At 45.4% G+C, this 144,179-nt stretch overlaps 2 protein-coding genes across 7 annotated transcripts in view; both read left to right on the top strand.

The window, feature by feature from the left end:
- The window catches only part of MICOS13 (mitochondrial contact site and cristae organizing system subunit 13), a 17,259-nt gene extending 5,554 nt beyond the window's left edge, over window positions 1-11,705 (top strand). The window contains exons 3-4 of the mRNA XM_073651428.1: window positions 9,255-9,306; window positions 11,570-11,705. Of these exons, the coding sequence (XP_073507529.1) occupies window positions 9,255-9,306; window positions 11,570-11,667 (150 nt within the window). The 3' untranslated portion in view covers window positions 11,668-11,705. The remainder of the gene's footprint in view (window positions 1-9,254; window positions 9,307-11,569) is intronic.
- Window positions 11,706-36,214: 24,509 nt separating this feature from the next.
- LOC141165633 (survival motor neuron protein 1-like) lies at window positions 36,215-137,949 on the top strand. 6 transcript variants are annotated; one of them, XM_073651414.1, is made up of 9 exons: window positions 36,216-36,451; window positions 42,330-42,401; window positions 42,614-42,708; window positions 45,210-45,443; window positions 49,271-49,465; window positions 102,473-102,655; window positions 105,132-105,200; window positions 105,292-105,441; window positions 137,875-137,949. In XM_073651414.1, the coding sequence occupies exons 4-9, from the start codon at window positions 45,213-45,215 to the stop codon at window positions 137,938-137,940; spliced, it is 894 nt and encodes a 297-aa protein (XP_073507515.1). In that variant the 5' UTR covers window positions 36,216-36,451; window positions 42,330-42,401; window positions 42,614-42,708; window positions 45,210-45,212; the 3' UTR covers window positions 137,941-137,949. The 6 variants fall into 6 exon arrangements, with proteins under 6 accessions (XP_073507496.1, XP_073507515.1, XP_073507482.1 ...); XM_073651373.1 differs by having other exon boundaries at window positions 36,217-36,451; window positions 42,610-42,708; XM_073651381.1 differs by lacking the exon at window positions 42,330-42,401 and having other exon boundaries at window positions 42,610-42,708.
- Window positions 137,950-144,179: the final 6,230 nt, after the last annotated feature.

Raw genomic sequence — 144,179 nt, 5'->3', positions numbered from 1 at the left:
TGTGTGTGTGTCCTGGGGTAACTGGCTGTGTGTGTGTGTGTCCTGGGGTAACTGGCTGTGTGTGTGTGTGTCCTGGGGTAACTGGCTGTGTGTGCGTGTGTCCTGGGGTAACTGGCTGTGTGTGCGTGTGTCCTGGGGTAACTGGCTGAGTGTGTGTGTCCTGGGGTAACTGGCTGTGTGTGTGTGTGTCCTGGGGTAACTGGCTGTGTGTGTGTGTGTGTGTCCTGGGGTAACTGGCTGTGTGTGTGTGTGTGTCCTGGGGTAACTGGCTGTGTGTGTGTGTCCTGGGGTAACTGGCTGTGTGTGTGTGTGTGTGTGTGTGTCCTGGGGTAACTGGCTGTGTGTGTGTGTGTCCTGGGGTAACTGGCTGTGTGTGTGTGTGTGTCCTGGGGTAACTGGCTGTGTGTGTTCCTGGGGTAACTGGCTGTGTGTGTGTGTGTGTGTGTGTGTGTGTGTGTGTGTCCTGGGGTAACTGGCTGTGTGTGTGTGTGTGTGTCCTGGGGTAACTGGCTGTGTGTGTGTGTGTCCTGGGGTAACTGGCTGTGTGTGTGTGTGTGTGTCCTGGGGTAACTGGCTGTGGTGTGTGTGTGTGTCCTGGGGTAACTGGCTGTGTGTGTGTGTGTCCTGGGGTAACTGGCTGTGTGTGTGTGTGTGTCCTGGGGTAACTGGCTGTGTGTGTGTGTGTGTGTCCTGGGGTAACTGGCTGTGTGTGTGTGTGTGTGTCCTGGGGTAACTGGCTTGTGTGTGTGTGTCCTGGGGTAACTGGCTTGTGTGTGTGTGTGTGTGTCCTGGGGTAACTGGCTGTTGTGGTGTGTCTGGTTGCTGTGTGTGTCCTGGGGTAACTGGCTGTGTGTGTGTGTCCTGGGGTAACTGGCTGTGTGTGTGTGTGTCCTGGGGTAACTGGCTGTGTGTGTGTGTGTCCTGGGGTAACTGGCTGTGTGTGTGTGTGTGTGTGTCCTGGGGTAACTGGCTGGTGTGTGTGTGTCCTGGGGTAACTGGCTGTGTGTGTGTGTGTCCTGGGGTAACTGGCTGGTGTGTGTGTGTGTCCTGGGGTAACTGGCTGTGTGTGTGTGTGTCCTGGGGTAACTGGCTGTGTGTGTGTGTGTCCTGGGGTAACTGGCTGTGTGTGTGTGTGTGTCCTGGGGTAACTGGCTTGTGTGTGTGTGTCCTGGGGTAACTGGCTGTGTGTGTGTGTGTCCTGGGGTAACTGGCTGTGTGTGTGTGTGTGTCCTGGGGTAACTGGCTGGTGTGTGTGTGTCCTGGGGTAACTGGCTGTGTGTGTGTGTGTCCTGGGGTAACTGGCTGTGTGTGTGTGTGTCCTGGGGTAACTGGCTGTGTGTGTGTGTGTGTCCTGGGGTAACTGGCTTGTGTGTGTGTGTGTCCTGGGGTAACTGGCTGTGTGTGTGTGTGTCCTGGGGTAACTGGCTGTGTGTGTGTGTGTGTCCTGGGGTAACTGGCTGTGTGTGGTGTGTCCTGGGGTAACTGGCTGAGTGTGTGCGTGTGTCCTGGGGTAACTGGCTGAGTGTGTGCGTGTGTCCTGGGGTAACTGGCTGAGTGTGTGCGTGTGTCCTGGGGTAACTGGCTGAGTGTGTGCGTGTGTCCTGGGGTAACTGGCTGAGTGTGTGCGTGTGTCCTGGGGTAACTGGCTGAGTGTGTGCGTGTGTCCTGGGGTAACTGGCTGAGTGTGTGCGTGTGTCCTGGGGTAACTGGCTGAGTGTGTGCGTGTGTCCTGGGGTAACTGGCTGAGTGTGTGCGTGTGTCCTGGGGTAACTGGCTGAGTGTGTGCGTGTGTCCTGGGGTAACTGGCTGAGTGTGTGCGTGTGTCCTGGGGTAACTGGCTGAGTGTGTGCGTGTGTCCTGGGGTAACTGGCTGAGTGTGTGTGTGTGTCCTGGGGTAACTGGCTGTGTGTGTGCGTGTGTCCTGGGGTAACTGGCTGAGTGTGTGTGGTGTGTCCTGGGGTAACTGGCTGAGTGTGTGCGTGTGTCCTGGGGTAACTGGCTGAGTGTGTGCGTGTGTCCTGGGGTAACTGGCTGAGTGTGTGCGTGTGTCCTGGGGTAACTGGCTGAGTGTGTGCGTGTGTCCTGGGGTAACTGGCTGAGTGGTCCTGGAACTGCGTGTGTCCTGGGGTAACTGGCTGAGTGTGTGCGTGTGTCCTGGGGTAACTGGCTGAGTGTGTGCGTGTGTCCTGGGGTAACTGGCTGAGTGTGTGCGTGTGTCCTGGGGTAACTGGCTGAGTGTGTGTGCGTGTGTCCTGGGGTAACTGGCTGAGTGTGTGCGTGTGTCCTGGGGTAACTGGCTGAGTGTGTGCGTGTGTCCTGGGGTAACTGGCTGAGTGTGTGCGTGTGTCCTGGGGTAACTGGCTGAGTGTGTGCGTGTGTCCTGGGGTAACTGGCTGAGTGTGTGCGTGTGTCCTGGGGTAACTGGCTGAGTGTGTGCGTGTGTCCTGGGGTAACTGGCTTGTGTGTGTGCGTGTGTCCTGGGGTAACTGGCTGAGTGTGTGCGTGTGTCCTGGGGTAACTGGCTGAGTGTGTGCGTGTGTCCTGGGGTAACTGGCTGAGTGTGTGCGTGTGTCCTGGGTAACTGGCTGAGTGTGTGCGTGTGTCCTGGGGTAACTGGCTGAGTGTGTGCGTGTGTCCTGGGGTAACTGGCTGAGTGTGTGCGTGTGTCCTGGGGTAACTGGCTGAGTGTGTGCGTGTGTCCTGGGGTAACTGGCTGAGTGTGTGCGTGTGTCCTGGGGTAACTGGCTGAGTGTGTGCGTGTGTCCTGGGGTAACTGGCTGAGTGTGTGCGTGTGTCCTGGGGTAACTGGCTGAGTGTGTGCGTGTGTCCTGGGGTAACTGGCTGAGTGTGTGCGTGTGTCCTGGGGTAACTGGCTGAGTGTGTGCGTGTGTCCTGGGGTAACTGGCTGAGTGTGTGCGTGTGTCCTGGGGTAACTGGCTGAGTGTGTGCGTGTGTCCTGGGGTAACTGGCTGAGTGTGTGCGTGTGTCCTGGGGTAACTGGCTGAGTGTGTGCGTGTGTCCTGGGGTAACTGGCTGAGTGTGTGCGTGTGTCCTGGGGTAACTGGCTGAGTGTGTGCGTGTGTCCTGGGGTAACTGGCTGAGTGTGTGCGTGTGTCCTGGGGTAACTGGCTGAGTGTGTGCGTGTGTCCTGGGGTAACTGGCTGAGTGTGTGCGTGTGTCCTGGGGTAACTGGCTGAGTGTGTGCGTGTGTCCTGGGGTAACTGGCTGAGTGTGTGCGTGTGTCCTGGGGTAACTGGCTGAGTGTGTGCGTGTGTCCTGGGGTAACTGGCTGAGTGTGTGCGTGTGTCCTGGGGTAACTGGCTGAGTGTGTGCGTGTGTCCTGGGGTAACTGGCTGAGTGTGTGCGTGTGTCCTGGGGTAACTGGCTGAGTGTGTGCGTGTGTCCTGGGGTAACTGGCTGAGTGTGTGCGTGTGTCCTGGGGTAACTGGCTGAGTGTGTGCGTGTGTCCTGGGGTAACTGGCTGAGTGTGTGCGTGTGTCCTGGGGTAACTGGCTGAGTGTGTGCGTGTGTCCTGGGGTAACTGGCTGAGTGTGTGCGTGTGTCCTGGGGTAACTGGCTGAGTGTGTGCGTGTGTCCTGGGGTAACTGGCTGAGTGTGTGCGTGTGTCCTGGGGTAACTGGCTGAGTGTGTGCGTGTGTCCTGGGGTAACTGGCTGAGTGTGTGCGTGTGTCCTGGGGTAACTGGCTGAGTGTGTGCGTGTGTCCTGGGGTAACTGGCTGAGTGTGTGCGTGTGTCCTGGGGTAACTGGCTGAGTGTGTGCGTGTGTCCTGGGGTAACTGGCTGAGTGTGTGCGTGTGTCCTGGGGTAACTGGCTGAGTGTGTGCGTGTGTCCTGGGGTAACTGGCTGAGTGTGTGCGTGTGTCCTGGGGTAACTGGCTGAGTGTGTGCGTGTGTCCTGGGGTAACTGGCTGAGTGTGTGCGTGTGTCCTGGGGTAACTGGCTGAGTGTGTGCGTGTGTCCTGGGGTAACTGGCTGAGTGTGTGCGTGTGTCCTGGGGTAACTGGCTGAGTGTGTGCGTGTGTCCTGGGGTAACTGGCTGAGTGTGTGCGTGTGTCCTGGGGTAACTGGCTGAGTGTGTGCGTGTGTCCTGGGGTAACTGGCTGAGTGTGTGCGTGTGTCCTGGGGTAACTGGCTGAGTGTGTGTGTGTGTTTGTGTCCTGGGGTAACTGGCTGAGTGTGTGCGTGTGTCCTGGGGTAACTGGCTGAGTGTGTGCGTGTGTCCTGGGGTAACTGGCTGAGTGTGTGCGTGTGTCCTGGGGTAACTGGCTGAGTGTGTGCGTGTGTCCTGGGGTAACTGGCTGAGTGTGTGCGTGTGTCCTGGGGTAACTGGCTGAGTGTGTGCGTGTGTCCTGGGGTAACTGGCTGAGTGTGTGCGTGTGTCCTGGGGTAACTGGCTGAGTGTGTGCGTGTGTCCTGGGGTAACTGGCTGAGTGTGTGCGTGTGTCCTGGGGTAACTGGCTGAGTGTGTGCGTGTGTCCTGGGGTAACTGGCTGAGTGTGTGTGTGTGTCCTGGGGTAACTGGCTGAGTGTGTGTGTGTGTGTCCTGGGGTAACTGGCTGAGTGTGTGCGTGTGTCCTGGGGTAACTGGCTGAGTGTGTGCGTGTGTCCTGGGGTAACTGGCTGAGTGTGTGCGTGTGTCCTGGGGTAACTGGCTGAGTGTGTGTGTGTGTTCCTGGGGTAACTGGCTGAGTGTGTGCGTGTGTCCTGGGGTAACTGGCTGAGTGTGTGCGTGTGTCCTGGGGTAACTGGCTGAGTGTGTGCGTGTGTCCTGGGGTAACTGGCTGAGTGTGTGCGTGTGTCCTGGGGTAACTGGCTGAGTGTGTGCGTGTGTCCTGGGGTAACTGGCTGAGTGTGTGCGTGTGTCCTGGGGTAACTGGCTGAGTGTGTGTGTGTGTCCTGGGGTAACTGGCTGAGTGTGTGTGTGTGTGTCCTGGGGTAACTGGCTGAGTGTGTGTGTGTGTGTCCTGGGTGTGTCCTGGGGTAACTGGCTGAGTGTGTGTGTGTGTGTCCTGGGGTAACTGGCTGAGTGTGTGTGTGTGTGTGTCCTGGGGTAACTGGCTGAGTGTGTGTGTGTCCTGGGGTAACTGGCTGAGTGTGTGTGTGTGTGTCCTGGGGTAACTGGCTGAGTGTGTGTGTGTGTCCTGGGGTAACTGGCTGAGTGTGTGTGTGTGTGTGTGTGTGTGTCCTGGGGTAACTGGCTGAGTGTGTGTGTGTGTGTCCTGGGGTAACTGGCTGAGTGTGTGTGTGTGTGTCCTGGGGTAACTGGCTGAGTGTGTGTGTGTGTGTGTGTGTGTCCTGGGGTAACTGGCTGAGTGTGTGTGTGTGTGTGTGTGTCCTGGGGTAACTGGCTGAGTGTGTGTGTGTGTGTGTGTGTCCTGGGGTAACTGGCTGAGTGTGTGTGTGTGTGTGTGTCCTGGGGTAACTGGCTGAGTGTGTGTGTGTGTGTGTGTCCTGGGGTAACTGGCTGAGTGTGTGTGTGTCCTGGGGTAACTGGCTGTGTGTGTGTGTGTCCTGGGGTAACTGGCTGAGTGTGTGTGTGTGTGTGTCCTGGGGTAACTGGCTGTGTGTGTGTGTGTGTCCTGGGGTAACTGGCTGAGTGTGTGTGTGTGTGTCCTGGGGTAACTGGCTGTGTGTGTGTGTGTCCTGGGGTAACTGGCTGTGTGTGTGTGTGTGTGTGTGTGTGTGTGTGTGTGTCCTGGGGTAACTGGCTGTGTGTGTGTGTGTCCTGGGGTAACTGGCTGTGTGTGTGTGTGTCCTGGGGTAACTGGCTGAGTGTGTGTGTGTGTGTGTGTCCTGGGGTAACTGGCTGAGTGTGTGTGTGTGTGTGTCCTGGGGTAACTGGCTGAGTGTGTGTGTGTGTGTGTCCTGGGGTAACTGGCTGAGTGTGTGTGTGTGTGTGTCCTGGGGTAACTGGCTGAGTGTGTGTGTGTGTGTGTCCTGGGGTAACTGGCTGAGTGTGTGTGTGTGTGTCCTGGGGTAACTGGCTGAGTGTGTGTGTGTGTGTCCTGGGGTAACTGGCTGAGTGTGTGTGTGTGTGTCCTGGGGTAACTGGCTGAGTGTGTGTGTGTGTGTGTCCTGGGGTAACTGGCTGAGTGTGTGTGTGTGTGTCCTGGGGTAACTGGCTGTGTGTGTGTGTCCTGGGGTAACTGGCTGTGTGTGTGTGTCCTGGGGTAACTGGCTGAGTGTGTGTGTGTGTGTCCTGGGGTAACTGGCTGTGTGTGTGTGTGTGTCCTGGGGTAACTGGCTGTGTGTGTGTGTGTGTCCTGGGGTAACTGGCTGTGTGTGTGTGTGTGTGTGTGTGTGTCCTGGGGTAACTGGCTGTGTGTGTGTCCTGGGGTAACTGGCTGAGTGTGTGCGTGTGTCCTGGGGTAACTGGCTGAGTGTGTGCGTGTGTCCTGGGGTAACTGGCTGAGTGTGTGCGTGTGTCCTGGGGTAACTGGCTGTGTGTGTGTGTGTGTGTGTGTGTCCTGGGGTAACTGGCTGTGTGTGTGTCCTGGGGTAACTGGCTGGCTGAGTGTGTGTGTGTGTGTGTCCTGGGGTAACTGGCTGAGTGTGTGTGTGTGTCCTGGGGTAGCTGGCTGTGTGTGTGTGTGTGTCCTGGGGTAACTGGCTGTGTGTGTGTGTGTGTGTCCTGGGGTAACTGGCTGTGTGTGTCCTGGGGTTTTTGCCTTCTTCTGGATGAACAGATTTAGGCATAGGGATTTTAGTAATACCGTTATGAAAATCACAAGAGTAATACAAAAGATAAAACTATTAACGGGATCATTTGTAATTGTAATAGTGCAGCGGTAATACATTTGTGAGGCCTAGTCCTAGTAAGTTAGTTTAGTGTTAGTGTAGGGAGTACAATTGGGGGAGAAAGGTAGGACTGGATGGACCTAGGTCTTTATTCCACCTACATTACTATGTATGAAACAGCAGCTGGAAGGCAGGAGTTGGGTCCCGTGGGCTTGTCATAAAGTCATTCTACTTATCAGAGGTGGGCGACTCCACCATCTTATCTATCCGCCTGCTTGTCTTCCTCGGGTCTGTCTCTTCTCTGCCTGCTGGACCACACAGCTGTGACCACATGTGATTGGCTGCAGCGGTCACAGAGCCTGGTGGGCTGGAAGCTAAAAGAGGAGCGGTCTTACACTATCTAATTGGCTTTGATCTATGGCACACCAAATGTCGCTGTAGGCCTCTAGTTGCCTTAGTAACAATCAGCTCTGCAGGGAGCCGATGGGCTGACAGAGGGAGTGATCTCCCTCTGTCACACTTCTTACATGTAGCAATCAATAGCTTGTAAGGAGTTAATCGAGCAACTGCAAGAACTGACATTGCTCAATCCAGGCAGAATTGAATGATCCCAGGGTGAAAAATCGCTGCCTATACACAGCCTAGTGGAAAGTGGCATGAAACGGCAGTGATGTGCTTAAGTAACTCAGAAACCAATATTACAATTTCTTTAAACTATATCATTGAAGATATAATGCAACATAAAGGTGTGGGGGCATTATTTATTGTTATTGTAGCCTTATGAATAAAGGCTACTGGCAACAAGCAGAATCCATCTGCCCTTTTTCCTATTTCCAGGGTGTTGTGTAATGAAATAAGTAAGACTTGGTCCAGTCTATGCCTGACAGTGTGCACTGTCAGGATGGACATCGCGGCATCCATCGTAGGAACCCATTAAGATATGTGTACTGATGCTATATTTTTCTTTGCAGTGGCCCTCTGTATAGGAAATGGCCATCTTCTGCTCTTTCCTATGCAGTTAGATAAATGGCATCTAGTCAAATACCGCCCAGACCGAGGACGAAAGAGTACACTTCTTGCCTCCATCTGGGGAATAGCCTCCTTTACCATCATCACAGTATATGTCGGGGAAAGCTCCAGATGTATACTATAGGCTAAGTGCACAGACACAGTGTGCACATAGCCTGTGGCTACAGACAGCACTAAAAGAATCTTTTGTTTTCAATGCTTTTGAAATACCTAGAAAATGCCACTGAAAAAAGAGAATGGGCCCAATTCATCATTTGTCGTTTTTTTTGGTATTTGTTTTTTTTTTTTTTTTTTTTTTTCGTGCCAAATTCACCAAAATGGTGCACGTGGATCATAAAATCAAAACTGCTCTTTATTTTATGGTCTTAATCGGTGTTGTGATTATTTTGTGCTAAAAAGTCACACGTGCTGCTAAAATTGTCACAAAAATTGTGCCAAAGTTTTAGGCATCCATAAAATCATTCCTAGAATAGATGACATTAGACTACATTCCTAGAATACATTAGCGCCAGTTTTGTGAATTTTCTAAAAGTTGCAAATGATGAACCATGGGAAAACACCTGGTAACACCAAATCCCAACCACAGTGGAGAATTAAAAAAACAAAAAAAAAAAAACTAGATGAACCAGTGTCCAGATTCATCAAAGCTTTAGCCAACTGGCGTAAAATGCTTTGAGAAGTTGCATAATTTTGACGCAACTTGAGGCTGCACTAAAATTTTGCAACTTCTGGAGCTCGCTCTCCATTTTGACCCACTTCCAACAAGGGGGGCAGAAAGGCTGCGTGATGTCCACTGTCAAATTCATGACGAGCGGTATTCACTATGCCACAAATCGTACTCTCGCAAGGACTGGAGTAGGATTTGTGGTGAGGCGCACATAATGGCACACGCCACTCTTTGGATGCGCCTGATTTTATGAAGACTCATGCCTTTTCGGGACTCCAGCAAGTCTCCTCATCAAGTTGTTCACACCGGTCTTGACAAATTGGGCCCATTGTGACTTTAAACAAGCAACAACTGGAAAGGTGTGTGTATAAGGTGCAATCAAAAAAGCTGCAAAATACTAACAGCTTGACAAAAAAGTGGTGCAAATGCAATAATGAATTGGGCCCAATATTTGGGCTTTGCTGATAAGTCACAGGACTGTGAACACAATATTGCCACAGTCTAGCCCAAACAGCAAGGCAAGTCAATGCAGTACTGAGGGAGGAAGATTGTAAATGGCAAGTGCATTAGAACAGTAATAAGGACACAAGGAAAGTGCTTAGGGGGTCAAGGAAACTGCCAAAAAGAGCTTACAAAGAATATGCTGTAATAGACTACAAAATACTCGATAATCCATTCCCTATTTGTGTTTCTTTGGCTAATATCTGTGTATTGGTTATTAATGTAAAATAGTTTATCAGGCAAACATGACACACAGACAATCCTAGCTGATAATATATATATATATTTTCCCTTACAGCTTCCTTCCACACCAGAATTGGACTTCTCAGTCTGTGAGTCTTGGAACTGGGGTGAGTACTTTGCCATCTTCAAGGGTAACTGGACTTTCAAGTAATTTTTCAGAATAAGTTGTCTGGTGTGTGTACATGAATTTTCAGCAAACTGAGTCTGGAGTAACACTTAAAGCGCACCTGTCAGCAGGATTGTGCTGAGTAAACCACATACACTGTCAGGTGGGCGACATTACACTGATTAATATGATACCGTGGCTGATGAAATCCGTTCTGTGGTCCTTGTGTAATCTTTATTTTCATTTTGGAGATAATGATTTGCTCTTTTTCCACTAGTTGTAGTTTCCATCTAGTAGTGCGGGGCTAGGTAAAATAGGAGGCAGATCAGTGAACGATCAGTGAGATGTCATAAGAACATACAGATGAATATGTAAGCAGAGCACCAGATATGCTCGTGCTCCGGGGCGGCTCTATCATTATCTCCAAACTGAAAGTAAAGATTACACAAGAACCACAGGACGGATTTCATCAACCAAGGTATCATTTTAATCAGTGTAATGGTGCTCACCTGACAGTGTATGTAGTTTACGGAGCACAATCATGCTGACAGGTACTCTTTAAGACACTGTGGTAAAGGGAACCAGTCACTGGATTCATGCTGCTTAAACCACAGGCAGCATGAATCACAGCCTGCGTGCACAATTGCAGACAGGTATATTTTCTGACATGCTCCCACATTGCAGAGAAGATATACTTTGATAAGCATGCGAGGGACCAAGAGAATAGGCGTGACTAGTCTGGCCCCACTTCTGGCCGGCTTTTCCCTGCACCGCTCGAGGTGATTGATAGGTCTTTCTCGTGTATTACATAGGGAGACATCTGCCAGTCACCTGGAGCAGAGCGAGGAGAAGCTGGGGATAGAGGTGCTAAGACTGGTCTCTTCTCTCCCTATGGTCTCCGGCCAGCTCTTCAAACCATACCTTCTCTGACATGCCAGAGCTTTTCAGAGAACAATATACTTGGCTGCAATCATGCAACCAGTCTCTGACTCATGCTGCCTGTGGTTTGGGCAGTATGAATTAATGTTCCACTTCTGCACAGAACTTGCGCACCAATATACTGCCTAATTTCACTAAAACACTCAAAATAGCAACAGCAAGGCTGGACATAGCCAGATGCTTAGATGCTGTAGTCAGGGTATACCCTAAAAACAAGTCAGACAATAGGTAAACAAGAAAATGTCCATTTTTAGGCTCTGTTCACACCTGTATCAGTCTGTTTCCTACCTCCAATGGCAATTCATCCACTTATGAAAGTAAGAACGGCGCATTCTTGCTATAACAAAGCCGACATTTCTCTTGACTTGTAACGTTCCATTATTTGGTGGTAAGAATCAATCAATGGATCCACATCTATGTAGTGGCTTCCAGTGTTAACATCTGAATTGTTGCTGAATTTATCTGAATTATAAATACAGCTTTATAAGGGTATGTTCACATGTTAAGTATTTGCAGCAGAAATTTCTGCACCAAAAAAAAATGCATGTCTTGGCAGAAAAAAAGCACTGTCTAAAATACATGCTTTTTTTTGCATGCCTTTTTGATGATTTTTTTCCCTATTCATTTGAATGGGAGAAAGCTCTGCAGAAACAGTGTAAGAATTGACGTGCTGCAGATTTTAAACTGCTATAAAGATGTATTTCCATCTCCAAGATTCTATCCCAATATGTAGTAGGTGTGGTAGTAATAATATTAGCAAATACCTCCAATTAGAAATGTAGTATAGTATTTCTGATTCGCTATGACTCTTTCCTGATGTGTAGGCATTTCAGGACCTTGGGTATCCAATGGTTACGACCACTGATAAAGTGACAGTTACCTAGTTGATAGTGGTCGTGACCATGGATACCTGAGGTCCTGCGATGCCTGCACATGAGGAAAGAGACATTGTGAATCAGAAAAACTATACTACATTTCTAATTGGAGGTATTTGCTAAACTTATTATTACACTTACTACATATTGGGATAAGATCTTGGAGATGGGAATACCCCTTTAAATCTGCAAGGAAAAAATAAGCAACGGGTACATGAGATTTCAGAACTGTCACTCACTTTGATTCTGTAAACTGCTGCATTTTGGTGCTGAAATTTCTGCGAATACTGAACGTGAGCACGTACATTGTATAGCCTTAGAGATGTGTTATGTCAGAATACATCACGAGCATTACACAAATTGATAATGTTTTCACATTTCATCGGATTTTTGTTGATGCACCCTATTTTTCTGTGAGTGATTTCTACCATTCTCTGCTTTTCCTTGTAGGTGTACAGAAGTCTGTGTCCGCTCTTTCTGTCGCCCCAACCAAACTTTGTGATTACACCGCTGAGGGCTGGAAATATGTAAAAGATTTGGTGAAGTGAATGACGTGTATATCAATAAATCTTTATTTATCATTCTATTTTGCCTATAGGGTTCCCAGTGCCATTCTTTTAAAGTTCAAACACATTTGTTGTTGGCCATGACATTCCAGGGTCTACTATTGTAACTGTTAATACCTATATAAAGAACTAGCTATTGAACCCGTTCTACGCCCGGGTGGTGAGCATTTTTATTGGTATATGGTCTCCCATGCTGGTATGTGCTGCCACCATCCTATCCTGGTATGCATGGTGCACCGCTCACCCCCAATCCTGGTATGCATGGTGCCCCTCACCCCCCAATCCTGGTATGCATGGTCCCCTCATCCCTTTCACGCTGTACACATATGCAAAAAAAATAAACACTTATACTCACCTTTCTTCTCTGTGCTCCAGCGCTTCTGTGTCCTGTTCTGCCGGAGGGTGGGGGAGGAGTGCGGCGCTGGAGCATCGCGCTGTCTGGCTCCATTTTTCTGAAGACACAATGCAAATGTCTTCAGTAAAATGGTGCCGGATAGCGCTATGCGGCTGTGCCGATCCGACGCCTCACTCCTGCCCCGGTGAAGAGAGGCTCTGCGGCAACGCTCCTCCCGGTCAGGTAAGTATCTAAGTATGGCGCTGGAGATCGCGGTATGCGTTCAGTGTCTACGCATACCGCGATCTCCGGCGCCATAAACCTCTCTTACCTGTAACGGCTGGATGCGTGATTCTGTCTGGAGCCAGGCTGCTCGTTGCGCTCAACACATACATGTTTTTATGTATTTGAATTTATTAAACAATGATTAAAAACTGTGAAATTTGAACATGCATTGGTATCACACTCCCATGGACAATTGCATCAGCAGACCTCACCTATCAAGAAAACGCACAATAGGTCCGTTTCGCATCAAGCTTTGTCGGAGTGTTTGAGAAATGCTATGTTTAACTACTGAAACTCCAATAAGAGCATACATCACAAATGTGCAAACACTTGTAATTAAGTACTCAATGGCATGTGTTAAAGTCCCGGGTGTATATCCTGTCAATGACCGGAAACCACGTTAGACGCCAGTGCAGGTGCCCGATCATCCATATCCGGGTCAAAGAAAACGGTCACATGACCCAGGGTGGGATGGACCACTTTTTGACTGGGCGGCATAAGGGTACATGATCGAGCGGTTGTGATCACACAGATCACATGTGGAAGATGGCCACCATGGCAAATGACAATATGCTCGCATCAGAAAAAGTAATGATCACATGTCCTTTGTGATCTGGTGACCCAGCAGGACCATTTATATCTCCTGGCTGCAATAGATCACATGCGCCTTAAGGAAGGTAAACACCCACAGAATAACAGTCAGTGATGTCAGGACCGGCGTCTCGCCATTAAGCATCCCAAAGGAAGGGCAGGGTGGCTAGCTAAAGGGGATGCGGATCTCTTTAAAGGGATACAGCATTATTAAAAGGCGTATACATATCAAAAATAAGTATATACACATTAAAGCTGTGAAAAAAAACTAAGATAGAAACAAAATTAACTTGCACCCTGCTATAAGTAAGCAAAAAGCAATTTAAAAAGAAAGAGCATAAAATCTATCCAAACATTGCTTTTACTTACAGCAGGGTATATGTTCATTTTCTTTTATATCTTAGGTTTTGTCTGTTTAACCCCTTTCCGACCTGGTCAGTAATGGTACGCACCAGGTCGGAAAGGCTGGCTCAGCGGGGCCTCCGGCGCTGAGCCCGCACTGAACCGGGCACATGTCAGCTGATTCTTACAGCTGACATGTGCCCGCAACAGCCGCGGGTGGAATCGCGATCCACCCGCGGCTGTTAACCAGTTAAATGCCGCTGTCAATCTCTAACAGCGGCATTTAACTCGTGCTACCGAGAATTGTGTCCTAGGCCCCGCCCATCGGTGACCCCCGTCACGTGATCGTGGGTCACCAATGGGTGGGCATGACAACCCAGGGTCTGCAGCAGACCCCTGTGGTTGTCATGTCTCAATTGCTATGAGCGCCACCCAGTGGTCAGCGTTCATAGCAAGTGAGCATTTCTCCTGAATACAGGCGATCTGCTTCTACTGCATACAGGCGATGAGCAATCAGACAACTGCTGCTTCTCCTATGGAGACTATCGAAGTGTGTTTAAACAAAAAAAAAAAGTTTTTAAAAAATATAAGTTTAAATCGCCCCCCCTTTTGCCCCATTCAAAATAAAATAATTAAAAAAATAAAAAAAAACACATACACCTATTTGGTATCATCACGTTCAGAATCGCCCGATCTATCAATATAAAAAAAAGTTTGGCTTCCTCAACATTTCAATAATGGGCGATCAAAACATCGGATCTACCCCCAAAATAGTATCAATAAAAACGTCAGCTCGGCGCGTAAAAAATAAGCCCTCACCTGGCCCCAGATGCCGAAAAGTGGAGACGCTACGGGTCTCGGAAAATGGCCTCTTTTTTTTTTTTTTTTTTAAAGCAAACTTTGGAATTTTTTTTCACCACTTAAATAGAAAGAACCTGTACATGTTTGGTGTCTACGAACTCGTAATGACCTGGAGAATAATAATGGCAGGTCAGTTTTAGCAATCAGTGAACGTGGTAAAAAAAAGGACCCAAAAAACAGCTGTGTAATTGCATTTTTTTGCAATTTCACCGCACTTGGAATTTTTTCCCATTTTCCAGCACACAATATGGTAAAACCAGTGATGTTGTTCAAAAGTACAACTCGTCCCGCAAAAAATAAGCCCTCACACGGCCATATTGACCAAAAATGCTATGGCTCTGGGAAGAAGGGGAACAAAAAATGAAAACGCAAAAACAGAAAAACCCAAGGTCGTTAAGGGGTTAATGGCTAGTGGGAACATGCTCTTACACATGGTATGTATACCAGCTGATACTTCAGTTAATTTTTTTCGGTTTTGCTTTACATTAGAGTTGTGGTAAAAAATAGGTCAATGTGAAAATAGAAATCAATATTGTCAAATAAATTAATGGAAAAAAAACAAAACAGAACAGCCAACTATGGACAGAAGTTGTACAGACTCTACATTAACAATTTTCTAGCTCTGAAATGCCAACTATTTAGGCCTCATTCAGACGCCCATGAATTTTATTAAACATAACACAAACCTTTATCACTGCTTTTGGCTCTAATTTTCATTAGTGTTTCAATTTATACCATCAGTGATTTTTCACATATTTAAGGAAAAAACTTCTATACATTACAAAGTTAATCATGGCCAGCACATGAACTGTGCACTCTAGCTATCCTTATGCTGTCCCAGATTTCCCTCTACCCATAAACTTGTATGGTTTATTTTGATCCATTACTCGGATCAAAAGCTGACATGACCCTGTGATTTTTTTTTTTTAAAAAAAAACATGGACATGTGAATAGCACCACAGACATTACTGAGTATGTGTTGTATCTATGAAAAACGCAGAACACTTTTATGTGTTTCACAGACGATTAAGTGAGGCCAAAGAAAGTTGCTTCATTTCTTATTTAAAGGGAACCCGTCATCTGAAAAAACGCTAATATCCTGCAGAAATGGGGTTAATCTGCAGGTTAATTGTGTCCTGAAGCCGTGTGACTGCTGCACTGAAAAGCCCCGACATAGTGAGTGGCAGCTGTAATCGCGATCCCAGCACTGACTGATAGCCACCTCAGCAGTGCATCAGTACAGAGCTGGCTGTCAGTAAGTGCCAGGGCGTGGTTACTGCCACCGCGCACTATGTACTGAGTGGTAACAAAACCCTGAGGCTGTTGGGTGCATTAAAGTGGTATTCCCATATCCAAGATCCTATCCCAATATGTAGTAGGTGTAATAATAATATTAGCAAATACCTCCAATTAGAAATGTAGTATAGTATTTTTGATTTGCTATGTCTCTATCCTCATGTGCAGGCATCGCAGGACCTTAGGTATCCATGGTTACGACTAACAGCAACTAGCTAACTGTCACTTTATCAGTGGACGTAACCATGGATACCTAAGGTCCTGCAATGCCTGCACATGAGGAAAGAGACATAGCAAATCAAAAATACTATACTACATTTCTAATTGGAGGTATTTACTAATATTATTATTACACCTACTACATATTGGGATAGGATCTTGGAAATGGGAATATCCCTTTTAAAGTTTCTTTTCTCCTGGTAGCCAGGCTTTCAGTACAAGGGCCGGGCAACTTCAGATTGCTATTAACCCCAGATCTGCAGATTAATAGCATGTTCACATAACTGGTTCTCTTTAAGGAGCAAATGGAAAAAAAAAATCTGTGCTAAGGTATCTATATCTTTTAGTGCTAAAAAAAAAGGTTTCAAATCTAAAATGACTTGCATTATTTTGCATTAGGATAGACCTAATACAGCTCTGTGGTAGTGCTGTATATTTAGTGCCAAAAGCGGCTCCCATCCCATTGTATGTAAAGTATACATTTGTCTGTCTCCAGCCTTGGGCTGTGTTGCAGTTGAGTGGTTTTAATGGCAGAATACAGTGTAACCATTAATAAACTGCTTTTAGCTGCAGTCAATTTGAAAACTAATTGCATGTCCGTGTTGTTTCGATGAACTCAGTATTTTGCTTGCTGTTTACAGAACCTGCATGGATCCATTTTGAGTATTGTGTAGCTGAGCAGTGAATGTGCACATCCACACTGATGAAAATGCCATAAATCTTTGAATATCTGAATGGTAGTGGCCAAGACTACAAATTCTGGAACTAGTTTTCCACTTCATCCTCCTGCCAATAATTACAAATGTCATCATTTGCAATGTGCAGACTTTGCAGATTGTACAGTTTCTGCTTACAAATCTAAAGGCTCACTTTTATGACTTAAAGACTAGAATTAATAGTCGTATTTCTGAACAAACCTGTTTCTGGTATTCAAAGATTCATTTTTACAATATAGCATGCGTTTTTCCTGGCATTTCTTTTTATGTATTTGTTGCATTTATTTCCCAAATGTTCTAGTACCTTTTGGGTGCAGTTTTAGGGTATTTTCCCCAGAACAAGGACCTAGTGGAAGTGAGAGCTAACAGGAGACATGTAAAGTATGTGCCTTTCAGGGTCTTGTCACCCAAAACAAGATGAGACACAGCTAAGGGACTACTGTTTTAGAATATGCTTCAGACCAGGTCCAGCAGTGTAATGAAAGCTATACTATTGAAGCACTAGCCTGCGAGCATGGCATGATATTTGACAAAAGACTTTTTTTTTTCGTGGTGAGTAGTGTTGAGCGATACCTTCCGATATCAGGAAATATCGTATCGGATTGGATCGGGCCGATACCCAAAAAGTATCGGATATCGCCGATTCCGATACCGGAAACCAATGCAAGTCAATGGGACACAAATATCGGAATGAAAATAAACCCTTTCTTTCCTTGTAGGTTAATTCTACATGAAGTAAAACAACTAAGAATAATGTAGAATGACATGAAAAGCCGGCAATTCATCAGCGGCATACACCGGTACCCGACAATTTACAACAGAAAGAATAGAGCATCACACATAGATTAGATAGATAGAAACATGTCAGTCACATATATATGAAGTACAGTGACAGTGTTGCTTACTGTACTTGTCATTTAGTGTAAAGGATTTATTTAAAAAAATAATAGTGTTTTCATGCACCGTCTCTTTAAGAAAGCCGGCCGGCAATTCAGCATCTGTACCCGACAATTTAGAACAGAAAGAATAGAGAATCACACATAGATTAGATAGATAGAAACATGTCAGTCACATATATATGAAGTACAGTGACAGTGTTGATTACTGTACTTGTCATTTAGTGTTAAAATAAAGGATTTATTTAAAAAAAAATTGGCGTGGGGTTCCCCTTAATTTTAGGCTCTAGCGGAGGTTAAGCAGACAGCTGGGGCAAATGTTTGAAGCCTGGGAAGGGGGTAATACCCACGGAGCTTCCCAGGCTACTAATATCAGCCCCCAGCTGAATACCTAGCCTTTACTAGCTATTAAAATGGGGGAACCCCCCCAAAAAAATAACGTGGGGTCCCCCCTAATTTAATAGCTAGCACAGGCTAGGCAGACAGCTGGGGGCTGATATTAATAGCCCAGGAAGGGTGCCATGAATATTGGCCCCCTCCCAGGCTAGAAACACCAGCCGTCAGCCGCCCCAGAAATGGCGCATCCATAGGATGCGCCAATTCTGGCACTTAGCCTCGCTCTTCCACGCTGCCCTGGTGCGGTGGCAGGGGGTAATAGGGTTGGGGTTGATGTCAGCTTATAATGCCAGCTGACATCAAGCCCAGGTTAGTAATGGAGAGGCGTCTATAAGACACCCCCATTACTAACCCCATAGTCAAAGTTAAAAGAAAACACAAACACCCAGAGTAAAGTCCTTTAATTGAAATAAAGACACAATTCTTTATTGTTCTAAATTAAACCATACTTACCATCACGCCCATTCCAGCTGAAGCCAACGATCTCCTGCAATAAAAGAAAAATAATAAAGCAACCTCATCCTTACCTTTCGATGGTTCCCAGGACAGCTCCAGCTCTGCTACATCGAGATGACAGGATGGACCGCAGCAGAAAGCTGCCATCCAGCCTGTCATCCCGCAGACACTGAGAAGGCAGGCATGCTTGCGCTCCTCAGTGTCTCTCTGTGACGTCATCCAGATGAGCCGAGTTCATGTCCAATGAACTCAGCTCACCTCATGCACGTCACTGACAGCGTGGGAAAGTTCTCCTGCACTCAGCGCTTCAGCGTGAGAATTCTCCCACGCTGTCAGTGACATACATGAGGTGAGGTCATGTCCAATGAACTCAGCTCACCTCATGCACGTCACTGACAGTGTGGGAAAATTCTCACGCTGAAGTGCTGAGTGCAGGAGAATTTTCCCACGCTGTCAGTGACGTACATGAGGTGAGCTGAGTTCATTGGACATGACCTCGGCTCATCTTTATGCCGTCACAGCCAGACATTGAGGAGCACAAGCATGCCTGTGCTTCTCAGTGTCTGCGGGATGACAGGATGGATGGCAGCGTTCTGCTGCGGTCCAGCCTGTCATCTCGATGTAGCAGAGCTGAAGCTGTCGTGGGAGCCATGGAAAGGTAAGGATGAGGTTGCTTTATTATTTTACTTTTATTGCAGGAGATCGTTGGCTTCAGCTGGAATGGGCGTGATGGTAAGTATGGTTTAATTTAGAACAATAAAGAATTGTGTGTTTATTTCAATTAAAGGACTTTTTTCTGGGTGTTGTGTTTTTTTAAATACTTTACTAGAAATTCATGGTGGTCATGTCTAATATTGGCGTGACCCCATGAATTTTGGGCTTAGGGCCAGCTGATAATACCAAGCTGGCCTTAACCCCTTTATTACCCAGTGAGCCACCGCACCAGGGCCCTGGATGAGTTGGGTACAGCGCCAGAAGATGGCGCTTCAATGAACGCGCCATTTTCTGGGGCGGCTGCGGACTGCAATTTGCAGCGGGGGTGGCCCAGAAAGCTTGGGTCTCCCTGCGCTGCGGATTCCAGCCCCCAGCTGCATAGTTGTATCTGGCTGGACACAAAAATAGGGCGAAGCCCCAAGCATTTTTTTTTTTAATTATTTCATGAAATTCATGGAATAATTAAGAAAAAAAGGGCTTCCCTATATTGTTGTGTCCAACCAGGTACAAATAGGCAGCTGGTGGTTGGGGGCAGCCCATTCCTGCCTGCTGTACCTGGCTGGACACAAATATAGTGCGAAGCCCCACGTCAATTTTTTTTTAATTATTTCATGAAATTCATGGAATAATTAAGAAAAAAAGGGCTTCCCTATATTGTTGTGTCCAACCAGGTACAAATAGGCAGCTGGTGGTTGGGGGCAGCCCATTCCTGCCTGCTGTACCTGGCTGGACACAAATATAGGGCGAAGCCCCACGTCAATTTTTTTTAAAATAAATCCTTTATTTTAACACTAAATGACATTTGAGGAGTTAATAAAGATGCAGTCCCTAAATTATTATTTATTTTTTAATTAATTTTTCCCAAAACTTTTGACGTGGGCTTCGCCATATTTTTGTATGCCAGCCAGGTACAGCATCCAGCTTCTATGAACGCGCCATTTTCCGGGGTGGCTGCGGACTGCAATTTTCAGCGGGGGGGGGGGGGGGAGAAAGCTTGGGCCTCCCTGCGCTGCAGATTCCATCCCCCAGCTGCCTAGTTGTACCTGGCTGGACACAAAAATAGGGAGAAGCTTCACGTATTTTTTTTTTTTAATTATTTCATGAAATTCATGAAATAATTAAGAAAAAAAGGGCTTCCCTATATTGTTGTGTCCAACCAGGTACAAATAGGCAGCTGGTGGTTGGGGGCAGCCCGTTCCTGCCTGCTGTACCTGGCTGGACACAAATATAGTGCGAAGCCCCACGTCAATTTTTTTTTAATTATTTCATGAATTTCCTGAAATAATTAAAAAAAAAAAAACGTGGGGCTTCTCCCTATTTTTGTGTCCAGCCAGGTACAACTAGGCAGCTGGGGGATGGAATCTGCAGCGCAGGGAGGCCCAAGCTTTCTGCCCCCCGCTGAAAATTGCAGTCCGCGGCCGCCCCGGAAAATGGCGCGTTCATAGAAGCTGGATGCTGTACCTGGCTGGCATACAAAAATATGGCGAAGCCCACGTCAAAAGTTTTGGGAAAAATTTATTAAAAAATAAATAATAATTTAGGGACTGCATCTTTATTAAGTCCTCAAATGTCATTTAGTGTTAAAATAAAGGATTTATTTAAAAAAAAAATGGCGTGGGATCCCCCATAATTTTAGTCTCTAGCGGAGGTTAAGCAGACGGCTGGGGCAGATGTTTGAAGCCTGGGAAGGGGGTAAAACCCACGGAGCTTCCCAGGCTACTAATATCAGCCCCCAGCTGAATACCTAGCCTTTACTAGCTATTAAAATGGGGGACCCCCCCAAAAAAAATGACGTGGGGTCCCCCCTATTTTAATAGCAAAGGCTAGGCAGACAGCTGGGGGCTGATATTAATAGCTCAGGAAGGGTGCCATGAATATTGGCCCCCTCCCAGGCTAGAAACACCAGCCGTCAGCCGCCCCAGAAATGGCGCATCCATAGGATGCGCCAATTCTGGCACTTAGCCTCGCTCTTCCACGCTGCCCTGGTGCGGTGGCAGGGGGTAATAGTGGTGGGGTTCATGTCAGCGCCAGCTGCCATGAAGCCCAGGTTAGTAATGATGGGTGTCTATAAGACACCCCCATTACTAACCTACAAAGTGTTAAAAAGAAAAAACACACTACACCCAGAAAAAAATAATTTATTTGAAATAAAACACCATTTTATTTAATTCTTAGTTTACTAAAAAAAAATAGTTACCTGTCCACGTTCCTGCGCTGATCTCCCATGCACAGCTGTCACATCTGGAGATGGTGACAGCTGTGCATGGCTGCTGTAAGCTCACGCTGCCGGGAACACGTCCGCTCCCGGCAGCGGGAGCCACTGACTGAGGTTACCGGAGTGCATTCAGGCAGCGCAGCTCCGGAGACCTCCTTTACGGCAGTGCTGTACCGTGGGAATTTCTCACGATACAGCAGTGCCGTAAAGCAGCTAACCGGAGCAGCGCTGCCTTAACTCTGGTGAACCCTTACGGCCCCGTCATTCTAGCGGCGGCAGCGGTTCAGAGCGGTCACATTCTATGTGGCTGCTCTGAACTGGAGATCTTCGTGGGACACTCGTGGACTGCTACGGAGGGGTAAGGATAAGGTTGTGGTTTATTATTTTATATTTTATTACAGGAGATCGATGGCTTCGGGGAATTAGGTGTCTAGGTGAGTATAGGTGTAGTTTTTTATTTTTTACTTTATTTTAGGTGACGATCGGCGGGGACAGGTAATGTATAAACTAATTTCTTTTAGGTAACCACTGGCCACCAATGACATGTATCTAACATTTATTGGGGACACAGTAGGGCAATTTATATAGCAGGATCAGGCTGATGGGAACTACTGCTCCCATCGAGCTGATCCTGCTGGCACGAGTGGACGGGGGACAGACATAGGCCGATGGGAGTAGTAGTGTCACATCGGCCTATGTCTGCCTGCACGCACAGACACCCCGCACACACACACACCCCGCACACACACACACCCCGCACACACACACCCCGCACACACACACCCCGCACACACACACCCCGCACACACACACACCCCGCACACACACACCCCGCACACACTAATCATGACGGGTCTGGGAGGTGAGGCTGACCTGTGCGGCCGTGGGAAAGTTCATGTGAGTTCATGCAGTCAAGCATGAACTCACATGAACCCTCTGAGGGCACCGCGGCTACTTCAAATGAACAGCTGATCGGCATCACCTGATACCTCAGCTGTTCATTTGAAATAACCGGCGGGAAAGCGCAGCACAGAACGGGAAAGCCGGCGGTGAAGTCTTTTCACTGCCGGCTTCCCCGCCCGGGTCCTTCGCTCCTTGGTGCTGCGCTCCCCGCCCGGTCCTAATTTACGATTGGGATTGGAGGTGGCGAGGGGAGCGGAGGATCGGGGTGGGAGGCTGCGGGGAAGCAGTATGGGGCTGTGTGATTGTTTAAAAGCCGGCGGCTTTTTACCGCCCGCCGGCTTTTAAACAATCAGGAGAATTCTCCCACGCTGGGATGGCATTCTGATGACAAGCTGGATCGCAGCTGAGCGCTGCCATCCAGCTTGTCATCCTTCACAGACACTGCAGAGCGCAGGCATTATGGGAACTTCCGATTCCGGTATTCGATATTATAAAAGTATCGGAATTAAGTATCGGAATTCCGATACAGTGAATATCGGCCGATACCCGATATTTCAGTATCGGAATGCTCAACACTAGTGGTGAGTCTTCCCTTCAGAGAGAAGCAGACAGCTTTTTTTGCTCAGGTGTCCTCCAAGTTGCATCAGTTTTTTTCTCATCTCATTTTTTCCACTGAAGCAGGTAGACTGATCTTTCTTATTCATTGACTATTAACAATGTACAAGTTGAAAATGGATGAAACTTGGATAGAACTCTGTTTTCCTAGTTTCATCCATGTTTCACTGATCGCCATAGACTGTAATAGCCAATTCTGATCTTCAAAACTAATGAGACTAGGACATGTTCTGAGACTGGCGGACCGGAGGCACAAATACATTTTTAAAATAATGTGTGTATGGATCAATGAAACTATGGGTCAGTCCGCTGTTCAAGAAAGCTCTAAGATAAAAACAAAATCATCAAGTACCCTGTAGTAAGTAAGTAAATAGTAATAATACATGTAAATAACATGGGGTACTTAGTTAACATTGTTTTGCTCAAAAATGCATAAAAGCCATCCCAACCATGACAAGGTGTACCCAATCATGACAGTACCTAACTCTTGTAGTTCATCTCACCATGTGTCAGCAGACATACAAATAGATAAGGCCAGAGTAGGACCTAGGTCCCCACTGTTCAGACTCCTGCCTGCCTGTGGAAAGCTATATAAACACAATGGACAGCCCAAAAGGGAGCACCGCTATGTTATTTACATTGTAGCAAAAGATAGGAAAGACAGCCCACATAGGGCTTTATCTGTAGAAAAGTAAATACCAGGTCCCACAATCAGTCTGACTCACCTTCTGAGGTTGGGTGAGTCACAACCAACTGTGAAGCACCTGTCAGATGGCCACTGCAGGAGACCCCGCTGATCAGTAAACAAATGAGAGGAGATAAGAAGCCTCGCTGATCCTCCGCCTGGTCCAGAGACACACAAGGATTAATGATGAACCAAAACTTTCTTTATTCCATGGCCTATGCGTTTCGTGGCTACACTGCCCCTTCCTCAGGGCTACCAAGTCAATCACAATCCACATTTATATAACATATAACTACAAGTGTCACACATGATGTAATTTCCTGTGAAAACGCCCACATTATAGTATAAAATTTTCTTGTGGTTTACTAGAGATTCATCTCATTGCGAAAAATGTCATGCTTTTTATGATTAATTGTTCAATGTGTGAACTTTTATGAGTGCTTTTAGTTTTTAGAGTTTGCTTTGTACAATGTGGGCGTTTTCACAGGAAATTACATCATGTGTGACACTTATAGTTATATGTTATATAAATGTGGATTGTGATTGACTTGGTAGCCCTGAGGAAGTGGCAGTGTAGCCACGAAACGCATAGGCCATGGAATAAAGAAAGTTTTGGTTCATCATTAATCCTTGTGTGTCTCTGGACCAGCGCGGAGGATCAGCCCGGCTTCTTATCTCCTCTCATATGTTATTTACATGTAATATTACTATTTAGTCATTTACTCACTACAGGGTATTTGCTCTTTTTTTTAGCTTAGGTTCTGTCTGTTAAATGGCCACAGTGTGAATGCACACCTATGCATTGCTCTTATACCAACATGTTCTCCGGCTCAGTTTGATTGGGTTTGTCCGAGAAAGAAACTGTATGAGCGACACTAGGATGGGTCACACGGGTATGTCAGATCTGAATGGGGACAGGGTTAGCATGGGCAGTCTGACCAGTCTGTGGCTATGCAATTTCATGCGCAGCAAGCTGTGATGCACCATGTATTCTGAAAACTGTCTATGATAACTATCATTAACATTTAAAATGATTTGTAGGACAGTACCACAGACTTCTGTGATTGGATCTCTAGCCTTCACCCCCTGTGCGCGTCCGTGAGCCTTAGGCACCCATGACCATTTGGCATGTTCACCATTTGTTGACTTTCTTTTGGTAGGAACTAGCCATTGCAGATCAGAAACACCCTACAAGACCTACCATTTTTGGAGAGACTGACCCTGTCACCTAGCCATCACAATTTGGTACTTGTCAAAGTCGCTTCAGTACTATACTTACCAGTTTTTCGTGCATTCATCTTTCAGAACTGATTGTTCACTTTTTACCTAATAAATCTCAGCGGTTCACAGGTGCCATGTCATGTAATGTTATTCACTTCACCTGTCAGTGATGGTAATGTTATGTCTGCAAGTGCTTCATCTTTTGCTGCCCCTCTTGTCTTGCTCCAGATTTGTAGATACTGAGTGTAAGGCCATTTTCACACAGCAGCAGAGGAGTACGGCACACTACACATCCAGGGTCCCCAGGATGCAGATACAGATGATTATTATGGTGGAGTAGGGAGCTCTCCATGGGGGGCGGCATCATGCTAAGTTGGGGGCACTGTCTGGCTATCATTCTGAATTGGGAGGCACTGTGGGCCATCATACGAAGTTGGAAGACACTGTGGGGGCATCATACTGGGTTGGGTGGCACTATGTTTTGTGGGAATTCACCTTGGGGGGCATTATACTGTGTGTATGGTGGGAAGTCATGAAAGGTATATTCAGGAGCTTCAGTAGGGGCATTACTTCTGTGCATGTCCCACAATACGTCCTCCTCCCTATATTAAAATCTTGGCTGTGCTGTGACTGTGCTTTTTTTTTTTGGGGGGGGGGCAGGGTTGGGGGGAGTGAGTGATATGATGGAGGAAGAGGCAAGGATTTCCTTGTAAGTCTGCCTCTGTTCGGCAATATTATGATCAGTAGTCTGCACTAGTGTTTGGAAACTAAAATTAGTACAGGAACTTACAGTGGGAAAAATTATAATGAAAAGATTTTTCTTTCATGTTTTGGTGCCATTGCTGGTTTTGGGTTGTAAATACTGCCGCAAACCACTGGCTAAAATATTAGTGTGCGAATAAAGCCTAAGTTCTGAAATTCCTTAAACACAACCTAGTAATACAATTGATAAGGGTAAAAAAGACATCCATCCAGTTGAAAGTAATATCCTGCTATGTTGATCCTGTTTCATAGAAAGGAAAAACCCTCAATTTTCCTCCAGATTGGTAGAGGAGATGAGAAGAAATGTAGAGCTGGGTCGTCATGGTTTAGATTAACTTCCTTAGTTCCAAAATTTTGATACCATAAAATAATATACCAGTGAGCTGTAATGTGGTAACTGTTAAGACCAGGTTCAGATGAGTGTATGAAAACTTGACCGGTTTTCATCCATATGCCATTCATAGATACATCCATATAGCATCTGTTTTAATATCTCAACAATTAAAAATGATACAATGCCAAATACGGTTTCCTATGTTAATAGCAGCAGCAGATCTGTAAGAAGCGGATGAGGGGAGGCTTTTTTAGTGTTTCAGTGTGCCAGTGGGCACATTCATTAGGTTTGTTCTATAAAAATAGCCAAGTTTGCTGAGGAAGAACTTTTCTGGCCTGCACAGTGCCATCTCAACGCAAGACACACACCCGTGTGAGTGAAACTAAGAGAAATGGAACAATTTTTTTTCTCAGTTGTCATCCTAGTTGCATCATTTTTTTTCTTATGCTCATGTTTCTCTGAAGCAGGTAAGCTGTCTGAATGTTTGGGTTTTTTTTAGACGTTGACTCTTAACCCTTTAACGACCGCTGATACGCATTAAAATGGCGGTTGTTAAGGGGCCTTATTCGACGATCACGAATAAAGAAATGGTGCTGGCTGCAGCAATTCCCACGGGTGTCAGCTGTACATGACAGCTGACACCCTGCAGTATCGGCGCAGGCCGGTTTTGGAGCCGATTAACCCCTTAAATACCGCTGTCAATTGTGACAGCTGTATTTAAGTGGTTGCAAGGGGGTCACAAGACCCCTTTAGTAACTATTGGACCCCAGCAATAAAAATCGCGGGTCCCGATGGTTGACATGGTACCCTGATGGAGCCCACAATCTATTCAAATGGAATCTGCATTCTAAAAGCCAAGTAGCGCTTCTTCCCTTCCGATCCATGCCATGTGCTCAAACAGTAGTGTACAAGCACATATGGGGTACATAAAAAATTGTGAGATCCAATTTCTGCCATTGCCCCTTGTGTAAATGATAAATATGGAGCTAAAACAGTATTTTAGTGGAGAAATGTTTATTTTTTGTTCTCACATCTAAATGTTATAAAGTTTTGTGAATCACCTATAGGTTAAAAATACTCAGTACACCCCTAGATAAATTCCTTGAGGGGTCTAGTTTCCAAAATGGGGTCACTTGTGGGGGGTTTCTGCTGTTTTTGCAAATTTTGGGGTCCATTTTCTCCTGTTACCATTGTGAAAATAAAAAAATTGATGGTAAAGTAAAATTTTTGTGAAAAAAGTAAAATGTTCATTTTTTTTTCCTTCCACTTTAGTCCCTGTGAAGCACCTAAAGGGTTAATAAACTTTTTTTCATGTGTTTTTGAGCACCTTGAGGGGTGCAATTTTAAGAATGGTGTCACTTTTGGGTATTTTCTGTCATATAGGCCACTCAAAGTCACTTCAAGTGTGATGTGGTTCCTAAAAAAAAAAAAATGGTTTTGTACATTTTTTTGGAAAAATGAGAAATCGCTGTTAAACTTTTAACCCTTCTAACTTCCTAACAAAAAAAAATTGTTTAAAAAATGATACAGATGTAAAGTAGACATGTGGAAATGTTATTTAGTAACTATTTTGTGGATATAACTCTGGTTTAAGGGTATAAGAATTAAAATTGTGAAAGTTTCTAAATTTTCACCAAATTTCCAATATTTTCACAAATAAATGTAAGTCATATCAAAAAATTTTACTACTGTCATGAAGTACAATATGTTGTGAAAAAAACATTCTCAGAATCAGGAGGATCCGTTGAAGCGTTCCAGAGTAATTACCTCATAAAGTGACACTGGTCAGATTTCAAAAATTTTATCTGGTCATTGAGGTCAAAATTTGCTCTGTCACGAAGGGTTAAAATAGAGTGAAAATTTATTCACTGGGTAAGGGTAAATTTACAATCACTGGGGGTCCCTCTACTGTGGCTCTGACCTAACCCAAGAATCGCTGAATGGATTGGGATTACCGCTCTATTTATTCTTATTGGTGATTGCCGAGCACAATGCTTGACTGATCTTCGGCTCTCTTATTAGGCTGTGTTCGCACGATGAGCTGCATGTTTTTGCTGCGTCAAAAACTCAGCGTCTTACAGTTCCTGCAAGTGGATGGAATTTATAGAAATCTCATGCCCACTATGCTTCTTGTGAACTCAGCGTAAACTGACCTGTGGTGTGTTTCAAACCTACAACATGTCAGTATGTCTTGCGGGAATGCTGAATTTTCTGTGCGTTCCGCAGGTAAAAAACGCACATGCTTTTAAAGTGTGTTACCGTGTCAGAAACCCATGAAAAACACATGTACTTCCCACCTAAATAAGGCAATAAAGTTTTGTCAACGCCAAATATCAGGAAGCATCAACAACAAATCAGCTTTATTTACAGCATGAAACACCAAAAAGAGACAAACACCGTGTAACATACCTGGCGGCGTCCTTGCATAGTGGTCCATCTCCCACTGTGCAAGAGCGCGCACTTGATCTCCTGTCCAGAATGTCTCTCTGGCTTCCCTCCATGCTGTCTGTTTGTGTCTGTTTCTGCTGCTTAAGGGCGGCGCCCGATCACTTCCTGCTTTTTGTACCTGCTGTGGGTCACACCCCTTGTGCGTCCTCAGCCTATTGCTGTCTGTCACCTGGTATATAGCTCAGCTGCTCCCATCTATCCCTGCCTGAGCATAGTGTTTCATTCAGTGTGTGCTTGCACTCTGAAGGTGCCAGGTCCCGTTCTGTGTTCTTTTGTCTGCCTTTCCTGGAGGCTGTATTTCCAGGCTTGTCTGAACACGCTCCTAGCCTGTTCCTCCCGCCTTCTAGGGGCTGATTTCCTAGACCCGCTCCTGTATCTTGTCTGTCCTGTCTGAACACGCTCCTTGCCTGTTCGTCCCGCCTCTCTGGGGGCTGTATTCCCAGACCCGCTCCTGTATCCCTCTGCAGTGTCGGTCTCCTCCGTACACTCAGTTCCAGTCTGAACTCTCTCCTATCCTTTACCTATTTTGCCTCTATGTCCGAAGTCCGTTCCCTTCCTTTTTCTGCAGAGTCTGAACTCGTACCTAACTCCTGCTTGTTGTCTCTGTACTCCCGTTTGTGAGTTTGTGGTCCACTCGTTACTTCACTGCAAGTACCCTGTGGGTATCTGGCTCTGCCTTTCTCTTCCTGTCTGTTCCGTGTGAACAGAGCCCTGTCCCCCCTGCTCTGCCTTGCTCACTGCTCCGGCGGTTCTAGCCTGCTCTGACTCCTTTGCCCACCGCTCCGGCGGTTCTAGCCTGCTCTGACTCCTTTTGCTCACCGCTCCGGCGGTTCTAGCCTGCTCTGACTCCTTTTGCTCACCGCTCCGGCGGTTCTAGCCTGCTCTGACTCCTTTTGCTCACCGCTCCGGCGGTTCTAGCCTGCTCTGACTCCTTTTGCTCACCGCTCCGGCGGTTCTAGCCTGCTCTGACTCCTTTTGCTCACCGCTCCGGCGGTTCTAGCCTGCTCTGACTCCTTTTGCTCACCGCTCCGGCGGTTCTAGCCTGCTCTGACTCCTTTTGCTCACCGCTCCGGCGGTTCTAGCCTGCTCTGACTCCTTTTGCTCACCGCTCCGGCGGTTCTAGCCTGCTCTGACTCCTTTTGCTCACCGCTCCGGCGGTTCTAGCCTGCTCTGACTCCTTTTGCTCACCGCTCCGGCGGTTCTAGCCTGCTCTGACTCCTTTTGCTCACCGCTCCGGCGGTTCTAGCCTGCTCTGACTCCTTTTGCTCACCGCTCCAGGCGGTCTTGTCCTGCCCTGTTCTCGCTCACCTCTCTGGGCGGCCTCACTCTGCTGTGTTTGTCCGCCACATCTGTGGTTCTGTTCCTGAGTCCCAGTGTGTACTGGGTCCTATCCCGCCAGTGTCCCTACCTGCTATTGCCTCCCTGTCTGCACTCTAGCTGTGCTTGCCTGTACCCCTCTGCCTGTATTGTTCCTGAGTCCCAGTGTGTACTGGGTCCTATCCCGCCTGTGTTCCTACCTGCTAGTGCCTCCCTGTCTGCACTCTAGCTGTGCTTGCCTGTACCCCCCTGCCTGCATACCAGTCGTACCTGCCTATACCCACCAGTCTGTGCGCCAGCCTAACCAGTCTGTTCCTGTATTCCCCTGTGTGGGTCAACAGCCGTGTCCGGGGTCTGTTCTGGAGTAGCACCTGGTCCCTCTGCTCGGTTCCTCCTTGGTGCACTGGCGTCGTATGCCGTCGTGCGACCCTGGTCGGATCGGGTGAATACCTAGTTGCGCCCCTCCAGGCATTCACTCTCCGGCACGGTCCAGTGGAATCACTACAATCACACGCACACGCCGCTCAGCCCGGGCGTGTGTATTACAGCATGCTCAGGCCATGGTTCCCGTTGAGCCCCACGGCCTTCGCTCTCTGAGAAGTTTTCCAGCGAATACATGCATTAAAATAAATAAATAATTTTTTTTTTTTCCCTTTAGCTGAGTTTCAGGCGAATTACGCACCCGTCCAGATGGATCTATCTGCTCTCGTTCCTGCGGATCCGCTACGTTATTATGGGGATCCAAGACAAAGTCGTGCATTTGTGGAGCAATGCTTGCTACACTTCAAGTTCTACCCTCTATGTTTTCCCACCGATCGGGTTAAGGTGGCATTCATTATGTCTTACCTGGCGGGTGATGCCTTGGAATGGATCAACCCCCTATATGAAACACAGGATCCGATCCTCCTGGACCTAATGGCCTTCCTGGTGGCCTTTCTAATGGTCTTTGATGATCCTAACCCGGAGGCTCCTGCTGAAGCTTCACTTCCCAATATCCCGGAGCAGCCCCAATGGGTAATGTGTGTGGGTAGCGCAATAGTCCTCCAGCCTAATGAGATTACTGCCCACCCAGAATCCTCTCAGGGTGACTACGCTTTCCGGAATACTTCTCCCAACCTCAAGAGGCAGTCCAGACGTGCTAGGCGTAGAGGCAAGCCGTCACGCCAGGGTCTGTCCTCCCTGAGACCTCCTGACCCCAACCTTGAAGTCCCTACTGAAGCTTCATCTCCCTGTATCCCGGAGAAGCCCCAACGGGTAATGTGCGTGGGTAATGCACCAGTTCTCCTGCCTGAAGAGACTTCTGCCCATCCAGACTCCACACAGGGGAACTTCCTGCACCCGGCATCAGATGCTTCACCCACTTTAACCGGTGTGCATGTCCAAGGATGCTCCAAAGCTGTGGTTACCTCAGAGTCTGTGCACCTCTACTACCTGGCGGAGGACCCCCTGTTGCCTCCTGAATCCTCCGGGATACCACTCGATGACAAATGGAGAGAGACTTCTCTACACCCGGTACTCGATACTTTGTCCGCTTCGTCCTGTGAGCCTGACAATGGGTACTCCGAAGCAGAGGTTACTCCCGAGTCTCTACACCCCTCCGACCAGGCGGGGGACCTCCAGTTGTCTCCAGAACCCTTCGGGGTGCTACCTGGAAGCGAAAGGACAGACTCTCCTATACTCTGTACCTGATGCCTCGCTCGCTTCGTCCACTGAGTCCATCCTAGTGTACTCTGAAGCAGGTTACCCGTGAGTCTCTACACCCCTCTGACCAGGCAGAGGACCGCCAGTTGTCTCCAGAACCCTTCGGGCTGCCACCTGGTGGTGAAAGGACAGAGACTCTCCTATACTCTGTACCTGATATCTCGCTCGCTTCGTCCACTGAGTCCAACCTAGTGTACTCTGAAGCAGAGGTTACCCATGAGTCTCTACACCCCTCTGACCAGGCGGAGGACCTCCAGTTGTCTCCAGAACCCTTCGGGGTGCCACCTGGTGGTGAATGGACAGAGACTTTCCTATACTCGGTACCTGATACCTCGCCTGCTTTGTCCAGTGAGTCCGACCTAGTGTACTCTGAAGCAGATGTTTTCTCTGAGCCTCTGCACTCTTCTGACCCGGCGGAGGACCTCCAGTTGTTTCCTGAATCTTCCGGGGTACCACCAGATAACAAAGAGACAGTGACTTTTCCTCATTATGTACCTGATAACCCGTCTATTTCTTCCTGTGAGTTTGACAAGATGTACCTCGAAGCAGAGATTACCCCCAAGTCTCTGTCCCCCCTCCAACCCGGTGGAGGACTTCCAGTTGTCTCCTGTACCCTCTGGGGTGCCAACTGAAAATATGTGGAGAGAGACTTCCTTGTGTGCTGTTCCTGGTACTCCACCCGTTTCGTCTGTTGCTAAGGGTGGCTGGATGGGAGGTAGCATCCTAGCTACCCAGAGGAGACCAGTTTTTCCGGTGGACAGTGGAAGTGATCTCTTCGAAGTGAAGAATTGGCCCTCGAATTCCCTGCGGAAGATTCTGGCAGGCCTGAAGAAGAGGGGGCGTAAGGGGGGGGGGGTACTGTAACATACCTGGCGGCGTCCTTGCATAGTGGTCCATCTCCCACTGTGCAAGAGCGCGCACTTGATCTCCTGTCCAGAATGTCTCTCTGGCTTCCCTCCATGCTGTCTGTTTGTGTCTGTTTCTGCTGCTTAAGGGCGGCGCCCGATCACTTCCTGCTTTTTGTACCTGCTGTGGGTCACACCCCTTGTGCGTCCTCAGCCTATTGCTGTCTGTCACCTGGTATATAGCTCAGCTGCTCCCATCTATCCCTGCCTGAGCATAGTGTTTCATTCAGTGTGTGCTTGCACTCTGAAGGTGCCAGGTCCCGTTCTGTGTTCTCTTGTCTGCCTTTCCTGGAGGCTGTATTTCCAGGCCTGTCTGAACACGCTCCTAGCCTGTTCCTCCCGCCTTCTAGGGGCCGATTACCTAGACCCGCTCCTGTATCTTGTCTGTCCTGTCTGAACACGCTCCTAGCCTGTTCCTCCCGCCTTCTAGGGGCCGATTTCCTAGACCCGCTCCTGTATCTTGTCTGTCCTGTCTGAACATGCTCCTTGCCTGTTCGTCCCGCCTCTCTGGGGGCCGTATTCCCAGACCCGCTCCTGTATCCCTCTGCAGTGTCGGTCTCCTCCGTACACTCAGTTCCAGTCTGAACTCTCTCCTATCCTTTACCTATTTTGCCTCTATGTCCGTTCCCTTCCTTTTTCTGCAGAGTCTGAACTCGTACCTAACTCCTGCTTGTTGTCTCTGTACTCCCGTTTGTGAGTTTGTGGTCCACTCGTTACTTCACTGCAAGTACCCTGTGGGTATCTGGCTCTGCCTTTCTCTTCCTGTCTGTTCCGTGTGAACAGAGCCCTGTCCCCCCTGCTCTGCCTTGCTCACCGCTCCGGCGGTTCTAGCCTGCTCTGACTCCTTTGCCCACCGCTCCGGTGGTTCTAGCCTGCTCTGACTCCTTTGCTCACCGCTCCGGCGGTTCTAGCCTGCTCTGACTCCTTTGCTCACCGCTCCGGCGGTTCTAGCCTGCTCTGACTCCTTTGCTCACCGCTCCGGCGGTTCTAGCCTGCTCTGACTCCTTTGCTCACCGCTCCGGCGGTTCTAGCCTGCTCTGACTCCTTTGCTCACCGCTCCGGCGGTTCTAGCCTGCTCTGACTCCTTTGCTCACCGCTCCGGCGGTTCTAGCCTGCTCTGACTCCTTTGCTCGCCGCTCCGGCGGTTCTAGCCTGCTCTGACTCCTTTGCTCGCCGCTCCGGCGGTTCTAGCCTGCTCTGACTCCTTTGCTCGCCGCTCCGGCGGTTCTAGCCTGCTCTGACTCCTTTGCTCGCTGCTCCGGCAGCCTTGCTCCGCTCTGACCCTTTTGCTCACTGCTCCGGCAGTCTCGCTCCGCTCTTATCCTTTTGCTCACTGCTCCGGCAGTCTTGCTCACCGCTCCAGGCGGCCTCGTCCTGCTTTACTCTTGCTCACTGCTCCGGCAGTCTCGCTCAGCTCTGACCCTTTGCTCACCGCTCCTGGCGGCCTTGTCCTGCTCTACTCATGCTCACCGCTCCAGGCGGTCTTGTCCTGCCCTGTTCTCGCTCACCTCTCTGGGCGGCCTCACTCTGCTGTGTTTGTCCGCCACATCTGTGGTTCTGTTCCTGAGTCCCAGTGTGTACTGGGTCCTATCCCGCCAGTGTTCCTACCTTCTAGTGCCTCCCTGTCTGCACTCTAGCTGTGCTTGCCTGTACCCCTCTGCCTGTATTGTTCCTGAGTCCCAGTGTGTACTGGGTCCTATCCCGCCTGTGTTCCTACCTGCTAGTGCCTCCCTGTCTGCACTCTAGCTGTGCTTGCCTGTACCCCCCTGCCTGCATACCCGCCTGCCTGCATACCAGTCGTGCCTGCCTATACCCACCAGTCTGTGCGCCAGCCTAACCAGTCTGTTCCTGTATTCCCCTGTGTGGGTCAACAGCCGTGTCCGGGGTCTGTCCTGGAGTAGCACCTGGTCCCTCTGCTCGGTTCCTCCTTGGTGCACTGGCGTCGTATGCCGTCGTGCGACCCTGGTCGGATCGGGTGAATACCTAGTTACGCCCCTCCAGGCATTCACTCTCCGGCACGGTCCAGTGGAATCACTACAATCACACGCACACGCCGCTCAGCCCGGGCGTGTGCATTACACACCGCAGCGTCAAAAAACATGTTCTAAAACCGCACACAAAAACGCAATAAAAAACACAAGTAACCTCATTTAAATAATAGGTGCAGAAATTCTGCAACATCAAAAACGCACGAAAAGCTCATTGTGGGAACATAGCCTTACTCACTTTCCTCGGGTCCGGCGCTGAATCTCTGCTACTGCTCGCAGCCTCTGTTATTATCCGTAGAGCTGACATCATGTCAACAGCGCTGCAGGCAATAGGTCACTTCATCAGTTCTGACAAGTTGATAGCACGGCTTTTGAGCTCACTGATTGGGGAGCAGCAGCAGCAGAAACTCAGCGCTGGACCCAAAGAGGGTGAGTAGAGCACAGTTTGTGTTTTAAAACAAACTGCAGCCAGGAGCCAGTAGATTTCCAAAAACCTGTGTCTGAGGCACCCATGGCAAACCAGGAATGGCATACACTGTGTTATGGGAAGATTTACAGTGTCTTATATATTTTGAGCCAATCAAAAACAAAAATATGGATATAATGAGCTCCACAAGATTGAGTAATCCTGCCATGGTTCCAGTAGTTCCACTATGGTTTCACGAGTGGCGAAACGGCGGTGTCAGGGTGGAGCTACACCGACCGGCAGGCTTTCTAGCACTGGTTATCATGGATGTATGACTTTATCTGACACTATATGACTGCATTGAATACATGCTAAACTGAATTAGTCATACTGCATAACATTCAGCTATAGGTTAAAGTACCGCAAATGAGATATAGTCTCTAACTGGCACCTTATCTTTGACTTTTGATTATTGTGGGTATTTCTATTTATTTGTATGTTTATTCATTTCCTTATTATTCCGATGTCCCTGTATGGTATGTGTATGCTCATTTGAAGTATTCCTTGTTTATTCCCATTTTTATCTTCACTTTTAATGCATGAATTTATAAATAAAAATATGCATTTTAAATAATGTATTGAGCATATGTCTCTTCCTGACATGTGATCTCTTTCTCAGGCAGTGTTTGGATACTACAGTGTATTGTTGAAGTGGGAAGCACTTTATTGGTACTGTGACAGAAGTGGTAAATGATACTTCAGAATATGTAATGTAGTTCAGACTGTATTTCATTTTTTTCAATATCTTTATTGGATTTTTTAATCGTTTTAACAAAATAAAGGATAATATTAAAAGGGGAATAGGAAAGGAAGTGGAATGGTGAACAATACTTTAATAAGGAAGGAAGTTGTCATGATTCCACCACTTACGGTGTCCTATTGGCGTTCTGAGTGACAGCTCACCCGCCCTATAGAATCAGGGGAGTGCAGAGCTGTCAGGATTGTGAGTGACAGCTCAGCCGTCCAATCTGAGGCTGGGGAGTGCTGAGCCCTCAGCATTGTGAACAACCACCCTGCTGTCCAATCTGGCCAGGCCTGTGGGGTTGCCCATTCAGGGTGATTACCCGGCTATTTAGCTGGCTGACAATGATTAGAACATTGCCAGTTGTACCTTAGCTCAAGTTGCCTGACCTTGGATTTGCCTTTGACCATCCATTTGCCTAGCCCCTTTGTCTTGATCGCCTACCTTCTTGGAATTCTGACCCCGGACTCTGATCTGACTCTGACTTTGTCTCTTCCCTCTGCTTATGATGTACTCTCCTGGCTTATGACCTTGGACTCCTTTACTTCCCTGACTCACGGCTTGTTTGTGAGAAGTGACTCAGCGTCACAGAAAATTAGGGAAAAGGAGAACAATTTAGTAAGAGTCCAATAGTAGTGTTTAATATAGGTTCATATACAAAAGGAAACATGTTGTTCATATAATTATTATCATACCACAATTGTAATAAACACTACATTGCTTACATTAAATATCTGAGGAAAGTATTAAGTAGTTTAAGAAAGAGAAATAATGGTAGAAGATTGAGGACTCAAGAATGTATTAATCCATGGCTCCCATCTTTTGTAATACTTTGGAAAAGTATTGTTGATAGCATGACTTCTTTCTATATATTACTTAAATATGCTTATTCTTTTATGTCTTCAATAGTAAGAATTATGTTTTTTTCCAATTCGCAACTATAGAATTTTTTGCTACGAATAATGTGTATTACAATTATTTGAAGCTATTGAGTCCATATTCATGAATTGTAGTTTATTTCCAATGCCATGTGAACAGCAGGAAACTATATACAGGGCAGGGACAGGTACTGATGGGGTAGAAATAAATCAGTGTTGTAGTACCGCTCGTTAAGCACTAGGTGGCGCTGTCCCGCCAGGCTGCTAGTGGCATGCATTGCGTTCTGGGAGATGATGCTTGCTGGTGATGCAGCGTATCTGGGTCTGGGGTAGAGGACTACATTTCCCAGAGCTCCCCACATATGGTAGACTGGCTGCAGCGCAAGGATGGGGTGCCGGTGGCTGGGATGAGTCTAGAGCATTGACCGGAGGATGGCAGCTTGTGACAGGGAGATAGTGTATCACAAGGACAGCTCCCAGGTGACAAATAGCTCAGTGTACATGTTGTGTTGGTGTGGGCATGGATGTCCTGGTGTGCGGTGGTGTGATGCAGGGATGCAATCATCAGCTGGCATATACATCTCCTCATCACAGTGGGCATGCCTGCTTAGGAGAGTGGGTCGTGGTACATGTTGATGCATGCAGCATATATCAGAAATGCCTCATTCCATGCAGCATACTGTGATCTGCTCCATCCCCTATGTACTGTGCACAATCCCACATCCCTGCCAGCTCCATAGGAAATCATAGTCCAAATTGGCTTGTGCTGGGGACTAAAGGAAACGTATTTCATCTGCCTAGCAACAACATGGAGGAGGCAGAGAGTAAAGTAATTCAGTGCTTTCAAAGTCACTGGAAGACAGGTTGGAACACATGGGGTTAACGGCCTTGCTTCTCTCCTTGGCGACTGAATTTTTCTTTTCTGTTCTCTAGGGTCCGATGTCCTCATCCATTACTACTTGTCAATCACTGACAATTCTGTAATATTTATCTGTAGATATAATAGTATTTCTGTATAGTGATAATCAGAGGACGAGCGATGGTCGGATCCATTCTAACCGGCTTCCACTAATCATTCCATTGTTGTGTGGTTTGTAGCTTTACCTTGATGCTATCTGCAAGCCAATGTACATTGCAATTACTATTAAATTATCTTCCCGTCTTGTACCCGTTGATCGAAATGTACAGTACGGCCTATCATATATGTTAGAATCGTTTTTTGTGCAACCAGTGGAGCAAAACTTAACATGGAAATACAGTAGCATACGTTATTTTATATGGCTGTCCTGGGGAAATTCAAAAGTCAAGTGTTTCCTGGTGTGCACTGCTTGTCTTGTACAGTAGATTGATGATTGCCAGGTCCTGTAGCAACCCTTGCCTTGTCCATGCCCCTTGCATATCATCTACAAGCGATTCTTTGTTCTTTATGTCTTAGACCTCCTGAGGACTGGATTAATGCCAAGATCCAATCCACTGTTTAATAAAGAAAGATATATAGGAGAACAAATCTCCAAAACTTGGTTTTTACCAGAACTATAACATATAATCTGTCAAAAGGATTTCACCCACAAGCTATTTACAGTATATGTCCATGTAGCTCTTTTAAAGACAAGTCCAGCAATACCTTTACATGACCATTCTGTTCCTCCCTTACTGAGAAATCAGCATTTCAATGGATATGTAAATTAGGCTGTAGATCTGAAGCCTCTGTCACTCCAGCTCTATTCCTAACCCAGTACCACCTCCTCCTGATCAACTAACAGCCTCTATGCTGTGTAACTTCAGGCAAAGGATTTGTCAGTCAAACAGGAGGAGGCGGTGCTAGGTGAAGAATAGAGCTGGAGTGACATAGGCTTCAGATATATAGCCTCATTTGCATATCAATCCAAATGCTGATTTCTCAGTAATGGAGGTATGGACTGACAGTGCAAAGGTATTGTTGGATTTGTCTTTGAAAGATCTTCATGTGCATATAAATAGTTTGTGGGGCGAAACCCTGCTGACAGATCCCTTATAATTTACTGATTCTGGATTAGTTGGGTAGCGGATACTGGGTGAAAATCACTAACTGCACCCATTATTGTGTCCATAAGTGTTGCCTCCAAGCTCTCAAGTGTCCTGGTCCATTGTATATGTGTTCAAGGCTGTACACATACATGCACACATATATATATATATATATACTGCATACAGGCTGAACATACAGTTGTTATCTGGCCCTTAGAGAGACGGAGGCCAACATTGCTTGATTCCTTCCCCTTTGGCATTGATTAATGTGAGCCTCTCAGGATTCTCTCTTTAACCTAGAGGAATGGCATTGCGAGGATTTGGCCCAAGACTTATGGAAAGATGGTAGAGAAGGAAACAATTGCCAGGCCTACTGTCCTGGGTGGCAAACTAGACACTTGATATTTGCTGTGGGACATCCTGTCTTCCATGCATGTTACTGTCTGTATTGTACCCTCTTTCCTCGGTAAGGGTATGTGCACACGATCCGGACAGGCTTCCCTTTTGACGCAGCATACTTTATGCTGCGTCCAAAGCGCTGCATTATATAAACGCAGGTGAATCCGCATGTGTTCATTGAACCATGCGGATTCACCACATTTAATACATTGTACTGATCAGATTTATCTTGCGGAGACGAGCGACTCCGCTAGAGAAATTGACATGCTGCGGTCTGGAAAGACGCGCCGCATGTCCTTGTCCGCGGGTGATTTGTAGATGCACGAAGACGCATAGTGGCCATGAGAGGTCTACAAATCCCATCCACTATGCTGTAACATCTGGACACTGCGGGTTTGACGCTGCATAAGCACGCAGCGTCAAACCCGCAGCGGCTCCTGATTGTGTGCACATACCCTAATTGTGCAGTTAATCTACCAGTAGTATGGACCAAGTCCTGACAATTTGTAGGATGTAAGAACTTACAGTGGGTACAGAAAGTATTCTGACCCCTTTAAATTTTTCACTCTTGGTTTCATTGCAGCCATTTGGTAAATTCTAAAAAGTTTATAGTTTTTTCTCATTAAAGTACACTCTGCACCCCATCTTGACTGAAAAAAAAACAGAAATGTAGAAATTTTTGCAAATTTATTAAAAAAGAAAAACTGAAATATCACATGGTCATAAGTATTCAGACCCTTTGCTCAGGCACTCATATTTAAGTCACATGCTGCCCATTGCCTTGTGATCCTCCTTGAGATGGTTCTACTCCTTCATTGGAGTCCAGCTGTGTTTAATTAAACTGATAGGACTTGATTTGGAAAGGCACACACCTGTCTATATAAGACCTCACAGCTCACAGTGCATGTCAGCCCAAATGAGAATCATGAGCTCAAAGGAACTGCCCAAGGAGCTCATAAACTGAATTGTGGCAAGGCACAGATCTGGCCAAGGTTACAAAAGAATTTCTGCATTACTCAAGGTTCCTAAGAGCACGGTGGCCTCCATAATCCTTGAATGGAAGAAGTTTGGGACCACCAGATGTCTTCCTAGACCTGGCCGTCCAGCCAAACTGAGCAATCGTGGGAGAAGAGCCTTGGTGAGAGAGGTAAAGAAGAACCCCAAGATCACTGTGGCTGAGCTCCAGAGATGCAGTAGGAGGATGGGAGAAAGTTCCACAAAGCCAACTATAACTGCAGCCCCCCACCAGTCGGGCCTTTATGGCAGAGTGGCCCGAAAGAAGTCTCTCCTGAGTGCAAGACATATGAAAGCCCACGTTGAGTTTGCTCAAAAACACATGAGGGACTCCCAGACTATGAGAAATAAGATTCTCTGGTCTGATAAGATGAAGATAGAATTATCACCAAAAAGTTCTAAGTGGTATGTGTGGAGAAAACCAGGTACTGCTCATCACCTTCCAAATACAATCCCAACAGTGAAACCTGATGGTGACAGCATCATGCTATGGGGGTGTTTTTCAGCTGCAGGGACAGGACAACTGGTTGCAATTGAAGGAAACATGAATGCGGCCAAGTACAGAGATATCCTGGATGAAAGCCTCTTCCACAGTGCTCTGGACCTCAGACTTGGCCGAAGGTTCACCTTCCAACAAGACAATGATCCTAATCACACAGCTAAAATAACAAAGGAGTGGCTTCAGAACAACTCTGTGACCATTCTTGACTGGCCCAGCCAGAGCCCTGACCTAAACCCAATTGAGCATCTCTGGAGACACCTGAAAATGGCTGTCTACCAACGTTCACCATCCAACCTGATGGAACTTGAGAGGATCTGCAAGGAAGAATGCCAAATCCAGGTGTGAAAAACTTGTTGAATCATTCCCAAGAAGACTCATGGCTGTACTAGCTCAAAAGAGTGCTTCTACTCAATACTGAGCAAAGGGTCTGAATACTTATAACCATGTGATATTTCAGTTTTTCTTTTTTAATAAATTTGCAAAGTGTACTTTAATGAGAAAAAAATATGAACTTTTTGTAATTTACCAAATGACTGCAGTGAAACAAAGAGTGAAAAATTTAAAGGGGTCTGAATACTTTCCGTATCCACTGTATCTGTTAATGATATGAGACAGAAGATGTACTTGCTTGTGGCTAGTTGATCTGCATGTGGACATTAGATGGTCTCACACTATGGTCTGCAGCTCATATAGGCCACTTAGGCAATGGCCCTTCATGGGGAATACATTAGTACTTGGCCAAAAAGCCAACTTATTTCAGCAATTTCCTGATAAACATGCTATGAACTGAATCACTCTTTTATAAAGCAGAAGAAATAGGTGAAAACTGGAGCTGGGAAATGAAATTCCCCTCGGTTACTCTTCCTGGCACTGTCAATAGATACAGCATCCATGTCTATGTAGGGCAGAGAAGGTTGGTACAATGTGTAGTTACAATGTAGATTTGATTCTCCGCCACCTACTCACGGATATAGTAAATCAGGCACCAGCTATATGTTAGGGAACGGATGTAAATGAACAAGAACCAAGTAAAATTCGTGTAAAGAGAGTCGGTGATTCCAGTGTCAGCTAGTGAATATATTCACTGAAACATGTTTTTGCACTCTTGAATCATTTACTATAGAAATCTCATCAGCAATATACGTCTACACTTGTTGCTAGGCAAAGGCTCAAATAGGTTCTTTCTAGCATCCAGCACATATGCTCCATATTTACAAGGTACCCGGAAAGAATAAGAAAAATAATACATATCATGAAAGGAAACTTAGCAGCTGCTTTGGGGGTATGAGGAAGAGAATCCAGATTGTGTTTGCCCCTTCTCCCAGACAGAGAGAATGAATGAGGTGCCACCGATCCCCAAGAGGCACAAGATTAGCAACGGATCAAAGAGCCAGTTGAGTAATCTGAGAAGGGTAACAATGGGGCCCGTTGATTTTCACTGTGGGGTCTTTTCTAATCTCTGGATTCCTAGAAGTTATTGGATGACACTGGCGTGTCACTCGTAATGAAGGACTTACAAGACGTCGCTTGCGGCACCCAGCACATGTGCAGTAAAGCAAGGTGTACTAGCCTCTGTGTCACCTGAGCTTGTGCCAAATGCCGCCAGAACTGACTTGTAGGATGTCAATCAAGCCCAAACTGCTGGACTGCTGAGGAGACTGGCACCACCCACCAGATTCTTCACAGATAGAGCATGATACCTTATTATTTCCTTTATACTGCAAGAGACATTTCAATGAGCGACATCTTTAGAAACCTACTATCGCCCTGTAGGGGAATATAGCGGTGATTTAGGTTCTCTTTAAATTGTGGGATTAATCTATAAGAGGATATCCATATATATCTGTAGGTCCATAGTCCACCTGTGTATACTCCTATGAACCCATTTGGAAGAATCTGAGGGCAATGATTGGGGTATGTGCCATTTCATGCAATATAGTAAAAATATTCTTCCATAGAAGCAATGTCATGTTGCTACAGCAAGACATGGAATGCCTATGGCTCTGTAATATTACCTTAGGGGCTCCTTGTGCCACCATGTAGGCCTCTGCTATTAGTAAGATGTAAGAAAGGGAAAATGGATAAAGTGGCCTTTGCTATAAATTAGAAATAATTAAAAGGCGACTAAACCAATTATTGTTCATAAAAATGAAGAGTGAGTCGTATCCTGGTGACTGAAAGCTGGGAAGATATGAGCCCGTCCTGATGTCTGAGCATTAAGAGTAGGGCATCCTTTGTATGTGTTCTGATCTCAGAAGTTGGAGCTGATGACGGATACGTGTATTTCTGAGTATGACAAGAATGGATATGACTTTGTGAGTGCGTGCTAAGTAATGACTGTATTTTCCTGGATGGAGAAGGAGAGAAATAAGTGTGCTAATGACGAGAACATGAGAATCGTATGTGTCTTGAAATATCTTCTCTCGGGTCTTTCAGAGCGAAGATATTGATGAGTGGGACGATGCTGCTCTTATTAAATCCTATGAAAAGGCTGTCCAGTCTTTCCAGGTACCTAATTACTAGCTGCATTTGCCTAATAATAAATATTAATTAATTTCTAGCCTCAAGTGACAGAAAACTGTTATACGTTACCCTCTGCTGTGGTTAAACTCATGAACACTGTTGAAACGCTTTAAAACTAGAATTCCAGCTAAGTCTCATCTAGTGGAATGAAGAATGACAGTTTTCACCGAATTCTTCTTGCATTTCTGATCAGTCAGCTAGATGCCACTCACAGCCCTGGGCGGATTTCCAAATTGAGGCAAAACCCAAAAGCAGCGTTTTTTCTATTGCAAAGGCGACAGTGTGTAGGAAGGTAATGTACATTTCCTCTGTCCCTCACATTTGATTTCATTAATTGTAGAAATAGTTTTTTTTTTAACTTTCTGTTAAGATCTCTTAGTTTAAAGAGGACCTTTCCTCAGTTTGAGCATGGTAACTGGCCACATGATGGAATAGTGGCTGCAGAGCTGAATAAAACATTGTTTTTATTTTTTATAGGGAACCTGTCGGGTCAGATAACACTATTAGCATGCGTATATAGAGTTATTCTGTGGGTTAATAGCATTAGTAAGGTGCCCGGCTGCAGTACTGAAAGTTCGACACATGGGAGAAAATGAACTTTACTCCTCCTGGCAACCACTTTCCTTCATGCAGGCGTTTCGGCATGGCTATAGTCACCACTCACAGCACTGAGAGCTGCAGCTGTAAGCATGCCCCAGCACTGTGACTTACTTCTGTCTCTTCACTGATGCACTGCAGAGTCTGCAGTCAGTCAGTGCAAGGGCATGGGTCCAGCTGTTGCTCTCAGTGCTGAATGTAATTGCTCTGGGCACGCCTGCATGACTGAAAGCCAGTGGATCCTAAGAAAAATACAGTTAATTTTCTTCCGCTTTCCACACTTGTATTTTTGTGTCCGGTCACTCTCCTAATGCTATTAACCTGCATTTTAACCATATATCTGCAGATTAATAGCGTTACTGAGAGGTTCCCTTTAATTTCTCATCTCATGCAGAAATATTTTTCTTGTAAAGTTTAGATTATAAGGTCTAAAACGTCCAAGTGGTTGTAACCAGAATTTTTTTTCTGGGTGTCTATACTTCTTCACCTGCATGAGGTTGACCAATCATAAGCAGGAGGTGTCACGCAGGGGAAAAAAGAACACACCCCTAGAGAGGCTTAGAACATGCTTTCTCCTGTGAGACATGTAATGATACGCAGCCATGCTCTCAGCCATGATTTCTTCAGCTACTGTGTAGAGCAGAGCCCAGTGTAATTACAGTGTCAGCTTTCATCTCACAGTAGTCAGGGTTGGGGGAGGGGGATTACAGAAGAGCTAATAGCACTGTGAGAGGAGTACTGCAGTTGCAGAAGAGTTTGTAATGTCAGAGCTCAGCTCCCCTCCCCCCATACAGACTGCTGTAAGATGAAAGCTGAAAGTGTTTGTAATCATTCTCAGCTCTGCTTTAATCCACATCCCCCTACATTGACTGCCGTAAAATGAAAAGGATTTTTGTAATCACACTAAGTTCTGCTGCAGCCTACATAGTAGGTGCAATGATTATCGCTGAGAGCATGACTGTCTGTCTTTACCTCTCACAGGAGAGGACATGTTCTTCTGACCTTCTAGAGGGTATGTTCTTTTTTCTCCTGTGTTATGCCTCCTGCTTATGATTGGTCAACATCATGTAGGGAAAAAAGTGAAAGCCCACAGAGAAAAATCTCTGGTAATGCCACCTTGGGCTTATCATAAATTATAAATTGAACTTTACAAGAGGATATCTCCACAAAGAATAGGAGGAATTAAAAAAAAGACGTTTTACTCAGCTCTGCAGCCACTATTCCATGATGTGCTCAGTTTAACATGGTAAAACTAGTTAAAGAGCCTGTTTAACTTGCAGTTACTTGAATTCCCAGTTGTGTTTATATATAAGGTTGTGCTTTACCGCTTTTTTATGCCTTTAAGTAAAATATAAAGGAAGCCAATGGATAAAATCTTACATGGATTGGGCACTTTGCAAGTTGAGTCCTTCACTAAGTTTGTATGCATATGCTAATTCTTGAAGTAAAACAGTGTTGATTATATTTTGAACATGAGATGCAAAAAATAATTGAACCAGACCTGGAGCCTAGTTATAAAGAGTGTGAAAGTGGCTGTGCCTGAGGACCCCACAAAAAGCTTAGACACAATAGATGACGCCAGTATAAAATAGCAGATTACATGTGGGGATATACGATGAAGAAACATTAATGGGATTTTCCTATGTAGCTTTGTGAAAAAAGCTATATTTCCCATTCAGTATTTGGTCAGTATTTTACATCAGTATTTGTAAGCCAAAATCAGGAGTGGGTGATAAATCCAGAAGTGGTGACGTGTTTCTATTATACTTTTCCTCTGATTGCTCCTCTCCTGGTTTTGCCTTATATACTGATGTAAAATACTGACCAAATACTTGCTGCCTTGGCATTTTTTTAAGTGTTTCCAAAAACTTCCAGGCTCCTATTTACGTCAGTGAGCAACTGAGAACATGTGCAAATATGCATTCTGGAAAATGTGCGCAGGAGTGGAACACAGTTCATTTGCACATACATGGCCGCCACCGCCACCGCTGCTGCTGGAAGTTGAAGTTGACTGCATCAAGGGGAAACTCTTCAGAACAGCAATATCACTGTAACGTTGCTGAAAAAATATCTACATAACTGTGTTCCTTAAAAACATATATTTGGCAAAATATAGTTCCTGATGCTAGTTATTGTTGCAAATTTTACCTAAAGAGTGGGAATACTCCTTTGACTGTATCATTCACTACCCTTCAGGATATGCTCAGGTGCAGTGATAAGAACCGGAGACAAGAAGGAGCCACTGCATCTAGTGATACCCAAAAAGATTGTCAACGAGAGGCACCTAGAGAGTCAGAATGGGAGAGAGATGGTCACAGGGATCACCCAAAAGATGATGGGGAGAAGTGGAGCAAGAAAAAGAAGGCACAGCCTCCTCCTCCTTTAACCCACCCGACCACACATCCTACTTCTCGCTCTCTTGTATCCAAAGTGAGTACCACAAATGAAAATCAGCATGTTTGCATAATATATGCTCAATGAATTATCAATGGTTGTATATGTATTGATGTTTTTTGTATTAGGTTTGTGCTATTAAGTTCCTACATGAAGATACCATAAAGTTGGAGCATGTTTCAAAGTTACGTAATAAGTCTTTCTTTTTTTGGTTTGTTTTAGTCTCACAACTTAAATTGTTAAAGGGGTATCCATTTTTAGAAAAATGGAACCCAAACATTTCCAAAAGACGAATAGTACTCCCCCCTTCTCTGCTTTTGTGCCGACTCCCGCCACTGTTTTTGTCTCTGTGTTTTGGCCACAGTGGTGATGTTATGTAGACAGCTCACATCACTGCTGCAGCCAACCTTGAACTCAGACAATCTAGACGCCACAAACTGCTGAGCTCATTGATTGGCTGCAGCAGTGAATGAGCTGTTGGCACCATCCGCTAAGCTCAGAGATATGAGCGGTTGACGTGACATCACCACTGCAGCCAAAACACAGAGACCAGAACAGCAGCAAGATACTGGCACTGGAGGAGGGGAAGGTCAGTGCTATCTGTCTTTGTTATTTTACATTACTGGAATAGTTTAGGGTCCACTTTTCTAAAAATTTAAAACCCCTTTAAACATTTACTTCTAAACAAATCGAAAATATAATATTTTCAAGTCTCTCACTTTCTTGAGCTTACAGTCTGTTCAGCAAGCAAAGGTATCATTTATAGGGGTAGTCCAGGAACATTGTCACATCTTGAGTGAGGAAGAGCTGCATTAATAGATGTAGTATAAGGACTACAGTGGCGGCACTGTTACTGGACAAGACCTATAAGCAACTGATTGAGATTCTGGAATTAAAGACATTGCATATCTAGATGCTATCTGCATGCAATTTCTAGCGTCTGAAAATCCATTAAGCAATGGAGTAAAAGAAAGCTGTTAGGGTATGTACACACAACGTCTTTTTCAGGCAAATTTTGGAGATTGTTCACTGTAAAAGCTGCCTGAAAAAACGCTAACAACATATACCTTTCTATGTATAAAAAGACTTGTCCATAATGTTCTAGCTTTTGAGCATACTCAGGTTTGCTAAGATGCCAAGCGGTTAAAAGTAGTGAATTGACCATTCTTCTGGTGATTTCGGATGACGCTCCATATTTAAAATACAAGTCAATGGGAAGGCTTAAAAAATGCCAAGGAGTATTTTTGAGCTTTATGACAGCGTTTTTGTTTGAAAAACTGTTAGAGGTTTCTTCATTGTTGAATGCAGTTAAAAAAAAATATCCTGATAACACCCATACAAATGGCGCCCCAAAAACGCTGGGAAAAACGCTCAAAAAACTGAAAATTTGGAAAAAGCTCTCAGGAAATGAACATGCTTCAACTTTAAAAAACCCTGGAGAAAATGGAAGTTTTTAGCCACATGAATTAGCTGAATTACATGAATTAGATGTTGTGTGCACCTTAAGATCAATTTAGGTCTAGTTGTTATATGCTAATAAAACTCTTTGTAGACTGGTTACGGTTGAAAGCAAATCTATTTCATTCTCAGGAACTTTTGGAAGTGACTAGACTAGTGGTGGCAGGTTAGTTCTGCGGTATTATTTGTACAAACATGATTTACATGCAGTAATCATTAGTATAAGGCCAGATTCCAAGTATGGACCGCTATGCCGTGACTAGCCTCAGGTCTTCTGACGCGAACTTAACGGTCTCATATATGCCTCACAGACTGTGCCATACAGATGTTTGAATGCAGTTTAGAGTCTTACCTTCATTCTTTTTACAAAAAATTAACTTCTCAGGTACGTCACATAACACTGATAAGATAATCAAATTATTGCACATACCACTTTGTAATTTAATTTTTCCCCCTAGTGAATTAGAGGTCATGCACAGTTTGCAAAAATGCATTATTCTTAAAGGAGGATTCCCATCTGGAACGTGTTTGGCATGGATAAGCAGGATCAACAAGATATGCTAAAAATGTCTGATAGATGCGGTCCCACTGTTGAGACCTGCATCTGTCTCAAGAATGGGGCCCTGTCTCACGCTGTAAGAAATGGTGAAGTGACCGTGCCTGTGCAGCTCTCCCTATTAATTTCTATGAGAGCACTGTAAGTTGCGGAGCTAGTTGGGGTATTTTCAAAGTTCCCATAGATATTAATGGCAGTGTGTGCCATAGCTCTATTCTTCAGATACATACGGGTAACAGTGGTGGCGCCCTCATCTATCTGAAATTTATGCCACATTTGTCTAAATGCTAGGAAAATGGAACAACTCTGTTAAGTAGCTTGAAGAAAGTATTTAACTTCCTTTCACATGGTAGGTACAAATGCAAAAAATACTTTTTTGTCCAAGATATTAAAAAAGACATCAATTAATTTGATACTGGAACTTCCGACTCCTATGTGGAAGGTCGGAGACCAGTGTCAAATTAAAGGGAGTATGCCACTCCCAAAACTCAAACTAAATTATTTATACATTCACATAGGGGACATAGTCCATATTAAAATTATGCTTGTAGTTTTGATTTTATTTATGTTGTTTTACATAAAAAACAAGGGCTCAGTGCTCTGTTCCATTCCCTCAAATACAACCTGCCACACCTGCCCTTATCCTGATTGACAGCACTTTGGAGCACTGCCTGAATTGAAACCTAAGCCCATCACACACTGCCACTAGAAGAGCTGAGAGCAGAGACAATGGCAGACATAGTGTCACTGTGTGCTGATGTGTTCTCACCCCTCTCCTGTCTGCAATGGCCACTTGCTGCACAGAGGATCACACATTAGTGGACGATTGATGTGGATAGGAGAGAGAGATCAGATCACGCTCTGGCACTGTGTGTGATAAAGCAAGCATGGAGGGCACGATCCAAAAATTGGGATCTCCCTGCAGCATGTCAGTAAATTGCACAGCAAATCAAAGAGAAAAGAAACATGCTAATATGCAGTGATCACCATAAGAAGACAAGTTTTATTCCTAGAAATACAAATGCACAGCACACGTCAATTAATTAAAAATATTTAAAAACCCAAGTGTATCATAATGGGTAAGATGGTCAGCACAAACACAGATCCAAGAGTATCCTCTGTGTTCAAAATATGGACTCTGCACAAATAAGCTATGGTTCATGTAATGTAAGCTAGTGCCAATGCTTATATGCTTATCAATCTAAAGTACCATAAAGAACATGTTTATTGCACATACCCCAAAACATCACTAACCAAGGCCTGTGTCAGAAACATCAACTATTAGCCTCCAAAGATATAAGGCAAAAATACATGCATTGGTCTTACAGATGCCATCACCTGCATCCAAGTGTCCCTATACGTCCATCTGACCGGTCCCAGCTACACCATTAGTCCAAGTGCATACCATTAAATCCAGTCATGTGTACATGTATACACATGTGCCCACACTCGCTGCACTCTTGCAGTGTCATTGTGAGCACCCTGTCATTCCCTATCCCTATCCTATCAGCATCGGCTGCCTGCTGTTGTTTGATCCTGCCTGCAGCAATCGGTCACTGCAGACAGGATAGTGATGCAAACTCACCTGTACACACTGTGCGTGCGCTCATCGCCTGCATGTCAGTGCGTGCAGGACTGAAGATTCAAGCGGTTTACTTAGCTCTTGCCATGCCAACGGTGTACCGATGAACCCTCATTTACATATGTAAAACAAGTGAACTTTACATTACAAGTATTAATTTTGTAGGGACGAAGTCCACTATATGAATGTATTTGTGGTTTAACTTGAGTTTGGGGGTGATATTTTAGCATGAGACTTTATACCATTTTATTCTGTCTTGATTTTTAGTGGAAGATTGGAGACCCTTGTAGTGCTGTATGGTCAGAAGATGGATGTGTCTATCCTGCTACGGTAAAATCAATTGACAGAGAAACAGGGACATGTGTGGTGCAGTATGACGGCTATGGAAATACTGAGAGGCATCAGCTGGATGAAATAGTGTCTGTGGGGAGTAGTGGGGACAGCACCCCACCTGTTAAACAGGTGACTAAATCTTTCTTGTCATTGTTATCACTTCCCTATGATCTCTCAGAAATTATTATGACCCTCTCCCTCACCTCCTGTAATGACTGACTTTTCCCACATTCTGTGTCTTCATTATTCTTTTTGCTAGCATTTTACTCTAACATTTTGATGAATCCCACAAAACCCATGGCATCCAATGGCAATTGACCAAATAGGTATATATTTAAAATCCAAGGCAACTATAATATCAATGTACTTGCTCTAAGGCTAGGGTCACACAAGCGTATATTCTCTCATCCGAGAGAATTGAGTCAATTATGCAAATCACACTCTGATCATAATGTAATCCAATCCTCTCGAATGAGGTGAAGATGGAGAAACAAAAATTCTCCATCTTTTCCATTCTGTGTCATCTGAGTGCAGTCCGATAGTTTCCACACACTCATTGACTTACATGGCCAAATGTGATCCGAATATTGGATCAAACTGAGGCATGCTTCAATTTTTTCCTTGGACAGGCTCTGCAATGTGATGTTTCGTCGGATCGCTCTTGGACCGAAAATCCAGTCGTGTGTATGAGCCTTTATACTGATAAAAGTTATTTTAGTGTACATTGATGTTTTTTGGTATATTATTACAAGTGTTTCAATTAGTTTTTACTTATTTCCCTTGTCATAATTATCATAAAATCCATCTTTTCCATCATTGTCACTATGATGATCCATGCTATTGCCAACATATTAATTGTCTGGCATCTTAACTCCAGAAACTATTTCACCTATACTTCAAAAGGTTTGTCTCCTCCCTGTTCACTACTGTATTCATAACACAGAGACCAGTGAAGATCATCCTGCGTTTTTAGCTTTAACCCCTTCCCCAAAATGGAAAATTTCCGTATTTGTGTTTTTTTTTCTTAAAGAATGTTTTAATTAACATTTTTCAGATTATAAAAAACACATAACAAAAAAACGAAGAAACAAAGGAAATAGAGTATGATCAAAGGAAATAGAGTAATAAATGGTTGATTTGACTAAAGAATTCTATATATAACATTTATGTTATCCAGTCATGGCCGAAAGTGTTGATACCCTTGAAATTGTTAAAGAAAATGAAGTATTTCTTACAGAAAATGATTGCAATTACACGTGTTTTGTCATATAAATGTTTACTTTCTTTGTGTGTATTGACACAACACAAAAAAACTGAGAAAAAAAGGAAAATTGGACATAATTTCACACAAAACCCCAAAAATGGAAAAGACAAAATTGTTGGTACCTTTCCAAAATAGTGGGTAAACAACTTTGTTTCAAGCATGTGATGTTCATTCAAACTCACCTGTGGCAAGTAACAGGTGTGGGCAATATGAAAATCACCCCTGAAACCAGATAAAAAATGGAGAAGTTGACTAAATCTTTGCTTTGTGTGTCTCTGTGTGCCACACTAAGCATGGAGAGCAGAAAGAGCAAAAAAGAACTGTCTGACGACTTGAGAAATAAAATTGTTGAAAAATATCAACAATCTCAAGATTACAAGTGCATTTCCAGAAATGGTGATGTTCCACGATGCGCAACATAATCAAGAAGTTTACAACCCATGGCACTGTAGCTAATCTCCCTGGACATGGACGGCAGAGAAAAATTGATGACAGGTTGCAATGCAAGATAGTCCGGATAATGGATGAGTAGCCCCAATCAAGTTCCAAAGAAATTCAAGATGTCCTGCAAGCTCAGGGTGCATCAGTGTCAGCGCAAACTATCCATCAGAACTGTCTGAGAACTTGAGAAACAAAATTGTTGAAAAATATCAACAATATCAAGATTACAAGTCCATCTCCTGAGGTCTTGATGTTCATTTGTCCACGGTGCGCAACATAATCAAGAAGTTTCAGCATGCATCAGTGTCAGCGTAAACTATCCGTCGACATTTGAATGAAATGAAACGCTCTGGCAGGAGACCCAGGAAGACCCCACTGCTGAAACAGAAGTATAAAAATGTATGTCAGTAAGCCCAAAATCCTTTTGGGAAAGCGTCTTGTGGAAGATGAGACCAAGATAGAGCTTTTTGGTAAAGTACATCATTCTGCTGTTTACCAAAAATGGAATGAGGCCTACAAAGAAAAGAACATAGTACCTACAGTCAAATACGATGGAGGTTCAAAGATATTTTGGGGTTGTTTTGCTGCCTCTGGCACTGGGTGCCTTGACTGTGTTCAAGGCATCATGAAATCTGAAGATTTTGGGTCACAATGTAGTGCCCAGTGTCAGAAAACTGGGTTCGTGTCCCAGGTCATGGTCTTCCAGCAGGACAATGACCCCAAACATACTTCAAGAAGTAGTGTCCGTAATGGTAGTTTCCTTTGCACCACTCCACAGGCTCCGTGCTTCCTTGGGGCAACTTCCCACCAAGTCACCAGCAAATTCAGAGACAAATTGTTTCCAAGGCACCAGAGAGAGTTCTATTCCTTTATTCATACAAAATGCATCATAAAAGCAACATTTCGGCCAGCAAGTGGCCTTTTTCAAGCATAAACAAAATAGGAGATGAAGCATGATGCATTTTGGATGAATAAAGGAATAGAACTATGTCTCTGGTGCCTTGGAAATGATTTGTCTCTATACTTCAAGAAGCACCCAGAAATGGATGGAAACCAAGCACTAGAGAGTTCTGAAGTGGCCAGCACTGAGTCAGGATCTAAATCCCTTTGAACATCTGTGGAGAGATCTTAAAATTGTTGTTGGGAGAAGGCACCCTTCAAATATGAGAGACCTGTAGCAGTTTGCAAAAGAAGAGTGGTCCAAAATTACAGTTGAGAGGTGTAAGAAGCTTGTTGATTGTCATAGGAAGCGATTGATTGCAGTTATTTATTCCAAAGGGTGTGCAACCAAACATTAATTTGAGGGTGCCAACAATTTTGACCGGCCCATTTTTGGGGTTTTATGTGAAATTATCTCCAATTTGCCTTGTTTTCTCAGGTTTTTTTTTGTGTTGTTCCAATACATACAAATGAAATAAACATGTGTAGTTGCAATAATTTTCTGAGAGAAAAACTTCATTTTCTGGAACAATTTCAAGGGTGCCAAGATGACCATGACTGTAAGTCAATGAAGTAATATAAATTACTGTGCAATAGGTTAACGAAAAACACAGTAAACTTTAACAGTGGCGTCAAATGAGTGCCAATAACAACAATTGTTCATGTTTCTTCCTCTCCCCCATTAAGTAGAATTATAGTGAATGTAGAGGAAATAGTAGCAGAGAATATAATAATAGACGAACTGTACATTATCGAAGGATCTCCCATCAACAGCCTTTGTTGAAACCATGTGGTCGGTCCAAAAGTATCTTGTAAGGATTTATGAATGTGGTGCAGTAAAAGTTCTATAAAACTCTTCCAAATGTCAAAGAAATTTTGAACTCTTTGTTCCTATTGAAGAGACGCCTCCACCCAGTCTATCTTCATCAAAAAGCAAGTTTTTTCAAAAACAATTCATATGGAGGGGGTTGCGGACTAAGCCATGTGTGAAGAATTGTTATGGATCCTGCTACTGCTACCATGTGTAAAGGTTTCCTTACTCCAGGATTGCATCGATATGTTTCAGCATCCAGGTATCCGAAAATTGCCCATATTGGACCAAAGGGGGCGAAATTGGTCAGGTGATTAGAAACAAAAGCATGGATCTTTATCCATAAAGACTGTATTTCTGAGCAAGACCACATGCAGTGGTACAGGTTAGCCTCCGGGGGCATTATACTTGAAACAAATTGATATAGTGAAAATGCTCATCCTATGGCCTCCAATGGGGGTAATGTAGGCCCGGTGACAGAGATTGAAAAGCCTTTCTATATATTGCACTGAAGGAAGTAACTGTTGGCTTTAATCAATCACTGTAAGTATGGTTGGTGTAGTGAGTTCTGGTATATCCCTCGATCATTTGGTTAGTGATATTGACTGGACGACATGGTCTATTGGTTTGTTAATGAACTTATAATACCTTGCTATTTCACTTTTTGAGGGCTGAGATTGTGAAAAGAATATCCTTAATTGTGGGTTCCACTTTGTGTTTGTAAGGTGGGGCAGAATAGTTGATATATATATTGTCACGGGGTCCTTCTCCAACATCCCATAATAATAGCGAGAGATGAGTGAACGTTCCCCAGACCTTTATGATATGCAAAACCGAAAGGTTCAGAAACAATCCACCACACAGAAGATAAAATATTCCAGAAACACAAATGCAGTCTGGTAACGAGACAAATGCTCAGGAAGATGAGGGTCAAACAATCCAGCAGACAGAGAATAAAATAGTCCAGATGCTTCTCCGTATATATTCCTCCAGCAGTATATCCAGGGCAATCCAGGTTTCTTTCTGATGTGCTGTCCTTCCCCTCATCTTCTCACATAGGATCTAACCCCCATGTCTTTCCTGGCTGTGATATTTAAAAGTCTCTCTCCTCATTCACAGGGCAGTGGGGGAAGGTGGCAGGACCTCGGGTCTCATTGTTTGAGCAGTTTATCAATTTGCATTGTTGGTCTTCCATTGTTCTACAGATAAACAGCTAGCTGGCCTGGTTCAATATGTAATTAGCATATTAGCAAACAGCATTATTCACTGACTCTGTGCAAAGGTACCAGTACAGTAAATTGTATGAGCTGATATCAGGTGTAAATAACTGCTATTCATCAATTAACAAATATCAACTCATCCTACAAGAGAAGTCCACATTAGGGGGAAAGCACAGAAGGACACAGAGCAACAAGAGAACAGTCTGAAAATCAGTAAAATATAAATGCTGACAAAATGATAACAACATACCATATCATACTATCACATATATGTGTTATCTTGTAGATAGGGAAAGAATGCAAAAGAGATTTTTGGGTATTTATAATTAAGCTCTGAAATAGTATATGTTGATGTGAATGATGTAATAAATTATCAATAGATCAAAGTCCCATTAATGCCAAAGGTAAAAAGTATGTTGAGATTGTCCACATTGGAAGTTAAGGTTTTAAATTTGGAGGTGGGTGAAATAGTTAGGGTGTAATGACAACAATTGTCTGGTCTGCCATGCTCTCCAGGTTGATATTATTAAAGGATTAATTCAGAAGTTATCAGGCAATTGGGAAAATGGCAGGTGAAGTGCCGATGTGAGAGATATTCGAGAGACAAACTGATGATTAATAGACTGATCTGTGACTATAGATGTAACATGCAGCCAGTCTCCAATCACTCTAAGGAGAGAGGCCAAATTATATAATTTAACAGTACAGACCAAAAGTTTGGACACACCTTCTCATTTAAAGAGTTTTCTGTATTTTCATGACTATGAAAATTGTACATTCACACTGAAGGCATCAAAACTATGAATTAACACATGTGGAATTATATACTTAACAAAAAAGTGTGAAACAACTGAAAATATGTCTTATATTCTAGGTTCTTCAAAGTAGCCACCTTTTCCTTTGATGACTGCTTTGCACACTCTTGGCATTCTCTTGATGAACTTCAAGAGGTAGTCACCGGAAATGGTCTTCCAACAATCTTGAAGGAGTTCCCAGAGATGCTTAGCACTTGTTGGCCCTTTTGCCTTCACTCTGCGGTCCAGCTCACCCCAAACCATCTCGATTGGGTTCAGGTCTGGTGACTGTGGAGGCCAGGTCATCTGGCGTAGCACCCCATCGCTCTCCTTCTTGGTCAAATAGCCCTTACACAGCCTGGAGGTGTGTTTGGGGTCATTGACCTGTTGAAAAATAAATGATGGCCCAACTAAACGCAAACCGGATGGAATAGCATGCCGATGCAAGATACTGTGGTAGCCATGGTGGTTCAGTATGCCTTCAGTTTTGAATAAATCCCCAACAGTGTCACCAGAAAAGCACCCCCACACCATCACACCTCCTCCTCCATGCTTTACGGTGGGAACCAGGCATGTAGAGTCCATCCGTTCACCTTTTCTGCGTCGCACAAAGACACGGTGGTTGGAACCAAAGATCTCAAATTTAGACTCATCAGACCAAAGCACAGATTTCCACTGGTCTAATCTCCATTCCTTGTGTTCATTAGCCCAAACAAGTCTCTTCTGCTTGTTGCCTGTCCTTAGCAGTGGTTTCCTAGCAGCTATTTTACCATGAAGGCCTGCTGCACAAAGTCTCCTCTTAACAGTTGTTGTAGAGATGTGTCTGCTGCTAGAACTCTGTGTGGCATTGACCTGGTCTCTAATCTGAGCTGCTGTTAACCTGCGATTTCTGAGGCTGGTGACACGGATAAACTTATCCTCAGAAGCAGAGGTGACTCTTGGTCTTCCTTTCCTGGGGCAGTCCTCATGTGAACCAGTTTCTTTGTAGCACTTGATGGTTTTTGCAACTGCACTTGGGGACACTTTCAAAGTTTGCTCAATTTTTCGGACTGACTGACCTTCATTTCTTAAAGTAATGATGGCCACTCGTTTTTCTTTACTTAGCTGCTTTTTTCTTGCCATAATACAAATTCTAACAGTCTATTCAGTAGGACTATCAGCTGTGTATCCACCAGACTTCTGCACAACACAACTGATGGTCCCAACCCCATTTATAAGGCAAGAAATTCCACTTATTAAACCTGACAGTGCACACCTGTGAAGTGAAAACCATTTCCGGTGACTACCACTTGAAGCTCATCAAGAGAATGCCAAGAGTGTGCAAAGCAGTCATCAAAGCAAAAGGTGACTACTTTGAAGAACCTAGAATATAAGACATATTTTCAGTTGTTTCACACTTTTTTGTTAAGTATATAATTCCACATGTGTTAATTCATAGTTTTGATGCCTTCAGTGTGAATGTACAATTTTCAAAGTCATGAAAAATCTTTAAATGAGAAACGGTGTCCAAACTTTTGGTCTGTACTGTATGTTGGGGACATTTATGTCACCATTTAGCCTAGGTTGAGATAACATATGAAAAGGGATTCAAGGACACCCACCCTCCCAAATAAAGGATTGATACAAATAACTTATATGTTTTACTTCTTTTGGCTTTAGGGAAATTTTACCATTGTAAGTAAATTTGCTCTACCTAAATAAGAAAGGGTGTAATGGCACCATAATTCTTTGTGTGGATTCTAGTGACTAAATATAGGGATTAATATTCGCTGAATATAACTGTAGAGGAGATCTAGTGATTTTGACCCCTAAATAGATAAGAGGGTTTGTTTTCCAAATTATTGCTATATTTGTTGACCAAAGTGGTTTACTGGGACCTTTGAGGAGGAGAGCCTCTGACTTGTCCATCTTTAAAGTGTATCCAGTTAAGGCTCCCACCCTCTTAAGATCATCTAGCAGATTTATTAAGGAATGTTTAGGGTTTGAAATCATCAGCATGATATCATCTGCAAAAGCTGCAATCTGAAATTGTGCCTCACCAATTTTAAGACCTTGAAAACTTGAGGTGTGTTGAAGATGGTAGAATAATGGGTCTATGGCTAAATTAAATAAAAGAGGAGAACCCTGGCGAGTTCCGCTAAACATATAGAAATATGGAGTATTAAGGCCATTCACTGTTATCTGGGTCACCGCCTCATGCTGAGTATATGTGAGGAGATTATGGAAAGTAGACCCAAAATGGCCTTCTCTGCATCAAAACCCAACAACATTGAAGACGGATGTGACTGATCCTGAGCACATACTGTGGCAGCTATAATCTTTTGTATATTTTTAGCAGTGTGTCTACATCTGGTGAAGCCTCGTTGAACTGGATTCAAGAGATGTGGTAGGTAGCTTTGAAGCCGAGTCGCAAAGATTTTTGGCACAAATGTAAAATCTTGATTTAAGAGAGTAATGGGGCAGTAAGATTGAGGCAGAGTGTGATCTTTAGTTGGTTTTTGCAGTAATATTATTCTTGAGTCCAATAATCAATCAACTTGTTGATTATCAATACACACTAAGTAAAGGAGACTAGTAAGTGTAGGTACAATATCAGGTAGCAGAAGTTTATAATATTTGGCAGAATAGTCATCTGGATCTGGTGATTTTTTTTCAAATTTTGGTGGAAAATAAGTATTTGGTCAATTACAAAAGTTCATCTCAATACTTTGTTATATATCCTTTGTTGGCAATGACAGAGGTCAAAAGTTTTCTGTAAGTCTTCACAAGGTTTGCATACACTGTTGCTGGTATGTTACCCATTCCTCCATGCAGATATCCTCTAGAGCAGTGATGTTTTGGGGCTGTTGCTTGGCATCACAGATTTTCAACTCCCTCCAAAGGTTTTCTATAAAGTTTAGATCTGGAGACTGGCTAGGCCACTCCAGGACCTTGAAATGCTTCTTACAAAGCCACTCCTTTGTTGCCCTGGCGGTGTGCTTGGGATCATTGTCATGCTGAAAGACCCAGCCTCATTTCGTCTTCAATGCCCTTGCTAATGGAAAGAGGTTTGCACTGAAAATCTCACGATGCATGGACCCATTCATTCTTTCATGTACACCGATCAGTCCTCCTGGTTCCTTGGCAGAGAAACAGCCCCAAAGCATGATGTCGCCACCCCCATGCTTCACAGTAGGTATGGCGTTCTTTGGATGCAACTCGGCATTCATTCTCCTCCAAACATGCCGAGTTGTGTTTCTACCAAACAGTTCTACTTTTGTTTCATCTGACCATATGACATTCTCCCAATACTCTTCTGGATCATCCAAATGCTCTCTAGAAAACTTCAGACGGGCCCAGACATGTAATGGCTTAAGCAGAGGGACACGTCTGGCACTGTAGGATCTGAGTCCCTGGCGGCGTAGGTTAAGGATGGTAGCCTGTGTAACATTAGTCCCAGCTCTCTGCAGGTCATTCACTAGGTCCTCCCGTGTAGTTCTGGGAGTTTTGATCACCGTTCTTGAGATCATTTTCACCCCACGGGGTGAGATCTTGTGTGGAGCCCCAGATCGAGGGAGATTATCAGTGGTCTTGTATGTCTTCCATTTTCTAATTATTGCTCCCACAGTTGACTTCTTCACACCAAGCTGCTTGCCTATTGCAGATTCAGTCTTCCCAGCCTGGTGCAGGGCTACAATTTTGTTTCTGGTGTCCTTCGACAGCTCTTTGGTCTTCACCATAGTGGAGTTTGTAGTGTGACTGTTTGAGGTTGCGGACAGGTGTCTTTTATACTGATAACAAGTTCAAACAGGTGCCAGTACTACAGGTAATGAGTGGAGGACAAAGGAGCCTCTTAAAGAAGAAGTTACAGGTCTATGAGAGCCAGAAAACTTGCTTGTTTGTGACGCGCCCCCTGGGCCTGTGTTGTGCAGGGAATACCCAGAGCCGGATCGCTGGGGGTTGTAGTCTCCGTGGCGCTGACCCGGTCCTTGCCCAGGGTGGTCAATTCAGTGGCAGTCTTATTAGTGAGATAATAGTCCGACTACGCCACCCGTGGATTGCGGTCAGTGGGGACCGCCGCTGCAAGGCAGACCGCTGAGGCCGGTGTTGTGTGTGCAGCTAAGAACGGGATGACTCCCCACGGGAGGAGTATAGCCTCAGGGCAGTTAGTGTGGATGATGGGAGTGATGGTGCACGAGCGCAGCAGGAATAACTCAGAGTCCGTGCAGTGCAGTTCAGGGTCTTTACTGATGTTATAAAGCAGACCCTCCCGGGAGTACTGGCTAGCAGTAGAGGCCTGGTCAGTCTGAGAGCTAGCAGGATCTCCCCTGGCCAGGTGGAGTTGTAGGCCTCCCCGTCTATCTGTACTCTTTCCTGGCTACCTTGCTGTGTGCAGGTAGAAGTAGCCCACGTCCCTGAGTATACCGTGTGGTGCTCACCCGTACGTCCGGTGACTTGGGGCCTTCTGTTAGCCTCCGCTTCACGATGGCGGTGCTGGTCCCTTGCTTGTGACCGTGCCTCCGGGCTTCTCTGGCCAGAGGACATGGAATCCCCTGCCGGTTGGATTCTGCTGCTGTACCTGGATGTCCCCACAGCCTCGGACTCCGTGTCCGGTCTTAATGTCTTCAGCCAGGGCGAGCTATCTAGCTTCCAGCCCTGGCACTCGCTCCTGCTCCTACAGAGCTCCTTGCTGACACTTTCCCTGTGTCTGGAACTGTCTCCAGGCTCTGACTGACTTAATCCCGCCCCAGACCCAGTTTATAAGGGCAGATTCCTCCCCTCCCAGGTCTGGGCGGGCGGTGTTACATGCTTAGGGCTCCTGACCAGAGAAACCTCCCACTTGCTCTCAGACGTAATATTTCTATTACTGTGGTAACCAGACCCCTGGGGTGCCACATTCCCCCCTAGTAAAATTTAGTACTCCGGGACTAAACATATTTTTAAAGAAACATAAATGCAGGGTATAACAATAACAAGACAACATGAAAAAGTACATTTTGTGGTCACGGCGTTTCCGTAACCGGGTGTCCATATCACCCAAGGTGAAGTTTTAAGCGGGGTAGGGGACCTGTCCAAAGAAAACCCCTTGCGTTGGCCTTGGGCGTGGTTGCAAGGCTGAAGCTAGCTACTTTGGGCCGCAAGGAGGCCACGCCAGACAGGTTTTCTCTTCCGCGGCCGTCTTCGCAAGAGGCACAATGTGCAACTATCTACAAGATTGTTCCGGTTATCCAGCGTCCATAACCTGTTAGTCCATAGAAATCTGCAGGGTAACTGAGAAACATAATTTAATAACAGGCAACAACAAAAACCGTAAACATTTTCAAGAAACAGGTAAATTTACAGTGCATTATTTTATATTCTCCAGCGAGCGAGCATCTGACCTCTAGTGACTCTAGTGGACCTACGGAGCTCACTAACTGGTCCTGCACTACAGGGTGTAGGAGGTGTTATGGGTAAGCTGGGCAGCTGTCTGCGTACTCTTTGGCTCACTAGGGGCACAGCAGGCTCACTACTAGCAGAGGGTTGATCATCCTGAGCTGCTGGTGTGGACTCTTCTGCCTCCTGGGCCGGCTGCTCTTCCTGCTCTACCTGGTCTTCTGTAGGCACTTGAGGGGCTGGCTGGAGAAAGGTGAGGACGGGCACCACGATAGCGTTGTTTACTTGTGTCCAGGACCGGGGAAAGTCTCCGAGTACGGTGCTGATCATTTCCTCCTTTTCCTCTACGGATTGAGGGTCTTCCTTATCTTCATCCGTGCTTTGCAACTTCTCAGGGCACTTTTTTAGGTGGTCTCTGGAGACAGTGGCTGTGGTCTCTCCTCCATCCTTGCTGATGACGTACACCTTTGGATTATTGTGGCTTGAGGGCAGTACGGTGTACGGGTCCTTTTCCCACTGGTCGTCCAACTTATGGAGCCGCCTTTTTCTTTTCAAGACCTGCTCTCCAGGTACCAGGGGAACAGCGGGAGCATGTTGGTTATAAGTCCTCTCCTGCCTTTCTCTTGATTGACAGAGACTTCGCTCGACGCTCTCCTGTACTTTCCGGTACTGCTGCTGCCGTTCTGTATCCCAGTCTGCCTCTGGCGAGGTGTCCTCGGGTGTCAGGACTCTCATATCCAGGTCAACAGGCAGCTTACCAGGTCTTGCTCGCATTAGGTAAGCCGGGGTACAGTTGGTGGAACCTACCGGGATGTGGTTATACAGGTCCACCAGATCGGGCAGTTTCTCAGGCCACAGACTGCGTTCTTCCAGGTGCAATGTTTTTAGCAGATCTATCACCACCTGGTTCATCTTCTTGCAGAGTCCATTGGTTTGGGGGTGATAGGGCGTTGTTCTTATCTTCTTGCAGCCATACAGGTTGCAGAACTCCTGGAAGACCTCCGCTTCGAAGGCTGGTCCTTGGTCCGTCAGCACTTGCTCCGGGTACCTGTGTGGGCGGCAGAAGTGCAGCTGGAAGGCTCTGGCTGCTGTCTGAGCCGTCAAGTCTTTGACAGGGACCACCACCAGGAACCGGGAGTAGTGATCCACGATGGTTAGGGCGTAGACATACCCGCTTCTGCTTGGAGCCAGTTTAACATGGTCCAGAGCGACCAGTTCCAGCGGCTGCCTGGTGAGGATGGGCTGCAGGGGAGTCCTCTGGCTGGCACGGTCCCTTCTTCTTAGATTGCACGGGCCACAGTCTCTACACCATCTCTCAATGGGTCCTCTCATGCCTATCCAGTAGAACCGTTCACGCAGCAGGAACTCCAGCTTCTTCCATCCGAAGTGCCCTGCCCCATTGTGGTAGGCCTCCAGCACAATAGCTGCGTCCCGTCTCGGTACCACAACCTGCCAGATCAGTTCATGTGTCCGGGAATTGACCACTCTGCGGCACAACTTCTCCTTGTAGAGAAACAGTCTGCTTTTTTCTGTCCACAGTTGCTTGGTCTCTTCCGAAGCGTCTGGGTCCAGGCGGGCGTCAGCCTGGGTCAGCATCTCCTTCACCAGACGGACTGCGGGGTCACTGTCTTGCGTCTCCGCCCAGTTGTAGTGGGGTAAGGGGTTGAACGTAGCGGATCGCTGACCGCTCACATGGTGGGAATACTGGGTAATCCCATGACGGTGGAACGCAGGGAGTTCGACCTCTTCCAGTTCTTCTGGATCTTCCCCTCCGTCCGTTAGGTTTGGCATCCTGGACAGGGCGTCCACGTTGGTATTGGAGCGTCCTGCCCGGTATTTGATCGTGAACTCATAATTGGACAGGCGGGCCATCCATCTCTGCTCCAGGGCACCCAGTCTTGCAGTGTCCAGGTGTGTCAACGGGTTGTTGTCCGTGTACACGGTGAACCTGGAAGAGGCAAGGTAATGCTTAAAACGTTCAGTTACCGCCCACACCACTGCCAGGAACTCTAGCTTGAACGAGCTGTAATTCTCAGGGTTTCTTTCTGTGGGTCTCAGTTTTCGGCTGGCGTAAGCAATTACCCGTTCTCTCCCCTGCTGGATCTGGGACAGTACGGCTCCTAGCCCGATGTTGCTTGCGTCCGTGTGGAGGATTAAGGGCTGGCTGTAATCAGGGTACGCCAGGATTTCATCCCCCCGAGAGGGCCATCTTCAGCTGGCGGAAGGACTCCTCTTCCAGCTTTTCCCATCTGAAGGGTGGCTTCTGGTTTTTGGCCTTCCTGGACTGGCCTATCAGGAGGTCCTGCATAGGAGCTGCCTTCTTGGTAAAACCGGGAATGAATCTTCGGTAGTAGCCTACCAACCCGAGGAACTGCCGCACTTCCTTTATGCTGGATGGTCTTGGCCAGTCCTTAATCACGGTGATCTTGTCAGGGTCGGGGGCTACTCCGTCAGCACTCACCACATGTCCCAGGTACTGTACCTTTGGCTTCAGTAGATGACACTTTGAGGGTTTTACCTTTTAGGCCATAGTTTGCCAGGGCTTCAAACACTTCTGCCAGGTGTTCCAGATGGTCCTCATAGGTCTTGGAATAGACGATGACATCGTCCAGGTATAATAGGACCGTCTCGAAGTTCCGGTGTCCCAGACAGCATTCCATCAACCGTTGGAAGGTTCCTGGTGCGTTGCAGAGCCCGAACGGCATATAGTTAAATTCGCTGAGTCCCATCGGGGTGGTAAATGTGGTCTTCTCCCGGTCCGCCTCTGCTACAGGAACCTGCCAGTACCCGCTAGTGAGATCCAAAGTAGAGAAGAAGTTAGCAGATTTTAATGCAGCTAAGGACTCTTCTATCTTTGGTAACGGGTACGCATCTTTGTGTGTGATACTGTTTACCTTCCTGTAGTCTACACATATTCTCATGGTGTTGTCTTTCTTTTTCACTAGGACTAGTGGAGCTGCCCAGGGGCTACAGCTGTCCCTAATTACCCCAGCCTCCTTCATGTCTTTTAGCATCCCCTTGGCGTGTTGATAGTGTGCAGGGGGTACAGGTCGGTATCTCTCCTTTATGGGAGGATGGTCTCCCGTGGGGATGTGATGTTCTACCCCCTTTACTCGCCCGAAGTCCAGCGGGTGTTTACTAAACACTCTCTCATACTCTTGAACCACCCGATAGACTCCCTGTTTTTGGTGTGAGGGAGTGGAGTCAGTACCCAAATGCAGTTGCTGACACCAGTCCTCCATTGGTTTCTTAGAGCCGTTACTTTCCTCTGGTTGAGATGGAGGCAAGGGTTCCACGGCCTGTACAGAGTTCTAGTTGATGGTGAACAATTTTGGCTAGCGTGGCATACCGGGGCAGGTATACTTCTCTCTCCCTGATATTTATGATGCGGACGGGCACCCTCCCATGGCGTACATCGACCACCCCCCGTGCTGTCAAAATGGTGGGCCTACCTCTTAGACCAATAGCTGCCCGGCACCAAATCATTATCTCACTTTTCGGGGGCATGGCAATAGGGAACGGGTCACACATTCTCACGCTACCAATCTCACCACCAGATAGTTCCACCTGTTGCCGTTTCATCAGTGCCCGGATCTCTTTTTGGAGGACACGCTGCTGGCTGGAACTGGCATTCTTAGCAACCTGTTGCAAAATAAGAATCACCTCTGCAAAACAGTTTTCGATTACGTTAGTACCTAGGGTTATTTTTGGGTGACTCTCGCGACGGTCAATGTCCACAATGATCAGTCCTTGTGCCGGCAGTTCAACCTTACCGACCTTGATGGTCACCTCTTTAAATCCTATCTGTGGCACGGGCTGACCATTGCTGGTGATAATGCTCAGGTCGTCATCTGGGTAGCGGGTTATGTCCGAGTCATTCCAGTACCGCTTGAAGAGCACGTACGGGATGGTAGTCACCTGTGACCCAGTGTCTTGTAGGGCACTCATAGGAATGCCATACAGTACCACAGGCAAGATCGGACGTCCCCCTACTTATTTATCACGCCAGTTCGATGGGCCTGATGATCTTATGCCTGGGGGTTGGCCCTCTACCCCAGGTTGTGCCCGTTTAAATGACAGTACCTTGCCATATGTCCGGGTTGATTGCAGCGGCGGCAGATGGGTTGTCCGTCCTCGTTGTATCGGTCGCTGGGTCTTCCTCTGGCCCGTGGGGTCCTCCTCAGTTGGCGCCATGGGCCGTCCTCCGGTCCGGATGCCAGCTGGATCTTTTCTGGAGAAGAGACCTGTAAAGACTGCACAGTTCTGGTTAGCGCGGCAACGCTCTTAGTCAGCTCTTGGACCTGATGGTGCAGGTCTGTAGCCGGGTTATTGTTCAAAGCCTGCGCATCAGCTCCCACAGGCCCTGCAGACAAGGGCGCCGCGTCCTGGTGATAAGTGATAGCAGGGCGCCTGTGGGTCACAGCGCCACCTGGTGCCGGTTCTCGGAGCACCCGGATGGCTCTGTCCTTGAACTGTGCAAAGTCCAGGTCAGGGTCCTGTAAGGCCATTGCCCGCAACTGAGTTCGGTGGGCATTGCACAGTAGACCCTCAATAAATTGTTCGGTCAACAGCTTGTCTTCATTCCCCACGCTGTCAGGGTCTGCCTGCTTAATGGCTCTCAGGGCCTCTTGTAGGTTTAGAGCATAGTCTTATACTTTCATGTGCCCGTTGTTTGCACCCGTAAAATCTGAGCTTTATTTCGGCTGAGGTTCGGGTATCAAATTTGTATTTCAGCTGGGCTAGTATTTCTCTGACAGTCCTCTTCTTCCTAGGTGGCCAGGACTTTACCTCCCTTTGGGCTGCCCCGATTAACCGGGTCACCAGGATGCTCACTTTTTGCTCTTCCGTGAGGGGGTATACCTGGAAGAGGCTATCCAGTCTTTCCCTAAAGTCACTTAGGGTATGTGACTCCCCTGAGTACTGGGGTAGCCAGGTTGCCCCCGGGATATAGGGCATGGTGAATGGCATGACCGCAGCAGCGGTTGCGCTGGCGGCCGGTGTGGCGGTGGAGCTCCCCTCGGTATCCAACATCCTCCGTCCCCCCCAGTGGACCGTGGCCTACCTTGCGATGCTCTTCTTCCGTAGGCCGCGGCTCCGCAGTCGATCGTCGGGGTTGAGGACCTTGCGTCGCGCTCCTGTGACGTCAGCGTCGCTCCCTCTCCCTTCCAGGACCTTGCGCAGCGTCAGCGCGTGGGGCGGAGCTTCGGATCTCGCGCGCTTTCGGCGTCCACGTCCCTCTTCTTCCCGCGTGGCGTCCCGAAGATGGCGTCCGATGGCGGGAAGCGGCTGCGGATGGTGGGAAGACGGCAGAAGATGGCGGGAAACGACCCAAGATGGCGGGAAACGACTCCGGATGGCGGGAAACTTCTCTCAGGTAAGTGCAAAAGTCTTTTTTCAGGCACGCAATACCCGTTGGGGCGGGTTGGTTTGAATCCTACCGACTACGCCAAAGTTGACGCGCCCCCTGGGCCTTTGTTGTGCAGGGAATACCCAGAGCCGGATAGCTGGGGGTTGTAGTCTCCGTGGTTCTGACCCGGTCCTTGCCCAAGGTGGTCAATTCAGTGGCAGTCTTATTAGTGAGATAATAGTTCGACTACGCCACCCGTGGATTGCTATCAGTGGGGACCGCCGCTGCAAGGCAGACCGCTGAGGCCGGTGTTGTGTGTGCAGCTAAGAACGGGATGACTCCCCACGGGAGGAGTATAGCCTCAGGGCAGTTAGTGTGGATGATGGGAGTGATGGTGCACGAGCGCAGCAGGAATAACTCAGAGTCCGTGCAGTGCAGTTCAGGGTCTTTACTGATGTTATAAAGCAGACCCTCCCGGGAGTACTGGCTAGCAGTAGAGGCCTGGTCAGTCTGAGAGCTAGCAGGATCTCCCCTGGCCAGGTGGAGTTGTAGGCCTCCCCGTCTATCTGTACTCTTTCCTGGCTACCTTGCTGTGTGCAGGTAGAAGTAGCCCACGTCCCTGAGTATACCGTGTGGTGCTCACCCGTACGTCCGGTGACTTGGGGCCTTCTGTTAGCCTCCGCTTCACGATGGCGGTGCTGGTCCCTATCTTGTGACCGTGCCTCTGGGCTTCTCTGGCCAGAGGACATGGAATCCCCTGCCGGTTGGATTCTGCTGCTGGACCTGGATGTCCCCACAGCCTCGGACTCCGTGTCCGGTCTTAATGTCTTCAGCCAGGACGAGCTATCTAGCTTCCAGCCCTGGCACTCGCTCCTGCTCCTACAGAGCTCCTTGCTGACACTTTCCCTGTGTCTGGAACTGTCTCCAGGCTCTGACTGACTTAATCCCACCCCAGACCCAGTTTATAAGGGCAGATTCCTCCCCTCCCAGGTCTGGGCGGGCGGTGTTACATGCTTAGGGCTCCTGACCAGAGAAACCTCCCACTTGCTCTCAGACGTAATATTTCTATTACTGTGGTAACCAGACCCCTGGGGTGGCACATTTGTAATTGACCAAATACTTATTTTCCACCAAAATTTGAAAAAAATTTCTTTGCAAATCAGACAATGTGATTTTCAGGATTTGTTTTCTCATTTTGTCTGTCATAGTTGAGGTCTACCTATGATGTCAATTACAGGCCTCTCTCATCTTTTTAAGTGGGAGAACATGCACAATTGGTGGCTGACTAAATACTTTTTTCCCCACTGTATATCTGCTTTGCCTGGAGAGAGGATTGTGTTATAAATGCATGTTGGGCTGTAGGTAAAGCATTATTACGTTTATGGAATTGTTCTTTAAATTTCCGTTTTTTCAACACTGTAAAATGAATTGTGACCCCTCATAACAGTATTTGAGATGGCTTATAATGGAGGAGTGTTGTTTAAATATAATATATTATCACCAGTGAAATTATTCCAATGTATTTTAAGGTAGGAGCTAAAATATTCAGACTTGGCAAGGTAAGAATGGAATTTCCAAAATTTAGGTCAGAATTGATGTGTGAGAGATTGGAGAGAGAGAGACATTGGAGCATGGTGTGAAATTATGATGAAGTGTATTTCTGTGTGGGTTGACTGCTCAAATAGGCTTTCTGAGATAAAGAGATAATCTATTCTTGAAAAAGAATCATGTGCTACTGAGTAAAATGTGTATTCTCTAGTAGAACTCTGTCGGAGTCGTCAGGGATCACAAAAGGGACAATGCATTCAACATCTGGGAGAGCTGTTGGGTAGTCAATAGGGATTGAGTACCATGGTTTGATCTGTCTATTTGTGTGTCTAAATCACCCCCTAGAATTATGTTTTGAGGGTTTCTATGTTGTAGAATGGTTAGAACATTTAGGGAGAAAAGTAGGATCTGGCTGATTAGGGGCATATACATTTAATAAGGTAATTGCCATCAGCAATGTCCACAGATAACATAATAAATCTGCCATGCGGATCAGCTAATCTGTCCTGAATTGTGTAGAGAAGACCCATACGAAATAGGATAGCCACCCCTCTAGTTTTTGAAGAATAATCTGCCAAGTAGCAGGCGTTCAACCAAGTGGCTTTCAGTGTGTAATTTTTCCTTTTCACCCAGTAGTCTCTTATAAGTAGATAATGTCAAGGGTCATACTTTTTAAGAGGTTAAGACTCTTTCTAAGTTTAACCCCTTCACCCCGAAGCCTGTTTTCATCTTCCTGACCAGGCCAATTTTTTTAATTCTGACCACTGTCACTTTATGAGGTAATTACTCTGGAACGCTTCAACGGATCCCGGTGATTCTGAGACTGTTTTTTCATGACATATTGTACTTCATGATAGTGGTAAAATTTATTTGATATGACTTATGTTTATTTGTGAAAAAATTGGAAATTTGGCGAAAAGTTGAAAAATTTTGCAATTTTCAAAATTTTCATCTTTATGTCCTTAAATCAAAATCATGTCACAAAAAATAGTTAATAAATAACATTTCCCACATGTCTACTTTACATCAGCACAATTTTGGAACCAAAATTTTTTTTGTTAGGAAGTTATAAGGGTTAAAAGTTGACCAGCAATTTCTCATTTTTCCAACAAAATTTACAAAACCATTTTTTTAGGGACTACATCACATTTGAAGTGACTATGAGGGGTCTATATGACAGAAAATACCCAAAAGTGACACCATTCTAAAAACTGCACCCCTCAAGGTGCTCAAAACCACATTCGAGAAGTTTATTAACCCTTCAGATGCTTCACAGGAATTTTTGGAATGTGGAATTAAAAAATGAACATTTAACTTTTTTCACAAAAGTGTTACTTTAGACCCCAATTTTTTTTTTATTTTTGCAAGGGTAACAGGGAAAAATGGATCCCAAAATTTGTTCTGAAATTTCTCCTGAGTAAGCTGATACTCCATTTGTGGGGGAAAACCACTGTTTGGGCGCACGGCAGGGTTCGGAAGGGAAGGAGCACCATTTGACTTTTTGAATGTAAAATTTGCTTGAATAATTAGCGGATGCCATGTTGCGTTTGGAGAGCCCCTGATGTGCCTGAACAGTGGAAACCCCCCACAAGTGTCACCATTTTGGGAACTAGACCCCTCAGGGAACTTATCTAAATGTGTGGTGAGCACCTTGAACCCCCAGGTGCTTCACAGAAGTTTATAACATTTAGCTGTAAAAATACAATTTTCACATTTTTCCCACAAAAATGTTTTTCAGCCCCCAATTTTGGATTTTCATAAGGGTAACAGGAGAAATTGCACCATACCATTTGTTGTGCAATTTCTCCTGAGTAAGCCGATACCCCATATGTGGGGGCAAACCATTGTTAGGGTGCACGGAAGGGAAGGAGCACCATTTGACTTTTTAAATGTAAAATTTGCTTGAATAATTAGCGGACACCATGTTGCGTTTGGAGAGCCCCTGATGTGCCTAAACAGTGGAAACCCCCCACAAGTGACACCATTTTGGAAACTAGACCCCTCAGGGAACTGATCTAGATGTGTGTTGAGCACCTTGAACCCCCAGGTGCTTCATAGAAGTTTGCACCATTGAACAGTGAAAATAAAAAATTTTCCAGCAACAATGTTTTTTTAGCGCAAAATTTTGCATTTTCACAAGGATAACAGGAGAAAATGGACCCCAAAATTTGTTGTGCAATTTCTCTTGAGTATGCAGATACCCCAGTCCAAAACTACTTTTGAGACATAGTGCAAAGCTCAGAAGGGAAGAAGCGCCATATTGGAGTTCAGATTTTGCTGGACTGGTTTGAGGGTTCCATGTCACATTGGTAGAGCCCATGAGGTGCCAGAGCAGCTGAACCCCCCCATAAGTGACCCAATTTTACAAACTACACCTTTCAATTAATTCATCTAGGGGTGCAGTGATCATATTGACACCACAAGTGGGTCACGTAATTTTATACTATCGGGCCGTGAAGAAAAAATAATTACATTTTTTAACACGGAAATTCTGTTTCAGCCCCAGATTTTACATTTTCACACTGGGAAATGGGTAAAAATTGCACCAAAATTTGTCCCACAATTTCTGCTGAATTTAGAAATACCTCATATGTGGCTGTACAGTACTGCTTAGTCACACGGTGAGACTCTGGAGGGATGGAGCGCTATTTGCCTCCTGGAGCGTAGGTTTTCCTAGAATAGTTTACGGACTCCATATACAAAGCCCCTGCGTGCTAGAAGAGCAAAATTTCCCCTCAAGTGACCTCATTTTGGAAATTGTACCCCTTTGTAAATTTATCTACAGGTGCAGTGACGATTTTGACTCCATGTGTGTTTTCCCCAAACCAGCAGCAGTGGATGTTGCTAAGTGAAGATTGCAAACTGCCGTTGTAGTGACCAGTATGGTGTAGTGACCAGTACATTATGCCCAGCTCGTGCTTCTGGAGACATGCACCCATAAATTTGGCAGGCTTTCATTGCTACAGAAATGCCAAACATGTGGACGCTAACTGCTTTTTAGACTCACACTGGAGCTCAAAAAGGGAGGGGGACATTTGGATTTGGGAGTGCAGAATTCATTGGATTTCTTTTAAAGGGCGAGGAGCCATTTAGTTTTTCCAGAGCCTTTGTGCTACTAGTAATGTGGAAGCCCGTACATTATTGTTAACAGATGACAGACCTGAGTGGGGTCTTTCTTTTTTCTGAATGGAGTTGAAGCTTTTATTGGGAACATTTTACATAACATTTTGGATCACGTTTATCCTGCGCTCTACGCTGAGCACTTATATTGGGGTTTCCATCTAAATCTCCAAGTGACGTGATTCAGATGAAATCCCCAATCGATCCATTCACTATAATGAGGCAGCAGAGTTACTCTGGACTCCATCTGGCCTCTGTTCAGTGTTGTCCTTCTTTACAGTAGTGCACAGAACTGTGGCCGACAGCACTTTTTTGCACGCTTAATAAAAAGACGGACACCGTGGGATCACAGGCCAGATGGCGTCCACAGTGCCTCCATCTGCCTCATTACAGGGAAACTTCCGCCGTGGGTTCCGTCTGAATCACGTATTTCAGAGATTTAAACGGAAACCCCGGTGTAAGCGCTCAGCACAGAGCGCCGGTTAAATGTGAGCCGAGCCTTACTGCAATCTTTGGGAGGCAGAATGAACAAATAAGCAGCAGGAAAAGAATTGGTTTTATTTCTTTTTTATGCCTTTCCTCATGCAGTACAATTAATTAGACAACTTTGTTCTTCAGGTCGGTGCAATTACAGCGATACCAGATTTATATCGGGTTTTTATGACTGACAGCTGTCACACACTAAAAGATGCTTTTTATTGTAAAAACAAGTTTTTGCATCACCATATTTTGAGAGCTATACTTTTTCCATATTTTGTCCTACAGTCATGTTAGGGCTTGTTTTTTTGCGGAACGAGTTGACATTTTTATTGGTACCATTTTCGGGCACATGACTTTTTTTGATCGCTTTCGATTACGTTTTTTGGGAGGCAAAATGAGCAAAAACCATGAATTCAGGCGTTGTTGTTTTGGGATTTTTTTATGCCGTTCCGCGTGTGGTTTAATTGATAAGGCCGCTTCATTCTTTGGGTCAGTACTATTACAGAGATACCACATTTATATATTTTTTTTATGTTTTGCGACTTTTACACAAAAAAAACTGTTTTATAGAAAAAATAATTATTTTGGCATCGCTTTATTCTGAGAGCTGTACCTTTTTTATTTTTCTGCTGACGGAGCTGTGTGGCAGCTTGTTTTTTTGCGGGACAAGATGCCGTTTTCAGCGGTACCATTTTTATTTACAGGCGTCTTTTTGATCGCGTTTTATTCCACTTTTTGTTCGGCGGTATGATGATAAAGCATCGATTTTTGCCTTTTGTTTTTTTGGTTTTTTTTTTACGGTGCTCACTGAAGGGGTTAACTAGTGGGACAGTTTTATAGGTTGGATCTTTATGGACGCGGCAATACCAAATATGTGTACTTTTTTTTTTTTTTTTTTTTCACACCGATAAATATATCTATTGGATTAATATATTTTCTTTTTTTTTCTTTATTTTGTGATTTTTTTAAATTTTTTTTTAAGCGTTTTATTACTTTTTACCTTGTTCCAGGATGGGACATCATTTTCATACTTTCAGATCACTGATCTGATGCTCTGCAATGCATCTGCGCTGCAGAGCATTAGAGCAGCGTCTGACAGGCAGGAAGGAGGTGTCTCAGCTCCTGCTCTCTGAGCCAAGGAGACCATCAACACAACGCAATCACATCGCATTGTGCTGATGGTATCACAGAGGGAGCCAACTCCCTCTGCGATGCCCTGCGATGTCGCTGTCACTACTGACAGTGGGCATCACAGGGGTTAAACCCACGATCGGTGCTGCAGGGTGTCAGCTCTCACACAGAACTGACACCCCCATGTGATCGCGGCGGCGCTCAGCGTGAGCCCGCCCGATCACTGCCCCGTACATGTACTGCTCTTTGCGGGAACGCAACTCCCGCAGAGCAGTACATGTACGGCGCATGTTGAGAAGGGGTAAACAGGGGTATTCGGGCCTGCTGTGTTACACAATATAAACTTAAGATCAGTGGAGGCTGTATAGTGTGGTGATGTATTGGTGTTTGATATGCTCATCTTTGATATCTTGACAAAGCATTTAATCTGCGAAGGGTAACACATTTGGTTAGAATTCTTCGTTCCAAAGAAGGAGAACCACACACCACTAGAGAACCTATGAAAAGGAAGAATGGGCATAATTAAATGAATAAAGAGAAAAGCATGACATGTGAACAGATAATGAATAACCAGTAACTATGATTAATTATATCAGGCCATGTAGCCATTAACATTCTAGACAAAGCCAAGCCATGAAGGTCAGTTATGCTCTCCCACTGAAATGATAATAGTCATCCTTCATTTGGCAACTGGAAATGGTGGCGTGCATCTATCAGTTCACCAAAGATGTGGGTGCGGGTGTTGCCTTGGACTTTTAGTTTGGCTATATATAACAGCTGGAACCTAATAGAGTTGTCATGAAGGTATCGACAAATGGGTGAGAAGCAGTTACGTTTTTGAGTGACCGAAGGAGAAAGTCATGAAAGATGAGGATATGATTTTTTCAACTGTTAGTGACGTCATCCGACAGTACGCTCTCAAGATTTGTTCTTTAATGGACCAGTTTAGCAATATAGCAATGACCAGACATGGAAGACCTCCTCCTTGTTCCCTAAGAGTACCTATGCGATGGGCTCTGTCAACCATCAGTGAGTCCGGAGTGATAGGAAGTTGCAAAGCTTGTATTAGGTCTGTAGTGAGAAAGATGGTTAGATTATCTCCATAAATATTTTTTGGGACATCTATGAATCGGAGATTATTCCACCTTTCTCTACTTTCTAGGTCCTCCAACTAGTCATGGAGGGAAATTTCTTCTCTTTGACTATTGGTGGATGCCTGAGCCAAAGAGGTGATGGTAGTTTCACAATCATTGACCCTGTTTTACAGTTTCGCAATTTTTTTATGCATATTGTCATAATCTGGGCTAGAGCTGAATTGATAGATGCATGGAGGAGATCTAATCTTATCAAAGAGCGGTATGAGGAGTCTCGAGACTTCCTGAGTGACAGCAGCTGCTTGTAGGTTTTCTGTTGCAGGTATGCTGTAGGCGTGGTGTGGTGACATACATGTGCATCTCACTAAATTAGAATCTCATCAAAAAGTTAATTTATTTCAGTTCTTCAATACAAAAAGTGAAACTCATATATTATATAGAGTCATTACAAACAGAGTGATCTATTTCAAGTGTTTATTTCTGTTAATGTTCTGTTAATGTTGATGATTATGGCTTACAGCCAATGAAAACACAAAAGGCTTTATCTCAGTAAATTCAGGGGTGGACATACCGCCGGTGCAACAACATCGGGGCCCGGCGGTGCAGGGGGGCCCTTGCACGGTGGCTAGCACTGAGGGCAATTGCCCTCATTATATACGGCAGGTAGGGAGCGATCCCTGCAGTTCCGCTGCCTACAGGGAGCTGCAGGGATACGTCCTCTGCCTCCTGCCCGCCCGGCGCTTTCTGTCTGACACAGGCGCGCAGCTTGATGACGTCATCATGCAGCGCGTGCCTGTATCAGAGAGAAAGTTGCCGGTGAAGACGATGCTGCAGGGGAGCGGGCAAAGAAGTAAGTGGTTTTTTTTTTGTTTTCTTTATACAATACACTGGGGAGACTGAGGACACTGAGGTGTGGTGGGGGAGAGCAATGATGGGGGGAGTGTGGGACAGCAATGATGGGGATGGTGTAAGAGAGCAATGATGGGGGTGGTGTGGGACAGCAATGATTGGGGTGCTGTAGGACAGCAATGATGAGGATGATGGGGGAGAGCAATAATGAGGGTGATGGGGGAGAGCAATTATGATGATGGGGAGAGCAATGATGAGGATGATGGGGGAGAGAAATGATGAGGGTGATGGGGGAGAGCAATGATGAGGATGATGGGGGGAGAGCAATGATGAGGATGATGCTGCAGGGGAGCGGTCAAAGAGGTAAGTGTTTTTTTGTTGTTTTTTTATACAATACACTGGGGAGACTGAGGACACTGAGGTGTGGTGGGGGAGAACAATAATGAGGATGATGGGGGGAGAGCAATGATGGGGGAGAGCAATGATGAAGATGATGTGGAGAGCAATGATGAGGATGATGGGGAAGAGCAATGATGAGGGTGATGGGGGACAGCAATTATGAGGATGATGGTAGGAGAGCAATGATGAGGGGAGAGCAATGATGAGGATGATGGGGAGAACAATGATGAGGATGATGGGGAGAACAATGATGAGGATGATGGGGGAGAGCAATGATGAGGGTGATGGGTGAGAGCAATGATGAGGATGATGAGGGGAGAGCAATGGTGAGGGTGATGGGGGGAGAACAATGATGAGGATGATGGGGAGAGCAATGATGAGGATGATTGGGGGAGAGCAATGATGAGGGTGATGGGGGAGAGCAATGATGAGGATGATGGGGGAGAGTAATGATGAGGGTGATGGGGTGGTGTGGAAGAGCAATGATAGGGGGAGTGTGGGACAGCAATAATGGGGATGGTCTAAGAGAGCAATGATGGGGGGAGTGTGGGACAGCAATGATGGGGGTGGTGTAGGACAGCAATGATGATGAGGATGATGGCGGAGAGCAATGATGAGGATGATGGGGGAGAGCAATGATGAGGAAGATGGGGAGAGCAATGATGAGAATGATGGGGGAGAGCAATGATGATGGGGGAGAGCAATGATGATGATGGGGAGAGCAATGATGAGGATGATGGGGGGAGAGCAATGATGGGGGAGGGCAATGATGAGGGTGATGGGAGAGCAATGATGAGGATGATGGGGAAGAGCAATGATGAGGGTGATGGGGACAGCAATTATGAGGATGATGGTAGGAGACCATGATGAGGGGAGAGCAATGATGAGGATGATTGGGGAGAACAATGATGAGGGTGATGGGGGAGAGCAATGATGAGGATGATGGGGGAGAGCAATCACGATGATAATGGGTGGAGAGCAATGATGAGGGTGATGGGGGAGAGCAGTGATGGTGGTGGTGTGGAAGAACAATGATGGGAGTGTGGGTCAGCAATGATGGGTGTGGTGTGGGACAGCAATGATGAGGATGATGGGGAGAGAGCAATGATGAGGGTGATGGGGGATAGCAATGATGAGGATGGTGGGGGGGAGAGTAATGATGAGGGTAATGGGGAGAGCAATGATGAGGGTAATGGGAGGAGAGCAATGATAAGGGTGATGGGGGAGAGCAATGATGAGGGGGATGGGGAGAGCAATGATGCGGATGATGGGGGAGAGCAATGATAGGGGTGGCGTGGGACAGCAATGATGGGGGTGTTGTAGGACAGCAATGATGAGGGTGATGGGGAGAGCAATGATGAGGGTAATGGGAGGAGAGCAATGATGAGAGTGAAGGGGGAGAGCAATGATGAGGGGGATGGGGAGAGCAATGATGGGGGGAGTGTGGGACAGCAATGATGGGGATGGTATAAGAGAGTAATGATGGGGGTGGTGTGGGACAGCAATGATGAGGATGATGGGGGGAGAGCAATGATGAGGATGATGGGGAGAGTAAAGATAAGGGTAATGGGAGGAGAGCAATGATGAGGAGGATGGGGAGAGCAATGATGCCGATGATAGGGGAGAGCAATGTTGGGGGTGGCGTGGGACAGCAATGATGGGGGTGTTGTAGGACAGCAATTATGAGGGTGATGGGGGAGAGCAATGATGAGGATGATGGGGGAGAGAAATAATGAGGATGATGGGGGAGAGCAATGATGAGGGTGATGGGGGAGAGCAATGATGAGGATGATGAGCGGAGAGCAATGGTGAGGGTGATGGGGGAGAACAATGATGAGGATGATGGGGGAGAGCAATGATGAGGATGATTGGGGGAGAGCAATGATGAGGGTGATGGGGGAGAGCAATGATGAGGATGATGGGGGGAGAGTAATGATGAGGGGGATGGGGAGAGCAATGAATGGGGGGGAGTGTAGGACAGCAATGATGTGGATGGTGTAAGATAGCAATGATGGGGGTGGTGTGGGACAGCAATGATGGTGGGTGGTGTAGGACAGCAATGATGAGGGTGATGGGGGAGAGCAATTATGAGGATGATGGGGGAGAGCAATGATGAGGATGATGGGGGAGAACAATGACGAGGTGATGGGGGGAGAGCAATGATGAGGATGATGGGGGGAGAGCAATGGTGAGGGTGATGGGGGAGAGCAATGATGATGATGGGGAGAGCAATGATGAGGATGATTGGGGGAGAGCAAATATGATGATAATGGGTGGAGAGCAATTATATGGGGGACAGCAATGATGGGGGGAGACCAGTGATGGTGGTGGTGTGGAAGAGCAATGATGGGGGTGGTGTGGGACAGCAATGATGAGGATGGTGGGGGGAGAGCAATGATGAGGGTGAAGGGGGATAGCAATGATGAGGATGATGGGGGGAGAGTAATGATGAGGGTGATGGGGAGAGTAATGATGAGGGTGATGGGGAGAGTAATGATGAGGGTAATGGGAGGAGAGCAATGATGAGGGTAATGGGAGGAGAGCAATGATAAGGGTGATGGGCGAGAGCAATGATGAGAGTGATGGGGGAGAGCAATGATGAGGGTAATGGGGAGAGCAATGATGAGGGTAATGGGGGGAGAGCAATGATGAGGGTAATGGGAGGAGAGCAATTATGGGGGTAATGGGAGGAGAGCAATTATGAGGGTAATGGGAGGAGAGCAATGATGAGAGTGATGGGGGAGAGCAATGATGAAGGGGATGGGGAGAGCAATGATGGGGGGGTGTGGGACAGCAATGATGGGGATGGTGTAAGAGAGCAATGATGGGGGTGGTGTGGGACACCAATGATGAGGATGATGGGGGGAGAGCAATGATGAGGTTGATGGGGAGAGCAATGATGAGGATGATGGGGGGAGAGTAATGATGGGGGAGAGCAATGATGAGGGTAATGGGAGGAGAGCAATGATGAGAGTGATGGGGGAAAGCAATGATGAGGGGGATGGGGAGAGCAATGATGCCGATGATGGGGGAGAGCAATGATGAGGATGGTGTAAGAGAGCAATGATGGGGGTGGTGTGGGACAGCAATGATGGAGATGTTGTAGGACAGCAATGATGAGGGTGATGGGGGAGAGCAATGATGAGGATGATGAGGGGAGAGTAATGATGAGGGTGATGGGGAGAGCAATGATGAGGGTAATGGGAGGAGAGCAATGATGAGAGTGATGGGGGAGAGCAATGATGAGGTGGATGGGGAGAGCAATGAATGGGGGGGAGTGTGGGACAGCAATGATGGGGATGGTGTAAGAGAGCAATGATGGGGGTGGTGTGGGACAGCAATGATGGTGGTATAGGACAGCAATGATGAGGATGATGGGGGGAGAGCAATGATGAGGGTGATGGGGGAGAGCAATGGTGAGGGTGATGAGGATGAGCAATGGTGAGGGTGATGGGGGGAGAGCAATGATGAGGATGATGGGGGGAGAGCAATGATGAGGATGATGGGGGGAGAGCAAACATGATAATGGGTGAAGAGCAATGATGAGGGTGATGGGGGACAGCAATGATGAGGGTGATGGGGGGAGAGCAGTGATGGTGGTGTGGAAGAGCAATGATGGGGGTGGTGTGGGACAGCAATGACGAGGATGGTGGGGGGAGAGCAATAATGAGGATGATGGGGGAGAGCAATGATGAGGGTGATGGGGAGAGCAATGATGAGGGTGATGGGGGAGAGCAATGATGAGGGGGATGGGGAAAGCAATGATGCGGATGATGGAGGGAGTGCAATGATGAGGATGATGGGGGAGAGCAATGATGAGGATGAAGGGGGATAGCAATGATGGGGGGAGAGTAATGATGAGGGTGATGGGGAGAGTAATGATGAGGGTAATGGGAGGAGAGCAATTATGAGGGTAATGGGAGGAGAACAATGATAAGGGTGATGGGCGAGAGCAATGATGAGAGTGATGGGGGGAGAGCAATGATGAGGGTGATGGGGAGAGCAATGATGAGGGTTATGGGGAGAGCAATGATGAGGGTAATGGGAGGAGAGCAATTATGAGGGTAATGGGAGGAGAGCCATGATAAGGGTGATGGGGGAGAGCAATGATGAAGGGGATGGGGGAGAGCAATGATGGGGGGGAGTGTGGGACAGCAATGATGGGGAAGGTGTAAGAGAGCAATGATGGGGGTGGTGTGGGACACCAATGATGAGGATGATGGGAGAGCAATGATGAGGGTGATGGGGAGAGCAATGATGAGGATGATGGTGGGAGAGCAATGATGAGGGTGATGGGGAGAGCAATGATGAGGGTAATGGGAGGAGAGCAATTATGAGGGTAATGGGAGGAGAGCCATGATAAGGGTGATGGGGGAGAGCAATGATGAAGGGGATGGGGGAGAGCAATGATGGGGGGGAGTGTGGGACAGCAATAATGGGGAAGGTGTAAGAGAGCAATGATGGGGGTGGTGTGGGACACCAATGATGAGGATGATGGGAGAGCAATGATGAGGGTGATGGGGAGAGCAATGATGAGGATGATGGTGGGAGAGTAATGATGAGGGTGATGGGGGAGAGCAATGATGAGGGTAATGGGAGGAGAGCAATGATGAGGGGGATGGGGAGAGCAATGATGCCGATGATGGGGGAGAGCAATGATGAGGATGGTGTAAGAGAGCAATGATGGGGGTGGTGTGGGACAGCAATGATGGAGATGTTGTAGGACAGCAATGATGAGGGTGATGGGGGAGAGCAATGATGAGGATGATGAGGGGAGAGTAATGATGAGGGTGATGAGGAGAGCAATGATGAGAGTGATGGGGGAGAGCAATGATGAGGGGGATGGGGAGAGCAATGAATGGGGGGCGAGTGTGGGACAGCAATGATGGGGATGGTGTAAGAGAGCAATGATGGGGGTGGTGTGGGACAGCAATGACAAGGATGGTGGGGGGAGAGCAATAATGAGGATGATGGGGGGGAGAGCAATGATGAGGGTGATGGGGAGAGCAATGATGAGGGTGATGGGGAGAGCAATGATGAGGGTAATGGGAGGAGAGCAATGATGAGGGTAATGAGAGGAGAGCAATGATGAGGGTGATGGGGGAGAGCAATGATGAGGGGAGAGTAATGAGGGTGATGGGGAGAGCAATGATGAGGGTAATGGGAGGAGAGCAATGATGAGAGTGGGGGAGAGCAATGATGAGGGGGATGGGGAAAGCAATGATGCGGATAATGGAGGGAGTGCAATGATGGGGAGAGCAATGATGAGGATGATGGGGTGGTGTGGAAGAGCAATGATGGGGGGAGTGTGGGACAGCAATGATGGGGGTGGTGTGGGACAGCAATGATGAGGATGATGGGGGGAGAGCAGTGATGGGGAGGGCAATGATGAAGGTGATGGGGAGAGCAATGATGAGGATGATGTGGGGAGAGCAATGATGAAGGTGATGGGGAGAGCTATGATGACGATGATGTGGGAGAGCAATGATGAGGGTAATTGGAGGATAGCAATGATGACAGTGATGGGGAGAGCAATGATGAGGGTAATGGGAGGAGAGCAATAATGAGGGTGATGGAGTAGAGCAATGATGAGCAGAGCAAAGATGCGGATGATGGGGGGAGAGCAATGATGCGGATGATGGGGGGAGAGCAATGATGCGGATGATGGGGGGAGAGCAATGATGCGGATGATGGGGGGAGAGCAATGATGCGGATGATGGGGGGAGAGCAATGATGAGGATGATGATGGGGGAGAGCAATGATGAGGGTGATGGAGGAGAGCAGTGATGGGGGTGGAGTGGAAGAGCAATAATGGGGTAGTGTGGGACAGCAATGATGGGGATGGTGTAAGAGAGCAATGATGGGGGTGATGGGGAGAGCAATGATGGGTGTGATGGGGGAGAGCAATGATGGGGGTGGTGTGGGACAGCATTGATGGGGGTGATGTGACAAGATGAGTCGAGGGTGGTGTGACAAGATGAGTCGTGGCTGGGAGAAGTCAACATAAAGGTCTGACCAGACGGAGAAGAAACAGCAGAAAATGAATCTAATCAGATGAGAGGTCAGCGGTAAGTGCCTGGAAGTAAATATTATTTTGTATCTGCATTTTTTTTATTTTTTGGAGTGATAATGTTATCTGTAAAATCCCTTAGGCTGCATACTCACGTATGATGCCAGGTTTTTTATTGGACAGCACAAGGACTTGTAGAGTTTTATAGATTCATTCACACATCCGTGAAAATCACGGATCTGAAAATGTTCTGTTCTGATCTGATTTTGAAGATCAGAATAGGACATGCTCAATTCTTCTGTAAAAGCGGGCAGCACACCTGCACTGCACACAGATACAGGAATGTAGCCTTATTATGTATAGCACAGTCCCTTAGTATATAGTGTACTCACTTATTATGTATAGCGCCATCCTTAGTTACATAGTTTCCTCTTTTATTCTGTATAACACCGTCCCTTATTACCTACCATCCTCTCTAGTTATATATACAGTAGCTTCCTCTGCTGTTATGTACAATGCTGTCCCTTACATAGTGTATTCTTGTTATTTTTGTCAGTCACAGCGCCCTCTCTTTATTAAGTAGCCCTCTCTTGTTAGATATAAAATGACTGCTGTTGGAACAGCCAGTGACCAGAAGACCAGCTCATGAACTCCTCCATTAGAAAAGAAGCTTTCCCGTGCTCCATCAGCAGTCATTGCATTATATATCTAACAAGAGAGGACGGTATGCAATAAAGAACAGGCGCTATAGATAATCCGATATGTAAGGGACGGTGCTGTACATAACAAGAGAGGGCACTGTGTAATAAGGGACGGCAATATACATAATAAAGGAGACTGTGTAAGATATGTATATATATGTGTGGCTATATGTACAGTACAGACCAAAAGTTTGGACACACCTTTTCATTTAAAGATTTTTCTGTATTTTCAGGACTATGAAAATTGTGCATTCACACTGAAGGCATCAAAACTATGAATTAACACATGTGGAATTATATACTTAACAAAAAAGTGTGAAACAACTGAAAATATGTCTTATATTCTAGGTTCTTCAAAGTAGCCACCTTTTGCTTTGATGACTGCTTTGCACACTCTTGGCATTCTCTTGATGAGCCTCAAGAGGTAGTCACCGGAAATGGTTTTCACTTCACAGGTGTGTCCTGTCAGGTTTAATAAGTGGGATTTCTTGCCTTATAAATGGGGTTGGGACCATTAGTTGTGTTGTGCAGGAGTCTGGTGGATACACAGCTGATTGTCCTACTGAATAGACAGTTAGCTGCTTTTTTCTTGCCATAATAAAAATACTAAGTAAAGAAAAACGAGTGACCATCATTACCTTAATAAATGAAGGTCAGTCAGTGTGAAAAATTGGGAAAACTTTGAAAGTGTCCCCAAGTGCAGTTGCAAAAACCATCAAGCGCTACAAAGAAACTGGCTCACATGAGGATCGCCCCAGGAAAGGAAGACCAAGGGTCACCTCTGCTTCTGAGGATAAGTTTATCCGAGTCACCAGCCTCAGAAATCGCAGGTTAACAGCAGCTCAGATGAGAGACCAGGTCAATGCCACACAGAGTTCTAGCTGCAGACACATCTCTTCAACAACTGTTAAGAGGAGACTTTGTGCAGCAAGCCTTCATGGTAAAATAGCTGCTAGGAAACCACTGCTAAGGACAGGCAACAAGCAGAAGAGACTTGTTTGGGCTAAAGAACAGAAGGAATGGACATTATACCAGTGGAAATCTGTGCTTTGGTCTGATGAGTCCAAATTTGAGATCTTTGGTTCCAACCACCGTGTCTTTGTACGACGCAGAAAAGGTGAATGGATAGACTCTACATGCCTGGTTCCCACCGTGAAGCATGGAGGAGGAGGTGTGATGGTGTGGGGGTGCTTTTCTGGTGACACTGTTGGGGATTTATTCAAAATTGAAGGCATACTGAACCAGCATGGCTACCACTGCATCTTTCAGCGGCATTATATTCCATCCGGTTTGCGTTTAGTTGGACCATCATTTATTTTTCAAGAGGACAATGACCCCAAACACACCTCCCAGGCTGTGTAAGGGCTATTTGACCAAGAAGGAGAGTGATGGGGTGCTACGCCAGATGACCTGGCCTCCACAGTCACCAGACCTGAACCCAATCGAGATGGTTTGGGGTGAGCTGGACCGCAGAGTGAAGGCAAACGGGCCAACAAGTGCTAAGCATCTCTCGGAACTCCTTCAAGATTGTTGGAAGACCATTTCTGGTGACTACCTCTTGAAGCTCATCAAGAGAATGCCAAGAGTGTGCAATGCCGTCATCAAAGCAAAAGGTGGCTACTTTGTAAAACCTAGAATATAAGACATATTTTCAGTTGTTTCACACTTTTTGGTTAAGTATATAATTCCACATGTGTTAATTCATAGTTTTGATGCCTTCAGTGTGAATGTACAATTTTCATAGTCATGAAAATATAGAAAGATCTTTAAATGAGAAGATGTGTCCAAACATTTGGTCTGTACTGTATATCTGTAGCTTTGTCGCAATAAAAGGAGGGGGGCCCATACACATTTCTTGCACAGGGGCCCCAAGCTGTCAGTGTCCGCCCCTGAGTAAATTAGAATACTTTATAACACCAGCTTGAAAAATGTTTTTAAAATCCGAAATGTTGGCCTACTGAAATGTATGTTCAGTAAATGCACTCAATACTTGGTCGTGGCTCCTTTTGCATCAATGCGGCATGGCATGAAGGCGATCAGCCTGTGGCACTGCTGAGGTGTTATGGAAGCCCAGGTTGCTTTGATAGCAGCCGTTAGCTCGTCTGCATTGTTGGGTCTGGTGTCTCTCATCTTCCTCTTGACAATACCCCATAGATTCTCTAAGGGGTTAAGGTCAGGCGAGTTTGCTGGCCAATCAAGCACAGTGTTACTGTTGTTTTTAAACCAGGTATTGGTACTTTTGGCAGTGTTGACAGGTGCCAAGTCCTGATGGAGAATGAAATTTCCATCTCCAAAAAGCTTGTCGGCAGATGGAAGCATGAAGTGCTCTAAAATTTCCAGGTAGACGGCTGTGCTGACTTTGGTCTTGATAAAACACAGTGGACCTACACCAGCAGATGACATGGCTCCCCAAACCATCACTGATTGTGGAAACTTTACACTAGACCTCAAGCAGATTGGATTGTGGCCTCTCCACTCTTCCTCCAGACTCTGGGACCTTGATTTCCAAATGAAAATTGGAACTTTGGGACCTTGTGAAGTGTATCAATGACTGCCTTCTGGACATCTGTCAAGTCAGCAGTCTTCCCCATGATTGTGGAGCCTACTGAAACAGACTAAGAGACTTTTTTAAACGCTGAGGAAGCCTTTGTTAATTATTTTAATTTATTGAGATAATGACTTTTGATCACTCTGTTTGTAATAACATAAAGTTTCACTTTTTGTATTGAAGAACTGAAATAAATTAACTTTTTGATGATATTCTAATTTAGTGAGATGCAACTGTATTAGTTGGGGCATTGTCCTCACCAGTTAAAAGTTCAGGCAAAGCCTCTTGGATTTTGTGATGTTGTCATCTGAGACTCTGTAAGTAGTTTTTTACAGTAGTTTTTTTTATTATTTTTGCAATTTTTTTTTTTTGGTAGGGTAGAAGATGTAGGTGTTCTCAAACCGATAGATCTGGTTGACATTTGCGATACGAAGGCAGGTGAATTTTGTTGCTTTTTCCATTCCCATTGATATACAGGGCTCAATGACTGTGAGGAGGTCGCAAAAAGGAATGTAAGAAATGTAAGGAGAGCAATTTCTCGTATTAACAAATCATAGGAGATGAATTAACATGTGTCATTAACAACTCAGAAGAATGGCGTGCTACCAACAGCAGTAATTAAAAAAATTAAAGATCTCTCTTCCATTCTTCTGTTCATTTACTCTCCTCTTTAGTTGACAGGTCAGGCGAGGTGACTGAATTTATGTAAGTTTAGGAAATTACATTGCCTGTATCAGTCACTCGGCTGTAGTTTTGTGCTAGAAATGTAGATTGGTCAAATCACAAACATTAATGTGGGTGTCAAATTCTGATCATGCACAGAGAAAAGATAAAATGCTGTTTCAGAATCAGTTACTTGTTGGCATTGCAGCGAGGCAAGGTGTTAGTATTTGTATATTAGTTGTAATCCAAGGATCAAGGATATGAGTGATAAATCAACCACGACATGGTGGGGTTGCACAACAAATACAGCAGTGCTTCTACGTAACTAGGGAGTTTTCTGCATTGAGACAAGTTATAACTAGTTTATGGCCAACTTCGGTTGTTAATGAAGCTGAGCTGTTTCTTCACCTTTGGGACAACCTGGATAGACTGGCAGTAGATTACTTTATATGTAAATCAAGGAAACTGAAGACTTTGGGAACTGTCTGCCTTGTCTTGAAGCATGTGCAGTAATGTCCTGTCTCACAGCTCCCCCACTAATAGCCACAGTACCTCGCTCCTTACCGACTAGTTGTCTTTCACAGGAGATCTCAGGATGTTATGACCTCTCTGTGGATTACAGCAAGGCAGATAGTCAGGCAAGCAGGAGGACGGCTAGGATCTGCTTTATTCACTTCAGAGGTATTTGGTCGGTACAGGTAGAAGGTATAGGGAATGTCTGTCAGACCAGCAGCTTTGGTCTAAGGGGCTGGAAGATGGCCGTTGTGAAGCCTGAGATCGGTCCTGGTCCTAGCCATCAGAAGTAATCAGAAGGCAGGTGATTCTCAATGTGCAGGTTGCTTGGCTGCAGCTGAGGTGGGTCAAGGGTGCCAGAGATGTTTCTGGAACGCAAAACACACCCCCTGAAGAAGCGTGAGTAAACATGCATTGGGGCAAAGCTGACCACACTGCACATATCCCGCCTGTCACATCACATGATATAAGTACAACTTTATTATTTTACAGACATTGCCCTCATAGGGTGTCCAGGTATATACCCTTTGGATGTTTGGATTCTTTGTGCAATGTGTCTGTCTTCCATTACTTCTGTATACTGTGTATTGTAGTGGTCTATAGGGTTTTTCTGCTGTTTTTCATATATTTTACTTTTTTGGTTTAATTACGTATTTAAATAAAGTTATACCTTTTATGAGACTTAATGCCAAGTATTTTTATATCTTGATAGATTTGATTTTTATAGACACAGTGAAACCACATGTGTATTTTTAATATCTTTATTTTTTAGTAGGGGAAAAAGTAAACTTTTTTTTTACTTTTTATTATATTTGTTAGACCGCTTAGGGCACTTGAATTGGCGATCGTATGTATATTGTTAAAATCACTGTATCCTTTGAAGCCGAGCCACAAGCTGTGTTTCAACAGAGCTCCATGATGGCAGGCTCGGGGGTATTCAACAGACCCCCGACTGTCATAGCAACCCATTGGCTCATAGAATTATGGATACCAATTCCCATGCGCTGTTAATACTGCTATCAGACATTGCCTGCAACATTTTACAGGGTAAGGCCATGTGCCCACGATGCAGAAATGCTTCGAATTTTTCCTGAGCGTTTCTGCATCTCCCTGGCAGAAAAAAACGCGGATTGTACATGCGGATTGTACATGCGGATTGTACATGCGTTTTTCCTGCCAGGGACATGCGGATGTGAAGCGTTCTTCACATGCATTTCCGCATGCGGGTTGACAAGCGCTTTCCAAACGATTTTAGCATCACTTGGAAAGTGCTTGACAACTTGGTCACACTATATAAATCCATGCTACCGACATTGATTTATATAGTGTGACCGTAAAGAATGGTAAAAAATAAAAAAATAAATATATACTTACCCTCTGATGGTCCCCGGAGTCTTGCTTCCCTCCGTTCTCCCTTGCCGGCAGCAGTACACTGAAGGACCTGCCGACATCAGCATCGCGTGACCCGTCACATGACTATGACGTCAGTGCAGGTCCTTCAGTCCATCGCGAACTGCCGGCATGCGAAGAGGAGCGCATCGGGGGCCGCCAGAAGGTAAGTATATATTTATTTTATTCTTTTTTTTTTTACAGGTTCTATGGTACCCAGGTCCAGAGGAGAGTCTCCTCTTCTCTAGACCTGGGTAACATCCGCACATTAGAACGCATGGAATGCGCATCTACATATACAGTGATGCGTAATCCATGCGTTCTAATGCAAGTCAATGGCGGCGAAAACGCAGCACTTCCGCAAAATAATTGGTAGTGCTGCGTTTTTTTCCGCAGCGGAAATTTCCACAGCATGTGCACAGCACATGCGGATTATCATTGGGGAACATGGCAGGCCTTCTACCATGCGTTTTTTAAGCGTTTCTGCAGCGTTTTTGCCGCTGCAGAAACGCTTAAAAAACGCATCGTGGACACATAGCCTAACAGTCTGCAACGTCTACAACAGCTGCTACACCAGCGGTTGTAGATCTTGGCTGTGAATTGCAGCCATTATCTACTGGGTGTGGGGCAAGCTCCCGCCTAACGCTGTACATGTATGGTGGATGTCAGGAAGGACCTGTCGGTTATAGGAAAAACAAACCGGTACAGTAGATGAAATGATAAAACATTTTTTGCAAATATATGTCATTAGCAAATAAGATGATTTAATTTTAAAAGGGGTAGGCGATGTTAAACAACATCTGAATAGGAAAGTGGAACCTTATGCTCAGACCTGGCAGAATTCAGCTTGTTTTGCCATTTTAACCTATTTACAAAAAAGCATGAAAAGTATGAGCGAACAAAGTTAATAGCTCTACAAAAATGTATCACAATTTAATTAATATAAATATCTTTACTGAATCTTGTGTATTAAAAAAATCATATAAATAACATATAGTAATATCAGGGAAATACCAAACATAAAAGGGGGCATATATAGGTGGGGGTACAGAAGTAATTACAGATATCTATGTCAGTGTAATACTTGATGGGTGTACATAGCCATAGCCATATACAGTGGTGGCCAAAAGTATTGGCACCCCTGCAATTCTGTCAGATAATACTCAGTTTCTTTCTGAAAATGATTGCAATCACAAATTCTTTGGTATTATTATCTTCATTTAATTTGCTTGCAAGGAAAAAACACAAAAGAGAATGAAGCAAAAATCAAATCATTGATCATTTCACACAAAACTCCAAAAATGGGCCAGACAAAAGTATTGGCACCCTCAGCCTAATACTTGGTTGCACAACCTTTAGCCAAAATAACTGCGAACAACCGCTTCCGGTAACCATCAATGAGTTTCTTACAATGCTCTGCTGGAATTGTAGACCATTCTTCTTTGGCAAACTGCTCCAGGTCCCTGATATTTGAAGGGTGCCTTCTCCAAACTAACATTTTGAGATCTCTAACCAGATGTTCTATGGGATTCAGGTCTGGACTCATTGCTGGCCACCTTAGAAGTCTCCAGTGCTTTCTCTCAAACCATTTTATAGTGCTTTTGGAAGTGTGTTTTGGGTCATTATCCTGCTGGAAGACCCATGACCTCTGAGGGAGACCCAGCTTTCTCACACTGGGCCCTACATTATGCTGCAAAATTTGTTAGTAGTCTTCAGACTTCGTAATGCCATGCACACGGTCAAGCAGTCCAGTGCCAGAGGCAGCAAAGCAACCCCAAAACATCAGGGAACCTCCGCCATGTTTGACTGTAGGGACCGTGTTCTTTTCTTTGAATGCTTTTTTTTTTCCTGTGCACTCTATGTTGATGCTTTTTCCCAAAAAGCTCTACTTTTGTCTCATCTGAACAGAGAACATTCTTCCAAAACGTTTTAGGCTTTCTCAGGTAAATTTTGGCAAACTCCAGCCTGGCTTTTTATGTCTCGGGGTAAGAAGTGGGGTCTTCCTGGGTATCCTACCATACAGTCCCTTTTCATTCAGACGCTGACGGATAGTACGGGTTGACACTGTTGTACCTTCGGACTGCAGGGCAGCTTGAACTTGTTTGGATGTTAGTCGAGGTTCTTTATCCACCATCCGCACAATCTTGCGTTGAAATCTCTCGTCAATTTTTCTTTTCCGTCCACATCTAGGGAGGTTAGCCACAGTGCCACAGGCTTTAAACTTCTTGATGACACTGCGCACGGAAGACACAGGAACATTCAGGTCTTTGGAGATGGACTTGTAGCCTTGAGATTGCTCATGCTTCCTCACAATTTGGTTTCTCAAGTCCTCAGACAGTTCTTTGGTCTTCTTTCTTTTCTCCATGCTCAATGTGGTACACCCAAGGACACAGGACATAGGTTGAGTCAACTTTAATCCATGCTAACTGGCTGCAAGTGTGATTTAGTTATTGCCAACACCTGTTAGGTGCCACAGGTAAGTTACAGGTGCTGTTAATTACACGAATTAGAGAAGCATCACATGATTTTTCAAACAGTGCCAATACTTTTGTCCACCCCCTTTTTTAGGTTTGGTGTGGAATTATATCCAATTTGGCTTTAGGACAATTCTTTTTGTGTTTTTTCATTGATGACAAAGTAAATGAAGATAATAATACCAAAGAATTTGTGATTGCAATCATTTTCAGGAAGAAACCGAGTATTATCTGACAGAATTGCAGGGGTGCGAATACTTTTGGCCACCACTGTATAGCAAATTTTTGCTTTTCGATCATAAATGCATATGCGCAAAAATGCTCTATATGAAATTACAATAACGAAGACATTATCATAAATATGGTATATGATATAGTTACTCCAGGACCATATGAATGTCCGCACCCCGGACATTCGGGCATGTGGACATTTATATGGTCCTGGGGTAACTATATCATACTTTACCACATTTCTAATTATGTCTTAACAATATTCTGCAGCCAAGATAACGGACAAGGATACAGCGGCTTCTAAAGGGTTAATCTGCAAGTAGAGGACATAGCTGCTTTTAAATGATTAATTTGCAAAAGAAGGAATCAATTGCCTGAAAAGAGTTAAAGGGATTGTCCACTACTTTGCTATTGATAGGGTAGGTCAGCGATATCAGATTGGTGTGGGTTTGACAGCTATTAGCAGCTCCAGTATGTAAACAGTGTATGGAGCCAGAACATCAGAGCTTTTATACACAGTTTAATGGCCGCTTATATATGATCTGAGCTGGGAGTGATTAATCAGTGGATGGAGTTCTGCTGTTCTGGATGCATTAACTGTATACACCTGGCTGCTGCTGAAGCTGGTAGCAGTTGGTCAGTAGCGGCAGAAAATGTTGGTCTACCACCTATCTGGTGTGATCCGATGTCCTAAAGATAGGGCACCAATGTAAAAGTAGTGGACAGCCCCTTTACTCATAGATTATTCTGTCTGTACATAGACAGATAGAAACAAGTATATACCTTGGTTGCTGTTTCTGGCCGCCTCATGCTGCTCCAGTAGCGTTCATCCCCTGTTTCCATGCTGCATACCCCAAGCTCCTTCACACCTTGGTATTTTCCAGCTCAGAAGCAAGAAACCAAGCCCGACTTTCATCTGTCTTCAGTCTCCCTTTCATAAAGGACCGCAGCTTTCATTACTCAATTAGAGAGGATTTTTTACTTTTCTTAATTACTTATATTTCAGAAAGGTTTTATATTTTTGTCTTCATTTATTTCATGGAACATTTTAAGAGGTGTTAGGTTCTCTTTAAACCTCACTCACATCAATGTAAATTTTTCTTCTCATGACATAAATTCACTCATTCAAAGTCATAGTCATTTTATAGTGGGTCTCCAGTAAATCTCAAAATGATAGTCGGGAATACACAGAATTTTTGCACTTCTGTTGTAGACAACTACATGATATACATGTCTTATCAGCTGAGTTTAGTACTTGTGTTCACACTGATGACACTGTTTACTCTTGATTAGTGTTGAGCGATACCTTCCGATATCGGGAAATATCGGATCGGATTGGATCGGACCGATACCCAAAAAATATCAGATATCGCCGATTCCGATACCGGAAACCAATGCAAGTCAATGGGACACAAATATCGGAATGAAAATAAACCCTTTCTTTCCTTGTAGGTTAATTCTACATGAAGTAAAACAACTAAGAATAATGTAGAATGTATTACATGAAAAGCCGGCAATTCATCAGCGGCATACACCGGTACCCGACAATTTAGAACAGAAAGAATAGAGCATCACACATAGATTAGATAGATAGAAACATGTCAGTCACATATATAAGAAGTACAGTGATAGTGTTGCTTACTGTACTTGTCATTTAGTGTAAAGGATTTATTTAAAAAAATAATAATGTTTTCATGCACCGTCTCTTTAAGAAAGCCGGCCGGCAATTCAGCAGCGGTACCCGACAATTTAGAATAGAAAGAATAGAGCATCACACATAGATTAGATAGATAGAAACATATATAAGAAGTACAGTGATAGTGTTGATTACTGCACTTGTCATTTAGTGTTAAAATAAAGGATTTATTAAAAAAAAAAATTGGCGTGGGGTTCCCCGTAATTTTAGTCTCTAGCGGAGGTTAAGCAGACGGCTGGGGCCGATGTTTGAAGCCTGGGAAGGGGGTAATACCCACGGAGCTTCTCAGGCTACTAATATCAGCCCCCAGCTGAATACCTAGCCTTTACTAGCTATTAAAATGGGGGACCCCAAAAAAAATGACGTGGGATCCCCCCTATTTTAATAGCTAGCAAAGGCTAGGCAGACAGCTGGGGGCTGATATTAATAGCCCAGGAAGGGTGCCGTGAATATTGGCCCCCTGCCAGGCTAGAAACACCAGCCGCCCCAGAAATGGCGCATCCATAGGATGCGCCAGTTCTGGCACTTAGCCTCGCTCTTCCCACTGCCCTGTAGCGGTGGCAGTGGGGTAATAGGGCTGGGGTTGATGTCAGCTTATAATGCCAGCTGACATCAAGCCCAGGTTAGTAATGGAGAGGCGTCTATAAGACACCCCCATTACTAACCCCATAGTCAAAGTTAAAAAAAAAACACAAACACCCAGAATAAAGTCCTTTAATTGAAATAAACATACAATTCTTTATTGTTCTAAATTAAACCATACTTACCATCACGCCCATTCCAGCTGAAGTCAATGTCTTCTGCAATAAAAGTAAAATAATAAAGCAACCTCATCCTTACCTTTCCATGGTTCACAGGACAGTTTCAGCTCTGCTACATTCACATGACAGGCTGGATCGCAGCCGAAAGCTGCCATCCAGCTTGCCATGCCGCAGACACTGAGAAGCGCAGGCATGGGCGTGATGGTAAGTATGGTTTAATTTAGAACAATAAAGAATTGTATGTTTATTTCAATTAAAGGACTTTTTTTCTGGGTGTTTGTGTTTTTTTAAATACTTTACTAGAAATTCATGGCGGTCATGTCTAATATTGGCGTGACCCCATGAATTTCGGGCTTAGGGCCAGCTGATAATGCCAAGCTGGCCCTAACCCCTTTATCACCCAGTGAGCCACCGCACCAGGGCTCTGGATGAGTTGGGTACAGCGCCAGAAGATGGCGCTTCTACACTGTGTTCCAAATTATTATGCAAATAATATTTTCTCAGATTTTCCCAAATTACCTATATGAATTGCAGTCATTGTAATTTTCCAGTCAAATAACTGCGATCCAGCCTGTCATGTGAATGTAGCAGAGCTGAAGCTGTCCTGGGAACCATGGAAAGGTAAGGATGAGGTTGCTTTATTATTTTACTTTTATTGCAGAAGACATTGGCTTCAACTGGAATGGGCGTGATGGTAAGTATGGTTTAATTTAGAACAATAAAGAATTGTGTGTTTATTTCAATTAAAGGACTTTATTCTGGGTGTTTTTGGTTTTTTTTAAGTTTGACTATGGGGTTAGTAATGGGGGTGTCTTATAGACGCCTCTCCATTACTAACCTGGGCTTGATGTCAGCTGACATTATAAGCTGACATCAACCCCAGCCCTATTATCCCACGGCCACCGTTACAGGGCAGTGGGAAGAGCGAGGCTAAGTGCCAGAATTGGTGCATCCTATGGATGCGCCATTTCTGGGGCAGCTGACGGCTGGTGTTTCTAGCCTGGGAGGGGGCCGATATTCATGGCACCCTTTCTGGGCTATTAATATCAGCCCCCAGCTGTCTGCCTAGCCTTTGCTAGCTATTAAAATAGGGGGGACCCCACGTCATTTTTTTGGGGTCCCCCATTTTAATAGCTAGTAAAGGCTAGGTATTCAGCTGGGGGCTGATATTAGCAGCCTGAGAAGCTCCGTGGGTGTTACCCCCTTCCCAGGCTTCAAACATCTGCCCCAGCAGTCTGCTTAACCTCCGCTAGAGCCTAAAATTACGGGGAACCCCACCCCAATTTTTTTTTTAATAAATCCTTTATTTTAACACTAAATGACAAGTACAGTAAGCTGAGCGCTGCCATCCAGCTTGTCATCCTTCAGAGACACTGCAGAGCGCAGGCATTATGGGAACTTCCGATTTCGGTATTCGATATTCTAAAAGTATCGGAACTCAGTATCGGAATGCTCAACACTACTCTTGATACTTTTACTGATCTTTTACACCTATAAGGGATTATCCCATAAATAACCCCAATGGTCATACATCACCTCTACTCTGTACATGTTAATAAATGTTGTTTGTGGATTAACTCCTTTAAGCCCTTTCCTTTGTCTTCCACCAACTTTTTTTCAGAAATGACTAATGACCTTGGTTGACTGTTAGAGGTGACAACACCATAGTATTTTCTTTTCTAGATACTTTAAAAGACACAGTGTTAAAATTATTTTCTAATACCTTCCAAGCCATAATATACCTTTCATTAAATCGGTGGATCGGTAATCACCTTTATTTCTTTTATTTTAATTCAAATATCTTCTTTATTTGTAATTTTATAGTAAAACGTACAAGTGCACATCTCTGATTTTTCTCTCTTATTTAGTGGAAGGTTGGTGACCATTGTTCAGTTCAGTGGTCTGAGGACGGACAGCTATACTCAGCCGTTATCCGCTCTGCGGATGAGGTGTTGAGCACCTGTGTGGTGGTGTATCAGGGGTATAAAAATGAGGTGGACCAGCACTTAGGTGATATGATGCTTCCAACCAGTGTCCACTCACACATTCACGTCATGAAGCAGTTGAGTCCTGCACATCTAGGACACGACAGCTCAGGGGTACACAGCCTGATATGTGTGGGGCCAAATGGAGTTTGGAACCTATAGAGTTTTCATTTGGATTGAGAATGATCAAATTTTCTACCCTTCTGCAGTTTTAGGGTGGTTAGGCTGACTTTTGTAAGCCCATTCTTCTACACAAACACTCTTCAAATCCTGAATGTTCTGTGGGCTTCTTCTATGAACTCTGAGCTTTAGTTCCTTCTATAAATGTTCTATTGGATTCAGGTCAGGTTATTGGCTGGGCCATTCTAGCAGCTTTATTTTCTTTCTCTGAAACCAATTGAGAGTTTCCTTGGCTGTGTGTTTGGGATCATTGTCTTGCTGAAATGTCCACCCTCATTTCATCTTCATCATCCTGACATATGGCAGCAGATTTTTATCAAGAAGGTCTCATTACATTTGTCCATTTATCCTTTCGTCAATGATATGAAGTTTTCTACTGTCGTATGCTGAACAACAGCCCCACATCATGATCTTAACACCTCCATACTGTACTGTAGGTATGGTGTTTTTGGGGTAATACGCAGTGCTTTTTTGTTCTCCAAACATGGTGTGTTTTATGGCATCCAAAGAGTTCAGTTTTGGTCTACTCTGACCAGACCATATTCTCCTAGTATTTCACAGGCTTGTGTAAGGGTATGTGCACACGATGCAGAAATGAAGCAGAAAATTTCTGCATCATTTCTGCATCTCCCTGGCAGAAAAAACGCATGCAGATTGTGCATGCGTTTTTCCTGCAGAATACATGCGGATCCACATGCAGATTCACATGCGTTTCCGCATGCAGATTGACAAGCGCTTTCCAGGCGATGTTAGCATCGCCTGGAAAGTGCTTGACAACTAGGTCACACTATATAAATCCATGCAAACAGCATGGATTTATACAGTGTGAACCGAGAGAGTGTATATACTTACCTCCGATGGCCCGCGCTGTCCTGCTCAATCTGTTCTCCCTCGCCGGCAACTTTGAATTGAAAGACCTGCCGACGTCAGCGTCACGTGACCCGTCACATGACTCTGACGTCACCGCAGGTCCTACAACTCACTGCAAGTGCCGGGAACCAAGTAGGAGCGCTGTGCGGGCCGACAGAAGGTAAGAATACATTTATTTTTTATTTTATTCTTCTTTTACAGCTTTTTTAATGGTACCTGGGTGTGGATGAGACTCTCCTCTCCTCCACACTCGGGTACCATCCGCACATTAGAACGCACCAATTACGCAAGTACAAATGCTGTCTTGCGGAATTGGCGCGTTCTAATGCAAGTCAATGGCGGCGAAATCGCCGCGTTTCCGCAAAATTAATTGACATGCTGCGGATTTTTGACCGCAGCGTTAACGCTGCGGAAAAATCCGCATCATGGGCACAGCACATGCGGATTTCCATTGGGGAACATTGCTTCCCTTCTACCATGCGTTTTTCATGCGTTTCCGCGGCGTTTACGCAACTGCAAAAACGCCGCGGAAACGCATGAAATACGCATCGTGTGAACACAGCCTTAATGTTGTTGAGCAAACTTTAAACATGCTTTTTGTTCAGCTATGAAGTCTTGAGTGGTGAGCATGCTTAAAAGCCATGGAAGTTGAGTGCATTACTTATAGTTTTATTTGAAACCATTGTACCTGCTGATTCCAGGTCTTTCTGTAGCTTTCCACAAGTAGTCCTTAGCTCTTGGATAACACTTCTTTTTTCACTCCTCTGTCTGAAATCTTGGGGAGCACCTGGTCATGTATGGTTTATGGTGAAATTATGTTCTTTCCACTTCTGGATTATGCCCCAACAGTCCTCACTGGTACTTTGAGTAGTTTGGAAATTCATCTGTAACCAATGCCATCAGTATGTTTTGCAACAATAAGGTTGCAATAAGGTCTTGAGGCAGCTCACTGGTTTTACCCATCATGAGATGTTTGTTGTGTGGCACCTTGGTAATGAGACACGTTTTTATAGTTGAATCAACTGATATTATTTTTCACTAAGTGGCTGGATTGCTTTCTAATTACTGATAGATTTTACCTGCTGTCATGACCTTCCATGGCTTTTGCACCTCTCTTTCTTCATGTGTTCAATACTTTTTTCCCTGTGTCATTTCTCATTATAACACATAACATAATTTATGGACATCTAGTGTTTGATATCTTTGCCCGTGTGGATTGGATGGGTTGTGTAGGGTTTTCTACTTACTTCAGCCGCGTTGGAGGTAGGCACGGGACATTGTCTCTTTAAAATGTCCAAGGCAGGTCTATTATGCTGCATAAACCGCACTTTTAGAAGTAAACAAAAGAAAGCCTTGTTCAGCACAGTGTAACAAAAACAGAAAATAAACAGTCCATACAATATGGCCCTGGGGGTGGGGATATGTGAGCAACCAGTCCCCCCATCTCTTATCACTGCTCGAAAAAAAACAGCTTTGATACACCTAATTAACCCTCTCAGCACTACTTGTGCTGGAGCATGCTTTTCTGGTTTTACATCACTGAAGTTGCCAACCTCAGTAATACATATCTCCCCTCAAGGACATGTCCGGTGACCATCTTACATACCCCCCTCTTGCCCAAAGCCGGGTGGCTTGGCACCTTCTGCTAACATACAGTGGACCCTCGACAATGCATCAGCATTTCCTTGCAGTTTCCCAGGCCTATGCTCTTCATGGAAGCTAAATTCCTGGAGGGCTAGGAACCACCTGGTCACTCAGGCATTGTTCCCTTTCTTCTCTCTCATCCACCTTAGTGGGGCATGGTCTGACACCAGCCTGAACATCCTGCCTAAGAGGTAGTATTTCAGGGTGTCCAACGCCTACTTGATGGCCAAACATTCCTTCTCCACTATGGAGTAATTCTTCTCACGAGATGTCAGCTTCCGGCTTAAATACATTATGGGGTGCTCCTCCCCGTTCACCTCTTGTGATAGAACAGCCCCCAGTCCAACATCTGATGTGTCCGTCTGGAACACAAACTCCTTTGAGAAATCCGGCACCGCCAGTACTGGCTGTTTACACAGAGCCTGCTTCAGCTCTTTGAAAGCCGTCTCAGCTTCTGGAGACCACTTAGCCATAACCAACTTTGTCCCTTTAAGGAGGTCTGTCAGAAGGGCGGCTATCATGGCGAAGTTAGGGATGAACTGGCGGTAGTAGCCCATGATGCCCAGGAAGGCTCTGACCTGTTTTTTTGAGAGAGGTTGTGGCCAACCCTGGATTGCTTCAATTTTATTTATTTGGGGCTTTATCACGCCTCTGCCTACGACATAGCCCAAATACTTGGCTTCCTCCACGCCCATGGCACATTTCTTCAGGTTGATTGAAAACCCTGCCTTCCACAGAGCATCGAATATTGCCTGGACTTTACTCAGATGGCGTCCCCAATCCTGGCTGTAGATCACGATATCATCCAGGAAGGCCGCTGCATACTTCTTGTGGGGAGCTAGGATGCGGTCCATGGCTCTCTGGAAGGTAGCTGGAGCTCCTTGCAACCCAAAAGGCATCTTGGGGTACTGAAAACACCCATCTGGAGTTGAAAAGGCCGTCTTCTCCTTGGCATCTTGGGCCATAGGGATCTGCCAATACCCTTTTGTGAGGTCAAGGGTGGTAATGTACCTGGCCGGCCCTAGCCTTTCAATTAGTTCATCTACCATGGGCATTGGGTATAAATCGAACTTAGAGACCTCATTCAGTTTCCTATAGTCATTGCAAAACCGCCATTCTCCATCTGGATTCGGCACTAGGAGTATGGGACTGGACCAGCCACTCTTGGATTCTTCAATGACTCCCAGACTTGGCATCCGCTTTACTTCTTTCGAGATTACCTCTCGGCGGGCTTCGGGAATCCGATACGGCTTCAGATTTACCCGGACATGAGGTTCTGTAAGGAGTAAGGACCTCATGCTCTATGATCTGGGTACAATCTGGTAGTTAGGAGAACAGGTCCCTTTTCCGCTGCAGCAACTCTCGGCACAGTTGTTTTTGGGCACGTGAGAGCGACTCAGCCACCCTGACCTCTTCCACATCAGCTTCAGACTTCGTCACCAAACACGGAGTTTCCACGGGCTCCCTATCTCGCCATGGCTTGATTAAGTTGACATGGTACACCTGGTAGGGCTTTCTCCTCCCTGGTTGGTGAATTTTATAATTGACATCACCAACCTTTTTCATAGGGACCCTGCCACTTGGCCAGGAATTTGCTCTCCACTGTAGGCACCAGCACAAGTACCCAATCTCCAGGGTTGAAGTGTCTCACCCTCGCCGACCTATTGTACACCCTCGACGGTGCCTCTTGCGCTTTGAGGAGGTGTTCTTTCACAATGGGCATTACTTCTGCAATCGTCTCTTGCATTTGTGCCACATGTTCAATTACACTCCTGTAGGGTGTAGACTCAGCCTCCCAAGTCTCCTTTGCTACATCCAGGAGTCCACGGGGGTGTCGGCCATATAACAGCTCGAAAGGGGAGAATCAAGTAGAGGCCTGTGGGACTTCTCTGATGGAGAACATAAGGTACGGCAGTAGGCAGTCCCAGTCCCGGCCGTCTTTCTCTACAACCATTTTCAACATGGCCTTCAAGGTTTTATTGAACCGCTCCACCAAGCCATCTGTCTACAGGTGGTAAACTGAGGTCCTTAGTTGTGTGATTTGCAGGATCTTGCACAACTCCCTCATCACCTTTAACATAAACGGAGTTCCTTGGTCCGTTAGAATCTCTTTAGGCAACCCCGTCCTGGAAAAGATATGGACCAACTCCCAGGCTATACACTTGGAGGAGGAGTTTCGTAGGGGCACAGCCTCCGGATACTGTGTAGCATAGTCCAGTACCACCAGGATGTACTGATGTCCTCTCGCGGACTTGACCAGGGGTCCCACTAGATCAATTGCGATCCGTTCAAACTGGATCTCAATGACAGGTAGAGGCACTAAAGGGCTACGGAAGTGAGCCACCGGGGAGGTCAGTTGACAGGTGGGACATGACTTGCAATAATTCACTATCTCTCGGTGACACCCGGGCCAGTAGAACCTCTGGAGGATCCTTTCCTGGATTTTTTCTACTCCCAGATGTCCACCCAAGGCATGTGCATGGGCCATATCTAACACCCTGCGTCTGTACGGCCCTGGCACTAGTAACTGCTCGATTACTTCCCCTCTGATATAGTAACTCCCCATTTACGGCAAAGTGCGGATATCGGGTGTCAGCCCCCGGCTCTCGAGCAACACCATTAAGAACCGTTACATTATTAACGTCCCTTATAGAGTAAAATTCCTGAGCTAGGCGGTTCCAAAGTTTCCCCAGACACCTCCAGTTCAGGGATGTTAGCCTCTCCAGGGATGCTGCCTTATCCTCAATCCCAACCAGCACACAAAAGGGAAACCCGTCGGCTGCTGCCTGTGATGAGGTTTCCTCAGGTGTGACTTGGTTGTTGCCCGGACAACCCGGCTTCCTCCCATTCTCCCACAAGTCCCAAAACAGGGCAAAGTCCCGCCCTATTATAACTGGATGCAACAGGTCCTTTACTACGCCGACCTCATGGGATTCGGCGCCACAGTTTGTGTCTATGACCACAGGGTATTCCTTAGCATCCCGATGGATACAACGGACGCAGACCTTTTTCCCCGGAACCAGCTGATGAGAAACTGTGGCTCTCACTAGGGTTACTAAACTCCCCGAGTCTAACAGAGCAGTCACTTGCAATACCATTCACCGACACGAGGCATGCCTGCGGTCCCTAACCTGGTTGAGGGACAGCACTGCAGGCAGGATATGCAAAATATGAGCAATGCCGTCCTGTGCTGCAGTCCATTGGTTCAGTTGTCATGGGGCATCGGGCGGCTATATGACCTGGGGTATGACACCTCCAACATACTACATTATGGGGCGGGACCTTGCCCAGCAACTCAGACCCCTCCTGAGCTCTAGGACACCCCCAGGTTTGGCTCTAGCTCCCCTTTTTTGGGTGTCCGCCCCCTTTTGGGAGCCAAAGTATGGAGACGCTACAACCCCTTGTTTCCCCAAGGAACTCTCAACCGCTTGGTACCTTTCCACCAACCCCACCAAGTCATCGGCATTGCAGGGATCTCCCTGGGCAATCGAAGATTGCACCGACCTCGGATGGGAGTGTATGAACCTGTCCATGACAACTTTCTCAACCATTTGTGCTGGGGAGGAAGATTCAGGTTGCAACCACTTTTGGACCAGTTGTAGGAGGTTGAGCATCTGGGATCGGGGAGGTTTGTCATTGCAATAGGCCCAGTGATGCACTCATTGCGTTTTGACAGTCAGTCACTCCCAAGCACCCCAAAATCTCATTTTTCAATTTGGCATACTCCTTTGCGTCATGCAAGACCAGGTCATAATAGGCCTTCTGCGGCTCCCCTGTTAAATATGGCGCCAGCACCTCCGCCCACTGCTCCTTAGGCAATTTCTCCCGTTCCGCCACCCTCTCAAAGACCGTCAGGAACGCCTCGACATCATCACCCAGGGTCATCTTTTGCAATGCTCTCCTTACAGTCTTCCTCACGTGAGAGTCATCACCTGGAATAGGAGGTGGGGCGGTTGCCCTGCCACGGATCACCTCGGCCAAGAGCACTATCTGCTGCTTGTGCTGTACTTGTTGCATCTGCTGCTGTTGACACTGCTGCACTTGCTGCTGCTGTTGCCACTGCTGCTGCTGCTGTTGGTGCTGCTGGAGGTTAGCCTGCACCAGTTGCTTAATCAGCTCCTCCATGCTGCCGGACGTCCCTGGCTCGCTGGCAGCCTTCACCCAGGACATATACGGTTTCTTGTAGCAGTCAAACTGCCCCTTGGGATTCGTGCCCGTGCTTCTAGCACCAATTGTAGGGTTTTCTACTCACTTCAGCCGCGATAGAGGTAGGCACAGGACACTGTCTCTTTAAAATGTCCAAGGCAGGTTTATTATGCTGCATAAACCGCACTTTCAGAAGTAAACAAAAGAAAGCTCTGTCCGGCAAAGTGTAGCCAAAACAGAAAATAAACAGTCTGTACAATATGGCGCTCACGGTCAGTGTCCTTTGGGCAAAAACACTCTGGTGGTCTCCCCACTCCAGCCACAGACACTGAATGAGACACGCGGTCTCCATTTTATACACACGCCCTGGGGGTGGGGATATGTGATCAGCCAATCCCCCCCCCCCATCTCTTATGACTGCTTGAAAAAAACAGCCCTGATACACCTAATTAACCCTCTCAGCACTACTTGTGCTGGAGCTTGCTTTTCTGGTTTTAGGCTATGTGCCCACAATGCAGAAATGAAGCAGAAAATTTCTGCAGCATTTCTGCATCTCCCTGGCAGAAAAAACGTGCGTATCCACATGCGTTAACGCATGTGTTTCCGCATGCGGACTGACAAGCACTTTCCAAGCGATAGCATCACTTGGAAAGTGCTTGACAACTAGGTCACACTATATAAATCCATGCAAAGAGCATGGATTTATATAGTGTGACCGTAAAAATAAAAAAATAAAGCTATACTTACCCCCTATCCCCCGTCGCGTGTGCTGTCGCGCTCGTCCTGGCTTCTTCCGGGTTGCCGGCATCTCGCGAGACAGCCTGCGGTCACATGACCGCGACGTCATCTCAGGTCCTGGAAGGAGAAGCGCTGCAGCGGCCGCCGGACAGGTGAATATAAACTTTATTTATTATTTTATTCTTTTTTTTACAGGTACAATGGTACCCAGGTCTGGATGAGAGTCTTCTCTCCTCCAGACTTGGGTACCATCCGCACATTGAATCGCATATTATCCGCTTGTACAAATGTACAGACACGGATTCTATGCGTCTCAATGCAAGTCAATGGCGGCGCTTCCGCTGCGCTTCCGCAAAATTAATGAACATGCTGCGGATTTATGAGCGCTGCAGAAACACTGCGGAAAAATCCGCAGCATGTGCATTAACATTGCGGAATGCCATTGGGGACCATGGGGTGCGGATTACCATGCGTTTTTGATGCTTTTCCGCTGCGGAAATTCCGCAGCATAAACGCATGAAAAACGCATTGTGTGCACGCAGCCTTACAGCACTGAAGTTGCCAACCTCAGAGATGCATATTTCCCCTCAAGGACATGTCCGGTGGCCATCTTACAATTGTTACCGACATCTGGTGAGAATTTCATGTCAATAGCACCTTTAGAAATATATTTACTTACAAAATTGGTGACTTGTTCAATACATAATTCACCCTCTGTACCATATATCAACTCAATATGTAATAAATGTTAGATCGCTGGGGGCATTACTGTCAGGACCCCCACGATCACAAGTACAGGGGACCCAAAGTCCCCTGTGTCAATGAAGTGTTAGTGAGCATGAGTGTCCGCTGCTTCAATTACTGTAAATTGGAGTGTGGGTGCACTTGCTTACTAACACTTCATTCACTCAGGGGATTTTAGACCCCTATTGTTTGGATTGGTGGTTGCTTCTCAGCAGCCAGGCCCTAAAAAAATCATAAATTTATCATCTATCCTGTGGGTAGGTGATAAATGTTGTTTATGGGGAACCCATTTAAAGTAAAATCTTCTTGCCTAGCACATAATAGACAGATCAAATGCTTTAAAGTATATAGCCTTCCTTGAACGTTTTTTTTTATCTAGAGTCACAATTATATGCTGTTTTATTTCTAATATATCTTTGTTATTAATTATTTAAAATTAAGTTGTGTTTTTTTTCTAATCCAGTTCTCCAAATTCCCAACATAGACATAGATAAAACAAAGCATGTTGGTAGCTTAAATCCACCATTATATACAAAGGGATATGTAGATGCTTACTGCATACCATTTACACATACTACTCAAATGTTAAAAAAAAACTGTGTGCAGAAAGCTAAGCTCCATCTAGTGGCAGGGGCAGAATATCACACTTTCAAATCGATGGGCTACGGAGTTTTGATTGCTATAAGAATATGGTGGGAAATAATCACCACAGAACTCTGGGTCTAAAAGTGACATAGGGTAAAAATGTGAAGATTCTCTTAAAGTGAAAAAAACATCTGAAAAAATGAAATCATTGAGCTAAAAAAAAAGCCAATGTCACTTCATTCTCCGACACAAGAAAGAATCCATACACCTTGCTTTTCTATTACCGGTGGGTTGTAGCGTGACTGCATGACCTGAAATTGTTGAATTGCTGTCTCTACAAATGTGTCTGTTTGATGCCTCTATGGTTCTCACAATACGAGTCATCAGTAGAACAGGGACCAGTGAAGGCTAAGCACAATACACCAGAGGCACCCTGGATTTCACATTTAACAGCTTTGATTGGCAGGATGAGGAAGACACTGATTGGCTGTACACACGGAGGAGTTCTACCTCTTCACCTGACCTATCCCACAATTGGAGAAAACAAGGGAAGAAGTCCGATTGGATGTATACGTTTCCACCTCCACCACCGCCTCCACCTCCCCCTCCTCCACCTCCACCTTCACTACCTCCTCCTCCACCACCTAAGGTGAGTATTGCACGATACACCTGCTTTTTGCATTAAGTGGACACAATGTAAACATTTACCCTTGTATTTTTGTGAGATATGATGTGTTGTTGGCAATTGGTGTATTTTATTAAGTAAAATATAATATTTAATTTTCAGGGATCCTATCAGACAGTATCACATATGATGATTACTCATGGTACTTATGGACAGGAACAGAAACAGGTTAAAAACGTATCTCTTCCCACCTTTCCTCATTATATTCCAGTCTGACAGGTACATGGAAAGGCAATTTATAATTGGCACCCTGAAAATAAGCATCCTGCTCCTTACCAAGCAGTGCCTAGCCGTCCATATCCCAGATCTACTAACACTCCTAATGTAAAGGATACTCAACTGTTGCACTAAAAGGGTAACATAGCGACACTCACCCATATTGTAATATACCAGCAAAGTTACAGGTACATCAGTACATCAGAGACCATGTTTTGTGGGTTCCAAGTGTCTTGGCAAATTTCCCTGTGATCAGCCATGGAAAGTTAAACTGCATACACACCTCTGCACTGCTGCTACGTCAGGCCGGGAGTGGTGTCATCACAGACCACCAGTAACCTCACTGCTGAACCTGGGGATTGGATGCATAGTCAGAGATTGATTGACTGCATGGTAGTTACCCTATGCTACCTTACCCTTTAACAAGCCTTTCAACAGGACTTGTAATAGTAGCCAACTAGACACCTATCTGCAGAACTCGGCGTTGAAATTCTTGCTCCTCTTCGGTACATAGTAGGGTGCAGGTTGACTGGATGAGATGCCTTAGTAGGTGGCAAGTTTTCCCACCTACAAAGAATGGAAAGGTCTGTAATTTTTATCGTAGGTACACTTCACCTGTGAGACAGAATCTAAAAATAAAAACCTAGTGGTCGGCGCTCATAGCACAGGAGCATTTCTGCTACATAGAGGTGATCTGCTGATCACCTCTATGTAGCAGATGCGATCAGACAAGGGCTGCTTCTAGTCTCCTATAGAGACTATAGAAGCAGGCAAAAAGTGAAAAAAAAATGTTTTTAAAAATATTAAAAAATATAGAAGTTTAAATCACCCCCCTTTCGCCCCATTCAAAATAAAATAGTAAAAATAAAAACCACATACACATATTTGGTATCGCCGCGTTCAGAATCGACCGATCTATCAATATAAAAAAATAATTAATCCGATCGGTAAACGGCGTAACGAGAAAAAAATTCTAAATGCCAGAATTAGGTTTTTTTTTCGCCTCAACATTGCAATAACGGGCGATCAAAACATCGGATCTACCCCAAAATGGTATCAATAAAAACTTCAGCTCGGCGCGCAAAAATAAGCCCTCACCCGGCTTCAGATCCCAAAAAATGGAGACGGTAAGGGTCTTGGAAAATGGCGCTTTTTTTTTTTTTTTTTTTTTTCTTTTTTAGCAAACTTTGGAATTTTTTTTCACTACTTAAATAAAAAAGAACCTATACATATTTGGTGTCTACGAACTCATAATGACCTGGAGAATCATAATGGCAGGTCAGTTTTAGCATTCAGTGAACGTGGTAAAAAAAAAAAAAAAAACATCTGTGGTATTGCACTTTTTTTGCAATTTCATCGCACTTGGAATTTTTTTCCCGTTTTCCCGTACACGATATGGTAAAACCAGTAATGTCGTTCAAAAATACAACTCACCCCGCAAAAAATAAGCCCTCACACGGCCATATTGACCAAAAAATAAAAATGCTATGGATCTGGGAAGGAGAGCAAAAAACGAAAATGCAAAAACGGAAAATCCCAGGGTTGCAAAGGGGTTAATAAGACCGCCCACTTGACTCAAAATCCCAGAAAGATCAGAGGTTTAAATGAATAAAACACAAGTTTACTTCATCTTTTCTCACAAAACTATATATCTATCTACTCAGCTTCTACGCCTCTATACCATGCTGCCGGCAGATTGGACGACATGGTGACAGGTTCACTTTAAGTGATTGGCTTCATCATGGCTCTGTAGGCGTTGCCATCAGGATTCTGTCTGTTGGGGATTCCAATAGAATTCCTGATGTAGTGCTCAGAGGAGAGCATTGTATGAGTGTGAATTTAACATTCAAGCACCATCTGCATGGGGTTTATCTGCTCTCCCTGTGTCTGCATAGGTTTCCTCCCACACTCCAATAATACAAATAACTGATAGGTTAATTGTCATCCTATGGAATTGGCCTGTGTGTTTGTGTAGGGGCAAGGAGTGATGATCGTGACTGCAATCTCTACAGCTACAGTATGTGAATCATGTTGCAGCTCCATAAGGAAGCAGCATTTGTATAAGTAGCTATTTGAGAAAGAACAGCTAGAAGTGGGGTAGATAAATAACTTGTCTCTGATTCCTGTCCACTTGTAGCATTTTTCATTCATTTGATGATGTTAAGGAAAATCATTGAACATAATGATATATTTTTTTTCAATTTCTCTTTTTTTGCCACTACAGGGCTGCTTTTGGCCACCACCACCACCTCCTGTGAGAGCTCATCTTCCTGCCTGGCACAATTGGCCCCCTGTATGTAACTGTCACCCTGTACACTATCATTTATCCCAGTGTTCATTCAGTATCATTTTATTGTCACTTTTCTCCCTTTTTTTTCCTCTAGTCAGCACCCCTTCCCCCACCTCCACCGCCACCTCCTTTCTTCAGCACAGAGTGGGAGGATTATGATGAAGAGGAACAAGAGGATGAAGATGTACTCGCTTGTATGCTCATGGCTTGGTATATGACTGGATATCACACTGGCTTTTACAAGGTAATATGTTAATGAAGCATCATTTGAAATTGAATATTACCTACATTATATTTTTATCTTTAAAATGGTTTTACAGTTTTATGTGAATTAAACTTAAAGAGGACCTGTCAGCAGCATTTTACTAAGTGAAGTACAGACAGGGCCATATTGGCGTTGTCATACTGATTAAAATGATACCTCGGGTGAAGAAATCTGTTTTGTAGATTTTCTTTAATCTGTGTTTGAAGTTTCTTTATATTCATATCTTCGTGCATCAGGGTGGGTCTATGGGCGGGACTGTGGGCATGGTCTTCAGCTTTGTTTGTTCCCTCTGCTGTGTCTGGGTGTCTCATCTTCTTTATTTAAAATTTTGCTTCGGCGCTGTCTTAGCCGCGGGCGGCGCTTTTGCAGATTGAGCTCTTAGTCTCTGCTGCGGGCGGCGCTTGCACAGATTGATCTAATGGTGGGCTTCAGTAAAATGGCGGCGGTGGCACTGAGCAATCTATGCAAGCGCAGCCGTCTGCGCCATCTTCCTGAAGACTTCCAAGAGCTCAATCTGTGCAAGCGCCACCTGTGGCTAGGACGGCGCCAGCGCAAAATTTTATATAAGAGGAGACACCCAGACACAGCGGAGGGGACGGAACAAAGCTGAAGACTCTACCCACAGTCCTGCCCACAGGCCCGTCCCGATGTACAAAGATATGAATACAAGGAAACTTCAAACACAGATTAAAGAAAATGGATTTCTTCAACTCATTTTAACCCCTTAATGACCGAGCCAATTTTGACCTTAATGACCAGGCCAAATTTTGGAATTCTGACCAGTGTCACTTCATGTGGTAATAACTCTGGAACACTTCAACGGATGCCGCTGATTCTGAGATAGTTTTTTATGACATATTGTACTTCATGGTAGTAGTAAAATTTGTTTGATATGACTTGCATTTATTTGTGAAAATATCAGAAATTTGGCAAAAATTTGGAAAATTTCACAATTTTCAAACTTTGAATTCTTATGCCCTTAAACCAGAGAGTTATATCACACAAAATAGTCAATAAATATCATTTCCCACATGTATACTTTACATCAGCACAATTTTTGAAACATATTTTTTTTTTGTTAGGAAGTTAGAAGGGTTACAACTTGACCATCGATTTCTAATTTTTTCCAACAAAATTTTCAAAACCATTTTTTTAGGGACTACATCACATTTGAAGTGACTTTGGGGGGCCTATATGGCAGAAAATACCCAAAAGTGACACCATTCTAAAAACTGAACGCCTCAAAGTTCTCAAAACCACATTCAAGAAGTTTATTAACCCTTCAGGTGCTTCACAGGAACTAAAGCAATGTGGAAGGAAAAATTACCATTTTACTTTTTTTTTTACAAAAATTTTACTTTAGCCCCAATTTTTTTATTTTCACAAGGGTAACAGGATAAAATGGACCACAAAATTTGTTGTGCAATTTCTCCTGAATACGTCGATATCCCATATGTGGGGTAAAACTACTTTTTGGGCGCTCGGAAGGGAAGGAGCATCATTTGACTTTTTGAAAGCAAAAATAGCTGTAATCGAGAGCGGACACCATATCGCGCTTGGAGAGCCCCTGATGTGCCTAAACAATGGAAACCCCCAACACGTGACACCATTTTGGAAACTAGACCCCCTCAAGGAATGTATGTAGATGTCTGGTGAGCACCTTGAACCCCCAGGTGCTTCACAGAAGTTTATAACGTAGAGCCGTGAAGATAAAAAAAATCACATTGTTCGCACAAAAATGTACTTTTAGACCCAATTTTTTTATTTTCACAAGGGTGACTGAGAAAATGGACCCCAAAATTTGTTGTGCACTTACTCCTGAGTACACCGATGCCGCATATGTAGAGGAAAACTATTGCTTGGCCGCACGGCAGGGCTCAAAAAGGAAGGAGTGATATTTTGGAACACAGACTTTGATGGGATGTTCTGCAGGTGTCATGTCGCGTTTGGAGAGCCCCTGATGTGCCTAAACAGTGGAAACCCCCCACAAGTGACCCAATTTTGGAAACTACATCCCTCAAGGATTTTATCCAATGGTATAGTAAGCATTCTGAACCCACAGATGCTACACAGAATTTAATAACATTAGGTTGTCATATGGAAAATTTTCATTTTTTCACGAAAATGCAGTTTTAACCCCAAATTTGTATATTTCACAATGGATAATAGGTGAAAATGGACCCCATAATTTGTTACGCAATTTCTCCTGAACGCAAAGATACCCCATATGTGGTCAAAAAATTTTGGAAACTAGACTTCTCAAGGAATTTAGCTAGGGGTGTTCTAAGCATTTTTAACCTACAGGTGATTCACAAAACTTTATAACATTTAGATTTGAGAGCAAAAAATGTTTTTTTTCCCACTAAAATACTGTTATAGCACCAAATTTATAAGGGAGAAATTGGACCCAACAATTTGTTATGCAATTTCTTCCGAATGTGGCAGTATCCCATATGCGGATTTACACTACTGTTTAGAGGAGCGTTACTTGGTTTTTAGAACTCAGATTCTATTTGAATAGATTGTGGGCTCCATTTACTGAGCCCCTGAGGTGCAAGAACAGCAAAACCCTCCCCCAGGTGACCCCATATTGGAAACTCCACTGCCTAAGGAACTCATCTAGGGATGTCGTGAGTATTTTGAACCCATAGGTACCTCACAGTATAATATTGAGACATGGAAATATGACATTTTAGTGGTAAAAATGTAATTACGGTATTTGCTGCAAATTTTTCAGGTACACAAGTGTTAATAGGTGAAACTGGACCCCATAATTTATTGTGCAATTTTTCCCGAATGCGGTGATGCCCCATATGTTGTCAGAAATTACTGTTAGGCCACATGTCAGGGCTGAGAAGGAAGGAGCGCTATTTGGCTTTTGGAGCACAGATTTTGCTAGAATAGTTCACAGGTAACATTTGCAGAGCCCCAAAGGTGCCAGAACAGCAGTAAACCCCAAAAGTGACCCCATTGTAGAAATTGCACCTCTCAATGAATTAATCTACGGCTGTAGTGACTATTTTGTAACATCTTTATTCTGGAGAATTGCAAATATACCAGTTTAGTGCCCATATATTGTGCCTCCATATATTTTAGAGCCCCCATACATTGTGCCCAGCTTGTGCTTCTGGCGATATCTATCAGTAACGCCCTATAGTTCTAGTGACAGATGACGAACCTGAGTGGGGGCCGGTTTTGTGTGGGATAAATTAAGTTTATTATTGGTAACACTTTGGGGTACATAATATTTTTTGATCGCTTCCAGAATAAGGCTGAAACACTTTCTTGTGTTCTATGCTGGGCGCTTAAGTCGAGGTTTCCGTGTAAATCCAACATAAATGTGATTCAGACAAAACCCCCGATGGAACCACCCACCATGAGGCAGATGGAGACACTTTGGACTCCGTTTGGCATCTCCTTTGATGTTACCCATCTTTTTAGACGTGCACAGATCTGTGGTCGCCCACACTTGTGTGCTAAAAAGACACTTCATCTACCTCATAAGTGAGTGATTCCTTACGGGTTTTGGTCTAAATCACTATTTTGGAGAACTACACGGAAACCCCGACATAAGCGCTCAGCAAAGAGCGCAGGATAAATGTGAGCCGAGCCTTATTCCGATTTTTAGGAGGCAGAATTAACAAATAGACAGCAGTACCAGAATAGTTCTTATTTTTATTTTTGCGTAGTTCAACGTGCGGTTAAAGTGATAAGGCACATAGTTACATAGTTTAGTTTATAAGGCCGAAAAAAGACAAGCGTCCATCCAGTTCAGCCTATTTCTTGTGCACTGCAGCTATTCCGCAGCATTGATCCAGGGGAAGGCAAAAAAAAAACCATGCGGTATAGGCCAATTTACATCATTGAGGAAAAATTCACTTCCCGACACCAATCTGGCAGTCAGATTAAATCCCTGGATTAATTAACTATCACTAAGCATAAGATGTAATTTTATTGTTCTCAAGAAAGGCGTCCAGGCCTCTCTTGAACTCTTTAAGTGAGTTGGACATCACCACTTCCTCTCCCAGAGAGTTCCTGAGTCTCACGGCTCTGACCGTAAAGAATCCCCTTCTATGCTGGTGCAGGAACCTCCTTTCCTCCAGACGCATAGTGTGCCCCCTCGTCTTTGTCACCATCCTTGGTATAAACAGGTCATGGGAGAGATCTCTGTACTGCCCCCTGATGTATTTATACATGTTTATGAGGTCTCCCCTAAGCCTTCTCTTTTCCAACGTAAATAGGCCTAATTTTGACAACCTCTCTGGGTATTCTAGTCCCTCCATTCCCTTTATTACCTTAGTCGCCCTCCTTTGTACCCTCTCTAGCTCCAATATGTCTTTCCTGAGCACCGGAGCCCATAACTGTGCACAATATTCTAAGTGCGGCCTTACCAGCGCTTTATACAGAGGAAGAACAATGTTCTCATCATATGCCCCTATTCCTCTTCTGTAGCATGCCATGACTCTATTTGCCTTCGCAGCTGCTGCCTGACACTGGGCACTCCCAATTTAATTTGCTATTAACCAAGACGCCCAGGTCCTTCTCCATGTCAGATTTCCCCAACGGTTTCTCATTTAATATGTATGGGTGACTGCTGTTTTTCTTTCCCATGTGCATGACCTTACATTTATCGGCATTGAACCCCATTTGCCATTTTTTGGCCCAACTCCCCAATTTATCTAAATCCTCCTGTAGCTGTGCCCTATCCTCATCTGTATTAACTACTTTACAAAGTTTAGTATCATATGCAAATATTGCTATTTTACTATGCAACCCTTCCACTAGATCATTAATAAATATATTAAATAATATAGGGCCCAAGACAGACCCTTGAGGCACCCCGCTAGTAACCCTGACACCCCCTGAGCTTACTCCATTGATAACCACCCTCTGCTTTCTATCACTCAGCCAGCTATTCACCCACTTGCACACATTATCCCCCAGACCAAGCATTCTCATTTTATATACCAACCTTTTGTGTGGCACGGTATCAAACGCTTTGGAGAAGTCAAGGTATATAACATCCACTGACTCTCTCCGGTCCAGCTGTGAGCTCACCTCCTCGTAGAAGGCCATCAGGTTTGTTTGGCAGGAGCGATCCCTCATGAATCCATGTTGATATGGAGTTAGACAGTTATTATCATTAAGATATTCTACAATAGCATCTCTAAGAAATCCTTCAAACAATTTACCCACAACAGACGTTAAGCTGACTGGTCTATAGTTCCCAGGGTCACTTTTAGACCCCTTTTTGAATATTAGTACCACATTTGCTTGGCGCCAGTCTAGTGGGACAGTCCCTGTCCATAAAGAGTGCTTGAATATAAGATACAGCGGCCTGTCTATCACATTACTTAATTCTTTTAGTACCCGGGGGTGTATGTCATCTGGGCCTGGTGACTTGTCTATTTTGATATTATTTAGGCGTTTCTGAACTTCCTCCTGGGTTAGGTGGGTGATATTTAGCGGAGGGTTTACTTTATCACTCTGCATTTCCTCCGATAAATTGTTTTCTTTTGTGAAAACAGTGGAGAAGAAGCTATTGAGTAGGTTTGCTTTACCCTCATCGCCCTCTATCATTTTACCCAGGTTATTTTTCAATGGGCCAACTCCATCAGTTTTAATCCTTTTACTGTTTATATAGTTAAAGAACAGTTTGGGATTCGTTTTACTTTCCTTGGCAATTAGTCTCTCTGTCTCCTCTTTTGCTATTCTTATTTGTTTCTTACAGATTTTGTTTTTTTCCCTATAAGATATTAGCGCTTCCTCGCTGCCTTCTTGTTTAAGTTTACCAAAAGCCCTTTTTTTGTTTTTCATTGCCCTCTTGACTTCCTTATTTAGCCACATTGGCTTCTTCCTATTCCTAGCCCTTTTATTCCCCATAAGGTATGTACCTTCTACAGTGACTATGTGGGACTGTTTTGAAAATTTCCCATTTTCTATCCGTGCTCCTATTGCTAAAGATACTATCCCAGTCTATAAGGTGAAGGGCATCTCTTAGCTGATCAAACTTTGCCCTCCTGAAGTTCATTGTTTTTGTGACTCCCTTGCTGGGCACCCTACTGAAGCACATGTGGAATTGTATAATGTTGTGGTCACTATTTCCCAGGTGCCCCCCGACCTGCACCCCAGTTATTCTGTCTGGCCTGTTAGTTAATATTAAGTCTAAAAGGGCCGTCCCTCTAGTTGGTTCCTGCACAAGTTGTGACAAATAAATGTCTTTGATAATTGACAGAAACCTGTTTCCTTTCTGAGATCTACAGCTTTCGGTTTCCCAGTCTATATCGGGGTAGTTGAAGTCCCCCATAATAATCACCTCGTTATTTTTTGCTACTTCGTCTATTTGTCTCATTAATAGACTTTCCGTGGCTTCTGTTATATTTGGTGGTTTATAACAGACTCCTATGATAATTTTATTATTGATTTTTGCCCCATGTATCTCCACCCATAAGGACTCGACCTCCTCATTTCCCTCCCATACATCCTCCCGTATTGTAGGCTTTAGACACGTCTTTACATATAGACAGACTCCACCCCCTTTCCGACTTCTTCTATCCCTTCTAAACAGACTGTAACCCTGTAAGTTAACTGCCCAGTCATAGCTTTCATCTAACCATGTCTCGGTTATTCCCACTATGTCATAGTTACCTGTAGATATTTCGGCTTCCAGTTCATCCATCTTGTTTGTCAGGCTCCTTGCATTTGCTAGCACGCAGTTTACACGATTTTGTTTTGTTCCAATCTTCTCCCTGTGGATTGTATTAGAAATTTTCTTACCTCCCTTCCAAGTATCTTGTCTTGGACCTTCTTTGTCGCACCTCATATCTTTCATTAGTATGTTCTCTGGTTGCATGTTCGTGTCCGGCGTTTTTCTTCCCATCCCCTCTTCTTCTAGTTTAACGCCCTCCTGATGAGTGTTGCGAGTCTCCTGGCGAATGTGTGTTTCCCGGGTTTGTTGAGGTGTAGTCCGTCTCTGGCAAGGAGTCCGTCATAGAGGTAATTCACACCGTGGTCCAGGAATCCAAATCCTTGTTGTCTGCACCATCGTCTCAGCCAGTTGTTCACATCAAGGATCCTGTTCCATCTCCTGACGCCATGCCTGTCTACTGGAAGGATAGAAGAAAAAACTACCTGCGCATCCAGTTCTTTTACTTTCTTCCCCAATGCTTCAAAGTCCTTGCAGATTGTCGGTAGGTCCTTCTTTGCCGTGTCATTGGTGCCAACATGTATCAGAAGAAATGGGTGGACATCCTTGGAACTGATGAGCTTCGGTATCCTATCGGTAACATCCTTGATCTTCGCCCCTGGGAGGCAGCATACTTCTCTTGCGGTTATGTCCGGTCTGCAGATAGCTGCTTCTGTTCCACTCAGTAGTGAGTCTCCCACCACCACCACTCTTCTTCCCTTCTTGGCTGTCCTTTTTCTTGTCGCTTCTGGGTGTTTCTGGGTGCTCTTTTCTTTTTTGCTTGCTGGTAGTTCCTCATCCTTAGGTGTGCCATCTTCGTCCTCCACAAGTCCTTGGAATCTGTTTCTCAGTTGTGTGGTTGGTGGTGTCTCCATGGTCTTCTTGCTTCTTTTGGTCACTTGCCTCCACTTGTCTGCCTCTGGAGGTTCTCGGACGCTTCCTTCACTTTCCGTGACCAGTAGTGACGCTTCTGTTCTGTCCAGGAAGTCTTCATTTTCCTTGATGAGTTTTAATGTCGCAATTCTTTCTTCCAGTCCCCGCACCTTTTCTTCTAAAAGAGCCAGTAGTCTACACTTCTGGCAGGTGAAGTTGGTTTCAGCTTCTGGTCGATCTGTGAACATGTAGCACATGTTGCAGCTCACCATGTAGGTTGTCACATCTGCCATGCTGCTCCTTGTCCCTGCTGACTTGATGTCTGTCTTCTTTCTTGTGATACCCTAGGATAAACAAGGCGCGCGGTTTGGCGATGCTTTCCAAGCAGCTGGTCCCGGCTGTACCCAACGATCTTCTAGCTGAAGGAGACTCTTCGCTTTTCCCAGAAGGCACCTGGAATATGCAAATTGTCCTCTTCAAGCTTCAATCCCTGGTCGGTGCGATTACAGCGATACCCGATTTGTATTGTTTTTTTTAAGGTTTTACTGCTATCATACAGTAAAAACGCTTTTTCATAAAAAGTAGTTTTTTTGTCACTATATTCTGAGAGCTGTAACTTTTTTATTTTTTGGCGAACAGAGCTGTATATTTTGCAGGACAAGTTGCAGTGCCATTTTGGGGCACATAATATTTTTCGATCACTTTTTATTCAGATTTTTCAGACACAGAATGAACAAAAACCAGCAATTCAGTTATTGTTTTTTATTTTTTGCGCTGTTCACCGTGCGGTAAAAGTTATAAGACGGATTTGTTTGTCGGCTCGGTACGATTGCAGCGATACAAGATTTATATTGTTTTTTTAATGCTTTGCTATTTTTACAGACTAAAGACAATATTTTACAAAAATTAATTTGTTTTTGCATCATCATATTCTGACTGTTTGGCGTTTTCATTTATACCGATTTTTTTTACATATGACTTTTTGATCGCTTTTTACTGACTTTTTTGTGAATCAGTATGATGAAAAAGTGTCATTTTTTTATGTGTTTTTTATTATTTATTTTTACTGTGTTCGCCAAACGCAATAAATAATGTTCCAGTTTTATAGAGCGGGTCGTTCTAGATACGGTCATACCAATTATGTGTACTTTTTTTTGTTTATTTTTGTTTTATCACAAACGCTGCATTTTGAGTGGCGAAACTGATTTTAGTGATTTGTGTGTGCTTTTTTGTGTGTTTTTTTTTTTTTTTACTTTTTTGCATTTTTTATTTTATTTTTTTTTTACTTTTTTTTATTAAGTCCCACTGTGGGACATGTATAATTTTTATTTTGATTGCTGGTCTCATACACTGCTTACTTGTGTACTGCAGTGCATGAGAGCAGTCAGTGAGTCACGGACTCAGCCTGACTCTACCTGTGAGGCTCAGCTTTTTGCTGGATCTCAGCGGCCACCGTACCCTAGGATCATCACAAGATCTCAGGGTAGCACAGTAACCATCGGGACCTTTGATTCTCATCGCAGGGTCCAATGGTTACTAAGGGGGTCTTGTGACCTCCTTGTAACAACTTAAATATGGCTGTCGCGATTGACAGTGGCATTTAAGGGGTTTATCGGCCACGATCGGTCACAAAACCGGCTGGCGCCGATACTGCAGGGTGTCAGCTGTCACATAACGCTGACACCCGCTGGAATTGCTGCCGCCAGGCGGCGCTGTTCCCTTATTCTCGATTGCCATTTTAAAACTGCAGTAAGGGAATAAGGCCCCTTAACGACCGCCATTTTAATGCATATCGGCGGTGGTTAAGGGGTTAATCAGTATGACCGCGGCAATATGGCCCTGTCTGTACTTTACTTAGTAAAATGCTGCTGGCAGGTTCCCTTTAAAGAAAAACTCCAGTTTTGAACATCAGTTTGAACGAAGAAACTACTTACCGCAATGGATCCTGAATATTCCATTACCACTTGCAAGTTATACAGTGTTTCCTTTCCCATGTCTGTGTGCATGGAGAGCGAAGATTTGCTATTGTAATTGCTACTGAAATCATACAACCAGTGCCTGATACATGCTGTCCATGGATTGTGCAGCATTTATCAGCACACAGGTTCACTTTAAGATCACTTCTTCTAGACTGAAAGTACAGGATCTTGGTTCTCATTAATTGGACATATTCCCAATGCGTAGCTATTAGGAGTGTATAAATTAATTTTCAAGGTGAATGATTCAGAGTGAAGTTTGCTGGTTCTCATGTTAGAGAAACAATGAAAAAGAGAATATCTCAATGTTTGCTGTACGAAACAAGAAATCAATCAATTTGACAGATTCAAGATTCTCCATGAATTGAATGATCCTCTTCCTTGAAAATAATAGTAACATGAAGATCTATAAGTTCCTAAAGCACTTGTGGCAAATTCCTACAGCATACATGGTAGATTTAATTTACCATTATTTACTATTCATAGTGCGTAATAAGTGAGTAGAGAGTAATACGGTGTTGTGGAGATGTGACCCCATCACAAAAAAATCTTATTTAGCAATTTGCCATCTCAGGATGTAATAGAATGAGTCATTATTATTATGCCTCTGTGATGTTACTAAGTGTTGGCATCCTTGAAATTGTTCCAGAATATGAAGTGTTTCTCACAGAAGATTATTCCAATTACACATGTTTTGTTATACATATGTTTATTTCCTTTGCGTGTATTGGAACAATACAAAAAAAATGAGAAAAAGGCAAATTGGACATAATTTCACCCCAAAAATGGGCCGAACAAAATTGTTGACACCTTTCAAAAATTGTGGGGAAACAACTTTTGTTTCAAACATGTGATGTACGATCAAATTCACCTGTGGCAAGTAACAGGTGTTTGCAATATGAAAATCACACCTGAAACCAGATAAAAATGGGAGATTTACAAGTCCATCTCCAGAGATCTTGATGTTCCTTTTCCATGGTGCGCAACATAATCATGAAGTTTACAACCCGTGGCACTGTAGCTAATCTCCCTGGATATAGACGGCAGAGAAAAATTGATGAAAGGCTGCAGCGCAGGATAGTCTAGATAGTGGATAAGCAGCCCCCAAAGGCGTACCGCCAATGGTGACAGTCCACGTGACTGCTATGGGGCCCGTGAGCTTCTCTGGCCAGTCAGCGCCGCACCCTTCGCTCTGCATTCAACTGTATCGGCAGATGCCGATACAGTTGAAAGCAATGATGGAGAAGGGAGGGTCATGGGACGCTCCCTCTCCCATCATTCCTCCTCTGCGTCTGACGCAGCGGCGTCATGACGCGCCACGCTGGGTCAAGCAGTGGAGCTGGTAGCTGCTGAAGTGATGAGAGGAGACACGCTGTAGAGACTGAAGCAGCGGGGGAACAAGGAGGGGTAAGTATGTATTTATTTATTTTTTAGTTCAGTGAGTACTGATAATACTGGAGGACTGGCATTATACTGTGTGGAGGACCATGGCGAGTGCATTATACTGTGTGGAGGACCATTGCGAGTGCATTATACTGTGTGGAGGACCATAGGGAGTGTATTATACTGCGTGCATGACCATGGGGAGTATATTATAATGCGTGCAGGACCATGGGGAGTGTATTATACTGTGTGCAGGACCATTGAGAGTGTATTATACTGCATGGAAGACCATGGCGAGTTCATTATACTGTGTGGAGGACCATGGGGAATGTCTTATACTGTTTGGAGGACTATGGAGAGTGCATTATACTGTGTGGAGGACCATGGGGAGTGCATTATACTGTGTGGAGGACCATGGGGAGTGCATTATACTGTGTGGAGGACCACGGGGAGTGTCTTATACTGTGTGGAGGACTATGGGGAGTGCATTATACTGTGTGGAGGACCATGGGGAGTGCATTATACTGTGTGGAGGACCATGGGGAGTGCATTATACTGTGTTGAGGACCATGAGGAGTGCATTATACTCTGTGGAGTGTGAAGGTTTGTGTGGGGGCCATTATACTGTATGTAGGCCTGTTATATTGCATGGAGGGCTGTGTGGGGTTCACAGTTGGGGGGATCATACTGTGTTGGGGTCACCATACTTTGCCTTGGGAGTTGAGGTGGAGTACAGTAGGGTAGTTATACTGCGCATGTGGAAGAATTCACCATGGGGGTATCACTGTGTTGGGGTCAACATACTTTTCCGGGGAAGGTGGGTACAGTAGGGTCATTATACTGTGCATTTGGAGGCCAATGTGGAGGAATTCACCATGGGGGTATCATACTGTGTTTGGGGGACACTTTTGTTGCCATCATATTTTATGGGACAGTGAAAGAGGGTCTGGGACTTCAACTGGAGGAAAATTACAATGTAATGGCTAGAAAGTTGGGAGATATGCTCTTCTGTGACCCCCCCGACAATTATTTACATTTTACTTTTTTTTGTGGGGGGGGGGGGGCAATTAGAAATTCTGCTATGGGGCCCCATGATTCCTATGTACGCCCCTGGCAGCCACAATTAAGTTTCAAAGAAATTCAGGCTGTCTTGCAGGCTCAGGGTGCATCAGTGTCAGCACGAACTATCCTTCGACATTTAAATGAAATGAATCACTATGGCAGGAGACCAGGAGTACTCCACTGCTGACACAGAAACATAAAATAGCTAGACTGTGGTTTGCCAAAATGTAGATGAGTAAGCCAAATTCCTTCTGGGAAAGCGTCTTGTGGACAGATGAGACCAAGATAGAGCTTTTTGGTAAAGCACATCATTCTACTGTTGCAACTATTTATTGCAAAAGAAGAGTGGTCCAAAATTCCAGTTTAGAGGTATAAGAAGCTTGTTGATGGTTATAGGAAGTGATTGATTGTAGTTATTTATTCCTAAGGGTGTGCAACCAAATATTGAGTTGAGGGTGCCATCAATTTTATCCAGCCCTTTTTGAGGGTTTATGTGAAATTATGTCCAATTCGCCCTTTTTCTCTGTTTTTTTGTTTTGTTCCAATACACACAAAGGAAATAAACGTGTGTAACAAAACATGTGTAATTGCAATAATTTTCTGGGAGAAATACTCCATTTTCTGAAACAGTTTCAAGGGTGACAGTTAATAACAACCTTGGCATATAAGTGGTTTGATTAAAGAGAGGGGAACTTTGTATCATGATTGGTGGGTGCAAGTGGTTTAACAAGTTAGTCAAAGTCTTTTGTTAGGGCCATAGACTTGTTTCTGTGGGAAAAAAAACAATAATTTTATATATTGCTTTAAGGTTAAAAAGACATCACTTAGATGCTTAAAGGGGTTTAAAACTTTCACTGCCTGACTTTTTAGACATTTTGCAAATCTGGTCGCAACGACAATATTCACATTTTTGACATGTACTCAAAAAATTATAAAATTAATATCAAACCCCATACCCATATTTTGTACTTTGTACAAGCACGCATCTTTAAGAGGACATTTCACAAGTTTTAGCATTTTAAATTGGCCACATAACGGAAGAGTGAATGCAGAATTCAATAAAAGTAAGATTTCATTTTATAAATAATTTATGTCTATTGCAGAGATATTAACTTGTAAAGTTTCGATTTCTAGAAGTGATATTAACTTGTAAAGTTTCGATTTCTAGAAGTGATACTTTTATTGGCTAACCAGAAAAATGATATTTGCAAGCTTTCATAGCTATTCACCTGAAGAAGGAACCTCTGTGCTCTGAAAGCTTGCAAATATAATTCTCCTGGTTAGCCAATAAAAGTATCACTCCTAGAATACTTTTGTCATCTTTGGGCTTAAAAGTATTTACATCGACTAGCTAACACAGTACCACAATATAATTTTTTCTTGTACATCAAAGTTTAGATTATAATTTATGATAAGCCCAAGGAGGGTATTAGCAGAGATTTTTTTTCTGGGGGCGTGTACTTTGTCCCTTGTATGATGTTGCCCAATCATAAGCAGGAGGCCTCATACAAGGGAAAAAAGAACAGAGAAGGTCAGAGCAGGGTTTCTCCTGTGAAACATGTACTGACACAACTCTGCTCTCCTCAATTGTCTGATTGCAGGAAGCCAATGAATTTGATGATTTGTGTGCCCAAATGCATTCAGCATTGCAGAATATTGCTCAGACAACCACTAATAACTTCATTGATAAAATGTCATGGCGTGTAGCTGTGTGTATTTGTGTGTGGTGTTCATACTTGATACTGAATAAATCAAGATGTTTTGTTTCCATTTTTTCATGAATTACATCTTTAACGTGTCTATCAATTCTGTGATTTCCATGATTCCACACATTTTCCTTCTTAGTATTGCAATTTCAATCTTGTGAAGTGTATCTTAGTGGCTAAAAAAATTCAGAGCTCTGTAAAAAAAAATAAAAAATCTTAGTGTCACCTTTTTCCCATGACTTTATTTATCAATGTTTTTTCAAAATACAACGATTTGACTGGTTTGTGGGATGTGTGGCAACCAAAAAAAACAGCAATTCAGGCACTTTAAACATTTTTCTTTACAGTGTTTACCTTATGGGCTAAATAATTTAATATTTTCATATTATGGTCTCTTGCAAATACTGAATATGCTTTTTTTAAAATTGTTTAACATGTATTTGTGGATAGTGAAAAGGGAGGTGATTCAAATCCTTTTTTGTTTTTATATATATATATAATATATATATATTTTTTTTTTAAAAACTGTTTTTATTTCATTTTCATTTAGTTTTTTAGTCCACATAACCAATTTGAACCGTAGTTCACTGGCATGGGTGATTAAGGGGGATAGAGTATTTGATCCTAATACCATGGTAGGTAGGAGATTGCAATGTGTGCTGGAACGGCTAGCAACCAGGATGGCCACTTAAACTGCACTTAAGTGGTTAGATGGCAGGTATCATAGCTAGTGACAGCTGGCTGTATTATTCATCCAGGATCTTCCCTGCACTGGAGGGTACTCAGCTCCTGATCCCTCTCCATGCACTCACACCCTCTCTAGGATGTACTGTTACAATTGGGGGAGGGAAGGGGTTAAAACAAGACCAAGATTTAAATTACATACCCCCTTTATGTCAATGGTCTTAGTTAATGCATTATATTAGGTTTAGAAATCCATGATTATTGATTACGGTTACTGTTTGTGTAGGGAGGATGGAAAATGATATACTTGTATAATCCCTAATTTAATTTTAATGAAAAAATGAGTTGACACATTTTTGTGGTTTTGGCATTTCATTTATATATGCACTTGGGAAAGTAGCTTATGAGTAGTATGTTTCCTTTGTGATGTTCAATATTGAGGTGTGTAATAAGAAAACTACAAGTTTGTGATTGTTGTAATGTAATGACCTGGAGAATCATGCTGCCAGGGTATTTTTATTACACAATGACCACTGTAAATATTAAACCCCCCAAAAAACAATAGTGGAATTGTGTTTTTTCCCCATTTTGTAGTAAATTATATGGTAAAATGAATGAAGGCATTAAAAATTACAACTCACTGCACAAAAAACGGCTATGTTGACTAACAAATAAACTGTATGTACTACAGATGCTCCACAATAATTGGACCTCATTTATGAAATCTATATAGTGTAGACCAGATCTGGAGGTTTTCCCCATTGCAACCAATGCTGTGAAATGACAACTCGTAGGAATAGAACTGCTTGAGAGCTGGTTTACATATATAGCACATACAGTATATCCACACTAAATCTATGTATGGCAAATAGGAATACAGCACAGGTTTACTGGGAATAGAAATGTTACATAAACAGCACATATCCGCTCAAACAATGTAGTGCAGGGGTCTCAAGCTAAAATGGGGGTCACGGGCCGTATTGTTAAATTTAGGCTGGGTCTTCATTACTACTTTGCCTGTGACAGAAGCAAAGTCCACCACACTGCACCCCTGAATACAGATCCACACCACTAATATAGAATTAGCGACTGTGCAACCCACCATTTAAAATATAAATATATAAATTGATAAGCCAGCTTTGTACCCCCCATTAACTATAATTAGCCACTTTCTTCCTGGCCAATGAAAATATAAATTAATTAGCCACTGTGCCCCTCCCCCAATTCATTACAAGCCTCTGTTCAAGGTTCTTTTTCCCCCAATTCATTAAAATTCCATGTCCTCTCTCCCACCCAGATATCCAATTTGGTACAATTACATGTCCTCTCCCCTCTACCAATACATTGTAATTCCATATCTTCTTTCCCAACCTCACCCTCAATTCATTCCAATAACATGTGTTCTCTCCCACCCTTAATTCATTACAATAACATGTCCTCTTTCCCACCCACAACCCCAATTCATTGCAATTTCATGTACTTTCTACCATTCCCCCAGTTCATTGAAATTAAATGTCACCTCTTCCACCCATCCAATTCATTGCAATTCCATATGCTCTCTTCCACATCCCCAATTCGTTACAATTACATGTGCTCTTTGCCACCCCTTACCAGATCTTTACAATTACATGCTATCTCTCAACCCCCCCCCCCCCCTCCTCAATACATTACTTTTACAGTAGCTTGCTAAAGTATTCACCCCCTGGCTTTTTACCAATTTTTTTACATTACAACTTGTGTTTAAATATTTCTTATTCCGATTTGTGTGTGATGCATCTTCACTAAATAGTCTAAGTTGATGAAGTGAAATCAGCAAAATATAGGCAAAAATAAAATTTATGGGATAAAATAACTAAAAATTGGCATGAGCATATGTATTCACCCCTTTTGCTATGAAGCCCCTAAAAATTTCTGGTGAAAGCAATTACCTTCTTATGTCGCATCCTTAGTGAAAGAAAGTCCACCTGTGTGCAATCTAAGTGTCACATGATCTGTCAGTATATATACACTGTAACGGGTCAGGGAGGCGGAACCTCTGAGCTACTATACAAGGGGGCGGTCCTTGTAAGGGAGCGGGTGGCGACCAGGGTGGACGGGCAGGCAGTCACAGCAGGTGACTGGGACAGTCTCTGAATGAACGGACAGGAGGTCACGGCAAGTGACCGGGGCAGTCTCTGGGTAAACGGGCAGGAGGTCACGGCAAGTGACCGGGACAGTCTCTGGGTAAACGGGCAAGAGGTCACGGCAAGTGACCGGGGCAGTCTCTGGATGAACGGGCAGGAGGTCACGGCAAGTGACCGGGGCAGTCTCTGGATGAACGGGCAGGAGGTCACGGCAAGTGACCGGGGCAGTCTCTGGGTAAAGGATTGGTACGACCTGTGGCGGCAGATGATAGACGTGAGCTCCCAGGTGAGCAGGCGAGAGTCTCTGGATAGTCGGGTGGTCACAGCATGTGACGGCGGAGCCTCCAGGAAGACCAACAGACAGGTAGCAGATGAGCGCTCCCAGGTGAGCGGGCAGGAATCTCTGGACAGGCGGGTGGTCACAGCACGTGACGGCAGAGCCTCCTGGTAGGCAAGCAGGCAGGTAGAAGATGTGCGCTCCCAGGTGAGCGGGCAAGCTGGTCCTTAGACAGACTGACAGAAGTTGGAAGGCAGACCGTCGGACCTCAGGCTAGCAGGCAGGTAGCAGGATATCAGGCAGGAATTAGATAGCAGACTGGCAGGAATCTGGCAGGTATCTGGCAGGTAACTGGCAACGGGACCTGAGGGCTGAAGCAGAGTAGTGAACAGTGCTACAACATTGCTCGGGCACCTCCATTTTGGAGGAGGTGCCTTTTATATGGGAGGTCCTCCGGCAATTGGCCGGGGACTCCTTAGGACGGCGCGCGCGCGGTCCCTTTAAGAGAGGGGCAGCGCGCGCGCGCCCTAAGCACATAGCCGGGGAAGGAGCGCGTGCCGGAAGCAGCGGGGAGAGCAGCGCTGGAGGACGCCGCGCCAGGAGCGGGGAGGTGAGAGGGACGGCGTCTCTGCCTAGAACGGGGCAGAGACAGCCGATGCTACAGTACCCCCCTCTTTAGGCCCCCTCTTTTTTTGGCCAGAAAGAAATTTCTCAAGGAGAAGCGGGGCGTTGATGTTCTCCCTGGGTTCCCAAGTTCTCTCCTCAGGACCAAACCCCTTCCAATCTACCAGAAAAAAGGTTTTTCCTCTTACCCTCTTGGAGGCCAGAATACTCTCTACCTCAAAGATGTCATCAGCGGAAACCGGAGCAGGAGGGGCACCTGGATTTTTGGAAAAAAAGTTAAAGACAACGGGTTTGAGGAGAGATACGTGGAAGGAGTTGGGGATCCGTAGGGTGGCCGGGAGTTTTAATTTGTAGGCCACAGGGTTAATTTGCCTGAGGACTTCGAAGGGGCCGATGAATCGAGGACCCAACTTGTAGGAGGGTACTTTGAGCCGCACATGTTTGGATGAGAGCCAAACCTTGTCTCCCGGACGGAATTGGGGCGGATCCAGACGTCTCTTATCAGCATATCTCTTCATCCGCTCAGAGGAGAGAAGAAGAGCGGACCTGGTGCTCTCCCAAATAGTAGAAAATTCACTGACAAGAGACTCCGCAGCAGGGTTGTCCACAGAAACGGAGACAGGAAGTGGAATCCGGGGATGTTGGCCACCGACTATAAAGAACGGGGATTTGGAAGAGGACTCTCTCTCATGGTTGTTATAAGAGAACTCGGCCCATGGTAGGAGATCCACCCAGTCCGAGTGGTGAGCATCAACGAAGTGCCGGAGGTAGCTGGACAAGATCTGATTGATCCGCTCCACTTGACCATTGGACTGAGGGTGGTAAGCGGAGGAGAAATGCAGGGTAATGTCCAGCAGCTTACATGTGGCTCTCCAGAAGCGAGAGGTGAACTGAACCCCACGATCCGACACGATGTGGAGGGGCAGACCATGGAGACGGAAGATGTGGCGGATAAAGTCTTTAGCCAGCTCGGGTGCAGACGGAAGACCAGGCAGGGGAATGAAGTGGGCCATCTTAGAAAAACGGTCAGCGACAACCCAAATGACAGTACAACCGGCAGAAACTGGAAGGTCGGTGATAAAGTCCATAGCGATGTGTTGCCAAGGAGCAGCAGGTACGGGAAGGGGCAGGAGATGGCCGGCAGGTAGATGTCGGGGAACTTTGTTACGGGCACAGGATGAACAGGCCGCGACGAAGTCTACCACGTCCTTACGCAGGGTAGTCCACCAGTAATGCCGGGTAATAAGTTGGAAGGTCTTCTTTTGGCCAGCATGGCCAGCTAGTTTAGAAGAATGTCCCCAGCGAAGAACCCTCTCCCGATCTGGCACAGCTATGAACGTCTTACCGGGTGGAAGACGAGTCAGATCCAAGGGGGCCACATTCATCACCTTGGAGGAGTCGATGATGTGCGTAGGTTCCTCCTCTTGATCGGAGGACAGGAAGGACCGGGACAAGGCATCAGCTTTGACGTTCTTGTCCGCCAGACGGAAATGAAGAATGAAGTCGAAGCGGGCAAAAAACAACGACCACCGGGCCTGGCGAGGATTGAGTCTCTGGGCATTTTGGAGATATGCCAGGTTTTTGTGATCCGTGTAGATAATTACCGGGTAGAGAGCCCCTTCAAGCAGATAGCGCCACTCTCCCAGTGCCAATTTGATGGCTAGCAATTCCCGGTCTCCAATGGAGTAGTTGCGCTCCGACGAGGAGAAGATTTTGGAGAAGAAGCCGCACGTTACCATTCTCCCGGTAGAAGACTTCTGGGTGAGCACCGCTCCGGCTCCGGAGGAGGAGGCATCCACCTCCAGGTAGAATTGTTTATTACAGTCCGGACGGTGCAGGACGGGAGCAGAGGCGAAGGCTTTCTTTAGGGAAAGGAAGGCCTCCTCGGCTTCAGGCGACCATGTCCTGGGGTTAGCCCCCTTACGGGTAAGTGCAGATATGGGAGCAGTCCGAGACGAGAAATGTGGGATGAAAAGACGATAATAATTAGCGAAGCCCAGGAATCGCTGTATCGCCTTCAAACCTTCAGGACGAGGCCATTTTAGAACGGAAGAGAGCTTCTCGGGATCCATTTGCAGACCTGTTTGGGAGATGACATAGCCCAAGAACGGAAGGGAGGTCTGATCGAAGAGGCACTTCTCGTATTTGGCGTAAAGGTGGTTCTGCCGAAGCCTGAGCAGGACCTGACGAACATCCCTCCGGTGTGTGGGGAGATCCGGAGAGAAGACCAAGATATCGTCCAGGTATACCACTACGCAGGAGTACAGGAGGTCACGGAAGATGTCGTTGACTAGTTCCTGAAAGACCGCGGGAGCATTACAGAGACCGAAGGGCATCACAAGGTACTCGTAGTGACCGTCCCGGGTATTAAATGCCGTCTTCCACTTGTCTCCTTGACGGATACGGACCAGATTATACGCTCCTCGTAGATCCAGCTTGGAGAAGATCCTGGCGCCCTTGAGACGGTCAAACAATTCAGAGATGAGTGGCAGGGGATATTTGTTTTTTACCGTGATGAGATTGAGTCCTCTGTAGTCAATACAGGGACGTAGCGAGCCGTCTTTCTTTTTGACAAAGAAGAATCCGGCTCCAGCCGGGGAGGTAGATTTTCGGATAAATCCCCTAGCCAGATTCTCTTCAATGTACTCAGACATGGCTCGGGTCTCGGCTGCAGACAACGGGTAGATACGCCCACGGGGAGGAGTGGTGCCAGGTACCAGGTCGATCGGGCAATCGTATGGCCTATGGGGTGGCAACGTCTCAGCTTCCTTCTTACCGAAGACGTCCGCATAGGGCCAGTAGGGAGCCGGGAGACCAGGTAAGTTAGCTGGAGTAGGCTGAGGGCGAAGTGGACGGACCGGGACCAGGCAGGTCCTATGGCAGTCAGGACCCCATCGGAGTACTTCACCGGACCGCCAGTTCAATACGGGTTCATGTGTCTGGAGCCAAGGTAGACCTAGCAACAGGGAGTGAGAAAGTCCGGACAGCACATGGAATGAGATCTCCTCAGAGTGCAGCATTCCCACCTGCAGGGTTATGGGTTCGGTGACGAGCAGGATGGTCTCCGAGAGAAGTCTTCCATCCACGGAGGCGACTGACAATGGTTCAGCCAGGGACTTGGTGGGAATATGGTATCTCTCTACCAGAGACTGGGAGATGAGGTTCCCAGCAGCTCCAGAATCCAGATGGGCGAGTTCAAAGAGACGGTTTTCTCCCCAAGCAATAGAGACCGGTAAGGTCAGAGACGGAGAGGGCTTACTTTTGTCTAGGACGACCTCTCCGAGTGGTCCTAGACACTGGCGTTTCCCGGCTTTTCCGGGCAGGAACGGATGAAGTGCTTCATACTGCCACAATAGAAACAGCTTCCCTCGGCTCGGCGAGATTCTTGGCGAGAACCGACCATCTTGGTCTGGTCGACCTGCATAGGCTCAGGAGAGACGGAGGGAGTGACGGGTTTCTGAAAAGTAGGAGCTAGACGTGGAAACCTCCTCTCACGGGTGACCTCTTTGGCACGCTCCTGGAACCGCAGGTCAATCCGGGTGGCAAGAGTTATTAGGTAATCGAGAGTGGTAGGAATGTCCCGACCGGCAAGTTCATCTTTAATACGGCTGGACAGACCCTCCCAGAAGACGGAAACCAGAGCGTCATTATCCCAGGCCAGCTCCGAGGCAAGGGTACGGAACCGTATGGCATGTTGGCCCACGGTGAGACTTCCCTGACGGAGGCGTAGCAGAGATGATGCGGATGAGGTCTTCCGTCCGGGTTCGTCGAAGACTTTCCGGAAAGCCGTGAGAAAGGCAGGCAAGTCGGACACCAGGGGGTCTCCTCTCTCCCATAGAGGATTTAGCCAGGCCAGGGCCTCTCCGGTGAGATGGGACATGATGAAGGCAATTTTGGCCCGGTCGGAGTTAAACTGGTGAGACAGGAGTTCAAAGTGCAGGGTGCACTGATTTATGAAGCCCCGAGCCTGGGCGGAGTCGCCTCCGAAACGAGGAGGTGCAGAAAGCCGGGGTCCGGGGTAGGATACCATGTTATTAGTGGGCAGTGGAGCTGCCGGATTGCGAGTCATGGCACTGGCGGTGGTTGCAGGCAGAGCAGTCAGAGTGTCCAGGCGAGAATTGACATTCCGCAGGTGACCCAGGATGGACTCCTGTTGGGACCTCTGACGGGACAGTTCATGACACAGGTCCGAGAGCGAGGGAGCTTGGGTGCCACCGGGTTCCATGGCCCGAGCAAACTGTAACGGGTCAGGGAGGCGGAACCTCTGAGCTACTATACAAGGGGGCGGTCCTTGTAAGGGAGCGGGTGGCGACCAGGGTGGACGGGCAGGCAGTCACAGCAGGTGACTGGGACAGTCTCTGAATGAACGGACAGGAGATCACAGCAAGTGACCGGGGCAGTCTCTGGGTAAACGGGCAGGAGGTCACGGCAAGTGACCGGGGCAGTCTCTGGATGAACGGGCAGGAGGTCACGGCAAGTGACCGGGGCAGTCTCTGGATGAACGGGCAGGAGGTCACGGCAAGTGACCGGGGCAGTCTCTGGGTAAAGGATTGGTACGACCTGTGGCGGCAGATGATAGACGTGAGCTCCCAGGTGAGCAGGCGAGAGTCTCTGGATAGTCGGGTGGTCACAGCATGTGACGGCGGAGCCTCCAGGAAGACCAACAGACAGGTAGCAGATGAGCGCTCCCAGGTGAGCGGGCAGGAATCTCTGGACAGGCGGGTGGTCACAGCACGTGACGGCAGAGCCTCCTGGTAGGCAAGCAGGCAGGTAGAAGATGTGCGCTCCCAGGTGAGCGGGCAAGCTGGTCCTTAGACAGACTGACAGAAGTTGGAAGGCAGACCGTCGGACCTCAGGCTAGCAGGCAGGTAGCAGGATATCAGGCAGGAATTAGACAGCAGACTGGCAGGAATCTGGCAGGTATCTGGCAGGTAACTGGCAACGGGACCTGAGGGCTGAAGCAGAGTAGTGAACAGTGCTACAACATTGCTCGGGCACCTCCATTTTGGAGGAGGTGCCTTTTATATGGGAGGTCCTCCGGCAATTGGCCGGGGACTCCTTAGGACGGCGCGCGCGCGGTCCCTTTAAGAGAGGGGCAGCGCGCGCGCGCCCTAAGCACATAGCCGGGGAAGGAGCGCGTGCCGGAAGCAGCGGGGAGAGCAGCGCTGGAGGACGCCGCGCCAGGAGCGGGGAGGTGAGAGGGACGGCGTCTCTGCCTAGAACGGGGCAGAGACGCCGATGCTACATACACCTTTTCTGAAAGGCCACAGAGGCTGCAACACCATTAAGCAAGAGGCACCGCTAACCAAACGACACCATGAAGACCAAGGAGATCTCCAGACAAGTCAGAGACAAAATTGTTGAGAACTACAAGTCAGGTTTGGGTTATAAAAAAATAACGCAATCTCTGATGATCCCCTGGAGCACCATCAAATCTATTATCATCAAATGGAAAGAACACTCCATAGAGGTGGCCTTTATGAAAGAGTGGGCAGAAAAAAAGCCTTTACTTACACACAAAAAGTGTAAGGCTTGTTTTGAGTTTGCCAACAGACATGTCGGAGACTCCCCAAATGTATGGAGGAAGGAGCTGTGGTCAGATGAGACCAAAATTTTACTTTTTGGACACTAAGATAAACCCTATGTCTGGCGACAAACCAACACAGCTCATCACCCCAAAAACACCGTTCCCACAGTGAAATATGGTGGTGGCAGCATCATGCTGAGGGGATGTTTTTCATCAGCAGCAACAAGGAAAAGGGTCCTAATCGAGGGCAAGATGGATGGTGCGAAATACAGGGATATTCTTGAGCAAAACCTGTCAGCCTGTCAGTGATTTGAGACTGGGACGGAGTTTCACCTTCCAACAAGACAATGACCCAAAGCAACGTGTGGATTAAGGGGAAACATGTAAATGTTTTGGAGTGGCCTAGTCAAAGCTCAGACATTAATCTAATTGAGAATTTGTGGTCAGACTTGAAGATTGCTGTTCACCAGCAGAAACCATCTAACTTGAAGGAGCTGGTACTAGAGGCAGGGCCGGACTGGGACAAAAAAAGCAGCCCTGCCACACAAACCCCACCAGCCCACATACTATAACACTCATTACCACCGATCACTGAATTTTGCTATATTTTGTCGTGCCCCTCATCACTCTCTTAAAGGAGTTATCTGGTGAGCCACATGTAAATGGCGCAAAAGTGCATATAATCAACCACAGCTCCATTCACATCGTGCTCTTCAGAGCTCTGGTTCTCAGCATCGTGGGGGTCCCAGAGGTCAGATCCACAGCAAAAGGAAAGTCATCCCCTGTGCAGAAGAAAGGGGATAACTTCCAAACTTGGAATAACCCATTTAAACTGTTTTTTTGAGATTTATTTAATGTAAAATGTAATAAATCAATAATGACAATCCAGAAGTCCAATGTTACAAAGGACTCATGCAAACAAGCATATAAATCAGGTGTGTGCTATCTATTTTTCTATCAGATAGCACACTGACCGATGTTATGCAATGAGGCTGAGCAGAGAAATATTTTTTTTCTCATACCAATATGGTGTGAGAAAAAAAAATTGAATCATGCTGCAAATTGATTCAAATATTTACAAATACATTACAATTCTGTAGCATAGGAAATTGTAAATGGTCCTGGAAAAGATTAATAGTTGCTGAGGAAAAAAATGGCTGCACATGGATGACAAGTGAGAAGAAAATCAGCCCACTTTTCTGGATGAAAATAACAGATACTTATATATGATGCACATAAATATAGGTCTAGTACTATGCCAAAGATTTCACTGACTTCTTACATTACATGAGTGATATCTATTGTAAATTCTACAATAGCTCAGAAACCGGCGAATCCTCGCAGCACACAGTGCAGACCGGACAGTATAGTCCTCCATACAGTATTATGGGCACTATATAATGCTCCATACAGAATAATGGGCACCACATAGTCCTCCATACAGTATAATGGGTCCCACATAGTCCTCCATACAGAATAATGGGCCCCACATAGTCCTCCATACAGTATAATGGGTCCCACATAGTCCTCCATACAGAATAATGGGCCCCACATAGTCCTCCATACAGAATAATGGGCACCACATAGTCCTCCATACAGTATAATGGGTCCCACATAGTCCTCCATACAGAATAATGGGCCCCACATAGTCCTCCATACAGTATAATGGCCCACATAGCCCTCCATACAGTATAATGGGTCCCACATAGTCCTCCATACAGAATAATGGCCCCACATAGTCCTCCATACAGAATAATGGGCACCACATAGTCCTCCATACAGTATAATGGGTCCCACATAGTCCTCCATACAGAATAATGGGCCCCACATAGTCCTCCATACAGTATAATGGCCCACATAGCCCTCCATACAGCATAATGGGCCCACATAGTCCTCCATACAGAATAATGGGGCCCACATAGTCCTCCATACAGAATAATGGGCCCCACATAGTCCTCCATACAGTATAATGGCCCACATAGCCCTCCATACAGCATAATGGGCCCACATAGTCCTCCATACAGAATAATGGGGCCCACATAGCCCTCCATACAGCATAATGGGCCCACATAGTCCTCCATACAGAATAATGGGGCCCACATAGTCCTCCATACAGTATAATTGGCCCCACATAATCCTCCATACAGAATAATGGGCCCCACATGGTCCTCCATACAGAATAATGGGCACCACATAGTCCTCCATGCAGTATAATGGCTTCACATGGTCCTCCATACAGAATAATGGGCACCACATAATCCTCTATGCAGTATAATGGCTTCACAAGTGCGCTGCATGCAATCCGCAGCAATTACTGATCGTGTGCACATACCCTTATAATGTATATACAGCAGTTGCAATATCACTAATATAGTGTATACAGACTGTTGTATATACAATATATAAGTGATACTGCTACTGCTGTATATATGTTATGTAGGTGATACTGTGATTATAGTAGTAGCAGTATCGGCTATATCATGTATACACAGCAGTAGCACCTATATAATGTATATACAGCAGTCTGTATACATCACCTATAATATATTGTATACAGACTGCTGGATATACAATATATAGGTGCTAGTGCTACTGCGGTGTATAATCACAGTATCACCTACATAACATATATACAGCAGTAGCAGTATCACCTATATATTGTATATACTGTACATTATACAGGTATAACTGTCACTGCTGTGTATATATATAAAATGTTTCTATCTTTGGACTCACCGACAGCCAGATCCCTGAGATGGGAGTTAGGAGGGCTGGATGAGGAGCTGCAGCATGTGCAGCGTCTGACATGTAGAGGAGAAGGTCCCGATAACCTGCTACAGGCGAGCAGAAAAAAACTTTAGAATAAAGGCCCCTGTGTGTGCGCAGTATCACACGCGCTGACGAGGGACATCACAGCCGCCGTGCGCGCTTTCATGCTTGATGTCAAGGGCTGCTGTAGCGCGCACATGCGCCGCGATGGCCCTTGTTATCATGCATGCTAGCACGCATGGCGGCCGTGACGTCCATAGGATAGGTAATAACTATATATGTGGGGGTCCTGCTACTGCAATAACAATTAACCATGAGAATGGAGATCTTGCGTCCCCCATTATGAATGTAGAGGTAGTCAGTATATGTGACCACTGCTCCATTTACTTTTTATATACACAGCTGACTCCATAGACTTATACAAGTGAATAGAGTGGTTATCACACATGATCACTGCTTCATTCAGACGACTCTATTCTCTGTATTGATTGTGGTTCTAAAAAGTAGACAACAATCGATCAAACATTTATCTCCTATCCTGTGGATGAGTGATAAGTGTCTTTCATTGGATAACCCCTTTAATCTCTGCCACATTATTTTGGGCATTTTCTTAAAGAAGTCAGTGGCGGTCACAGTCTTCAGCAATGTGACCTTGTAATATTACTAAAATATGATTTTGTTGGATTTCTCTTAGTACATTTCAGTTCCCTCCACCCAGAGGAGGAGTCGTACCTGTATGCTGAGCTCCTATTTACATTGTTCCAGGGTGAATAAGGCCACTGTGTGCTCGTGGTATCGCACACGCTGAAGAGGGATGTCACAGCCGCCGTGCGCACTTGCGTGCATGATGACAAGGACCGCCGCTGCGCGCACGCGTGATAACAAGAGCTGGCTGCCGCAACACGCACACGTGATGACAGGGGCCGCCAGGGCGAGCTCATGCGATGATAAGGCCGCCGTGTAGCCTTGTCAGCGCGTGCAAGCACGCACGGCGGCCGTGCCGTCCCTCTTCAGCGTGTGCGATACCGCGCGCACACAGGGGTCTTAGTCAAAAGTTTTAAAGAGCCGGCGGCCCACTTCGAAGTTCAGGGCTGCCGACCCACCAGGAATATGCCCGACTCGGCAGATTGCCAGTCTGGGCCTGACTAGAGGACTTCGGAAGTGGGACATGGGAGTAGTTAGCTGACAGGTGGGGCAGGACCGGCAGTAATTAACAATCTCTCTGTGACACAAGATATGAGAATGGGCCAGATCTAACACCCTACACCTATAGGGACCCGCTGTCACCACCAACTGCTCTACCACTTCCCCTCTTGGTTTAGTGACCTTATAAGGCAGTTCCTCATTTAGTGTGAAATATGGAAACCTGGTGTCAGCCCCCGGCTCTTAAGCTACCCCATTTATTACAGACACATTATCGAATGCATTTTTCAGTGTGAGATCCTGCATCTGAGCAGTACCAAAATTCCCCCCAGAAACCACCAACTCAGGAATCTCGGCCTCTTGGGTCACTGTCTCGTTCTCGACACACGGGGAATTCATCCGTCTCTAATTGTGTTGGGGATTCAACATGGTGGAACCGGCTCCTTTCTGAGTCATATGGTACTCCTGCTTTCCGCCATAAGTCCCAGAACCGGCTAAAGTCCCACCCTTTTATTACTGGATGTAGCAGATCCTTAACTACTCCAACCTCATGGGACTCAGTGCCGCAGTTTGTTTTTATAGTCACTCTGGCAACAGGACAAAGGTAATATTGAATCCAGCTGACCAGTCCTTATAGAAAGGTTCTCCAGAGATGCACTGACCATATATCTTGTGTTGGCAACAAGCGATAATTCAAAATAGAAGCAGAAGGAGTGTTGCAACACTAGGATTAAGAACTGTTTGTTCGAAATGCGTCAGTGAGCATGCTTCTGACCAAGCGCTTTTTTATCATAGATTTTTAACTATTTTTCCACTCAAGTGGTGCTGGACCCCCTCCTTCTGCTTCTGTTCTGGCAACAGGGCTCTGTCCCTGTGAATACAGCGGACGACCACGTTCTTCCCAGGGATCAACTGGTGGGGGAGTGTGGCCCTTATCAGAGTCACCAAACTCACCGAGTCCAAGAGTCCCGACACCAGTATCCCATTTATTGTTACTGGACATGTCGGCGGCCCCTCACCGGGCTGATAGTCCACACTGCAGGCTGGATAGGCATAATACGAACAGCGCCTCCCCATGCTGCAGTCCATCTGTTCGGAGGACATAGGACAACGGGCTTCTATGTTTCCAGGACTGTGACATCTCCAACAGGTCAAATCCTAACCAGCAGCTTTTGGCAACCCCTCAGCGACCCCTTGGTACCTAATACTCCCCCAGTGGAGGCTCTTCTACCTCCCTTTAGAGATTCGGGTTCCTTCTGGGTACCCCAGTACTGGGATGCAACAACACCCGGCTTCCTCAGGGACCTCTCGACTACCTGGTACCTTTCTACTAGGCCCGCTATATCATCTGCATTTCGGGGGTCCCCCTGGGCCACCCAAATCTGCACTGGCCTGAGAAGGGAGTGGATAAATCAGTCCATTAAGACCCGCTCCACCATCTGGGCTGGGGTGGAGGACTCTGGCTGCAGCCACTTCTGTACCAGATGCAGCAGATCAAACATTTGGGAGCGAGGGGGTTTATCACCGCAATATGCCCAGTGGTGGACCCTTTGAGCTCGGACAGACATAGTCACCCCTGAGCGTGCAAGTATCTCAGTTTTTGGTTTGGAATATTCCTGGACATCCTGTAAGGCCAGGTCATAATAAGCCTTCTGGGGCTCGCCAGTCAAATAGGGGGTCAGCTCCTCCGCCCACAGCTCCTGTGTCAGCTTCTCCCGCTCTGGTACCCTTGCAAACACAGTCAAAAAGGCTCCACATCATCTCCCGGGGGTCATTTTTTGCATCACTCGTCTTACCGCTTTCCGGAAGTATGTGTCGTCATCACTGAACTTGGGGGAGGGGCTGCCGGCCTCCGACAAATCACCTCTTTGACCAACTCAATCTGTTGCTGCTGTTGTCGGTACTGGTCTTGTTGCTGCTGCTGTTGCTGCAGGTGCTGCTGCGTCTGTTGTTGGATCTGTTGCATCAGCAGCTTACTCATCTCCTGATGTGCCAGTTGTTGCTGCTGTTGGGCCATCTGTTGCTGCTGTTGGGTCAGCTGTTGCTACTGTTGGGCTTTCATAAGGTTCTTAAGCAGGTCCTCCATGCTGTCTGACTCCGCTTCCTGGCTCACTGCCGCCTTCACCCAGGACATGCAGTCCCTCTTGTAGCAGTCACACGTGTTCGCTGGGAACACTGCCCGCATTCTCCGCAATCTGTGGTAGATTGGCTTACTCGGCTGCATACGAAGGTAGACACGGAACACTGTCTCTTTTAAATTTCTTGTTGGTTTATTAAACGGCATAAACCAATATAGAGTTCATAAAAATAAACACGGCCCTTCTGGCATAATAGCAAAACAAAGAAATGTCCAGCATAGTCCTTGTACCTGCTGGGGTCTAGTCACTCAGGGTTAGCAAAAACACACGGTTCAGGTTAGCACAAAATAACACAAGCTCCTCTCTCTGGAGCTGGTCTCCAGATACTGAACACTGAATGCCTCAGCTGGCCGAGTATTTAAACCCCAGACCACACTCTGGAGTTGAGATATGGTGAATGGCCTCCCGCCCGCACTATAGCCATTCACAACAAAACATGCCCTTTTAAATATGGCTGATTAACCCTCTCTGCACCTACCATGCAGGAGAAGACTTCCACGTTTCACATCACTGAAGCTATTAGCCTCAGTGAAACATATCTCCCCTCCAGTATTCTGTCAGTGATGTTGTCACAGCGTCTATGTATTTGTCTTTGTATATGACTCTATGTTTGTGTGTGTGCACATTTCTGCGACCCGTATACGTGCAAGTCTGCATGTGTATACGTGACTGCATGTGCATGACCCGTGTGTGCGTGTGACTGTGTGTGTGCGTGACTGCGTGTGCGCGTACTGTATATGGGGAGTGGCATGCGGCCTCATGCTGTATATGAGGAGCGCTGTGTGGCCTCATGCTGTATATGGGAAGCTACGTGCAGCCTCATGCTGTTTATGGGAAGCGCCGTGCATCCTCATGCTGTATATGGGGAGCTATGTGCGGCCTCATACTGTATCTGAGGTGCTACGTGCGGCCTCATGCTGTATCTGGGGAGCACCGTTTGGCCTCAAGCAGTATCTGGGGAGCGCCATGCGACCTGATGCTGTATCTGGGGAGCTACATGCGGCCTCATGCTGTACATGGGGAGCTATGTGCGGCCTCATGCTGTATTTGTGGAGCTACGTGCGGCGCCATGCTGTATCTGGGGTGCTACGTGCGGCCTCATGATATACATGGGGAGCTACGTGCGGCCTCATGCTGTATCTGGGGAGCTACTTGCGGTGTCATGCTGTATCTGGGGAGCTACGTGCGGCCTCATGCTATACATGGGGAACTACGTGCGGCCTCATGCTGTACATGAGGAGCTATGTGCGGCCTCATGCTGTATCTGGGGAGCTACGTGCGGCCTCATGCTGTATCTGGGGAGCTACGTGCGGCCTCATGCTGTATCTGGGGAGCTACGTGCGGCCTCATGCTGTATCTGGGGAGCTACGTGTGGCCTCATGCTGTATCTGGGGAGCTATTTGCGGCCTCATGCTGTATCTGGGGAGCTATGTGCGGCCTCATGCTGTATTAGGGGAGCTATGTGCGGCCTCATGCTGTATCTGGGGAGCTACATGCGGCCTCATGCTGTATCTGGGGAGCTACGTGTGGCCTCGTACTGTATATAGATGGCTACGTGTGGCCTCATATTGTATATAGATGGCTACTTGCGGTTTTATACTGTATATAGATGGCTACATGGGGGCTCATACTGTGTATAGGGAGCTATGTGGGTCTTATACTGTTTATAGGGGATTATGTTGAAGCTCATATTGTATGTAGGGTCTCATACTGTATATAGGGGGATTTCAGCATACTTAATTGTGCTCAATATTAAGTCATACAATTAATGTAAAAAAATAGTTGTAATTAATATGTTAGTATTAATATTGAGCAGAATTAATTTCAGCCTGTTGGTTCGGCCTCCACAACAGTCGCTGTCTCTCATGTGGCCCCTTGGGAAAATTAATCTCCCACCCCTGCTCTATTATATATAGCGCTATGTTGTGTATAGCGAGGACATAAGGAAAAAATTTGTGCGCCGCTATCTCTATCATTTTCCGTTTACAGATCTGCACCAGACCACCTGTATGTTACTCACATAAACTATCACATGATTTATCAAAGGGGATCATGTGACATGTCACGTGATACATCAGGTACTGGGGGAGCCACACCTTCTAAACTGCCCGGGGCCCTGGCTACTCTTAATCCACCCCTGAGTATAGATATTAAGACATTACTGTAATGTTCCTTTTAAAATTGTATTCTTATTCTTATTATTTATTTATATAGCACCATTGATTCCATGGTGCTGTACATGAGAAGGGGTTACATACAAGATACAGATATCACTTAGGCTAAGTGCCCACGATGCAGAAATGCTCCGGATTTATCCTGAGCGTTTCTACATCTCGCTTGCAGAAACATGCATTGGATTTTACATGCGGTTTTTCAGCCAGGAACAAGCGTTTCTCACGCGTTTTGATCATGCGATTTCGCATGCGGGTTGTCAAGCGCTTTCCAAGCGATTTTAGCATCACTTGGAAAAGTGCTTGACAACTTGGTGACACTATATAAATCCATGCAACCGGCATGGATTTATATAGTGTGACCAAGTTAAGTTAAAAAAAAGAGTAAAAATGGTAAAAAATAAAAAAAAACATTATACTCACCTTCTGATGGCCCCCGGTCTCCTTCTCCGGTGTCTTCGGCGGCTCGCGGTGGTGTAAAAGGACCTTCTATGACACCATTTAGTCATGTGACAGGGCACGCGACCGCCGACGTCAGCAGTCGCGTGACCTGTCACATGACTAAATGACGTCATGGAAGGTCCTTTTACACCATCGTGAGCCATCGGGGAGCCAGGACACACCGTACCGGAGACCGGGGGCCATCAGAAGGTGAGTATAATGTTTTTTTTTTTATTTTAAATTATTTTTTTTTACAGGTACTATGGTACCCGGGTCTGGGTGAGAGTCTCCTCTTCTCCAGACCCGGTTACCATCCGCACATTGAATCGCTTAATATCCGCATGTGCACATGTAGTCATGCGGATATTAAGCGATTCAATGCAAGTCAATGGCGGCGAAAACTCCGCGATTACGCAAAATTAATGGTAGTGCTGCGGATTTTTCCGCAATGATAATCCACAGCGTAAATTTCCGCAGCATGTGCACAGCACATGCGGATGATCATTGGGGAACATGGCAGGCCTTCTACCAAGCTTTTTTTAAGCGTTTTCGTGGCGGAATTGCCGCTGCGGAAACGCTTAAAAATCGCATAGTGGGCACACAGCCTTACAGTAACAAATAAACAATGATAGACTGGTACAGAAGGAAGAGGACCCCGCTCTTGCGGGCTTACATTCTACAGGACGGTGGGGAGGGATCTGTATGTGTTGTATTTCAAAAGTCCTGCAACATGCCCGTCCTGCACTCTGTGTATCACTTCCTTCCCTCTTAACCATGCTATAAACAAAGCTTTATTAACTCCTACTAAAGCTAATTTGTTTGCTATTTAGGGTCTAAAACAGGGTCGTGCTGAAGCTTTGAGACCCAACCTTAAAAAAGGCTCCAGAAGAAAATAGCATGATCAGGTAAGAAGGTTTTTTCACTTCCATAAAGGCTTTTTATCTTCTAGGAATGGGTAAATGTATAATGTTTGATTTTTATAAATTCACTTGAAATCAAAAGGTCTGGCTAGAAGTAGAGTATCATCATCCTTTCTTTTCTCCATGTGTCGTATAGACATGGAAATAAGAATTTCTCTGTTTTCAAACAGAATTAAGAAATAGAACATCCTGTTTACATGATGCAAGGGTGTATACAAAAATATAGTGCAGTGCGGCCAATATGTTAAGCGCATGTAGCCATATAAGAGCAGAGATTTAAGTTTAAAGTATTTATCATTTCAGGTCAATATTGTATAGAATAAGTCACTGGGTGTGCACTGGAGTAATAATAATATTCCTAATCACTATGTGATCTTCATGAAGCATTTATCACCATTTTTCCTGTCTGTACACTCCAGTTGTAATTCTTTTTCTATTTTCTGAGCTCCGGCCTAGAAGGGTCTGACGCTATCTGCTATGATCTCCCCCATTCAGAATCAATAAACTTTGTCGCCCAGCCTACAGCAATGAGAACCCCAAAGGCTCTGATCAATGGCTAATGTGAACTCCGTGTTATTGCTGCTGTTACGCACACAACCGGGCAGACTAGCGTGAGCGTGATTAGTGATCCCACTGTACCATGAACCGAGGAGTGCCTGGAGGGGCGTAACTAAGTATCAACCCGATCCGACCAAGGTCGCACGGCGGCTCAGTCGACTCCGTGAACTAGGGAGGAACCGAGCAGAGGGAGAGCAAAACCCGCAGATGCGGTGAACAAGCAAAACAGAGCAAAACCGCAGGTGCGGTGAGCAAGCAGGGCAAAGCAAAACCCGCAGATGCGGTAGACAGGACAGGGCTCTGTTCACATGGAACAGACTGAAAAACACAAGAAGATGGCTGGAACACAGGAGTTAGATACAGAGCAGGGAAACAGAACGAGCAGAACCAGATACACACAAAGTACTTGCAATGAAGTAGCGAGTGGACACAAAACTCACAAACAGAAGTACAGAGACAACGAGTTGGAGTTAGGTGCAGGTTCAGATACTCCAGGAAAAAGGGAAGATACAGACATAGAGACATACAAGTAACGGACTAGGACACTGTTCAGACAGGATCTGAACCAGGAACAAGATACAGGAACGAGCCTGGGAACTCAGCCCCCAGGGTGGCAGAAACTGACTAGAAGTCACAGGTACAGGTAGCGGCCCTGGGTACTCAGCCCCCAGGGTGGCGGAAACAGACTAGAAGTCAGAGATACAGGTAGCGGCCCTGGGTACTCAGCCCCCAGGGTGGCGGAAACAGACTAGAGTCAGGACAGGACCTGGCAACACACAGTTGCACAGAACACACTGTAAGAAAGTGTTGCTCAGGCCCCTCCTACTGGGTGGAGGGGGTTTAAGTATCCAGTGACTCACAGCAATAGGCTGGGGACGCATTAGGACTGCGCACACTGTAGTTTTAAGAATCAGAAAGCAACAGCGCCGACGCCCTAAGCCAGCAGACAAGAGACATACAAACAGCAGGTACTGGAGCAAAGTGTGCAGCCTGGCCTGAAAGGTAAGATTGCGGTCTTGCATGGTGAGAGATGGTAAGCCATGCAAGCACGCCGCCAGGGATGTTACAGCTGCCTTCACTCCATGAGACTTGATTACTGACAGTCTATCTACAACCAACCCCCAAATACACACACATACACACAATAATAGCAGAGGGTTTTTGGCATGATACATGAAAAGTCTGAGCTGTGCTGCTTTTAATGAAGCATTGATATGAGATGAGACTTGACATCCCTCAGAAATTTATGAAATGACAAGAAGAAAATTGGTCCAGGAGGCTGCCAAGAGGCCTACAACCTCATTAAAGAAGCTGCTGGAATTCCTGGCAAGTACTGAATGTGTACTGCATGTGACAACATTCTTTCGTATTCTTCATATGCCTGCCCTGTGGGGGTAGGATTGGTAGATGGAAGCCTTTTTCTTACAAAGAAAAACATCCACTCTTGCCAAAGCCTACATCTGCCAAAAATCATATTGGAAAACATGTTATTGTCTGTTGAGACCAAGATTTAACTTGTGACCATAATTCCAAAAGATATGTTTGGCACAAAGCTGACACTGAGCATCACTAAAAGAACACCATACCCATAGTGAAGCATGGTGGAGGCAGAATTATGCTTTGGGACTGTTTTACGACAGCTGGAACTGGGGCTTTAGTCAAGGTGGAAGAAGTTATAAACAGTTACAAATATTTAGTAAATTTTGTGTCAAAGCCTTCCAGACTTTACTAAAAAGATGAAGATGAATTTCGCCTTCAGCACAACAATGACCTTAAGCATACCTCCAAATAAACAAAAGAATGGCTTTGCCAGAAGAAGATCAAAGTTTTGGCTGGCCCAGCCAAAACCCAGACCTGAATCCAATAGAAAAAACTAAAGATGACCTGAAGATCACTGTACACAGGAAATGCCTTTGAAATCTGTAAGATATGATTTGCTGGTGCAAAGAAAAGTGGGCAAAAATTGCGAATTCTACATGTGTCATGCTGTTAGACTCCTACACAAAAAGACAATCATAAATTCAAAGGGTACCTAAAGTATTAGTTTAAGGGTTCCCTCACACTGGCGTATATACTTTTATGCGAGAAAATTGGGCCAAGTATGCTGATGACACTCGGCTCAAACTCTGTCAGTGTCATTTGAGTGTGATCCGACTCTCGCATGAGAGAATCGCAACACAGGTGTGGAGAAAATGGAGAACTTAATTTTCATTGTCTCTGTGAGCGTACATCAGACTGACCTCCGAGTGCAGTCAGACGTTTCACACTCACCAATAGACTTGTAGGGGTGCACATGATCCGAATATTGGAGTCACTCGCAGTATGCTGCAATTGTTTTCTCATGCTGAATCGGCGTGAGAAAATAATCGCGGGTCGGCACTGCCCCCTAGTATGACATTGGGCCGATCACTATCCGATAAAACAAATCGGAGAGCTTTCGTCCGTGTTATATGTCCGTGTGAGCGAACCATAAGGGTGTACATATTTATGCAACTACATTATTTTAGTTCTTTATTTTATTTCTTCAATCCAAAAAGATTTCAGTTTATTTTTCAATTGAAATGTTCAGATCATGAGTGACATTAAAGTCAAAAAGTTCTACAATTATTCTACTTAATATGTTGTCCAGTTTTTACATTTCAAATGGAAATTTTTAATGGTATATCATTGTTGATTTTTCACCACATTTAGTTCTGAACATGCTATTAGGGCACTGGTTTTATTGGCACATGGTTTGACCATAGTGAATGGACAGCATTGATTTGGTTTTTGGTTATGCGCTTGTTATTATCCTTTAGAAATTGCATTAGTTCACTTGAGAATCTGAATTTGATAAACAGTATTGCTATGGATAATCTGTTTTAATATGTGTAATCCCTTTTAATTCTGATATTTTTCTTTCTGTGTAATCTGTGGAAATGTTGCAACTTTTACAATAGCCAATTGCTTAGTTATTTTTACTCCTGATATTTTTCTTTTTGCTTTCAGAACAAAAGGATTATCTCTCCCATGGAGAAGGCAGGATGCTTAACTAGGTTCCTCTATGCCCCAATGGAAAGCCTCCTCCACTTCCTTTTTCCCTGTGCCCTATAAATGCTCACAGATGTTGAGAAACCCATATAAAAAAAAATCTGAAGTGCTATATTAAAATAAAACTTATTTACAATTCTCTGCTTATTCTTTATGGTGTAAATTCTATCCTGTATACATAAACCTTCTTGACAGCTACAAATCTCATACCCAAGTTTCAATATTCAAAAACCTATAAGATGGATATGACTATGTTTCATTCACAGCGTGAATTAATACAAAATGTAAGATTGACATTAAGAGCCAGGCAAGAATCGGAAGTGATCAATGGAAAGAGATAGGACTCGTACTTGCGCATCATCAGCGACCTTATGCCTTTCCTCTTTGATACAGCTGCATTATGTAAACATGAATCCTTTATCCTTTCCATTTTCAATTTTGGATCTTCTACATAAACAAACATAGATGGTAAATCAGAAAAGGCACGTGCATCTTTTTACTGAGGGACTAGGTTGACAGTTATGGCCATAAGGAAGTCATCTTTTTCATCACGCTATTTTAGTGAGCACTGTTCCCTACGTACACAGGTTTGAGCTGTTCAGTATGTGAGGTGCTTGTGTGTCACCAGTCATTTTGTTTAGTTATAAATGATCATAAAGAGAGTCTAAAATGAAAATTCGGATTACGATTTTGTCATTTATCTCTACTGAAACAAAAAAAATTAAGCCAGAGCACATGTTGGTATAAGTGCAATGCATAGGTGTGCATTCACACTGTGGCGATTTAACAAGCACAACCCAAGACAAACAAAATGAACAAATACCTGTAGTGAGTAAATAAATAGTAATATTACATGAAAGCAACATAATGTATTTAGTTAACATTGTTTTGATAAAAAAAAAAACATAACAGCCATCCCAACCACGACAAGGTGTACCCAATCTAGATGGTACCTAACTCTTGTAGTTCACCTCACTATGTGTCAGCAGACGTAAAAATAGATAAGGCCAGAGTAGGACCTAGGTCTCGACTGTTCAGACTCCTGCCTGCCCGTGGAAAGCTATGTAAACAAAATGAACTGCCTCAAAAAAGGGGAGCAACGCCCCAGTTTGTTAAAAGTTCAAAAAACTAAACCAAAGCCAAAAAAATTTGAGCTGGAGCACATGTTGGTATAAGTGCAATCCATAGGTGTGCATTCACACTATGGCCATTTAACAAGCAGAACCTAAAATAAAAACAAAAGTAAGAAAAAACTGAACATAAGATAAAAACATAATGAGCATATACCCTGTAATAAGTAAATAAATAGTAATAGTACACCATACTGATCATTAACCAAAACCAATGTAGTAGGACTCATATTACCATCATACTGTGATCATATAGTGGTAATATCACTTCTACACTAGTGCTCTGCAGTCCATGTATGTGTATATTGTACAGATACTCGCCAATGATGCTCTCACTGATCGTAGTAATTCATTTTCACTATTTTTCCCATTCAGCCCAGACCACCATGACCACTTCTTTCATCCATAACATGTCCCTGGAAATGTAGCAGAGACCTCTTTGGCTTAATGTTTTTCCAGGATCCACCTCACATTCCCCCACTTCTACACAAACCATATAGTGCTATAACCAGAGTCCTAGGCAATAATAATGTCCCAGAGACCCCACACAGTATGATGTGCTCCACGGCTATCCATACAGTGTGATACCCCCACTATCCAAGTCCCAGGCCCAATAATGTAAGAGAAATAAATAAAAAAATAAACTTATATTCCCTTAATCCTGGCTTCCCGTCCGTCTCTGCCTCTGTCTCCTTTTCTATCCTGTCTTGCACTGGGCCAGCTTGGGAGCCAAAATGCAGGAGGCAAGAGGCTCGAAGTAGCCTGCATGTTGCTATAGTAAGTTAAGGACGTCGACAATGCCCATATGTCGCGTAAGGTGACGGAAAGACAAAGTGCAATACGACAGGAAGAGGGGGAGGAAGCCCAAACACTAGGGAAAGGGGGAGTGGAGACCCCTAGGCAGATCTGACAACACCCTGTCTCCCCTAACATCACTAAATAGGTTCCGCACCTATCTCCGAGCAGGAAACCTAATCCCTGACTGCCCGTAGCAATAGGCCCTAGATAGGGAGGGTCGGGGTGAGTACTAGTCAGCCCCTACTGCAACTAAAGACAAACAGGTAAACAGACAAAGGAATAAACTTAGCTTGAGAAGACACCAGAGAGAGCACATCAATTATCCTCTAAGGGAACTCCAAGAAGACACTAGCCGACTAGTAGTACTTCAGGCCTGGACAAAGGAAAATAGAGCTATCACCAGCGACTCTCTGGAGAGACTGAAGGTATTTAAACATCCAGCAAGGGTGTGTCAATTAGCAGCAGAAGGTGGAGGTCACTGCTAGGTCCTAGAGGGAGAAGGATATCACTACACCACAGAGATGAAAAGATCAAGAAGGTGCCTGCAGAGCCAAGTGCAATGACCTTCTACAGCTGGATCCAGAACACCCATGACTCCATAGTGTCACAATCAATACGGCCAGACTGGCCAATCGGCATTTGCCCAATGGCCAGTCTGGCCCTATTTGTAGTGCATGGACAAACTGAGTCCCCCAGATA

The sequence above is a fragment of the Phyllobates terribilis genome, unplaced genomic scaffold (assembly GCF_046119375.1).
Source record: "Phyllobates terribilis strain yellow unplaced genomic scaffold, ASM4611937v1 Scaffold_1__5_contigs__length_1240528914, whole genome shotgun sequence".
In the NCBI taxonomy this organism is placed as follows: Eukaryota; Metazoa; Chordata; class Amphibia; order Anura; family Dendrobatidae; genus Phyllobates; species Phyllobates terribilis.
Note: the sequence above shows the minus strand (reverse complement) of the source record. Positions and strands in the feature narration are given on the sequence as shown.

Bases quoted from the DNA above. Each gene is read 5' to 3' on its own strand.
- LOC141165633 (XM_073651373.1), top strand. From the start codon at position 36,404: ATGGCAGCTTGTGACAGGGAGATAGTGTATCACAAGGACAGCTCCCAG. The intron at 36,452-42,329 runs GTGACAAATAGC...CGGGTCTTTCAG, and splicing joins ATCACAAGGACAGCTCCCAG to AGCGAAGATATTGATGAGTG. The intron at 105,442-137,874 runs GTAATATGTTAA...TTTGCTATTTAG, and splicing joins ATCACACTGGCTTTTACAAG to GGTCTAAAACAGGGTCGTGC.